The sequence below is a fragment of the Hypomesus nipponensis genome, chromosome 5 (genome assembly GCF_054491055.1).
Source record: "Hypomesus nipponensis isolate SF chromosome 5, ASM5449105v1, whole genome shotgun sequence".
NCBI lineage: Eukaryota > Metazoa > Chordata > Actinopteri > Osmeriformes > Osmeridae > Hypomesus > Hypomesus nipponensis.
Window position 1 is genome coordinate 5,124,719 of NC_140365.1, and position 102,116 is coordinate 5,226,834.

At 46.2% G+C, this 102,116-nt stretch overlaps 17 protein-coding genes, 1 long non-coding RNA gene and 7 other non-coding genes across 30 annotated transcripts; 6 read left to right on the forward strand and 19 right to left on the reverse strand.

The window, feature by feature from the left end:
• Positions 1–4,699: 4,699 nt before the first annotated feature.
• On the forward strand, positions 4,700–12,516 carry LOC146288011 (rap1 GTPase-activating protein 2-like). The gene is made up of 23 exons (XM_084698733.1): positions 4,700–4,839; positions 5,606–5,690; positions 5,849–5,884; positions 6,295–6,342; positions 6,526–6,678; positions 6,773–7,003; positions 7,157–7,260; positions 7,378–7,456; positions 7,627–7,680; positions 7,893–7,976; positions 8,076–8,176; positions 8,334–8,463; positions 8,552–8,707; positions 9,014–9,085; positions 9,335–9,421; positions 9,621–9,764; positions 9,928–10,017; positions 10,111–10,205; positions 10,413–10,508; positions 10,703–10,760; positions 10,857–10,944; positions 11,102–11,172; positions 11,281–12,516. The coding sequence occupies exons 1-23, from the start codon at positions 4,700–4,702 to the stop codon at positions 11,287–11,289; spliced, it is 2,211 nt and encodes a 736-aa protein (XP_084554859.1). The 3' UTR covers positions 11,290–12,516.
• Positions 12,517–12,849: 333 nt separating this feature from the next.
• On the forward strand, positions 12,850–18,313 carry ncbp3 (nuclear cap binding subunit 3). 2 transcript variants are annotated; one of them, XM_084697976.1, is made up of 13 exons: positions 12,850–13,122; positions 13,835–13,900; positions 14,237–14,342; positions 14,492–14,617; positions 14,754–14,888; positions 14,972–15,147; positions 15,244–15,352; positions 15,586–15,685; positions 15,844–15,953; positions 16,058–16,382; positions 16,729–16,907; positions 17,030–17,212; positions 17,372–18,313. In XM_084697976.1, exons 1-13 carry the CDS (start codon positions 12,940–12,942, stop codon positions 17,653–17,655), a joined length of 2,082 nt encoding a protein of 693 aa, XP_084554102.1. In that variant the 5' UTR covers positions 12,850–12,939; the 3' UTR covers positions 17,656–18,313. The 2 variants fall into 2 exon arrangements, with proteins under 2 accessions (XP_084554102.1, XP_084554103.1); XM_084697977.1 differs by lacking the exon at positions 12,850–13,122 and adding an exon at positions 13,477–13,495.
• A 687-nt stretch (positions 18,314–19,000) lies between these two features.
• On the reverse strand, positions 19,001–21,462 carry LOC146288013 (uncharacterized). Of its 2 annotated transcripts, none has more exons than XR_014755137.1 (9): positions 21,274–21,462; positions 20,835–20,891; positions 20,564–20,612; positions 20,323–20,370; positions 20,061–20,114; positions 19,802–19,850; positions 19,573–19,619; positions 19,354–19,378; positions 19,001–19,139 (listed from the first exon to the last, which is right to left on the reverse strand). It is a non-coding gene; the product is annotated as an uncharacterized LOC146288013 (long non-coding RNA). The 2 variants fall into 2 exon arrangements; XR_014755136.1 differs by having other exon boundaries at positions 21,164–21,462.
• On the reverse strand, positions 19,223–19,296 carry LOC146288014 (small nucleolar RNA SNORD65). Its single transcript, XR_014758196.1, has one exon. It is a non-coding gene; the product is annotated as a small nucleolar RNA SNORD65 (small nucleolar RNA).
• LOC146288015 (small nucleolar RNA SNORD65) lies at positions 19,454–19,529 on the reverse strand. The gene has a single exon (XR_014758197.1). It is a non-coding gene; the product is annotated as a small nucleolar RNA SNORD65 (small nucleolar RNA).
• Positions 19,685–19,760, reverse strand: LOC146288016 (small nucleolar RNA SNORD65). The gene has a single exon (XR_014758198.1). It is a non-coding gene; the product is annotated as a small nucleolar RNA SNORD65 (small nucleolar RNA).
• On the reverse strand, positions 19,922–19,996 carry LOC146288017 (small nucleolar RNA SNORD49). Its single transcript, XR_014758183.1, has one exon. It is a non-coding gene; the product is annotated as a small nucleolar RNA SNORD49 (small nucleolar RNA).
• LOC146288018 (small nucleolar RNA SNORD65) lies at positions 20,439–20,514 on the reverse strand. Its single transcript, XR_014758194.1, has one exon. It is a non-coding gene; the product is annotated as a small nucleolar RNA SNORD65 (small nucleolar RNA).
• On the reverse strand, positions 20,684–20,758 carry LOC146288019 (small nucleolar RNA SNORD49). Its single transcript, XR_014758182.1, has one exon. It is a non-coding gene; the product is annotated as a small nucleolar RNA SNORD49 (small nucleolar RNA).
• On the reverse strand, positions 21,040–21,110 carry LOC146288020 (small nucleolar RNA SNORD49). Its single transcript, XR_014758185.1, has one exon. It is a non-coding gene; the product is annotated as a small nucleolar RNA SNORD49 (small nucleolar RNA).
• A 270-nt stretch (positions 21,463–21,732) lies between the features above and the next one.
• Positions 21,733–25,973, forward strand: rab34b (RAB34, member RAS oncogene family b). Of its 2 annotated transcripts, XR_014755112.1 has the most exons (12): positions 21,736–22,085; positions 22,732–22,871; positions 23,272–23,363; positions 23,471–23,536; positions 24,036–24,137; positions 24,302–24,366; positions 24,471–24,522; positions 24,632–24,713; positions 24,803–24,893; positions 24,978–25,085; positions 25,171–25,525; positions 25,677–25,973. XR_014755112.1 is itself a non-coding variant. In XM_084697681.1 (11 exons), the coding sequence occupies exons 2-11, from the start codon at positions 22,815–22,817 to the stop codon at positions 25,230–25,232; spliced, it is 777 nt and encodes a 258-aa protein (XP_084553807.1). In that variant the 5' UTR covers positions 21,733–22,085; positions 22,732–22,814; the 3' UTR covers positions 25,233–25,973. The 2 variants fall into 2 exon arrangements, 1 of the variants encoding a protein (XP_084553807.1); XM_084697681.1 differs by having other exon boundaries at positions 21,733–22,085; positions 25,171–25,973.
• A 1,089-nt stretch (positions 25,974–27,062) lies between these two features.
• supt6h (SPT6 homolog, histone chaperone and transcription elongation factor) lies at positions 27,063–39,514 on the reverse strand. Its single transcript, XM_084697680.1, has 38 exons — positions 39,384–39,514; positions 38,492–38,604; positions 38,225–38,386; positions 37,999–38,072; positions 37,681–37,873; positions 37,479–37,560; positions 37,098–37,353; positions 36,896–36,997; positions 36,686–36,799; positions 36,488–36,577; positions 36,216–36,358; positions 35,886–36,034; positions 35,635–35,745; positions 35,393–35,522; positions 34,758–34,908; positions 34,489–34,643; positions 34,198–34,390; positions 33,907–34,046; positions 33,705–33,822; positions 33,481–33,557; positions 33,260–33,395; positions 32,814–32,951; positions 32,547–32,714; positions 32,286–32,413; positions 31,814–32,021; positions 31,537–31,684; positions 31,263–31,405; positions 30,906–31,046; positions 30,573–30,768; positions 30,154–30,299; positions 29,951–30,043; positions 29,711–29,824; positions 29,433–29,557; positions 29,167–29,279; positions 28,947–29,024; positions 28,591–28,778; positions 28,169–28,404; positions 27,063–27,961 (listed from the first exon to the last, which is right to left on the reverse strand). The coding sequence occupies exons 2-38, from the start codon at positions 38,592–38,594 to the stop codon at positions 27,775–27,777; spliced, it is 5,229 nt and encodes a 1,742-aa protein (XP_084553806.1). The 5' UTR covers positions 38,595–38,604; positions 39,384–39,514; the 3' UTR covers positions 27,063–27,774.
• Positions 39,515–39,776: 262 nt separating this feature from the next.
• sdf2 (stromal cell-derived factor 2) lies at positions 39,777–40,762 on the forward strand. The gene is made up of 3 exons (XM_084697682.1): positions 39,777–40,028; positions 40,123–40,319; positions 40,439–40,762. Exons 1-3 carry the CDS (start codon positions 39,854–39,856, stop codon positions 40,739–40,741), a joined length of 675 nt encoding a protein of 224 aa, XP_084553808.1. The 5' UTR covers positions 39,777–39,853; the 3' UTR covers positions 40,742–40,762.
• A 4,762-nt stretch (positions 40,763–45,524) lies between these two features.
• On the reverse strand, positions 45,525–55,976 carry caln2 (calneuron 2). Its single transcript, XM_084698351.1, has 5 exons — positions 54,211–55,976; positions 51,835–51,978; positions 51,218–51,330; positions 46,572–46,722; positions 45,525–45,676 (listed from the first exon to the last, which is right to left on the reverse strand). The coding sequence occupies exons 1-5, from the start codon at positions 54,326–54,328 to the stop codon at positions 45,549–45,551; spliced, it is 654 nt and encodes a 217-aa protein (XP_084554477.1). The 5' UTR covers positions 54,329–55,976; the 3' UTR covers positions 45,525–45,548.
• A 16,443-nt stretch (positions 55,977–72,419) lies between these two features.
• On the reverse strand, positions 72,420–78,208 carry nf2b (NF2, moesin-ezrin-radixin like (MERLIN) tumor suppressor b). 3 transcript variants are annotated; one of them, XM_084697511.1, is made up of 18 exons: positions 78,010–78,208; positions 77,269–77,308; positions 76,697–76,814; positions 76,456–76,581; positions 76,050–76,172; positions 75,750–75,833; positions 75,441–75,509; positions 75,089–75,171; positions 74,916–74,991; positions 74,642–74,779; positions 74,456–74,530; positions 74,234–74,347; positions 74,010–74,132; positions 73,663–73,880; positions 73,471–73,573; positions 73,094–73,224; positions 72,739–72,907; positions 72,420–72,496 (listed from the first exon to the last, which is right to left on the reverse strand). In XM_084697511.1, the coding sequence occupies exons 3-18, from the start codon at positions 76,784–76,786 to the stop codon at positions 72,449–72,451; spliced, it is 1,770 nt and encodes a 589-aa protein (XP_084553637.1). In that variant the 5' UTR covers positions 76,787–76,814; positions 77,269–77,308; positions 78,010–78,208; the 3' UTR covers positions 72,420–72,448. The 3 variants fall into 3 exon arrangements, with proteins under 3 accessions (XP_084553637.1, XP_084553636.1, XP_084553638.1); XM_084697510.1 differs by lacking the exon at positions 78,010–78,208 and having other exon boundaries at positions 77,269–77,639; XM_084697512.1 differs by lacking the exons at positions 72,420–72,496; positions 78,010–78,208 and having other exon boundaries at positions 72,802–72,907; positions 73,042–73,224; positions 77,269–77,638.
• Positions 77,687–80,123, forward strand: mettl27 (methyltransferase like 27). Its single transcript, XM_084697514.1, has 5 exons — positions 77,687–77,955; positions 78,250–78,374; positions 78,514–78,653; positions 78,923–79,015; positions 79,115–80,123. Exons 1-5 carry the CDS (start codon positions 77,839–77,841, stop codon positions 79,357–79,359), a joined length of 720 nt encoding a protein of 239 aa, XP_084553640.1. The 5' UTR covers positions 77,687–77,838; the 3' UTR covers positions 79,360–80,123.
• Positions 79,915–82,006, reverse strand: LOC146288027 (claudin-4-like). Its single transcript, XM_084697513.1, has one exon. The coding sequence runs from the start codon at positions 81,885–81,887 to the stop codon at positions 80,925–80,927; it is 963 nt and encodes a 320-aa protein (XP_084553639.1). The 5' UTR covers positions 81,888–82,006; the 3' UTR covers positions 79,915–80,924.
• Positions 82,007–83,560: 1,554 nt separating this feature from the next.
• LOC146288028 (claudin-4-like) lies at positions 83,561–84,567 on the reverse strand. Its single transcript, XM_084697522.1, has one exon. The coding sequence runs from the start codon at positions 84,544–84,546 to the stop codon at positions 83,914–83,916; it is 633 nt and encodes a 210-aa protein (XP_084553648.1). The 5' UTR covers positions 84,547–84,567; the 3' UTR covers positions 83,561–83,913.
• A 906-nt stretch (positions 84,568–85,473) lies between these two features.
• On the reverse strand, positions 85,474–86,211 carry LOC146288029 (claudin-like protein ZF-A89). Its single transcript, XM_084697524.1, has one exon. The coding sequence runs from the start codon at positions 86,061–86,063 to the stop codon at positions 85,506–85,508; it is 558 nt and encodes a 185-aa protein (XP_084553650.1). The 5' UTR covers positions 86,064–86,211; the 3' UTR covers positions 85,474–85,505.
• Positions 86,212–86,475: 264 nt separating this feature from the next.
• LOC146288030 (claudin-like protein ZF-A89) lies at positions 86,476–87,327 on the reverse strand. Its single transcript, XM_084697520.1, has one exon. It carries the CDS (start codon positions 87,251–87,253, stop codon positions 86,621–86,623), a length of 633 nt encoding a protein of 210 aa, XP_084553646.1. The 5' UTR covers positions 87,254–87,327; the 3' UTR covers positions 86,476–86,620.
• Positions 87,328–89,117: 1,790 nt separating this feature from the next.
• Positions 89,118–89,974, reverse strand: LOC146288031 (claudin-like protein ZF-A89). Its single transcript, XM_084697519.1, has one exon. The coding sequence runs from the start codon at positions 89,898–89,900 to the stop codon at positions 89,268–89,270; it is 633 nt and encodes a 210-aa protein (XP_084553645.1). The 5' UTR covers positions 89,901–89,974; the 3' UTR covers positions 89,118–89,267.
• A 1,790-nt stretch (positions 89,975–91,764) lies between these two features.
• On the reverse strand, positions 91,765–92,606 carry LOC146288032 (claudin-like protein ZF-A89). The gene has a single exon (XM_084697521.1). It carries the CDS (start codon positions 92,545–92,547, stop codon positions 91,915–91,917), a length of 633 nt encoding a protein of 210 aa, XP_084553647.1. The 5' UTR covers positions 92,548–92,606; the 3' UTR covers positions 91,765–91,914.
• A 361-nt stretch (positions 92,607–92,967) lies between these two features.
• On the forward strand, positions 92,968–94,240 carry LOC146288033 (claudin-like protein ZF-A89). Its single transcript, XM_084697523.1, has one exon. It carries the CDS (start codon positions 93,342–93,344, stop codon positions 93,969–93,971), a length of 630 nt encoding a protein of 209 aa, XP_084553649.1. The 5' UTR covers positions 92,968–93,341; the 3' UTR covers positions 93,972–94,240.
• Positions 94,241–94,705: 465 nt separating this feature from the next.
• On the reverse strand, positions 94,706–96,013 carry LOC146288034 (claudin-4-like). Its single transcript, XM_084697518.1, has one exon. The coding sequence runs from the start codon at positions 95,792–95,794 to the stop codon at positions 95,159–95,161; it is 636 nt and encodes a 211-aa protein (XP_084553644.1). The 5' UTR covers positions 95,795–96,013; the 3' UTR covers positions 94,706–95,158.
• Positions 96,014–97,393: 1,380 nt separating this feature from the next.
• On the reverse strand, positions 97,394–98,596 carry LOC146288035 (claudin-4-like). Its single transcript, XM_084697516.1, has one exon. The coding sequence runs from the start codon at positions 98,425–98,427 to the stop codon at positions 97,765–97,767; it is 663 nt and encodes a 220-aa protein (XP_084553642.1). The 5' UTR covers positions 98,428–98,596; the 3' UTR covers positions 97,394–97,764.
• Between the last annotated feature and the right edge of the window lie 3,520 nt (positions 98,597–102,116).

A 102,116-nucleotide genomic window follows, 5' to 3' on the forward strand; every position in this document is an offset into this window, starting at 1 on the left:
GCTGGACGGACACTGAAGCGTTAGCGGGTTAGCGCGTTAGCGCGTTAAAATCTTCAAAGATGCACCGACACCTGCTATTAATGTGTGGTTCCGCACCGCTGCTTTGATGTTCCCCTGGATCCAAATCTACATCTCATCTCTTTTTCCTTCCTCCTCCACCCTCCCCCTTTCTCTTCCTCTCTCTGCTTCTCTCTTTCCCTCTCTTTCTCCTCCACTCTCCTCTTTCCCTCTCTCTCACCGTTTCTCTTCCTCTCTCACCTTCTCTCTCTTATCGTTTATTCTCTTTCAAGCATTTGCTTTAAAGTTTGCTTGTTGCCCCCAGGCTGTCATGACCATGGGGGGTAAAAGGATCACCTGGATCCTGTTTTAAGCCTTCATGCTACAACATAGGTGTCACATATCTTGTGTGTGTGTGTATGGTATGTGTGTGCGTTGATGGGGGAGTGTGTCTTCTGGTGGTAGTGGGGAGTCTTTGCATTGCTGAACGCAGCCCTGGCTGAGATGAAGCTGTGCGACTGGCACTAACATCCCTGAGTGGAGATTAGAGATGGGGAGGGGGAGGAGAGTGAAGGAAAAGAGGGAAGTCAGAGAGTTGAAGAATGGAATGGAGATGAAAGCAGAAGAGACAAGAGGTGGAGAGAAAAAGAGAGGAGGAGGAGGAGGAGGGGAGGAGAGGAGGAGAGAGGAGGAGAGGAGGAGAGAAGGAAGAGAGGAGGAGAGAAGGAAGAGAGGAGGAGAGAGGAGGAGCGAAAATGCAGAACGTAAACCCCGAGCAGCCCGGTGATGAGTTGCCCTGTGTTGTTGTGAAGTGCTGTGAGACCAGCTGACCAGTCAGCTTTGGGGCACAGCCATGCGTGAAACTGGTCCCTGTTAACAAAGAGCCTGAGCTGCAGGAGACCCAGGACATGGCTGCCTCAGCTCTCAGGCCCTGCCAGGAGAGCCTCCCTCCAGCCCTGCATCCCTCCAGCCTTCCATCCCTCCAGCCCTTCATCCCTCATTCTGAGTCTGTCTCCACAGATAGCCGCCAAACAAAAGGAGGCCTGCGCATTTCTGCTGCTCCCAAACGGTGACTGTATTGTCTCTGTGAGGACTGTTGGTCTGGCTCCGTGGTTTATTCCCCTCGGCTGCAGCCACAAATTCTGAACTCAGCTCCACAGGGGAAGCTTTTTCCCGACAGCCCAGTTTGCGGCCTATCCTGGACGGTCGACAGATAGCGCCCGTCTTTTTCAGGGAGTCAACATGAGCCGTTCTCCTCCATGAGTGATGTCTGTGAGGACGGCGTGTCCGTGACAAAGGTGGAATAGCTGGAAGAGTGTGTGGAGGTTTCAGTGCTGTGCAGGACCCCGGCTGGCTGTGACTGGTGGGAGTCCCTGCTCTTCAATGTTTCAGCAGCTTGTGTAACAAGGACAGTCTTCGTGGCCAACCAGGAGCATCCCTGAACAGCGGGGGCGTCTTCAGTTCTGTCAGAACCTCACGGAAACATCTCACGCTTCGCCCGGTCTACGATGGCTAATCGGTAGCACCCGGAATGCCATCTGGCTGACTGACCAATGAGCATCATGATGAGCCTCAACAACATAATGTCATTCAAAGGTCAAACAGGATTCCTGGAACTGGCCTGGCAATATGAGGTCAGTGTTGGTTCTCTGCAGCACAGTATGCAGGTAGAGCTTTTCACCAACAGAGGGAGTCGCGAGATCAGAGTAAGGAATACAGGACGGAAACGCCTCACGAGCACCTGTTGGAAGCTCCCTAGAGCTGGGGCAGACGAATGCGTTTGTCCTTGGTGTGTGCGGAAGCACCGCAAGGTGAGATGAGAGGAGGAAAATCTGTTGCTCTCTTGTGCTGCTGGGTCGACGCTTGTTACAAGATGACAACTTGGCTAATTTCATCACTGTTGTTTACCGAAAGCAGCGTTGAATAGTGCACCTGGGCTCTCAGGCGCACACACAGGGGGCACACACACACACACACACGTACCAAGGCACACACATCGACTGAGGCACAAATATACTTACACCCACACACACACACACACACATGCACAGACACACACAGAAACACTTACAAATACACACGCACACATTCACCAACACACGAACACACACACACCCGCACACTCCCTGTGGAGCCCGTCTGTTCAGACTGACCTTCTCCTCACAATGGGGGTCTGAGAGTCGCCTCGTGTATCGCCCTTCCATGCTGCTGTCCATCTCTTCTCTCTCCTTCACCATTTCTCTCGCTTTCTCGTCTCTGGTCCCTGAATGTGCCCTTCTGGCACTTATGTGTCTGGCAAAGTGTCTGGTCTCAGTTGTGACCATTTTACCAGCAGAGAGGACGAGCATGTCTCTTTTTCCCCCCCCCTCTCCTCTTGTCTTCTCTCTTCCTCTCCTCTCTTCTGCTCTCTTTCTGCAGCACCGTTGCATGTTCTGTTTCTGTGTGTGAATCCTTTCTTATGAACAGACAAAAAACGAAGGATTCTCTAACTCATGCACCAAGGTATATCTTGTACTCTATATCTACTACTACTATCTCTCTCTCTCTCTCTCTCTCTCTCTCTCTCTCTCTCTCTCTCGCTCGCTCGCACACTTTCAAACACACACACACATAAACATACACATAATAATATGCTCCAGGGCTATTTTCCTGACCTTTCTGTCGGATTATCACTTGTCTCTCCTTGGCAAAGACGTGGCTGAAATATATTCTTAAGGTAACACACATACATACACCCACACACTCACATTGTCACAAACCTCATGATAGGTGTAGCCTGTGGGTACTGCTATCTATCTCTGTTCAATGGAAATGTCAGGATCCGAATTAACTCGTCAAATTTATTTCAGCTGATAATGGCATTTTCATTACTCGTGAAAGAGAGAGAGAGAGAGAGAGGGGTGAGAGAGAGAGAGAGAGACAGAGAGAGAGAGAGAGAGAGAGGGGTGAGAGAGAGAGAGAGAGACAGAGAGGGAGAGAGAGAGAGGGGTGAGAGAGAGAGAGAGAGAGAGAGAGAGAGAGAGAGAGAGAGAGAGGGGTGAGAGAGAGAGAGAGAGAGAGAGAGAGGGGTGAGAGAGAGAGAGAGAGAGAGAGAGGGGTGAGAGAGAGACAGAGAGAGAGAGAGAGAGAGAGGGGTGAGAGAGATACATACACAGAGGAGGAGACACACAAACAGACACAGCGGGGCAGAATGGGTCAGTGTAGACTAGTGTTGGCTGAGACTATAATGAAGTCAAAACATCACCTCATTATCCTCATCTGCCTCCAGCCAGCCAGGCAAGTAGAGCTGGGACTAACATGTTTTAGCCACACACACACATGCATGCAGCCACCCACGCGTGCCCAAACACACACACACACACACATAGTGTGTGTATCACATGCTCTGCGTCTCATGCTCTGTGTCTGTGTTATCTCAAATAGACTGATAGTCACATTGTCAAGCCTGTGCTTTTCAATCTAGCCATCTCTTTTCTTCTTATCCAGCATCTCTTTCAACAGTTTGGCAGACGTACCTCTCTTTAGTTAATCCCCAAACCAATCACTTCACTCTGCCACAGTGATCCAATCTAATCCATATTCACTCTCAGATTAAAACCAACAGATTATCGCTCCTGTTTATGTGTGCGTCTCTGTTTGCGTGAGTCAGTAAGGCTGTGAGTCCTCTGTCTAGTAGACACAGACAATACCATGCCTTGAGTGCAGTTTCATTTCTACTCAGAAATACTATCTGCCTTTTGGCGAACACACTTCATGTTACCACCCTGAACTGAACGTAAACTTGTGGTCTTCTATACTAACCACAAGTGAAGCTATCTTAACCAGTGTACATGTTCACCTGATGTAAGAAGCAGATCATAAAACATTGGAGACCAGGGATAGAGAACGAACAGGATGGTCCGGTGGTAGTAGTACACAGTAGTACAGAAAGACTGAAAGATGGAGAGAGAGAGAGAGAGAGAGAGAGAGAGAGAGGGAGAGGGGGAGAGAGAGAGAGAGAGTGAGCAGCACCTTTCACCTTGTGTCAGTGAACAACCAACATAGAAGGAGAGGAATGGGTGAACATGCAGCACGAGAGAGAAGCTGAGAGAAAAAGAGAGAGAGCGATACATACATACATACTTACAGTACTGTGGAGAGACGCGAAGGGAAGCAGGGGGGAGGGGAGGAGAACTGAAGATAATTAGAATTGGCATAAAGCGTATGTGTGTCATTGTTCAGAGGGGTACCAAGAGAGAGAGGGGTGGGGGAGGTAGGAAGGTAGACACGAGTGTGGAGGGAGAGCGCGTGTTCATCAGTGTGCATTTAAGCTCAGACAGGTGGAGAGGAGGAGGACTGAGCAGCGTTACCCAGAGGCAGGGGTAGAGAGCGTGTGAACGACGGAAGGACTAGAGGCTGTTGCAGACAGGTAAAGGAGGGGTAGGGAGGAGGGGCGGGGAGGAGGGGCGGGGAGGTAGAGCGTGGCCAGACCTGCGGACCTGTTGGCTGTGTCTGCTCAGTTTCTACTGCAGAAGAACTCCAGGTTCTGCTTCTGAAGGGATCACCAGGGGTAGAGTCCGGACCATCTGTCCTTCTCCATGGCTGCGGTAACAGGTGCCAACAGAACCTTTGGACGGTGACTGTGTTTCAAACAATAACAGAGCCGCCTTGCTCGGTGTTGTAAAGAGGGCTAACCGGAACCTTCCGGTTGTAACGGGAGCTGATGTCGGAGCCAGGCAGCTCCCGGGTGGGGTCCAAAAGAGCGGGGGTCCGGGCCGCGGTGGCGCTGATTGGACTCCTTTATCGCTCCAGACAACAGAGAGAAAGGGAGACGGAAAGAGAGAGGGAGAGGGAGGACGCGTGGTGGGTAACATGATGTTTTATTGAGAGGTGCCTGGGAGATGGGAGACAGTGGGACTGTGTCAGGTTGTGTGTTTGTTTGAGTGACTTGGGTATAAAGCAGCTTGCTTTGTTTAGTAAGATGCTTTAAGTATAGGTTTTGAGGTTGTATGTTGCCTGAGTGCATCTCTGTGTTTGTCTGCGATCTGAAACAACCCGCTGCACTTTTGAACGGCAGAGAAATATGGCATCATTGATTTGCAAGAGAGTTCGAGGCTACCTTGCAATTTCAAGATGCATGAGGAATTTTGAACTGAAATGCAGCCCCAGAGAGCTGTCATTGATAAGATGGTGTGAGGGTTTCGTGAAAGACATCCAAGCTTGTAACATCTCTGAGTGTGAAAGCATGTGTGTGTGAGAGAGAGTGTGTGTGTGTGTGTGTGTGTGTGTGTGTCCCTCTGTAATATATGATGTGTCATGGTCCCTTTAATAATAATAACTCCTGTGATGAATCTATGGCGGCTATTTACAGAGGGCTTATGAGGGATTGGGGGGGTATTTTTAGAGAATGTCTCATTTTTCTCTTTCTCTCTGTCTGTCTCTCATTCTATGTCTCTGTCGCTCTTATTCTCTATCTCTCTCTTTCTCTCTCCCTCTCTCTCTCTCTTTCTAAGTGACTGATGAAGATGATGTGGCTAGTCATTAGAGCGGGAGGGAAAGGGGAAGGAGAAAGGAGCTGTAGAGTGCAGGTGTGTCGCAGGTGGTAAGAGCCATGGTGTTGTTGTTTCAGCAAACAGGAGATGCTGACCATCTCCAACGTTCCACTGGCAGACTGCCCCCCCTCCCCTCCCCGCACTGCTCCCCCCACCATCAAGGTAAGACACACACACACTGGCACACACAGTCACAGGGATCCACTAGAGACATTTTTATTATGCATATACTGAACTAAAATAAGAAGCAACTGGAAACTTTATTCCACATCTTCTATACTTTTCTCTCACTGGCCATCTCTCTCTTTTTCACTTCCCAGACGGCCCATTTCTTTGACATGATGGAGAAGATGGAGGTAAGGACGGTTGACATCTGTTGTATGGCCACCTAGGCTTATACACGAGGGCCAAATCATATCTGAACTGTACCAGAACACACTTGCAGTTATAATATTGATCTCCTAAAATATGGTTTTATGCTAAGGTGGTCGGTGCAAGACCAGCAATCCCTGCAAATCGATTGAGGTTCCCTCTGTCCCAGCAATGATTTTATTTTGCTCATGAGTGTTCACTGTAATAGCTGTATAAACTGGCCTTTGTTACAAAAACAGTCAGATACCTACCAGTGCATTTCTCCCTTACCTTCAACCACAAACCTCTAACCCTTGACCCCTGAGCTCCATACCTCCTACTCCTGCCTAAAACCTGACTCGCGACCCTTGACCCTGATCTCCTATTCTCCCCCCCTGGATCCTCTACCCTGTAGCAGGTGCCAGAAGCTGCAGAGACCAGAACAGGGCCTCAGAGACTAAAGGTCTGGACAGCATGCACGCCCACGTGTCTCTGCATCAGTCCACCATCAGTTCACCGTCTTCTAACCATAGAACTGTGCCCTCCTCCCAGCTCATCAGCTTAACGTCCCTGTGTTTGGTTCATTGTCTGGTTCCTTCATCTGTGATCGAATCCATTGAGTGTCACCTTGGGCGGGATGACATAGGGGACCCACACAGCGCATGTCCATGAGCTCAAACCCCACTGTGAGGTCACCTTTGTGTCAGCATCACTTGAGAGATCTCTGGCCCAGCTGGACCTAATCCTCTCTCTCTCTCTTTTCCAGGATGACTACATCCCCTACCCAAGGATAGAGGAGGTATCTGTGTCTTTACCACTAATCACACGCACGCAAATACAGACAGGTACGTTACAGTCAATGACGGTTCCGTTTTCATTTTGGTTCTGGTCAGGTGTTGGAGAGGGGAGGCCCCTACCCCCAGGTCATCCTGCCGGAGTTTGGGGGCTACTGGATCGAGGACCCTGAGGCCCCCACCCCCCCGCCCCTGTCCCTGGAGATAAGCCTCTGTGAGAGAGACGAGGGAGGCGGAGGGGAGGGGGAGGACACCCCCCCGGGGGCTTATGGGTACCGCCTGGAGAGCAACGACGCCGCCCGCGCCTACAGGAAGCACTTCCTCGGCAAGGTCAGAGCCGTCACAGAAGAAAAAAAAAAACAGTCGAACGCAAACTCAGCGGTTTAATAAATGAAGAATCCTCCTCTGTGACAGTTCACCATCGACACGTAAAGTTAAAGACGTGCCAGTAACGGTTGTCGCATCTCACTCCCGGTGTTGCAGGAACATTTGAATTTCTACTGCATGGCCAGTAGTCATGGCAACCTCATTCTGTCACTGAGGCATGAGGAGGTGAAGGATCAGGAGTGCCTGCATGTCATCGTGAGGTACGCACACCTGAGCACGCTCTCACAACTCTCCCGATCATCCCAGTGAACTCAAGCCCCTCAGTCTGTCTGCCTCGTCTCACTCTCTCCACCTCTCCGTCTCCTCCTCTCGTTCAGGTCCAGGGTGAAGACTGTGTACGACAGGATATCACTCACACACCTCCCAGAGCTGCCTAGTGTGCCCCAGCTGGCCAAGGTGGGCAATTACTGTTCTGCCAAAATACAATATGCCAAAGTCTGACTGTATTCTGTGTATCTGCCATTCAGTTTGTTTGTCCTGTTGCTGTGCGTGTGTGGTTGTGTGTGGTTGTGTGGTTGTGTGTGGTTGTGTGTGGTTGTATGTTAACGTGCATCTCTGTTCCCCAGCTGCTGTGTGATGATGCTGTTGGGCTGCGGTTCAGTCCAGTGCTGTACCCTAAGGTGAGCCCTCTCTCTCTCTCTCTCTCTCTCTCTCTCTCTCTCTCTCTCTCTCTCTCTCTCTCTCTCTCTCTCTCTCTCTCTCTCTCTCTCTCTCTCTCTCTCTCTCACACACACACTTATACTAAATACTACTGACACTTAGAACACACAAATAACATATAAACATGACTCTTAAGACTATCTCACAGATCATTTTACTGTGTGTGTGTCAGGCCTCCCAGCTGATTGTGAGCTATGACGAGCATGAAGTGAACGACACCTTCAAGTTTGGGGTCATCTACCAGAAGTTGGGTCAAGTGAGTGGGTGCCATTCAATCTGTGTTGTAGTGTTGGTGTTTGGTTGCCTCCAGCCATCAGTCAGTCTCTCTCTCTATCTGTCTGTCCGTCCACGGCAGGTGTCGGAGGAGGAGTTGTTTGGGAACACTGAGGAGACGGAAGCCTTCGCAGAGTTTCTGAGTGTGCTGGGAGACACAGTGGAGCTGCAGGACTTTAAGGGGTGAGTCACGGAGTGGAAGAGGGGAGAGAGAGAGAGAGGGACAAGGCAGTCTGTACCTCAAAAGTACAAACAGCCAAAGATGAAGGGGGAGACAGCACTCAGAGTAATGACCTGTTCATCTGTCTGAAACCCCTCCACCTACTTCATCCCCCCCCAGATTCCGTGGCGGTCTGGACGTGACTCACGGACAGACTGGTTCTCAGTCTGTGTACACCATCCACCGAGAACAAGAGATCATGTTTCACGTGTCGACGAAACTACCCTACACAGAGGGAGACACTCAACAGGTAAACTTTTTGAACTCTCAAACTAACGTCTCCAGTAGCAGATACAGTAGGTAATGAAGAATTGTGATGAGCTGTTCTTCCCTGTCAGCTCCAGAGGAAGCGACACATAGGAAATGACATTGTAGCAGCCGTGTTCCAGGAAGAGGCCATGCCATTTGTGCCGGACATCATCGCATCGAACTTCCTCCATGCCTTCATAGTGGTGCAGGTGGAAAACAGCTGCTCAGAAGACACCACTTACAAGGTACGTCACGAGCACACACTCTCCTCCTCTCTCTCTCTCTCTCTCTCTCTCTCTCTCTCTCTCTCTCTCTCTCTCTCTCTCTCTCTCTCTCTCTCTCTCTCTCTCTCTCTCTCTCTCTCTCTCTCTCTCTCTCTCTCTCTCTCTCTCTCTCTCTCTCTCTCACACACACACACACACACCCACAACCACAGGCATACACACACCCTAAGATGATACTCTGTATAATAATGATGACGGTGGCAGATTCACTGCAATTGAAGCTTTCAATTGAATTGTCTATCAAAGGGTGCATATTATGATTGACAGGTGTCCGTCACAGCCAGAGAGGATGTCCCTCCGTTTGGCCCTCCCCTACCCAACCCTGCAGTCTTTAAAAAGGTCAGACAACTGTCCAGAGCAGACAGCAACACTGATCATTAAGGAGCCTACTTTCTGACACATTTCAGTACCAAGGGTTGTATCTGCGGTCTACCCACTGGCTGCTGTCACACCCCCCCCCCTCCCTTGGTGTCTTCCCCTCTCTTCCTGCGGTGTAGAACATGACATGGGTGGACTGCCTCTCGCTGGTATCTCTCAGGGGAACGATAATGAGTTAATGAGCCTTTCCTTGTCTCGCTCCGTCTGCAGGGACCAGAGTTCAGGGAGTTCCTGCTCACCAAGCTGATCAACGCAGAGACAGCCTGCTACAAGAGTGACCGCTTTGCCAGACTTGAGGTGCGCTTCGATGCTTTTGATTTGTACTTGGACAGCTGTGATTGCGGTCATACATACAAACAACCTACCAACTGAAATGTTTTTTCTCACGTGTATGTGAATTATAAACTGTATACTGTAGTTTTTAGTGTATGCCTGTGTATTTGTATGTGTGCATGTGTGTGTGTGTGTGTGTGTGTGTGTGCGCATGCTTGCCTAGGAGAGGACACGGGCTGCCCTGCTGGACGGTCTCCATGACGAGCTGCACAGACACACCCAGAGCATGCTGGGAGTGGGCGTCGGGCCTGACGATGACCGGGCGGAGAACGGCCATGCCCACGGAGGCCTGCTGGAGTCCATCAAGGTCTCTCTTCCTCTCACTCCCTTCTCAGTCACTTGGTATTCATCAGTCATCATCACTCTTGCCACCAATCATCCCATTCTGCATCGGATTTGTTCTGCAGGGATATCCTTATTCCTTCTCCCTCTTTCTGACCCATCCTAACCCTCATCCTTCCCTCTCTTAGAGGGCAATGCGAGGGCGCAGTGTCTCTATGGAGATGATGGCGAAGGGTGGAGGGGTCCTGCCCACTAGTCTGACACACAGTAGTTCTGAGGTAAGAGGAGCAGCAGGAGGAGAGAAGGAAACCAACAGGGTTTTGCAGCCTTGGTGGGGCAGTGTATCGACTTTCTCTCTTTCTATCTCTCAGACGTCTAGCGTAAAGTCTCCAGTCAAGAGACGCTCTGGTCTGTTTCCCCGCCTCCTCAGTGTAGACAGCCAGACAGAGAGACACAGTCATCGCAGGTAGGACATACACATACACACACTCTCTCTCTCTCTCTCTCTCTCTCTCTCTCTCTCTCTCTCTCTATCTCTCTCTCTCTATCTCTCACACACACACACACACACACACATACACAGACACACACACTGGGGGGTATTCTTATGCATATGCCTGTATCTTCACAGAACTGCATGAAGTCATTACTTATAATGTATTTTCACATTTAGTCTCCATAGTGACCAGAGGAGCTTTGATTGTAGCCATGTGAAGTCAGAGACGCCCTCAAACCCCAGCTCTCCAGAGGCCTGTCCCCACAAGGAAAGGTAAACATGAATTGAAAACTGGTATAGAAAATTATACCAGTTTAGAAATGTACAGTAAGTAGTACTACTTATCTAAATTGTAGACAACAAAGTAGTACTGATGGCATCCATTGGTAAGTGTGATGTCTTCATTGTAGGCTCAGTATGAAGATGTGGGAACTCAACAGGACTAATGCCAAATATTCTTTTTCCAGCACCGGAGGTTTTAGCACCACAGTAGGAGAGGTAGAAATAGTAGATGACTCTGACCCTGTGAGTATATCTAATTATATGTGGTAGACAATATACTTAGGAGACTCCAGCATGGGGTGTGTATAATTTACTTGTCTACTATTTAATTTTTTTCAGAACACTCTGGCCCCATCACTCCTCCCTCCAATCGCTGTGGAAGGTCAAAGTTCTGGAACCCCAGTCATCATGTGCCGGAGTCCCACAGGTATCTACACTCCACCTATGCTATAAACAGAGCACTCCAAAGCTGGAGGCAGGATTCTAAAATCTAGGATATTTTTGGATGGATGTAGAGCGAATTATACAAAATGTTCAATACTCACAAGGCTTATTTATAAATAAATAAAAATCTTATTTTGAAGAATTTAAGAATAAGAGCTCACCTAGATCCAACTTGAAGTTCCGTTTTGACAAGCTGAGCCACTCTGCCGCGGTAAGTGGAATCTCTGAAGTTCCTATGCTGTACATAGTGTTCATGAGAAACTCACCTCTCTCTCTCTCTCTCTCTCTCTCTCTCTTTCTCTGTTTGCCTCTCCAACAGGGACACTAGGTGGTAACAGAAATAGATGAAAGAACTGATGGATCGGTATTTAAGGCAGCCTGCCTGAACCGATGAAGAGCTGGATGACTGAATGTGGCTGGATGAACAGTCAGACAGAGGCTACAGACAGAGGCTACAGACAGGCAGAAAGACAGACAGACAGACAGGCAGGCAGTCAGGCAGGCAGACAGGCAGGCAGGCAGAAAAACAGGCAAGCATGCTTACAGATAGCCAGACAGACCAACATACACTACTCACAGGAACCATAATGGAGACCCAAGCAGAGTCCTGCTCGATGATGGTAAAAGGGGAGTGGTTCACGTCCACCCAGCTCTGTGGAGACCTTAGGAGAAAAGTCCAAACCAATCACTGCATCTCACTGACACCAATAACAGAATGAACATTAATAAGAGTGTGGTATTTTGTTTATGAGCCAAAAACCATTTTGGAAAAGGAGAAATGTATTCGCTTGGCATACAACCCTTTACTATTTATTGGTGACGGATGTTTTATTGTTTGTGTTCGCAATTGTCTGAAACAATTATCCCTGCAAAAGAAGCAGAAAACTGCCTTGTGATGTCAAATGAAATCAAAACATGCACTAAATGATGTGGTTCTGAACATTTCCCTGTGTGATCATATTTATGATATTTATAAATGTGTCACACCAAAAACATGATCGTTGGTATTTAATGTATTTAATTGCACTGAATGCACAGATCCCTATTTTCTAATCATGCACCTTCCCTATTTAAAATGAACTTGTAACTGGTGTTTACTGTTATAAATGATCTTTGTAAAGTACAGAGTTAAACAGTATGTACAATCATTTTCACATAAAGAAATATATCATATAAAAACATAATCCAAAGATCTAGATTTATCTAATGGCTGCAAACAGAACATAGTGTTGAATTATGAAAGACAAAAGACAAAGATGCCGTCTATAGGAACCACTTAAATCTTGACCATCCATCGAAAGTGAGGTATGTGTTGTGTGTTCCTGCCCAGTGCAAAGAAAGTATACAACTCTTTCTTTGTAAATGCTGATTCATTGCCTGAGTCACTCCCACTAGGTCAACATGGCCTAGCTTTGTTCTATGTGTTTCCTCAAAACGTTCTCATGGCTTGTGTTTGGACAATTACTGTTAATAAACTGTTTAAATTCATGTAGAGCCTAATTGATTTGAAGTGTACATAAAATGTGCCAATGTATAATTTGTTGAATAAAATAATGTATTTTATGTCACAAATGTGTATGTGTAACACATTTTCCTTGTTAATAAATGTTCCATTTGAGCGTGAATGTTGACAAAAATCTACGAATTTATGAAGTTGTGTAGGCTACTAGGCTTATTTTGTTAAGTGTACTGAGCTGCATTCAAGATACACATTTTGAGAGAAAAAAATCTGTAAAAATAAAAATTATAAAAAATAATAGGTCAGTCCGGCAGCGGTATTCGTTTGGTCTTTTGGAGCGGTGTTTACAACACAGTTGTAAGTTAGTCCCTGGACAAGTATGACCTTGCCAGCTGGCAAGACATTGCTACTCTCAATTAAGGTATAACTCTTGAACGCATCTGTTCCAGAGCACGTTTCAAACAGGTTACTTATATTTCTTCCTTCCTGTATACCAAACGGCTGCAAAGTGCAAGCACCATGGCGGCAGTACGGAGCCTACGGGTGTCTGTAAAGTCAGATAGCGGGTCTGATCGCTCAGAATCGGACTCGGAATCAGACTCGGACCGAGATGCCCGTGAGTCTGAACCTATGGAGGTGGAGGAAGGCGAGCTGGAGGTGGAAGATATTCCAGTCAATCGTTCTCTGAAGGAATTGTTACCGGTGAGTTTGTCCAGCTAACATTAGCTAGCGGTGGCTAACACAGGCCTGAGCAATATAGAGCTAGTTTGCTACTGCTAGCAAGCTAATTCAGACCGCGGATTGTTGTACCATGCCTGTAAACTGCGTATGATGAATGGGCGACCTGCGTGCTTGGCACCCGAAGATGGGTGGTCTGTTGGCTAACGTTATCAGCTCAGCAGACTTAGTCTGGTAAATGTGTTAATCTTATGTACATTTGCCTGAACTGTAAAATGAGTTGCTTTCCCGACTGATGACGGCTTGTTGTGTGGCTTATGTTGGCTGACATTAGCTAGCTAGTGCTACGCTTATAAACAGTAGCTGGCTAACGTTCTTGTTCAGATAGCCCAGCAGGGTAAGGTCGCATAGTGTTTTGGTTCCGTACCGAGTGCCACTAGCTGGATAGGTTATAGCTACTACAGTACCGTTTTTACTTTCGATTTAGCTTACCCGGTCAGATTGAGAGTGGGATTGCTACTGTACTAGTCTAGTGTAGTTATCGTAAGCAAGCTAGCTAGACTAGCTAGCTACTAGGCAACAAGTTTCAGCCTGCTAGCCACCAATGTTGCTCAACATAGCACCCATATCTGTGGTGTGGAGAACGTTAGAATGTCATTCAAGAAGATTTTTTATATTCATGTATATTAGTTTATGACTCCAAATGCATTTGTTAAATCAACATGCTTGTTTTTAGGACACAAGTCGGCGGTATGAAAACAAAGCAGGCACTTTCATCACTGGAATCGACGTTACATCGAAGGTACCCAAACTCTTTTTAATCTATATGGTATACGCTCAAAAGACACATACAAAACATTTAAACACAGCCTTAAGGAATGGCTTGTTGCCAATCAGGTATGCAAGCATTGATGTACTGTCTGCTTATATGTGTGTTTGCCGTGTTGATTTATTTTATGTGCCTCAGTGCAATATATGCGCTTGTACTGCAAATACAGTTTTGCTGTTGATCAGTGTGCATTGTCCCTGAAATAAATAAGAAATAAATAAAAAAACATTACAAAATGCTATATCAGTGTTAATTCATAAAACATTGATAGTTTCTTCCTACTGTAACTGTGTGTGTTTTCCATAACAGGAGGCGATCGAGAAAAAGGAGAAAAGAGCAAGGCGGTTCCATTTCAGTCCAGAGGTCAACGTAGCTCAGAAGAATGTGATGCTGGACAGAGATATGATGAAGAAAGGTAAAGTGCTCCACGCAGGAAATCATCATAGGATTTCTACAGTTAGACAGTCTCGCCGCAGAATGCAAATACATTCTGGAACCACATTTCTTCCTCTGCTTGGTGGTAATTAACTTCTATGTTACACAGTCATGCTCTCTCTCTTACAGCCATTCCCAGTTTGCGTTTGGAGGCATTGCATGTGGCAGGAGTGGATAACATGAGTACCCAGGATGTGTTTGGATATTTCAAGGAATACCCTCCAGCACATATCGAGTGGATTGATGACACTTCCTGTAAGTCGAGTTTGAGACAACCCCTTCTGCACACAGACCCACACATTGAAATTGACCACAGATAAGTGGTTTAATAATAGTGACATTCCACTATAACTGTGCCCTGCAATAATGTATCGGTGACTTTGTTACCTAGGTAACGTGGTGTGGCTTGATGATGTCACTTCAACTCGGGCTCTCCTCAACATCAGCCGCATGCCAGACAAAGAGGCGGTTACCACGGAAACAGTTGGTAGCAAAGACCCAGATCTGGCATCTGAGGAGAACAAAGGTGAGGTAGACTACGGGACTGGGAGGGCCACATTCACCCAACACCCGGTGTTTGTTTCTGATCTGTACGCTGTTCTGTCTCAGCTCAGAGAAGTCGGGGCTCAAATGATGACGACGACGATGATGATGAAGAAGGAGAGGTAGATGAGGAGGAGGAAGAGACGGTGGTGACGGATAAGAAAACCAGTGATGAGTGTGAAGGAAAAGCCAGCGAAAGTGAGGGAGAGACGGAGAAGAAAACAGACCAAGAGGATCCCCAGGTATGGCAGGAGACAGTTGGGAGTTTGTTCTGAACTGACTTAGTTGAGTTGTGCTGCATGGGTGACTCATCTGAACTGGAGGGACTGTGTTTGCAGGTGGACCTGTTATCTCAGGCAGAGCAGGAGTCTTTGTTACGGAACGATCCTCGACCAGCTACCAAAATCTTCAAAGGCAACAATCTCTTCTTGAGAATCGCTACTCACGGTACAGACTCTCCCCCACCCCCTCTCTCCACACACACACACACACACACACACACACACAATCTCTTTAACTCTGTTATGCAAAGTCATGGCATAACCAGACACTCATTATACAGAGAAATGCATCGCACAATAGATCAAAATGGATGCCTTTACAATGTGAAAATGGATGCTGCTTGAAAAACAGATTGCGAGTGTTTCACAGAAGACTGCCCTCCTCCCTTTTCTATTCAGACGACAAGAAAGAGCTGGGAGCTGCCAGAAAAAGCCGTTATTACATGAAGTACGGCAACCCAAACTACGGGGGCATGAAAGGCATCCTCAGCAACTCCTGGTAAGAACCAACTCTGACTGCATTTGAACTGGCGTCTTCAGAACTGAACGGTGCAGACTGCTCCACGCTCAAGATCGCCCCCCCCCTTGCTGGATGACCAGCCTAATGACGTCCCAGTGGACCGCTAAACATGTGCAATGTTCTCCCCTCTGCCTCAGGAAGAGGCGATACCACACACGGAGAATCCACAGAGATGTCATCAAGACCAAGAAGCCACTCATTGGAGACAGCATGGGCCACACGCCACCCTACACACACAGGCACTCTGGTACGAGCAACACACAAACACACACAAGCAAAGACTCCCGCGAACATGTTCAATACACGCATCCAGTTGCTTTTTCTCACACTTTGCCTGTTCCGTCTGTCCAGCTGACCTGGTGAACTTGCCAGAGGAGCCCATTGAGGAAGAGGAGGAGGAGGAAGATGACGATGGGGGAGAGGAGGACATGGATTCAGACGACAGGGTGGTGGAGTACCGGGAGAAGGGGGTGCGTGTGGGGGGGCCGGCGGGGGTGCGTGGGGGGGGCCCGGGGGGGATGCGTAGTCGCGGGGCAAGGTCCCCGTCCCCCTCCTCGGACTCTGACGAGATGGACTACGACCTGGAGCTGAAGATGATCTCCACCCCCTCCCCCAAGAAGAGCATGAAGATGACCATGTACGCGGACGAGGTGGAGACCAATCTGAAGAGCTTACGGTGAGGCCACCTTTTCTGGAGGTCGGTTTGTTTTGTGATGTCAGGGAGTCAGATGGCTGAGCGGTTAGGGTATCGGGCTATGATTCCCGGCCGTGCCAAATGACGTGTCCTTGGGCAGGTAGTACTTGCCTCGGGGGGAATGTCCCTGTACTTACTGTAAGTCGCTCTGGATAAGAGCGTCTGCTAAATGACCAGATGTAAATGTGATGTTGACCGTTTAGTAGCGTCCGCGGAAAACATTTGAAACAAAAATGGGACAGGCTTCCCTGTCACTGCATGGTCTGTAAATGCATATGCAAGACTTGGCTGCAGTCAACAGCGTCTGTTCTACCGGTTAATGTTCCAGACACGCTGTTCGGAGCGACAGCAGCTCGGGCAGCGGCGTGCGGAACAGGATTGGCAGCGGAGGAGGGTCCAAAAGCATTCCAGAGAAAGTGATCGATGTGCGACAACTGCTGGAGGAGAAAAGGCAGGGGCTCACTCAGAACAGACAGCGCCCCCCGATGGCTACATCTGGGAAGACGGGTCAGTCACACCAGACAGGAACTATTTTGCTGTACAAGGGCTTTTGAATGCAGAGCTACTGCACACTACTTTACTCATATGAAAGTGGCCTTAACGGGGTGTTTTGTGTTTTCTGTGTGTAGATGTGAGGCAGAGGTTGGGGAAGAGGGCGTACTCCCCAGAGACACAACGCTCTACCTCCCCCGTAACCCTGAGAGACAGTCCCCCTCCACGAGAACCAACCACTGATGTGCACAGCCGACTGGGTGTGGCCAAACAAGATGCCCGCGGCCTCTACTCTGACACATCCAAAGACAGAAAAACAAGTAAGCAAAAAGCATAGTCTCCTGTCCAATAGTAAATATGGCACGGGCATGTGGTTTAGTCTTTTATCAATTGTAATTCTGTTACACTTACTCTCATAAATCAGTAATCAACTTGCTCACATAATGTTTATGACTATCTCCCTCATCTCATCTGTACAGGTCGTCTGTGGAGCAGACTTGGCCCCTCCCACAAGGACGGCCCTCAAGACGGGAAAGCACCTGGTCGGGGATCAGGGTCAGTTGCCTCCAGGGTGGGCGTAAAAAAGGGAGGGGAGGAGGTCGAAGAGGAGGATGACTCGGCCCTCCAGAAGGTATGGGGGGCCATGATTAAACAGAAGGAGCAGCAGACCCACAAGATGAAGAAGAGTCGCCTGGACAACCTCCCGTCATTACAGATTGAGATCAGCCGAGACAGCAGCAACGGCTCCGACTCCGACACCTGAGGGAGGGGTCAGGGGAGCGAGGGAGGGAAAGGAGATGTGGGTACAGAGTGACACGGACTGAGTAGGGAGGTGGGGTGGAATGTTAAGACTGATGTTAAATTAAAGAAAGCGTGGATGGTAGAGGGAAGTGATTTGTGTCTGTTTTCCACAGGCTTACTCCACCATACCCCTCTATTTTAAACCCTCTGGGTCTGTAGTTGTGGCCCAGTCTTTCTTTTGAACTGACGTTTTGAAATTAAATGAGATCTTAAGAGGACACCAATAAGAACCGGGCATAATTTTTTCAACCTTTTAGCCCAAAAGGGGACATCATGTTACATTTCACCTCCGATACTTTGTTCAGTTATTTAACAGCAATATGCCCATGTTTGTTGCCCCCATGTGAAAACAGAACTGAGTGGTTGGTGACAGCAACCAAGCTGTTTTAAGTGTCTCCATATTGTATGTGGTACCTGTTTGAGTAAATATGACAGCTATTTGGTTGGAGGCATTCTACATCCTAAATGTTCCCAATGATACAATTCTACAAAAGGTTTTGTACACCACCAGTTAGTATTCTGTGAAAATGGCCAATCATTATTCCAGATGGAATAGTCAACATTCCCAGACATGAACTGATCAGTGTGTCATTACCAGAAAATAAAGTTTTTTTTGTAAACCACTTGTTTTATTTTCAGGAATAGTATTGGAGCAGAGGTTATAGGGACATCTGTATTCAGTACCAAATGACATGCCAGTGCTCCCTTTATTGGCAGTGAACATCCCTTCATGTATCTACTGCATTGTATTTACAGGGTTCTTGCAGGTCTCAGTAAGTCAAAGACCTTTTAAACACATTAAGACCATAAAGATTGAAATTTAAGACCTACACAATGCATTTCTAAAACACTTAATTTCAAATCAAGTCATTGAAAAAGCATTTAATTTAAAGATAAGCAATCACATTAGTGACCTCATTTAATATTCAGCAGTAAGTACTAGGGGTGGGGGGAAAACATCAAGTCGCAATTCAGTCTTCAAGCAAATCATTTAAATTGTATTTATGCAAGCATATTGAATGCTATTTGAACACCCCCCCCTCGTAAATCGTAAGCTATGACGCAATACCTCGCTACTTGTAACTTTCTGCAGCCAGCATTTCTGGAAATGAAGGGTAAACGCTTGATTAAATGAATTTTAAGACCCCACAGGAACCCTGGATTTACTGCAATCAAGTTTAGCAGTGGTTTTAAACATTTAAATGTTTTTATTCTGCATCTAGTTGACAACTGATATTCAGGGCTGTCGAAGAATTGAAGTCATGTGAAATGTCAAATTGATACTGTTAAAATCATGCTAGCTACAATTCTGTATGGATTTTGAACTTTATTGAAGTAGAAATTCACATGTTCATTGATTCCAACAGCTGAAACAGCTGGCAGTAATTCTCTGGCCCCCAGGTCTTCACACAGCCACCGTAGACACCCCCCTGGATCACCAGTTAACTACAGAAGGTTAAAAAAATCAAAATAATTAGTTACAGAAGATAAACACCCAACTACCCAACAAACACTGAACTATCACTGATGTTCAGAAAACCGATTATCACCACTGAACCATCTGCCGGTAATTCCAGCTATTTCAGTTTAAATTTCATCATTACTACAAAAGTGAATCAGAGGAGGATCCTGCATTATGCTGTGACACTGGTGTGCTTACCTATTGTTCTTTGTGCAGGGTCACCCTAAATGAGGATACAAATCATCCATTATGAAATCTCTTAAATAAAATAAAAAGTCAAGTCTTTACTTCAGCCAAATCTCAGAAAACCGATGATCACCACTGTACAATCTGCCGGTAATTCCAGCTGTTTTCAGTTTCAAATTTCATCACAGCATTTGTACAACCCATAAATCACAAGTATAATATGTTTCTTACCTCAGGTAAAAGTTGAAGTTGGGGTGAGAGCCATTTCCTTAGAGTACCTAATAAAATGAAATTTAATTAACCATCTGCAATCAAAACTGATACTTACCTTTACATCTGCAATGTTCAGAAAACCGATGATCACCACAATACAATCTGCCGGTAATTCCAGCTATTTTCAGTTTTAATATTCAACATAACATTGTTTGCAACTTAACAACAACAACAAACTGTCTCTTACCATTCCAAAGGATCATCAGGAGGTTAACGCGTCAACCTGGGAGAATTTCCTGAAAAATTAGGCTTACATGAAATATGGATAGAATTTGATGCATACGACTTAACCCCTGAGGTACAGCAGTCTCAGAATTGGATTATGAAAATCGTCAGTTGTCGCATAGGACGGCACTTCCTATTCAAGGTTTTCATCAACGATAAAGCTGTAAATACCATGCTACCTAACAGCATGTCATGGATTAGGAGTTAGTCAACCAAATTACCTTGCTCCCTCCACATGCGTTGGACGAGTCCTTCCACAGTGCAGAAATGTTGACCTTAAAACAACACAATTCACAAGTTATGTACTACAAATCATGGTTATTCAATGGAAATGGCAAGCCGGCTACCGACGAGTTTGACAACCCAGCCACCAACTACCTCAGTTTTCCAGCATGCAGATCAGAAAGTTAAAAATTAAACTTAGGAATTTCTCAGAAGTCGTATCAGACGGCAGCATCTATGTAGTTACAATAGGTTTCTTACCTCCAGTAAAAGTTTAAGTTGGGGATGATGGTCATTGCCTTGGAGCACCTAGTAAAATGAAATCTAATTAACCCGTCTGCATTCAAAACTGATAGACTTGCATATACATTTGCAATGTTCAGAAAACCGATGATCACCACTATACAATCTGCCGGTAATTCCAGCTATTTTCAGTTTTAAATTTCAACATAACATTGTTTGCAACTTAACAACAACAACAACAACTAATACTGTCTCTTACCATTCCAAAGGATCATCAGGAGGTTAACTCGTCAACCTGGGAGAATTTCCTGAAAAATTAGGCTTACATGAAATATGGATAGAATTTGATATATACGACTTAACCCCTAAGGTACAGCAGTCTCAGAATTGGATTATGAAAATCGTCAGTTGTCGCATAGGACGGCACTTCCTATTCAAGGTTTTCATCAACGACAAAGCTGTAAAGACCATGCTACTCAACTGCATGTCATAGATTAGTCGATCAAGAGCTCATTAGTCGACCAAGTTACCTTGCTCCTTCCACATGCGTTGGATGAGTCCTTCCACTCAAGTGCAGAAATCGCAACCTTTAAACAAAACAGTTCGTAAGCAATGTACTACAAATCAGAGATTAATTGCAAGTGGCAGACCGCGTACAGACTATTTTTAGACAAGCCGGACACAAACTAGCTACCTCGCTAGCCAGTTTTCCAGCATGCGGATCAGAAGGTTAGAAATCTAACACTTAGGAGTTTTCGTCAGATGTCGCATCAGACGGCACTTCCTATGTGGTTATCATCCCTTCCGCAGACTGAAACTGTCTGTTAAAGTTACATTAGGTTACTTGTGTCAGACTCACCTTTCAAAAAGTGTTGTTTCACCACCAAACAACGTCCATGCTTTAAGCTCATGGCTAGCCCGCCATTTCAACCAGGCTTAAGTAGCAAGTAGTTGATCAACGTGACATACCTTCACGATACATTAGTCACGTTCGTAGCTAAAATCAAGTTGTGCCAAGATACAAAGGCTTTCCTGGAACCTTCCATTCTTTCAGTAGCGAGATAGGCATGGTGTTTTACGAGATTACTAGGCCCTGACCCTGCTTCAGTTCAGATGCATCTCCTTCCCTCTTGATGAAGTCGGTGTGAGAGAACGACATCGTGGTGGTCGAAGAATTTATACGCAGCGGTCGCTTGAAGTTTGCGTAAAACACCAAATAGTGTCATACGTCACACCACCCGTGAAAGGCGCTCTTTATGATCCTCTCTGCTGAATTATAATGTATAACATAGAAACATAATAAACATATAGGCTATATTATAGCAGTGAAAATATAACCTTTAAAATAATTCATAGAATAAATTAAATTGGTTTTAAAATAAATACCTATATGTAGGCCTATACGTTGTTTGATCATTACTACTGGAAAAACCCATGTGGATTGTGTTTTTCCCCAAACTTAAGTGCGTTTCCACGGTGCTCACATTGTATTTACATTGAATTAATCTCGCATCTTTTATCCACAGCGACATACAAACAATACAGCATAAGAAAGTAGGCCTACGGCAAAACAACAAGGAATTTCACTTCAAAGGACCAATTCAGCCCACTTTTGCTCCTGGTATAAAAGATGGGCTGAGCGGTTTGCCCGCAGCATAATCGGAGACGGAGTCATCTGTTTACTAGGAAGCATGTTCGTGATGTAGTCAAATGAATGAGGTGTTCGCCGTGCTGCTGTGGAGAGCGAGTTGCCAGGAGAAACGTTTCTTGTTCACTACAAGGTAAGCTATGGACCTAAATAAGTAACCTGTAACTGTATAAGATTTTTTCCACCCAGTAGCTTAAACTGAGTTTTCTGGAAACCACTCTTAGGCTCTGGTGTCCATTTAGCTGTGATGATTTAGTGGACAATCGAAGATCTCTTGTAACTCAACTTTTCTAAAATTCCTTCTAACATTTAAAACTATTTTCAATTACAAAAATGTTGCTTTGTAATAGGCCTACGTTTGACATATCCCTTGTTTATGAATAAAACCATATATGGATTTGTGTCGCCTTTAGACATTCTAGGCTACAGTCAATGCTCAGATCCATCATATTTCCACTTTCTACCGGTCGTGACAATAGATAATGCAACACCCTTTTAGGCAAGGTTTGAAAGGAGAACAAACAAGGTTGTAAACCTATTTACTGTTCCCATAGTAACCAGGCGAAAGGGTAAAACTTGGTTACCAAAGAGACTGTACATATTCTCAGTCAGACAAGCAAAGCAGATGGACGAGCAAACACGTACTGCTCCGCATATCAGTATTTGTTGAATCTGGTTATTGAGACCGCTGGAATCACCATGGAGATCCACAAGGCAAACATTGGATGATAAAAATAAATCCAGTTACTATTTCTATTTTTCTGTGTTTTTCATTTCAGGTGCTTTTTGTGGAGAGATTCAGTTAGTGTAGGTTAATGTCTGTCTCTGTGTTTGTGCCTGTTATATCTGCTCCAACATTCGCATGAGAAATATGTTACCACCCGTGAAAAAAGACCGGATCATAGCTCAGCTTCCCCAGGTAACACACACTCACCTCCAGGCCAGCCAATCTGAATTGAATCATGTACTGTATATGAATAGCACAAGGACTGATCATGTCTGACTGACTGAGTATTTAAGGTTGACTAGTCTTTTTCACTCAGATAATATTCTTAGCTCCACTCTTGCCCTTAACTCATGCGGAACGGCAGCTCCAACAAGGAAGCCCCAGTTCGAGTCAGAACACAAGTTTCTTTCTTTTTCTCTCTCTCTCTCTCTCTCTCTCTCTCTCTCTCTCTCTCTCTCTCTCTCTCTCTCTCTCTCTCTCTCTCTCTCTCTCTGTCTCTCTCTCTCTCTCTCTCTCTCTCTCTCTCTCTCTCTCTCTCTCTCTCTCTCTCTCTCTCTCTCTCTCTCTCTCTCTCTCTCTCTCTCCTCTGCAGTGTTTCACTCCAAATGCCGCCCTGCACACCAAAGAAAGCTTCCACACGCAGGTGACGTCTGCCTGCCATGGACAGAAGACTGGCCCTGTGGGGTGAGACAACGAGCAGACCTCTCCCTCCAGATCTCTAACCGTATACACACGTACACACAAGCACAGTTCAATCATCTGTGTTCCAAACACTTGTTTGTGTTTCATAGGTTTAACATTGCTAAGGTAATTGTTGTGGGGGATGTGGCTGTGGGGAAGACGTGTCTGATCAGCAGGTAAGAGCAGGCATGTGCAGTGAAACTCTTCCACTGAACGAACCAGTTAGATGCATGTACAGTTTAAATCCTTATAACAAAGTGTTGGCTCATTGTGCAATGCTCATATCCTTTAGTAGGCTATCTCATCAATTTGATAGACTGCTGACTACATCACTTCCTGTTGTTTTGTTGTTGCCATGATAACCTAGTTAGTCCACACACCCACAACAGGTGCTGACTATAAGGCTTCAGCACGTTTCCTTTCTGAACCATTGATTTGATCCTCCTGTTCACACCTGTTGACCCCATGTTGTGGCTTCCAGGAATTATTGTCAGAATGCAGTCACATTGTCATTTACAAAGGCTAATTGTTTGACTGACTTGAGGGCTTGCTTTATGTCATCTGTCAGTTCAATAAGGAAGCGTCTGTTAGGTTTGGTATTTCAGTGCGTTGAAAGGTTATTAAGCAGATGATCTCTCCTCCGTGTCATGCTGTCTGTCTTGAACTGAACTTTAGGTTTTGTAAGGACATGTTTGATAAGAATTACAAGGCTACTATTGGAGTGGATTTTGAGATGGAGCGATTCGAAGTGTTGGGTGTACCTTTCAGTTTACAGCTGTGAGTATACTTTTAACATTGGCAAACACACACACACACACACACACACATACATACATACATACATACACACACACACACAATCATTCACTTTTCATATGAATGCAAAATGGGCTTTGGTAGTGGATAACATCTCTCCTTCTGACTGTCTCTCTGTCGTTTAGATGGGACACAGCTGGACAGGAGAGGTTCAAGTGTATTGCTTCCACATATTACAGAGGAGCACAGGGTAACACCCACACACACACACACATCCTCACTACAACCACATGAAAGAGAATGCCTGTGAAAATGCCTCAGCATTGATGTGTCTGTTTCTGTCTGTTTCTTCAGCCATCATCGTGGTATTTGACTTGAGCAGTGTGGGTTCTCTGATACATGCCAGGTATGAGAAACCAGCACAGGCTGGTTCATTCACTTTCATTTTCCGCCATAATCCAGTTTGTAATAAGGTGATGTTGGGTGCGGGTATGCTGCTGTGTGTTTCTGTTCAGGCAGTGGCTGGAAGACGCTATGAAGGAGAACGACCCCTCAAGTGTGCTCTTGTTTCTGGTTGGAACTAAGAAGGACCTCAGTGTGAGTTACCCATGAAAAACAACCCACGTATAGATGCAACCAAAATTGTAATCATTCACTTGAAATCCAAATGTATCTTTCTCTCTCAGTCTCCTGACCAGCTGGAATATATGGAGCAGGAGGCTATCCGACTGTCTGAAGAGATCAAAGCAGAGTACTGGGCAGTGTCTGCTAAATCAGGTAAGATGACTAATGACAGAAGGTTGACATATGCACACACCCACACACACTTTTATGCCCTCTCCTCTCCTTCCTGCTTCCCAGGTGACGGCATCAAGGACTTTTTCTTCCGGGTCGCGTCTCTGACCTTCGAGGCCAATGTGCTGGCAGAGCTGGAGAGGAGCGGATGCAGGCAGATCGGTGACATCATCAGTAAGTCCTGCCAAAGTCGGAAGTCGTTCTTTTCAGAGAAGTGTCACCCTAATCTCGTTCCCCGTCCTTGTCTGTGTTCCTTTAGGGATCACTGACAGCACGGAGGAGCAGCACAAACCGACCAAGAAAAAAGCAAACTGCTGCTGATGGGGCGGAGAAAACCAACAAGGCGCTGGACATTTATACAGAGTTGTTTCAGTACATTTACGCAAAGCTAAATGAGACAACCCAAACTAAATTCTGGAATCCACAATCTGTCGGCAAAGAGTTCCGGAACCATGGGCACCAATGGACTATTATTGTAGGTCATTGTAGAGTAGCAGGAAACAACTCAAAGGGATCCACCGTGGAGCCAGGCCTGGTAGCCTCAGTAATCACAAGACCCTCGGCTGAGGTCAACGCTGTCAACAACCAGTCTCAGACTTACTCTGTCCTCGGTGGTGCGTGCATAAGACAACATGGCGTATAGCGAGATCCCATGTTATTGTCTCGAATCATGTGCTTCTCTGAAGATATGTTGTTTCACTGGAGAATGAGACATCAGCAGACCTAATGGCCTTTTTTTTGTGTTTGCTGGGTTATTTTCCTCAGTCTCCTCAAGCTGTCATGTGTCTGAGATGCTAATGTGATGCGTACGCCTGTTCCCATGACGCCACTCAACACAGCTCGTCTCCAGAAACACTCATCTCCCATGCTCCCAAAATGGAGGGATTGTTCGCAGAGACAAGGAGGAGAATGTTTTATTTATATCCGAGTCCAATCACATTATGCGAAACACTGGAACAGACCTACTGCAGTGGTGTGACTTCTGTAGAATGTTTTTGCAGTTTATTATGGCAGCATGAATAAATGTCATGTTAAAGCAGTTATTTAACCAGGATCATACTGCTTCAGTATATGCAAAACTCCCCAACACTTGTCCCATGACATGTAGCAAACAGACCATCACAAAGAACACAGGAGGCTTCAAAATGAACTTTTATTTTAAAGGGATCACATATATGGTAGAAAGGGTTAACAGCAGTGTAATGCAAGACATCATTCACATCCATGATCTCTTAACCGACAACACCAGGGGCTGCTTATTTCAATTGCACAGTAGTGTCACAGAAATACAATATGAGTATTTAAATCGATTCAATTTCATGCCTGACTGAAACCAATGCATTTTTCTTTGCAATTTCATATCGCAGCAGCCTCTCGTTTCCCATTGCTCTGAATTAAACACAGCTGTACACAGGCAAATTGATCATGATCCAACACATTGGCGATGCCATGCACAACAGGCAACACATACGAGTATGTGAGTTCCAAGACCTTCCACCAACACAACATACCCAGAGTTAGCCCTCCCTATCCTGGTCAGATCTGGCCTTAGAATAATGGATGGCAACATTATCTGTAGCACCTCATTCAAACCTGAGCTTGCTCATTTTGTGACCTGGGTTAGAATGGATGGGGTGGACCTTTGGGACAGCAAAATAGGGCACTCCACTGGCACACATCCAAGCTACCATGAGCTAAAACACTGACCAAGAATGCTGCTGGGAACAAAGTAATGCAGATAAAATGCAAACATTTTCAGGTACTAAAGAAACACAAATGACAAACAAGATAAAAACTACCTTAAGCAAATTTGCAAAATCACAACAGTTATGGTTTGATAATCTACTAAAGAAAGAAAGAAGAAATATGGACACCGCAAAATACATTAACTTGGAAAACACCAACTACAAGTTTAATTGCAAAGGTTAAAAGTGAACATAGGAATCTTCTAACTTCTGTTAAGTCTTTTGCAAAGAAGTCCAACAAATCACTGTTTCAACTTTCAAATAATACTAATACCCTAATTCTTGAGAATGAAGAAGCCCTTTATTTACAACAGCACATTCTCAACATTATAGACTTGTGAAGCCAGTCTACAGTCAGAGAGCCTGAGGTGTGTGTTGGTTTTACAGACGTGTGAGATGTGCAGGCTTAGGGTTTATACTGAAAACAGTGTCTTTATTTGTTTTGATGCAATACAAAAATGCAGACAGCTTCCTGATTGGTTAGTCAAAGCACTTGATGGCAACTTTTCTCAACGATACCTCCAATCACAAGGGGGCAATGGATACGGGATCTGTAAAGAGAGAGATGTCGAGTGCCAAAGAACCCTGGGGAAAACAACTCATCAACCAATCAGACGCCTTCAATAGCATCTCCTAATTTATTTATTTTTCTTAAAAAAAAAAAAAAAGTAAAAAGAACGAATAGCCTAGCCCCCCATTGAATCCTTAAAAGAAATATGGGAGGCTGTCTGACAAATACGAGCACTCGCCGTAGGTCCATGTCCTGGCTGCATTTGTCAGCCGTTTCAAGTGTTTTGTCTTTATCTGGACAATCTGAGAGGCATACAGTGTTTCCTCACCATTTATATATAAAATAGTATGTAGTCGGAGAAGAGAGAAACCACAGAGAGTTGAGGCAGGTACGAGTGTTGGAGTAGCTGGGGGGGGCCCATACTAGATACACAGTAGCTATAACACTAAAGGCGGTCTGGATTATTGGATGTCCTGTTTGAAGGACCCACTGAATGGCAGGGCGAATGAGGCAAGGCGAGGCAGGGGTGGGAAGATGAGGGTGGGTGGGTGAGGTGTGGAGGATTAAATGAGGGTGGGGTGAGAGGACGGCCCCCCCCCTCCCTGTCCTATCGGTCCATCTCGTCCAGCAGTGGCGTGGCGTCTCCGGCGATGGACATGGGCGTGCTCTCGATCATGGGGCTGGGCGAGGGCCGCGGGGTCATCCGGGGGGTCCTCTTCTTCCTCTCGGCCTCCTTGTCCTGCAGCCACTGTTCGGCCATCTTGCCCCAGTCCACCGCAGTGCTGCTGCCCGACCTGCAGGGGGCGACAAGCGCGGGGGTTAACGGAGCAGTGGCAAAGACGGTTCACGTGTCTACAACACCGACAGGGTATCTCAGAGCGTCTACAAGGTCCTACGTACGTTGAGACACCAACCCATTTGGTAGTATGGCCATTTACAGAACACATGAACAAAGCGGTAGCATCCAGCCCTGCTGGCTGAGGCCTGAGCTCTCTACTCACTTGGGCTGCTGAGGTGTGCGTCCTCTGGAGGTGGAGGAGGAGGGCGTGCCAGACGAGTGGCCGTGGTGACTGCTGTGGTGGCCGTGGCTGTGAGAGTGCGACTGCGAGTGTCCGTGCGAGGACTGAGGGGTGGAGCCGGGGTACTGGGGCGTGCCAACGGTCTGCTGGCTCGGCGTGTACGCAAAGCTGGGGGTCATCATAGGCGTGGCCATCGGCTGCTGGGGCGTGGCAAACACCTGCGAAGATGAAGGGTTTTTCTTTAAGTAAGCACAAACACTCCCAATTTTCCAAGTCGTTTAAAGACATTTAAAACAACCTCAAGCGCCTACAGTTATGTGTGGAAATGTGGGTGTTTAGATTCCGACGTCGACGGAACGCCCCTTGGATTTTGCCCCTCCCCCTTTCCCTGAGGAAACACTCACGTGATAGGCCGAGGAGCTGCCCCCCCCTCCTGCTCCCGTGCTGCCGCTGTAACCGTATTGGCTGGAGCCCCACTGGGCGGGCGTGGTGTTGGGGTTCTGGCTCTGGCTCTGGCCTGTTACCGCGGCAATGGCGCTAAACATCTGTGAGGTCATGTTGCGAGGCAGGGAGTTGACAGCTCGCGTCAGGTCTGAGGGAGAGAGAGAGAGACATCAGATACAGGGGACAGGGCAATAACAGTGTGTGTGTGTGTGTGTGTGTGTGGTTTTTGGGTTAAGATTAGGGAAAAACCATATTTTGAATAGAACTGTGTTTTCGGTCCCCACAAGACTAGCCATGCAAAGTGTGAGAGACTGACCGGCAATGTTGATGTTGGCTGGCGTCGCGTTGTGAGACGCAGGTGTTCGTGTTCTGCTGCCACTGCTGGGGGTGACTCCTGAAACAGAGGACAACACAGTCGAGAGTTACAGAAAGGCATCACCATAGAGCACAGGACACAGTCCAGGACTGCTCCAACTCAGCAAATATCAGCATTTCTCCTTCGTAAGACAGTCAGCCAATGAGCTGTGGTCACAAACCCGGTATGGGCTCCTGGAAGTGGTCCTTGAACCAGCGGAAGAGCCCGTTAACCGTGGGGAACACCTGAGAGCGGTAGCGGAAGCCGTCAGGGGTAATGGTCACGTACTCTATCCTAAGGAGAGGGAGAGCAGAGGGAGCAGGGTTAAGATTCAGCGTTATGGTTGACGGCGGTCCATCACAAGCTGGGTGGTCCTGTGCGACCAGACAGCTCCTTATATGGTCATCATCGGGGGGGACCAGCCAATCAGGAGAGGAGACGACTCACCTGGGTTTGCCGCGAGGCTGGTAGCCCAGGATGAACTTCCCTGGGAGATCTTTACAGGCCGACACAAAGTAGGGGATGAATGTGGGCTTCTCTTTCTTTGACCTGATCAGCAACTCTTCCATTTTCTAGTCATGAGAGAGAAAAGAAGAGAATGAGAATTGTCTGAAAACAAAACCAAAGACTAAGGATAGATTTTGGAAAACAAGAAACTGGTGTTAACAGCTTATCAGCAGCACTTGGAGTTTACTTGCGGGGGTCTCCTCAGAGTCTCTCCCTACCTTCCTGTCACCTCCATAGCATTCGTGGAAGTATTTGTGTCCAAGGAGATCGCGAGCGAACGCTGCCATTGGCTGGATGTAACGAGCCGTGATCTCGTCGAGATCTTCAAACTCCTACACGGACAGAGACAGGAGAGCAAGCAGAGACAGCTTTCAGACACGTAACATAAAACAACAATATTGCTATAACACACAAGCCTAGACAGAGACTTGCCGACACACACACACACACTCCCTCACCTCAGTGTTGATCCAGAGTGTGTGTCCCAGACTGAAGGCGTTCTCCTTTCCCTCCTCTCTCACGTCTACGTGCTGGTAAATACCATCAGCCACCTGACAAACAACCACACCACATCCAGATCAGTTCACTCTGCCTGTCAGTCTGCCAGGTCAACCTGCTGCGTGTCTGCCTGGCTGGCTGGCTGCCTGCCCAGGGCCCTGACCTTCCAGGTGACGGTGAGGTGGTTCTCTCCCTTGCTGCTGGGTCTGATCACCACGTCTCCCTGGTCCATGGACTCCATCATCTTCTCGGCCTGCCTGAAGTTGATGTTGTGGAAGGAGGGGTGGGCGATCACACGCTTGATGTACGCTGGTGGGAGAGACAGAAATACTAGTTAAATGGACAGAATGGTGATATGAAATGTAACTATGTGACTGACTAGTTCAATGTTGTATACTGACTGGTACAGTATTGTAGACTGACTGTTTCACTATTGTTTACTGTCTGGTTCAGTATTGTTTACTGACTGGTTCAAGTATTGTTTACCGACTGGTTCAAGTATTGTTTACCGACTGGTTCAAGTATTGTTTACCGACTGGTTCAAGTATTGTTTACCGACTGGTTCAAGTATTGTTTACTGACTGGTTCTCTGCAGTTTCTTCTTGAGCTCCTCCTCCTGCTTGGCGTCGTCCGTCTCTGCGTCAAAGTCGTAGTAGGTGTCCTTAGGCAGCTTCCACTCGTTGTTCTTGTCCATGAGGTCGGACGTGCGGCAGGTCAGGTCAACGTTGAACTTCTCAATGTCGATCTTCATGATGCGGCAGTGCACTGTCATCCCCACCTGGAAAACAGGGAGACAAAAAGGGATGATTGGTTGACTTGTGTCAAACAGGCCGAACACCTCACTAATATAAACATTGGCTGATTGAATTCAAATACAGCTATGGTTCACTGTGTGTGTGTGTGTGTGTCTGGTACCTTGACCCTCTCCTCTGGGTGTTTGACCACCTTGTCGCTGAGGAACTTGGTGGGGATGAAGCCCTGGACCCCGTTGTCCATCCTGGCCCGCACACCAATAGCCTGCCCTGGACACGAGCCACTGTCAAAGTGGTTCCACACCTGGCAGGGAGACACATGCAGGGAGGGTTAGAAGGAGAGAACTGGAGAGTGTGAAAAGAAGAAGCCAGAGGAAAACAGGGAGAGGATCGTTAAAACTATACACAGCTGTGTGGGTGAGGTGTGCTGGGGGTGCACTTCCATTGAGTTGAGGATAGACATGACAATCAGGAAGATCAGGGTGGCGTGGGGTGAAAGGTCAGGGGTCAGATACGGTACCTCGCTGAGTTCGGGGAAGTTGTCCTGCTGGCAGAAGGGGCACTGCCACAGGCCGGTAGCGTCGTTACGGATGGCCTGGTCATAGCTCTCCCCCTGGGGGCGCCGGTGAGCTATCCCCGTCACCACGCTGGTGATCAGCTTACCTGGCAAGGTGAACAAGGAACAGGAATGTGATGAGTGAGCTGGGTGTATAGAGGGGGCGGGGGTGGCATTCAACTGTGTGCTTAAAAGGACGATGTGCGTGTGTGTGTGTGTGTGTGTGTGTGTGTACTACCTATGTAGAAGGTCTCGGGCGTCTCCTTGGTGAGCAGGTTGAAGACCTCCTCAGTGTTGGGGGGCCTGTAGGGAACCCTCAGGTCTTTATACCTGCAGCTGAGCTCAGCCCGGATGTCATACAGTGTGATGCCCTTGTTCCCGTAACCCTGAGCGACGGGGGAGGCGGAAGAGCACGGGTCAGAGTCTGGACACGAAACACTGAAAAACGTGCACGTTCAACCACACACACACACACACACACACACACACACACACACACACAGCTGCCTGCCGACCTGTCTCTCCAGCTCCTCGGCGAAGGCGTCCAGGTCCAGGTCTTTGAGGCGCTCCGGGTTCTCCAGGATCTCCTCCAGAGCCCCGGCGGGGTTGGCGTCCTCCGCCGACTCGTCGTACTCCAGGGCGTCCACCGCCATCTTGCGAGCCCACTCGTACGTCTCGGGGTGGACGCGCGAGCCGTCCAGGACCTCGATGTAGGAGTCGGTGCTGCGAGAGGAAGGCAGGCAGGAGGACACCACAGAAGAAGACACACTTGAGAACGCAAACCAACACAGCGCGTCCCACACCGTGTCTCGTTGGCCTGGTGGGTCTAAGGAGGGGCGGTGGAGGAGATGTACCGGGGAGAAGAGAGGGTTCTCTCTCTCTCTCTGTCTCGGTGGAAGAGCAACTCAAGTGTTTCACAGACGCCGCCCTTCATTCACAGCTATGTTCTAGAGGCGACGCTTCAAAAGAGGAAAGGAAGTCGGGCACCTGTCACCGAGCGACGCCGTGTCTATCTTGATGAAGCCGGCACAGTTGATGAAGACCTTGGGGCCCATGTGACACATGGTGACCAGCTGGGTCCTGTTCTCCAGACGAGTGTTGTTCTGCTTCAGGATCTGGAGGGGGAATGACGCTCGTCAGAACCCTTTATCGCATCAACTCTCCGTACGCACTTAGTGACATCATAAGAAACCAGAAAGCCCCGTCAAGGCTGGTCTGAATCAACAACAACAACACAAGCACACTGACCTTGAGGAGGTGGGATCCTTTCCTGATCCCGAGGCCACAGATGAACTGGACCAGGCTCTGGGTGTAGGGGTGGGAGATGGCCCTGTTCACGTCCACGCCCACCTCGTTCACCCGGTTGATGAACTCACAGTACAGAGCACTCAGCAGGTCCTCTTTCACCACCTGGTCCTGCAGGGGGGGGGGGGGGGGGAGGATGTTAGGAAGGTTCAAATGACTTCATCTGAGCAGGGAAGTCCCAGTAGGATGTGAGTCGTGTGTGTGTGTTACCTGCTGAGGGTGCAGCTTGAGGCAGAGGATGTCCTCGTCGGAGCTGCAGACCTGGGCGTACTCCACCAGGGGGTCCTGGATCTTCCTGGCCACAGACACGGCCTGGCGCAGCAGAGGGGGGTAGTCCCTGAAGTCCGCCTGGAAGGAGATGGGGGGGAGGGAAGGAGAAGAGGAGTTATGCGAGTCAGGTGGATGAGCTGTTAGGGAATCGGGATATTCATCAGAAAGTTGACAGTTCGATTCCCAGCCGTGCTAAATGACGTTGTGTCCTTGGGAAAGACACTTCACCCTACTTGCCTCTGGGGAATATCCCTGTACTTACTGTAAGTCGCTCTGGATAAGAGCATGTGCTAAATGACTACATGTAAATGTAAGATATGGAGGCAAGGCAGGGAGCAGCAACACTGACTGACTGACTGACTGACTGACTGACTGAGTGTGTGTACCTCAGACTTCTTGCTGTTCATGTAGAGCATGGCTAGCTCATTGTCCACCAGCTCCACTCCCACGGCGGGCAGAGAGGACTCCTGCTCCAGCTCACTGATGGCCCTCTTCATGTCCTCCATCACCATGTGGGCGTCCCTGTGCACCAACCACGTCACATGAGGTCACAGGGTCGTGTCATAAGGTGCTCCCCAGCCACAGGAAAGGGAAAACCAGGGCTTACCTATTCTCCCCGGCAACAGCCACCACATGGGGCTTCTTACTGGTCAGAAACTTCTTCAGGGTTTCAATGTCGTGAAGCTGGGGAAAAGGAAGGGGGGGGGAAATAAAAAAGGAAAAATGGATGTTAGGTGAAAACACACGTACATCCAGACACCCTATGAATGCAAGGCTAAGTAACTATTCCTTATTGTTGTGTAAAGGGATCCACGTGAGCTCCCTCCATACCTTCTTCTCCCTCTCGTCCTCCTTCCAGGCGTTCCTCCTCTTCAGGAAGTAGGGGAGGCGAAGGAAGTCCACCACCTCGCCCTCGCCGTTGATCAGGGAGCAGAACACCGGCGCATCTCTACGGCAACACAACCAGACAATTCAGTTGGGCTGAACTTTCTTTGCTGGCAGAAGACACCCAAACACACGCGCACGCACACACCTGCTGGAGGAGAAGGCCACTCCCAGTACTCGGATGCCTTTGCCCTGGCTCTCATCCATCAGGTCATCATCCTCCTCCACCTGCTGGTCTGGTCTGTAGGGAGCCACCTTCAGCCAGTTATACAGACGCCTGCAACACGACTGGGGACGACACACCACAGGGGTGACAATCCACGCCACACCACGGCCACACACACACTTCAACATCAGCTGCCACGCAGAAGGAACTAGTGAGGTTGTAGAGCGAGACGCCCCCTCTGTCGAGTGTTCCTGTGGAGAAGGTCGAGTTTACCTTGACGATGTTCTCCTTGGCCTCGGCCACGAGCTTGTTCTTGAGCTCCTTGGCCATCTGTGGGTAGAGGAACTGAGTGAGGGCTCTCTCTATGGCCAGGGTTCTCTGTCGGTTCCACTCTTGGACCTGGTGACTGAACTCGTCCCTGTAGTAGAACTGCTTGATCTCGTCAAAGTAGGTCTGGTCGCCATACCTGAGGGAGAGGTGACAGACCCATGTTCAACACCCACGGCTTGTAAACAGACCGGCGTCCAGGAGGCCAGTAAGCTGAATCGACCTGGTTCCTCTTACCCTTTGACCCCTAATAGGTCGATGCAGATGTCGATGGTAAGAAGCCCCTCCTCCTCGGCCAGACACATCTTCAGGAACTGATCCCCGTTCAGCTCCTTCACAGCTTTGTTCTTCAGGTACTTGAAGGAGTAGGCAAAGTGGGCCTCGTCCACATCCTGTTGAGAGGGTTAGTGATGTAGAGGAGGGTGAACAGGACTGTAACCTGGCAGGGAGGCAGTAGTTACCATGACTGCTTCTGGGTGTGTTCAGTACCGCGGTGAGGTCGGTACCTTCTTGCCCTTCTTGGTGGGCTTGATGTTGATCTTGGCCCTCTCCTGGAAGGTCTGTCGGAGGACGTGTCTGACCAGAGGCTCCCTGGCGATCTGCATGGCCACCATGTACCTGGTCCCCTCCAGCACAGCCTCAGGAGTGCTGAACTGACTACAGCCAGGAGAGGGGGCAGTGTTAGACCCAGAGGTGTGAGTGAAAGTGTGTGTTTGTGTGAGAGAGAGAGACAGACAGGATGTGTGTGAGAGAGAGAGAGAGAGAGAGAGAGAGAGAGGACAGGGTGTGTGAGTGAGAGAACGAGCAGCGTAGAAGAGGCCAGAAAACAGGGTGCAGGCCATATAGAGAGGTAACTCAAGTGTTACATTCACATTGTCATTTAGCAGACGCTCTCATCCGGAGCGACTTACAGTAAGTACAGGGACATTCCCCCCGAGGCAAGTAGGGTGAAGTGCCTTGCCCAAGGACACAACGTCATTTGGCACGGCCGGGAATCGATCTGGCTACCTTCAGATTAGTAGCCCGATTCCCTAACCGCTCAGCGATCTGACTCCTACTGTTATATTGTATTATGTTGTATTATGTGTGACCAGGGCAGTGAGAGCCAGTACAGGAGGGCTCCTCCTCCCTCTGTGGTTACCTGCAGACGTAGTCCTTGGCCAGCTCTCCTGGCTCCGCGGGGAACTGCTCCGTCTCGTGGCGCTGGTAGCTGTCTCGGAGATTCTCTCCAAACTGCTCCGGAGTCAGACCAAACTTCTTGGCCAGGCCGTCTGATTGGAGGCAGAGGGAAGGGGAGGAGGAGCAGAGAGACAGCGATGAGTGTGAACAGTGAAAGTGGACGGCACCGACGGGACTTCTGATGCGAGGGAGGCGAGTCCCTACCGAGCCCGGCGTTCTGGCAGATGCTGTACATGTCCCTGCGAGACGCCAGCTTCAGGTCTGGCCCCTTGGGCCCTACCACCTCCTCCTCTACCTCCACCTCCACCTCCTCACCTACAAGAGGAAGAAAGTAGCCACATGCCAACCGAAATGAACTCGCCCAAAGGGACAGTTAAGTACAATCGTCAAGCTACACTGAGGTAAGGTAATTTATCTCACAGAGAAAAAATAAATGCATCCGTCATGATCCATACCATCTTCCTCAGAAATTTCCTTGATCTTCTTCAGCCTCTTCTTACTGGCCTTGAGAGCATTCTGCATCTTGGGGATATCTCTCCCGTAATACAGCAGGAAGTGGTTGTACACGTCGCTCAGCTCATCGATGGATTGGACGTCTTTCAGCCTACAGGGAGGAGATGGGGGAGGGAAAAAGACTTGAGATTCATCTTGGTCTGTGGGACCTTCGAAAAGACCAGTGAGCATCAAACAACACTGTGGAACAGGCATAAGTCCTTTCTGCTTCTGAGAACGTGGCTGACGTCGACCTTTGCGTGACCACATTGACCCCCACCCTGCTCACGTACCGCTCCACGTCACCGGTGTCCAGCGCCCGGATGCCATCTGCCAGGGGTTTGTCTGGGTCGGCAGAGATCTGCTCAAACTGATAGGACTGCATCCTGCGGAAGAGCCGGGTCAGGTTCTGTTTCCTGGTCTTCAGCTGGGTCCACTGGGGACGGACGCAGGAAGAGAGATCAGGACACAGTCAAAAGTGGACAGGGTGTTTGTATAGATGTCTACTGTCTATTGAGTGAACGCGCAGGTGTGCTTTCAAGACACGTCAAGACACATCACGTACCTTCTCGTCCCACTGCCACACCTTCCACAAGTCGTTGATGTTGAGCTCCGGTTCCACATACTCCTTCCTGTAGAACGCTATAAACGGAACCTGGGTGGAACGCAGAGGATAGCACATGATGAGAGACTGGGCAGGAAGGGGTAGATTACTGTTTAGGACCAGGACAGTGACTGGTCAGCGGGGGGGGTTATACTGTACCTCAAAGTGCTGGTTCCTCATGAAGTTGAGGGCTTCCTTAATCTTGGCAATAGTACTGGGCCCTTTCCTGCTGAAGTTAGTGGTGGTACCTCGGTCCAGGTAGTCTGTGCTCTCCTGACGATGGGATGAAAACATACAGAGACTCAGATGAGGCTAGTGTAGATGGAGAGAATGGTGCAGCGTGATCTAGGGGCGAGTCAGAGGATGTACCTGCATGGAGATGGTGAGGGTGGAGAAGGCATGTCTGTAGACCCACTCTGCTTCCATCTCCAGCTCATCGTCCTCAGCCGGCTTCACTGGCATGGAACGCAGCTGAACAACAACCATGAAAGACACAGAGCCAATGTTAAGGATGCCGGACTACAAAAAGTCTTACTTTGGCTGTACAAAACACACACACACACACACACACCTGGAACCTCTCTGGCATGTCTGTCGAGCGAATCTCGTTATCCTGGTCGGTCATGTGACTGCTTTCCAGCTCGCTGGGTTCGTAGATCTCAAAGATGCTCTTCCTCCCCACCCTCCTCTTGATCTGCTTCTTGGGTCTGTCCCAGCCCTCTTCGTCCTGGTCCTCCTCCTCTTCCTCACCCTGCTCGTACGTGTCGGCGTCAAAGTCAGCAAGGTCAAAGTCCCCACCGAATATCTCCTGGGCTTCCTGTAGGGCTCTGTGGAGCGGAGAGGAAGAGAGAGAACTTAGATAGGAAGTATCTAAGGGATCGAGGGATGGGGGGTCATGTCCTACCTACTCTATAATTTGGCAGCAGTAGAAAAATGCCTTGAAATGACTCACGCATCTGTGTATCCGGAGAACTTCTTGCCTCTCTTCTTGGTAATAGGCTGACCGTCATCGTCTACAATGAAGTCATCAATGTCTGTGGGGGGGGGGGGGAAATAACACGTGTTTAAGGACAAGGATCGGCCAGGAAAGACATGGTAACAAGCTAAACAAGATTTTAAAATACATCCATGTTCAGGATTTCTAGTAGATTTACCGGACTCTTCGTCTTCGCCCTCCTCTTCGTCATCGATCTGACGATGAAGAGGTATGTCCACAGCCTCTCCCTCTTCCAGCTCTCCATCACCATCACCATCTCCGGCCGTGAAGATCTCATCAGCTATGATGTCCTTCTCATCGTCCTCTTCCTCATCATCCTCCATTGTTCTCACACGGTCATACTTCTTCTTCTGTGAAAGGCAGGGGGGGGGGGCAGAGGGCGAGTTAAGACAAGCTTAGAGCTGCTGTCCAGAGTATTACGTGTACATGGATATAATACAGCTTTTAAATTAACTGGCACCGCCACACTGCTTACCCTTCTCTTCACTTTAACTCCCAAGTTCTCCTCAATAAGGTCAAGGTCGTCATCGTCCAGGTAATCATCATAATCTATGAGAGAGATTTGTTAGATCGGGTCCACACGTTAGCAACATTATGCTTTGTGTCAGAGAATGAACTGCCAACCCAGATGTCAAGCTAACACATAAACCAGACATTGTCCTGTTAACAAGAATACGAAACCCTCTAATCCCTAAACTTACTGCGTTTTTTGCGTCTGTGTCTAACTTCTTCCTCTGAGTCACTGGCCGCTCCAGCACTACCGCTCCCGGCATGTTCCTCTTCCTCATCCACATCATCGTCAATCAGGCCTCGGAGGTTCCCATGCTCATCCTGATCTTCTGTGTTCTCCTCCTCTTCCTCTTCTGACGGGGGAGAGGAAGACAGGGTAAGTCCAGCACACAGCCAAAACGTCAACGCACGTGCTTGTAAACACACAGCAGTGACAAGAAAGATCCATATTATCTTACCGTCATCTTCCAAAAACTTCTGTGTTTTTTTGGGCTTAAGATCTTTCTCTTCAAACTCCTCCTCCGCTGATTCTTCAGCCTCGCTTTCGATGAAGTCAGCCATACCTGCAAGGCTGGGGAATACAACAGATACAGGTAGATGTTAGAGACTGAGCTGAGATTTACGTTAAAGAGGTTCCATTATGAAAACCTTCTGAAATCACAATGTCCTAGCTCATCCATTGTACTACAGCACCGTTTGTCCAAATACATTCAAACACTTGTCCAGCAATTGAGCTAACTTGTGAGTGAGTAAAGATTCCAATTTCATAAAACTGAAGAACATAGGAGGCCTACTCCCTGGATGCAATGCAGTATAGTAATGCAGTGTAGTAAACAGGCAGCTAACAATTTATCTTGGATTAGGAAATCAATATAAATGCATCTCACAAAAAAACCCGAAACGAATAGAAAGTAAACGTTTAAAAAAGGGCAAAAAGCAACACTCCACGAGAGCAAGCTAATGCGTGAACGTTAGTTTGCTAACTTTAGCTAGCTAGCCAAAGTGTAGGATTTTATTTATAGCAAACAACGTATACTAGCGAAGTAGTTGAAACATGTAATGATGGAAGTCTCTACACATAGATTGACTACCTCACAACATTATCTCATATTGTACCCCTGATCGAGAGCATAACTAGTGTAGCTACAGTAGGGACTGGAGACAATAACAAGGCCTCACTCCTCAATTTCGCAAGTGTTGGGTCTCTTGCTAGCTGGCTAGCTAGCTACCAACAACGGCATGTTAGCCAATTTGCTACTCTGGGTGTGAACAAGTCACGTCCTTGTTTTTCTTGTCATTGCTGGCGCCGTATCGCCAATAAGGTGAAATCGCGCTGCGCTTGGAACTTACTTCTCCTTGCGACGATAATTTGTTTAATCTCCTAATATTTAGATTTAGGGATATCTCTGCTACAACTTCACTAGCAGCTTTTTAATAATGAAAATGGACGAAGACAATTCCGGTGTACAGTTAGAAACTTCCGGTGTAAATCGAACTCTACCATGTGTCATCGATGGAGAATCATGATGACCCATTGTAATGTGTCATCGATTTCACTTAAAGTGTATTTCACTTACAACTACAGAGTTATTTAAGAGATTAAAGAATTATTATAACACACTGGAATCTAATGGAATGAACACAGCCACGGCGAAGTGTTTTAAATTGTGATAAGCGCTCAGTTTAATCTACAATTACAACTCCACACAGCTCGTGGCGCTGTCGCCATTCTTGACCTGATTTTATACTCTAGCCACATCAGTGACGTAGCGTAAACTCATTACATTTGCGGTGAGCAGTAGCAGCAGCTTTCACCAGTAATGGATAACTGTACTGGTCCTTCACATTTTATTTGTATCTCTATACTGTTGTATTGTATATGTGGGCTTTCATTTGGTACTGAACTTAGTTTTGTGACGTGCGGTTCAGTCGTGAAACTATTGAATGTAAAGCATAATGTGAGACTTCACTCGCATGACGTGCGCTACGGTTCTGGTGAGTCAGTCCTGATTTTAGCTCGGATCATGTTTGATGTGTTTAGACTATTATTATGTGTGTGAGTATGCGCAAACGAACCTCTTTGTGTCAGGTAGTGGACAGCAGTCGGTGACAGGAGTCACCACCGTAGAGGATAGTAATAGTTACTGGAGCGTGCGTGGCACCATTGGCGCCATGTGCCACCGTGGGATCCCCGTCAAGTGTGGCCAGACCATCCGCCTGACACATGTCAACACGGGGAGGAACCTTCACAGCCACTACTTCACCTCCCCACTTTCCTCCAATCAGGTCGGCTTTACGCTCCAGTAGCAAATAGATTAACACAGCTGACAGCACATACTTCACAAACCCAACAATGCACTCTCTCAGTCACACCCCCTCTCTCTTATATTTGTTTCTCCTTCAAGGAGGTGAGTGCATTTGGCGAAGACGGGGAGGGGGACAACCTTGATGAGTGGACGGTCCAATGCGGGGGCTCCGTGTGGCAGCGGGAAGAGGCCGTCCGCTTCCTTCACGCCGCTACCGAGGCTCTGTTGTCAGTGACAGGGGAGCAGTATGGGCGACCCATCCACGGACAGAGGGAGGTACACGCCATGGCAGGCTCCAGCCAGCACAGCCTGTGGAAGGCCATGGAAGGCATCTACATGAAGCCTAGCGAGAGCCCGCTAGGTAGCAGGGACTACAGCCATCCTCTACACACAGAGTTCTGAACCTGACCCCTTCCCCCCCGCCACCCCCCCCCCCCCCCCCCCCCCCTCTGACCCCCACGTTAATGCTGCTTCTTGTCTTCCGGTATTCTTTCTTTCTCTTTCTCTCAACTGCTTAAATCCATCTTTTCTCTGTCCTGCTTTTGTTTTGGCTCTGTTTCCTTTCCTTCTCCATCATCCTCTCTTTTTCTTTTTTGAGGACAAGTGCCAAAGTGTATCAAGGTTATAATTGGTCTCGAGACCCATATCTGGGTACACACAGGATTGATACACTAAAGACTCAGTCATAAGTCATATGATAGTCATCAATCATAACCCAACCTCAGGGCGACAGATCACCCTGTACACCCCTCTGACTGACAACAAGACAGGAAATGACCCGATCTGGCCATTCAAGCCTATTAACACAGTACATATGATGTCACGGGTGCTATATTACCATGTCTTATGTTCTGGTTTTTGTACAGTGTTTGTCATTGTATGCCTCTTACAGTACATATGACTGAGTTATAGTGTCTTACAAGGGAAGAGTAGAAATGGAATGTATTGAACTTATCTCCATATGAATGTTCATATCACCACAACAGACATTGTAGAGATAGTTTGTATATTGGACTGACAGTATGTGTGATTTTGTGATTGTGACTCTTAATAGTTTGGGGAAATGAATACCAACTCTGTTCCCATGTAATCCTGACAAATAGACTAGTAGCAAAACAGCATTGTTATGCTGGGGCCTTTATTATATTGTAAGGACATATGTGGTTTGCATTATAAACAAGCAATGGTTTTAATAATTGAGGGGCACTTGATCATAGAAACTGATCGACTGTAATATTCACATTCAGATTCAGTATTACACAGGACATTCTCTCCATTGAATAAGCTGAGACAAAAAGCCTGCCTGTTTTCTGTGTACATCGCAGTATTATCTGTCTCACTGCCACAGCTGTCAGGCAGCTAACATGGACACCTCATTACCACAGACAGATGTCATGGCAATCTCTTCCTCTGTGGCTGTAGGTGTCTCTTGCCCCAGGTGGAAGGGGAGTGTTTTAAGTTTTGGAACAATGCTGTTTTTACTTTGTATAAAATGTAACTGATACCTCAGAATAAATATGTTTTGCGCATCTTAGAATGTCCTGTCCTTGTGATCTGATAAAAAATATATATATTTTTTTACTACCGGCATATGTCATTCATATTAGGTGCAATTATCAAGCTTGTCTTTTGTCATTGTTAATCAGTATATATAGCATATGGCCAGCATAGTTATATTGTTTTAATATCCTTTCTTATGTTGTCACATTTCCTTTGCACCGTCCATATGTTTGAGGAATAAACCATTTTGAATAATCTAACCAAGTGTGACAGATGTTAAGACAGAATGACAGATGTTAAGACAGAATGACAGATGTTAAGACAGAATGACAGATGTTAAGACAGAATGACAGATGTTAAGACAGAATGACAGATGTTAAGACAGAATGACAGATGTTAAGACAGAATGACAGATGTTAAGACAGAATGACAGATGTTAATACCGAGTGGCCTCACCGCTCTACTCACGCACCTCTACTCACAGATTGGCATAACAGGTGCAGTGGCCCACCCATAATGCACCGGGCTTAACAGGGTCACAGGTCCCAGAAGCCACCAGGACTCCACATTCGTGGATTTAATCGAAGCACTGAAAATGTGTGTTAACGTGTGTCATCCACCTCAGGGTCAGTCCAGTCACATCGGCTACGTCTGTGGTGTTCTGAGTCCTGGCTGAGGAGGGAGGAGACGAGGACAATGTGCATTGCACAAAAGTAGACACTGGTACTTCAATGTCCAAGCTCCTCTCCATGACCTCACCTACCGAGGTGAGGATACGATCGTGCACCTTGACGGAGAGAAACACTGACAGGCTTGAATAATTCATTAACCTCGGGGACTGTTCTGGAAGCAGCAGGCTGACTCAATAGGGATAATCTTGTCATATGGTAATATATAACATAAGATGATGGTTCAATACATAATAAATGTTCCCTGCTTTATTTACAGTACATTTACAGTACTCATTTATTTAAGTAAAACAACAATTATATAATTATCAAACAACAGTTAGTCTGTGGTTGTTTTGTAGGCCAATAACTTTTATGCTTACTTTGAGACAATTATCTATAAATACGTCCACTTCTTAAGATACCTCTTAAAACAGGACTGGTGGCAGTGCATGACAAATGTCTGAACCTGGTCAGATGCCTTGGTTTGTTCAATCAAGATTTTGTATGGTGCTGTTGTTGACGGTAGCTCACAGCTGCCAGACGTCTAATAATATTCCCGCAGCCAGGCAATATTCTAACAGCCTGGTGTGATCATGATCTTATCAGCAGGAAGCGGTCAGATACACACAAATACCTAATGACTTCAAGTTTATATCAAAACAAGTTTTATTGCATAAACACAGGTTTGATGATTTTTCATACCGATTAGATTACATGTCATTGTTTGCATTATTTAACATCCATTTAAATAAACAATATTGCTGTTTTCATTCCTTCTCTCGGTCTAAGCAGCATGCCAAGGTTATATATATCTGTGTTTAGATTTCTCTTTATACAATCATGTAATAAACATGTTTCAACAAGTTGATGTCAGTTAAGGGGAGATTTACTTTGTTCTTGCAGGGAAATGGTATTATGGTGTAAACTTGGAGATATAAATATTTTGAAACCTCTCTTTACATCCCCTTTGCAAGGTTTAAAAAATATGACACAAATATTAAGACTATCTAGATTACATACTTAGAATATATGCTGGTGTCATAGGACCTGGCTAATAGACAAAAATGGTCCTTGGCAATCAAATATAAATATATTGTAAACGTATAGAGAATTTTTTTAAACAACTGGGTGCTTTGACATAAAACTACAGAATACTAGAATATGTGTACGTTCACTACTTCCGCTTATAGAATATGAGGCAGTGAATACATCAATATCTACTGTGACAGGAACACAGCATAACAACTTATGTGGATATACACCTTTTACAGTGAATCCCACAGTCACCAGTGTGAACATACACGACACTGAGATGATGTGACCTTGTATTTGCATATTTATGAAACATATTCCTTTGTGCAGTCTGATTTGATTAATAGCTGGTATATACTGGCATGAGTAGTTATTTCAGTATAAATCTGAAAGTCAAATGTGACAGCCTGTCATACATACATTTAGGGCCGTGCCACTGGAAAAGGTTGAATAGATTTCCCCTGTCTTTCACAGTCTTGAAACCCAGTAGTAGAATATGCATACTGAGTGTGTGACTGTTGTAACGTTTGATTTGGCCTCCATCTGTCCATGGTGTTGGTTCACCCCGCCTACTGATCTGAGTCATCTGGATAGATGCTTGTAAGAGACAAGAAGGGCTGTGAGGTTGCTTACATCCATCCATGTCTATGAGCTCTAGTAAGATGAATGAATATCAAGTAACTGAACTGGTAAAAGAACATTATGACTTCTTACTGAAATATCCATTTATGTCAAAGATTATACCTGGTGTAGTTCTCACTTGAGCCACTAGATGGCCTAGTCCAACAAAATAAATCTATGTTGCCCAACATTCACAAAAATCCCTGACATAGCTACCGTCAACCCCAACTATGTATATATGCAACATTGTAAATGTGTTTTTGGTAAGATGAATATATGATCAGACTATACTGTCGTAAGTGGCAGTGTCAACTCTGTAAATAGACAGACTGACTTTTGTGAGTAGGTCTACCTTTGAACTGAACAGAAATGTTAAAAGAAGAAAGATCTGTACGTGAAGGATACAAGCCTGTGTCTTAACATAGCATTTCTAACCGAGACCCTACCATATCCAGTCCCTTAAATGTCCAAAACAACAACACACCTCAACCATAGCCTGATGTGTTTGGTGTGTCTTCCACTCAATTTCAACTGCGTCTATACTCTGCCTGAGATCACATAGCACACACATGCAGACAACACTGCCTTACTGACGATATGAGACCAGAGGAACTGTATACAGCACACATTGTACACACAGAGTGTCTGTGTAAACGTGTTGGGACATTATCACAGACTGTAATAGCACAAATATTACATATAGACATGTACAAAGTGAGTGAAATGTCTCTATACTGGAGCACCAACGCTCTACGTAACATGTTGGCTGGAAATTCAATTTTGTATTTTATTTTAAGGGGGGTGGGGGGGTGGGGGGGTGGGGGGGGTGGGGGTGGGGCTATGCATTGGCCCATGGTGTGTCAAACAAGGGATGAGGCCATTTTAAATACTGTACATGACAGAACAACAAATATAGAGATTTAAGTACCACAGACGACCTACAATGCCCTCACTCAGTTAGTAGCAACAGTCCTTAAGTTTCAACTTAAAGGTTCAGAGCACCTGGTGCATGTTAAAAATGAAGGTGTCGATTAGAAAAATGTTAAAGGGTGGTCGTGGTATTGACTTCAGTACTCAAAGGAATCTTCTCATCCCTACATGATTATGAAAAAAAATACAGATCCATCAGATCCAGTTTATTAAAATAACCAGTGTCTTTGTTTTTTGACAGTTACTAAAATAATGGATTCTCTGCGTGCATGCCTTCCTTACATCCATTGCATTGTCTGTTAATAATAGGAATTCAAACAAATAATCATAAAAAAGTGATCGTAGATCACAGGTGTGTTTGGGAGGCTGGTCTGCTCCTGTTGTCTGCTGAGACAGCATGTCAGATCACTGCTGCCCTCCCTCCCCCCCACAGTCCAGGCTCACAGTGTGGTCAGTTACTCCATGCCGTTCCGCAGCATCTGATTGGCTGCGATGAGCATGACACTGATGATGAAAGCCATGGCAAAGGCGCAGATCAGGCTCTTCCTCACGCACGTCTGTCGGTTCTTCTTCTTAGGATGGACTGGAGAGGAAAGAAAAGAGGAGGAGAGAAAACGAAATGATGAGAATTGTACTTCCCCCTTGAGACTGCACCACAGACAACAAAGAAATGGGGGCTAGGAGGGGTTAGCAGGGGTTAGGGGGGGTTAGGGTTTCCCCCAGACACCAGATAAATGAGGAGAGGGAAGATAGAGGAGGAGGGAGGGGAGAGGAGAGGGGAAGGAGGAGAGAGGAAGGAGAAGGGATGAGGGAGAAGGAATGAGGGAGGATAGAGGATGGAATGTGGGGGAGTCTAGTTGCCATGGCTCTGGCTGTTGGAGCAACAACACTGAAACCTTCCCTCTCAGCCTCCCTTGTCTAAGTTGATTACAATCGCAAAGCAACGTCAGCAAGCTATGTCATATCACTGTGATTGGGTCTGACAGACCTTGGATTCAAGGGACAGGTGAGAGCAGGTAGGAGTGAAGGATTAAGGAGGAGAGGAACAGATGTAAGAGAGGAGGGGTTAACGTGCAGGTCAGAGGGGAAAGAGCGGTTGCTCAGGCGTGCAGCTGTTCTATTGTATTAACAGCCTAAATATTGCTGTTGTCTTTTACACTCCTCCTTCCCCTCTAAGTTTCCAGTCATTGCTTAGCTCCTTTAGGAGCCTTAATTTATTACTTTCAATCTCCTCACTGAAATATAAATCGGTGAGGTAAGTGGCACACTGATTATTTTCCATTTTTTCATTGACCATTTACCTCACTCTGCCCATCTCTCTGTGCCTCTCTCCTATTTCCCTGACACGCCCCCCTCCTCCCCCTTCCCCCAGATTTCCAACCAACCTCCTTTATCTTCGTTTCTATCCCCCCCCCCCTTTTCCTGTCATCATAATCTATCTCTGTCTCCCCCCTTCTTTCTACCTCCCCACCGCTTACCTCCTTCATACTCAGGACAGTTCTGGTTTTCGTTGAGGCTCTCTTCCTCTGTGATGATGATGTTCTCAATGTCCTTCATTGTGAGGTGGTCTCTGAAGGCGTGGAACAGAACTTGCTTCAGCTCATCTAGAGACAGCTGCTGCATGTCAAACTGCAAGGGCATGAAACACACACATCAGTTCCAGCATCTCACAGAACTGTGTATACAGAAGTGTGCAGAGAGATGATCAAAAAGATGCTATTGAAATCATTAGTTTCCTTGCAGATACAGATTTGATTATTTGGGGGTGGGGGTGTTTTGGCGGGGGGGGGGGGGGGGGGTGGATTCTGTATGTGTGTGTGTGAGTGAAGAATTGATTTATGAGGCCTTGAGGAGAATGGGTCTTATTCGATCAATAGAGTGTGAGTGTCTGGCATTTTCACCGGTTTCACTTTTGGGAGCTTTGGATTTTATTTCAGTCCTTCCCATCCTAAAACCCATGTCCTTCCAGGACACGCTCCTCTTTTCTGCCTGAAATGGACTGACTGTTTATCCTTAAAAACGGTGTGACCACTCACTAACCCTAACCCAAAGAGGGGAGGTAGGGGGAGTGAGAGAGCAAAACGGTTGAGTGGAATCGATACTTTAAAAGAAGGAAGAAAGGTAACGGTAGAAAGAGAAAGTGGCAGACGAATCTAAAGGAGAGGAGGAGGGAGGAAAGGGGGGGAAGACAGAGATGGAGGAAAGAGACACAAGGTTGTGCCGGTGAAAGAGAAAGGTTGATTTGATTGAACTGAGAGGCTAGTAATCCACGTGTGCGCAGCTGGTGATAGCATCGGTCTCTCAAATGATTAAGCCATAAACCAACACCGACTGGAGCGATTGTGTCAAGAATTGTTGAAAGGGTATTAACAGTTTTGGAACTAAGGCGACATGGGGATCTGGGCACTTTGCAGGTGTGGAGAAGAAAAGTGGGCTTCTGTATGTGTCACTCGCAACCCTCATTGTGGCTACAGGAGATACTGTGACAGGGAGTATGTTCCCACAGGAGGGAAGTGGCAATGAAAAGATTTTTGTTCCCCCTGACCTTCAGACAAATTCGCTTACTTCTCTTGGTGTGTCACTCTCACAAACACACAAACACAAACACACACATACAGAGGAGATGCTCCTCCCTCCTCTGCTTGCTCTCTCTCTCCCTCTAGAAGGCCAAGGTAAGATCAGATCAGTTGATGGATGATGTGGCGGTGGGAGACTTTGAGGCCGTTCTATTGTAAGCAGTGTTAGCCCATTGAGTGTGAGCTGTGATAGGGTTTCGGAACATTAAAGTGACACCAATGAAAGGTAGTAATAACATTCTAATCAGCCTTATCCAATATCCTTCCTGATATCCCATTATCCACATGGACCAGCAATCGATAGAATATTCCCACCACATTCAATATTATATCTCAATGCCTACTCTTCCCACAATGTTGTATGAGGTTGATCTACCTAATACATGCTCACTCACACACACATACACACATGCACGCATATGCACGCACAAACATTTAAGAGCTTAAAAGCCTGTCTCATTATAACTGATTGAAAGGTAGTGCGTGATGTGTGCATTGAAAAGCAGGAAAGCTCTATTGATTCCAATCTTACTGGGCTTGTCACCTTTCCAGGTGATTTACACCTCAATTACTAGAACAACATACACACACAGACACACGGACACACACACCACAAGATTAATACAAGAAGAAAGACATCACACTTAGAGGGAGACACACACACACACATACATAGAACCAGGAGGAAGGTTACATTTACATTTAATCATTTAGCAGACGCTTTTATCCAAAGCAACTAACAAGAGAGAGCTTGACAAAAAGTACATAGGTCAATGATCATAAACAATGAGATAGCCCCAAAAACATTGCAGGTAGCCAAAACATGAAGCAGACATTGTGAAAAGTAAATACGTGCCAATGGGTAGAACCAGAAGAGCATGTAGTTAAACACATTTCAATTTAACAACATGATCCTCGAAAGTGCTAGAGTGCACCTAGAGGAAAGCAAGCAACAATAAGACAAGCCAAAGCAAATGTATCTCTAGCGAGTGCTGTGATATCAAAGACCCAGATCAGATCACGGTGTGCAAACAGACCCCCAGGTCAAGGATAACCAGTGCTCAGGTGAAGGTGGAAGCGACGAGTGTGGAGAGAGCCTAAGTCCACAGATTCAGACAGCAACATAACGACTTCATTCATCCTCAGGAGAATGGTCTGCCGCATGCCAGAGATTGTCTCCGGACGGACTGTGTGAGTGACAGCTGAGGGCAGCGAGAGTGAGCGGTTGTCTGTTCATTGTTGCCAGGGCTCTGTTCTCTGTGTGATGTCTGAGTAGGGGGAATAAAGCTACAATGCCTTCGCCTCTGTCTGAGAATAAACAACATGACATGGAAGGACAATGAGACTGTCTGCGATGCTTTTGTCTGTCTGGCCTGGAGAGTGCTATGCCCAATCACATCCCAGGATCCTCTATAATACACCTGGAAATGTAAATAGGGGGTTGGAATCTCACACACACACACACACGCACACACTCACACACACACCGTATGAGGGAGTGATAGACAGGGCATGTGGAGATTACATCTGTCAGAGACTGTTGCCTTTGGTTGACCGTGTAATGTGTGTGTGTGTGCGGATGTTTGCATGTGTGTGTGTGTGTGACGACAGCCGTGGCACATTAAAGGTGTCCAGACACATCAATCAGACACACATAGGCGCTTGACTCAATGTCCTTCCAAACATCTCCTCTTTGTCCTCTTAGGAGTCAGGACAGTATCTCCTTGCTGACTGCTGTGTTAACACTTCAAAATGTTTACAGAATGCTTACAGAACACATCTTCTGCAGTAATGGCTGTATGCAATGTCAGTTGGAGTTGAAAATGTATGCAGGCTGTACTTATAAGTCTTTTGATTTGAAAGACCAAAGTTAAATGAGCTGATGATGTAGTTATTATGCTAAAAGCACTAACGCATTCAATCACACACACAAGCATGCACACACACACACATACACACAGACACACACAGATATGCTGGAGCCCTTTTGCTGTAAAGTGAAGAGGGTTTCTCCCCCCCACCTTCATATTTACTAACTCTCAGCAGAAATCTGGCAACCTTGGGTAATATCTGGCAGTCTGGGAATTAAAAAGCAGATACTGCAGAACAACCGTGGGGTTCCATTGAATCTGTCAAGGCATCCAAGGAACTTGGAGCTTGGGCCGAGGCCCGCAGTCAAAACTTTCCTAGATGGAACAAGGTACAATCTCACACACACACGCACACACACACACACACACACACACACACACAGGCACATCTCCATGTCTCCATACTTCCTACTGATGCCAATCAGTGAGCTGCTCAGCTGGTCTCATAATGTTATCGCAGTTCAGTGCCTATATGAGTCATTACCCCCCACCACAGCAAGGTATAATTCCCTTCCTCCCTCCCTATTTACCTCTCGCCTTCCCTTTCTCTCTTTCTCTCTCTCTCTCTCTCTCTCTCTCTCTCTCTCTCTCTCTCTCTCTCTCTCTCTCTCTCTCTCTCTCTCTCTCTCTCTCTCTCAGTTTTGCTCTCTGTCTCTTTATTTCTCCTTCTCTCTTTTGCTCTTGGTGTTTTTATGACTCATTGTGTCTGTTACGGTGAACATCTAAATCTCCACCTAGACACAGACTGTCTGCGACCTTGATGAATCATTAAATCTTATTCCCTTTCTTTTTCCCTCTTCAACTACTTCAGTTTTCTTTTTGTCTCTGTCTTCCTCTTTTCTCTCACTCTTTCGCTGTCTTCCATTTCCTTTCTTCCAAACAGTCTAACCTTCACTCCAGTGATTCACAATCTTTAGTTAGTTAGTTTATTCAAAGTAAATTAACGCTGACTTGCTCCAACGGGAGAACTACCAGGGGAACAATAATCTGTCCTGACAGGATTTCCAGAGTACACTGATTTACTCAATACAAAACAACACAAACAATCCTACTTTTGGTTCGAGGTACTGCCAACTACATTACTCCTACAAATAGTAAAAAACGGAATTCATCCATCAACAGAAGATAGGCTAGGGCACACCCGCCATATGGACGTGAACAGAAGCTTACTCCAAGGCACTCGTTCAACCCCAAACAGATGCACTTCCCTGGAATATCTTTCTTCTGTGAAGGAGAGGTCTTTTGAAGCTGTTACAAATGTCCCAAGAGCAGGCATGCGCAGACACGCACACACACGCAGACCCACACACACACTCAATCCTCAGCATGACAATCTATTAAAGCCCTGGGCCCCCCCCAAAATATGTTTCTGGATGAAGGGTGTAGGTAGGGGGTCTGTGAGTGCTTATGTGTGTGTTTGTGTGTGTGTGTGTACATGTGTGTGATTGTGTTTGTGCCAAAATGTGAAGAAAACAGGCTTTGAGTGAGCCTCTCAACGTGACCTGAATGCCGAATACACTCAGAAGACATCCTGAGGAGAGTAGGGAGAGGGGGCAGCAGAAAAGGAGAGATGAAGAAGGAGATAAATGGAGAGGTAGGAAGAGGAAACAGAAAGGAGCCGTAGAGAGACAACAACCAAAGAAGAAGAAGTGGGTAGGCCAGCGTCCTGGCTCTCACCTGCCAGAAGATGTTGTCGATGGTGTTGCCCAGAAATCCCTCTCTGGTCTCAGAGGACAGTAATTTGGGTCCCAGTATTGTCATGAACTCCTCAAAGTCTACCTGGCCATCCCCTATAGGCACACAGACAAACAGATAAGGGGGCTCACATGGATAAAAAGTTCGACAGACAGACAAACTGGTGTGCCCCGACAAACAGGTTTGTGTTTCCTGTGTGGTTCTTCTGAACATTTTACAACGTATTTTTCTTCCGTGCAATGGATGTTCTACGTACATTATCAGTACTGATCATCTCATACAGAGATGACGTGTGTGTGTTTTGTGTGTGTATGTAAGTGTGCATGTGTGTGAGTAGGAGACCGGGTCCCTTGCCAAAACAAATGAGCCCCATGTAAATAGCTTGTGTGTTTGCTAAGAATGGAGAATGACTACATAAACAAAGACAAAGGAGGCAATCTTTACTTTCAGTGTGTGTGATTGTGTATATGCGTTTGTTTATGTGTGTGTGAGTATGCTTGTGTGTGTGTGTGAGTATGCTTGTGTGTGTGTGTGTGTGAGTATGCTTGTGTGTGTGTGAGAGTATGCTTGTGTGTGTGTGTGTTGGGGGGTTGCCTCACCGTCCATGTCCAGTCTTTGCATGATGATGGCCAGTTCTACCTCACTGGGCATGTACCCCAGAGAGCGCATGGCCATGCCCAGCTCCTGCTTAGAGATGAAGCCATTACCATCGCGGTCCAACACCCGGAACGCCTCTCTGATCTCTGCAGACACACACACACACACACAGACACACGCACATATTCAGACACACACACACCCACAGTACCAGTACACATTACATAAGCGTGTGCTATGCTGAGAGCACACACAGACTGTGTGTGATTCCCGTACATATCTTTCTTTGTGTCTCTTCTAATTACCGTATGCAGGAAGAACAAACGAACAAGCCAGCAATCCGACCATTCAAAACTTCACGAGAGAGACGTGATTCAACCATAAGCTCCCTCTCTCTGACAGGAAGTCTCTCAGTCTTTTCCTGCACCGACCCCTTTATGTTCAATTCCCAAGAAGGAGACGATGCTCTATTTTACTTCCTTTCTGTTCTCTCATTCCCTCGCTATCTACATCTCTATCTCTCTGTAGTCAGTCCCCGAAGTCACTGCCTGTATTTAACAAAGCCCAGGAGGCCTGTCAGAACCCTAACAGATAGAAGGCTTAGATTCCACACCTACAGCCTTCCTGACATATCTCCAGAAGATAAAAGACTTCCTGTTCCCCTGTAATTATTAGCCGAAGAACCCTGAATGCCTCCTCAACTGAAACCTCAGAAGGCAGGCCCAGCCTTCCCTACAAAGTACCCTGGCCATTCCTCTAATTAGCTGTCAATCATGCAAAGCAGGGCGGGCACTTTGCTACGTTAGCAGGAGAACGTCTGTGAGGCTCCCATCTCTAGTTGCCTTCACCCAGACAGTTTCATCTAACAGTGGGAATGAGCTTCTTTTAGTCATCAGCTTGCCTCAGACGTCTCTGAGTGTCACACTTAATCCTGTTACTCACGCACTGTGCACTCAAACTCCGTGCCATCGACAATGTTTTTCTCTTCTCCCTGCCTCTGTATTAAATCGTTTTCCATGCAGCAGTTCCAGTGTCGGACTTCTATTGATTGTCTGCTGTGGGACCGGCTGTCATTTCTATCCTGCAGCTGGTTGGGCGTATGTGACACTGACACCATGGACCAAGCTCGTGCTGCTGATAGCTAAGGTGGACACATCTAGACAATGAAACAGATGTTCTGTTCTGCCCTTTGACAGAACAGAACAAAGGAACTATTTATATTCAATTATACCAAATTGCTCCTGATTTTCGAATGCATCCCTCTCTATGTCCCCCTCCCCGTACTCAAGTGCTCTCTCAATCCCCCTCTCTCTCTCACTCCTTTCTGTCTCCCCCTGCTTTATCAATTAGTTTCCTGGGGTTCAAATGTGGTGGTGAGAAAACCCAGCTCAGTACAATTTTGGAGTGTTTAACATTCTGTGAGTGACACGCCCCCCCCCCCCCCCCTCCTCTACGGTGTAATCAGCCTGTCTGCGCACTGTCAGCCCCTGGCGATGGGAAGCTCAGTCACAACATCCATCTGAGCCTGTAAAAGTCCCCCCTCCAGCAGATAACAAGACCAAAGCGTCTCCGGCTCCCTCGGCAAACAGAGCAGGAATCAGAGGAGAGAGACTGAGTGAGCGATGAGCACGCCTTTCTCTCCCGGAACAAAGTGAGATTTATTTGTATGCTGCTCCACAGTGGAGAGGCCTATGAAAGAGATGCCCCCCCCAGCCGTATTACTGTATTGTGTGATGCGTACGAGCGCGCGCGCGCGTGTGTGTGTCTTTGTGTTGCCAATACTGCGATGTAAACTTCAATCTTACCCAGTGGAGTATGTTCTCGTCCTTTACCAGGAAACGTGTTATGATTGATGCCGACACACACCACAGTTTTACCACAAAGCCTGCAGACTCCCTTAGTGGGAGGGATTATCAGGAGCGCTTATTCATCGACATCCAATAGGATTGCTTTATTCTTTATTTCAAAGACTCTCATTGGCCTGGAACTGTTATTGACAGCTCAAGATAAGCCATTCGATCATCTGGGGTTGGACCAGCTATAATTGCTTCCTGCCTACTTTACCCTTCTCTTTGCCCTTGACTGCCCCAATGAGATTCTGGGGCCCACCAGCTTGCAGGGTACAAGCAAGTTTGCTTTTGGCGGCTAAAGTCAATCCAAGTCAGACGTATCGAGCCAGCGATTGCTCTGCGATGCAAGTGTTGTGGTTTCTTTATCGAACTGATCAATGAGTGTCCATTGGGGACGTGGAATTAAGAGATTTGGAGGACAAAGGACTTCATAACAGCTCCTGACTGCCAGATTCAATAGTGTGCCAACAGACACTGCACACACACCAGACAGCAAACACATCTCCATGCAGGCGCATGCAGACTCACCTCCGAGCTCCTCTGTGGAGATGCTGGTGAGCTGGAAAGCCTCGCTGGTCTCGGATAAGGAGCGGCTCAGATAGTTCCCAGTGTAGAGCAGCCCTGCCCGTACATGGTGAAACGGCATTTTCCCCCTAAACGCACAGAGCACACACCTTTGAATTACACACACTGGGGATATCAAAATGTGTGTCTGTGTGTTTGGGTTTGTGTGTGCGTGTGTGTGTGTGTGTGTGTCGAGAATCCACGGCTGGGTCCTGCAGGACAGTTGGCTGTGTCGAGATCAGCCATAAGCCGGTTTGTAGCACCCCTCTTTTCTCCCTGCCAATCCTTCTCTCTCCTATCTCATATCCTCTGTTTCTTGCTCTCTCTCTGTCCCCCTCGGTCTTGGTACCGCCATTATTCTCTCCTGTTTCCCTGTTCCCTTGGCTGTTCCCTCGGCTGTTTCCCTGGCCGCCCCACTCTGTCAGGCACCCGGCCCACTGAGATAAAGCATGACTAAAGGCCTGTCTCTTCTGGTCAGACCCTCTCACCTTCCTGTCAATGCCTGTAACTTCCTGTCCCCCCCAGTCTATCCCCAGGGTGACTGACGGACTCACTCACACCTCACGCCCTGACAGAACATCAATACTCACTTCAGACGCTCGGGGAAACCGAGGGAGAGAGACAGAGAGAGAGAGAGACAGACAGACAGAGACAGAGAGGGAGAGAAAGGGAGAGAGAGAGAAACAGAAAGAGAGAAAGAAAGATGAAAAGAGAGAGATATAGACACAGGTGGTGCTTGTGACAGATAGAAACCTGGTGTTCTCTATCCTTCTAGACAGATCCCTTAAGAGATCCCAGGTCCTGGGCAGACAGATCCCCTGAGTTCCCTGTGCTCCCTCGGCAGACAGAGAAGATAAACCAACAAAAGTACAGATGTCTCGGTACCTCTGGGAGAGAACGAGAGGAGAGGAAGGTCAGAGAGTACTCTGTGCCTCAGTTCCTACACCACCCTCTCGTGTGACCAACAGGGAATGCACAAGACTAGGAGGAATGTAGTCACATGGTACAAGCTCAGATCAGATCTGGGTGTGGATGCTCTGACCAGCTACACAGTGGAAAGTATGCCCGTGATGGTGTCACTCTAAGCAGAGAACGTTCTAGTGTGTTTGAGTCTCTGTGTGCATACTGTATGTGCATGTGTGTGGGGGGGTTCTGGGGTGCATATGTGCATGTGTGTAAGCATTCTGGTATGTTTGTGTGTGTGGGTCCTTGGGTTTGTGTTGAGGTGTGTGTGTGTCTGGGCACGCTCTGAAGGGTGGTTTTCAGCCCATCTGCTCACGGTTCTAATCCTGTCCCACCTGCACAGGTGCACAATTACGGCACTCAGGTCACCACGGCAACATCTATTTGCCCTACATGCTACACTGGCGGGCCACACGCACTAGACCACAACTCCTATTACGCAATGCTCGATCCATCAATGACCATCATCAATCATCCATCAATTTAAAGCTCCCAATGAATCTACCCAACAATTCTCTCAACTTGCACCCACACACACACAGACATCAAAGTCCACCCTTTAGTAGTATGATGCATCAGAGAAGATGTCTCCACACAATATCAGCACAAGACAGGTCTAGAGGACGGGGTTACGGTAAGTGAGTGAGAAAGAAAGAAAGAAAGAAAGAGAAATAAAGAAAGAGAGAGGGAGTGTATGAGGGAGTGTGTGTGTGTGTCATCTAGGGTCATCTGCTCCTGAGAGAGAGAGAGTCTCAGGCAAGGTTACTCATCAGGTGAGTCGGTTCTTGGAATCGCAGAACCACCTACACAACACAGGGAAGTGGGGAAGGGGAGGGTAGCAGGAGAGAGAAAGAGAGAGAGGGACAGAGAGAGACGGAGAGAGGGAGAGAGAGAGAGAGAGAGAGAGAGAGGGAGAGACGGAGAGAGAGAGAGAGAGAGAGAGAGAGAGAGAGAGAGAGAGAGCGAGAGGGAGGGAGAGGGGGGAGAGAGAGAGAGAGAGAGAGAGAGAGAGAGAGAGAGAGAGAGAGAGAGAGAGAGAGAGAGAGAGAGAGAGAGAGGGAGAGAGAGAGAGAGAGGGGGGGGAAAGAGGTAGAGAGAAAGAGAAGAAAGTGAAAGAGAAAAGGTGGAGAACCGTCCAGGTACAGTACAGTAAATACAGATGGGAAATAAATAAAGCGCAAAGAGTTGAATGTGAAGAAACATGTTGCAATATAGAATCACAAAGAGAGGGGAGAAGCACAGCTTTCGTGTGTGACAGCCAGGTAGAGAGAGATAAAGAGAACACAAGAGAGAGCAACAGAGAGAGAGACAAAAAATAGAGACAGAATAAGAGAGATAGAGAGAAAGAGAGTGAGAGTGAGAGTGAGAGAAATAATGAGAGAGACAGAGACAGAGACAGAGAGAGAGAGAGAGAGAGAGAGAGAGAGAGAGAGAGAGAGAGAGAGAGAGAGAGAGAGAGAGAGAGAGAGACATAATAAGAGAGACAGGAAGATGTTCTAGCTCACACTCTACTCAGTCCCCCTTGGACAGAGATGCATTAGTGGTGAGAGGGAGGTCATAGGCACCATGCCATTCATCACACACTTCACTGCACACCAACGCACCTCAGCACACGTCTCACACCTAACCTCAAACTGCAACACACAACCGGCATGTGTCGGCAACACACACTCTCACGCGATCAAACAAAAACACACACACATCATGCACACACATTGAACCATAAACCTGTTGTGTCTTCCGGCAAGAACAATTTAAAACGGTTATCTTCTTTTATGAGGGTGTAGTAGTGCTCCAGATGTTCTGGGGAAACATATGAACAGCCTGACTATCTGTTCGGAAGCTCTCAGACCGTGTTACACCTGTGCCCTGCTGTACTCAGATCAGTTACCTGCAGGTGGCTGAGACAAATCATAGTCACAGTCATTAGGAGTTTGAAGTTGAGGTCCACACAAGTAAAAAATATTGAGCTGACATGCCTTTGTTTTTTGTATTTTATTAGATCAAACCACTGTCCATCGTGAATTACACAGCCTCTTAAATTTAATCTCTCTCCAGAGGGCACATTCTATATCTGCAAAAAGCTTACAGGTTAAATTAAATCTAGCAAAAGTCCAAAAGGAGGATGAAAGCTCTAAACGGCCGCGGTCATGATGTCAAAGTCACCTTGCACTCTTGTACATCCTATCCCACAATTCGGGTACGACCTTCACTGTGGTCCCTTACCCGCCGGGGCTGTATTCTACCGTGATTGACATCTCTGCTGACGCCCTCGCATGGCTTTCCACAACGTCGCCCCCCGTTGCGCGTGGCTCATCTTCCGACAACCCACGCGGAGGTGAAGAATGGACATCCACCTGCCGCAACGGCAGCTCCACGAGTACTGACCTCTCCGGTCCCATCTTCAGCATCTGAGCTACCTGGATTTCTCTGATGTCTTCCGTTGCACGAACATGCGACCGGAGACCAAAGAACGTCCGTTTCTTTTAACGAGACTCCGAGCAGGCGTGGATGTGTAGGTGCCCTTGGTTCTGTAGGCTACTTTGACAAAAGAGACGTTAGCTAGTGAAGAGGACACGGTGAGCCTTTATCGAGTAGTGTCAGTGGAAGACATTTATTTTATCCAACAACCAACACCGCAGAGCGTCCGAAGTAAATAGACTGCGCGACTGAACTCCATAGGCTATGTGCCTGCCGTGCGCCATCCCGCCAAGTCAACCCAGGAGATTGGGGTGACAGAAAAACTCAGGCACGCCTTCCGTAACAAATTCTCTCTCACACACTTCCATCCATTATCACACTCGTACGCTGCACTCACTTGAGGCGTTTTAGCACCAGCAGCCATGACAAGTCTTTGGGGCAGGATGAGGGATGGTATTTTGACGGGTGACAGATTTGGTCATTATAACAGTGGAGTTCAAGGCAGGATCTGGCTGGTGGACACGCTTGCGCGGTGTGAGATTCACAGGCTTTCAGAATAAGCCTACAGGTCTGATCATCAGACAGAATGGAAAGAGAGGGGGTGTTTCAGACACTGAGATTATGAAAGAAAAAGGAGTATTTGATTTTAAGAATGCTAATGCATATTCCTACACTGCTTTTTAATGGTAGAACCGTCAATTTAATCAACACATACAGTCTCAAGTGCTGACCATCCTGTTCGCATCCTCTTTACACCAACAGGTGCAGCTGCAGTCTAAGCTGTGTCCATGCGTAACTGGTTGCAGTGAGTCACAACGGTTACCGCCTTCATGGATCAGGGAATTGGTGCCTATAGAAAGCTTACCTGTTAAATCGATGATTGCAGTCAATCAAGGTTCAATCTCCCAGGGGCTCCTCTCTGCAGAGGCTTATCCGACTTTGACACACTGTGTTTGCATCAGGTGCCGAGCAATTTAAGAGCCAAGCAGAAGTAAGGGTTTCTAAAATAATGCTCTGCTTGGACTATGTTCCGAAAACTGTTATGTTGAACATCAAACTGCACTTATTCACTGGTTTCAATTTCCATTTAAAATTCCACTTAGGTGCTTAATGATATGCTATTGTTTCCTCAGATCAGCTGTGATTCGTTTGAATGGCCGTCCATCCGTCTTCATCTCCAATCTCCATATCTGAGAGTTGGGTGATGATAGTGGTGCCTGGTCTTCGGAGCCCCCACCCAGTGATTCACTCCCGCGGCACAGACGGACGACACCCAGCCGCCCACGAGTCTGGAGCGCGGTGTTAACCGTAGCCCACTCTGTCTCTATAAATCTAATATCAAATGCTCTGTCGAACAAAAACACGGATAAACGTGGGTTGAAGATCTATTTAACGACCGCTTCCACTCTTGAGATCGATAAAACAACAGTTGACGGACGGTTTCGGTTGAAAGGGATCCCCCGTTGTTGCCGGTCCATTTGTCTTCTGCTGTTGACAGAGTTAACCCATTTATAGTCCAATCGGGGGTGGGAGGGACGATGCGCCCGGAGCAGAGGTGGAGGTGTGTTCGTGTGATGTCGATTTGCTCAGTGGACACGGTTTCTCTCGCAGTTATTTACACCAAGCACGCGTGTGTGTATGCGTTTTTGGGTTTGTTTCTGCGGGTGTTACAACTCCATATCAACGACTCAACATTCTGAACTGGTCACTTTCTTCACAAAACCTGACATTTAACTGCTGTCAAATGAATTTCACCACAAGCAATATGGGATTTTTCTTAGTTCTTCCTTAAGGAATAAATGAGAATGTTCAGCTCAGCCCACCAACAGGAAGTTGACCAAAATATCACCGTCATTTATTCCCATTGCCTATTGCCCATTATGAAGGGGGGATATCGTTTGGGATTAATGTACGACAACAAATGTATTGAATTCTTAAAGCAATAGTTTAACCTCCTAAAAAGATATATTATGGCAGTATTTGCAGTATGTATTATTCACACGATTCCTGCAACCAGGCAGTGCCAACAGTGCAACATGGGCTAGCTAATTGTGAGTGCTACAGTTACACGATGGGAATGCTGAAAGGATAGGCTCTTGTGGTAGTGCTAATGTGCCACTCTCCATGGTGCTGAGCAGTTTCTCCAGTTCCGCAGAGTAAAATAAACCAAAGAATGAGGGAGTTATGAGATCAAATGTTTCTACAGGTGTTTGTACACTGAAGAGCATTGCACGCTTGTGCCTCTCTCCGTTTAGCTCTGTTTTCCATATAGGAACCTTGTCAGTGTTTCTGTAACTGTTGAAAGAGAGAATTTAACTGAAGCAGTAGAACGTATAATTTAGTTTGTAATTAAGCTGACAGGTCACCTTCAATTAGAGAAGCGAGACTAGGGAACCAAAAACCTAGTGATGCAGAGGAAATCCATATTATATAGGATGTAAGAGTGCTTCCGTCTGCATGTAAATGAACTGATCACGGACTTTAATGAAAACTTCCTGCTAGGATTACATGCCTTCCCTTCATCTGGTCTGAGTGTCTGGCCATGAGCCCTGAGGGAAGACAGCTGGGCCGGTATCGGCGATAATGATCCAAACATTTTCAGGTGCAGGAGAGGGGGACTCATTGACTATAAATAGGTCTGATTGCCACTGATCACGTCTGAGTGGAACACAGGTGCCTTTAAAAAAAAAATCTCCCACAAACTCATTTTGTGAGTCAGACATGTTTGTGTGCACAGGACATTTTATGAAACAGTCCCTCTCGATCACACACGCAAGCGTTTAATCGTCATGAAAAACGGGGGTAAAGCTACCAGCATCTTGTGTAGTGACCTGTTTCAAACGAGGAGAATATAAAAACCTTTGTACTCGGATTAAATAGTGATGTCTAACTTCGTGTGACGTTGACTTCCTTGTACACTAAAAGTTTGAAGGTCAAAGTTGATGTACATTGACAGAGAGTTGTTGACGCTGCCCCAGTATGGGTAAACCCTAACCTAACACACACAGAAAGAGCAGTTTCAGCTTGCAGGCTTGCAATAATGTATTCACCCACCCTTTCCAATTCAACCTCATTTTGATTAGCATATAAACATTTTCATCATCCATTCCACTCCATAGCTATTATTCCTCTTCTCCCAAAATGTGTTGACCTTCCACGGGGAAATGCGGGGTGCTGTCAAATCAACACTCGGGTCTAATAATAGTAGCATCAGGAGCAATTCAACCCCTGAAATAATACATTCAATATATGCACATTCACCCAAGATAGTGCTGACGAACTGAGATACCAAAACAATCAGAAAACAGGTGTGTGTGTGGTGCGGCAAGCAAATGTGTTGGAGTGTAACTGTCTTCCTATGTTCAGTTCATTGAAATTGTCTCAACATCCACTTAATTCTACTTATGAGGCATATGATTTGACAGACATACTGATTTGTAGATGTAAAAATGTCCTCTGTTGGATAATAAAGGTTAATGATTTTTTTTTTACAATCACAGACACACACATGCACACACACTGACACTCTGCCCTGTAAAATAAATTATTTTCCAATACGTCCAACAGTAAAACTTTGAGCCACTCCAGAAGGTTATGCCTGTAGCAACACATGCGTTATGCAACAGCATGTGAATTTAACATGAGACCTTCAGAGTCAGAAGTGATAGCAGTAAACTAAAAGGAAAAGAGAACTGCGCATACACCCACCCATGCATTCACACACACACACACACACACACACACACACACACACACACACACACACACACACACACACACACACACACACACATACATAAAACACACTGACACACACATGGTATGGCTTCCTAGAACAGAGAGTGACAACACACAAGGGTAATCTGACATCTTCAATGACTACATTCTGTGTTCGGTGATGGAAATGTGCTCCGAGATGTCATTTCACTGAAATGAATTTCCAGAGCAGCCCTTCTGACGCACAGCACCCATCGATTGAGATGAAATAGGTCTATTGGGGAACATAGCAGGGAAGCTGCCTGTGTGACCCTAGCATTCGGCTCACGTGCACAAGTGAGTCTCTTTAAAAGCTCAGAAAATAAATTCCAGCTCAGTAAAGAGTTGGTCGTTGTGACCTCACAGAGCTGTCAAATGGATTTCTGGTTCTGTTATGTGAAACCATGAGATAGTATTGATTCTTTTTTTTTTTTTTACTGCTTAAATGTTGCAACCACCTGCACATATATTTTCCTATTATACTGTGTATAAAGATGAGAGATTTGGACGTTGACAAGGTCCATGCTGTTTTAGTGTTAATAAAGTAAGGTCTGGATTCCATCTGCTTTTTCTAAGGCAGTAAACACATGCTAAGTTTAAAAAAGTCACATCAAATAAAAATACACATCCCACAGAGAAAATGGATAAAAACACAATTTTATTAGATTTAATGCATTTAATGTTAATTTGGCCTGCATCTCTCTGCCATCTAACATAATTATGTGTTGGATGTACATCAAAATCTCTGTTTCTGACCTACAAACTTCCCTGCATCTGAAATACATGCGGCAATGTTGGACTCCAAATCAAGAACACTTACAATCAACATGATGAAAAATAACTCATTTGTCCTGCAGTATGTGTGTTTGTGTGTCTGTCTGTGTGTCCGTGTGTGTGTGTGTCCGTGTGTGTATCAGATCCGTGCAGTATGCATACAATCAGTGTGACCTTGGTACATTGAGACTGGCTGTGGAGAAAACATTGAGAGGATTGGGGAGGGGAGAGGATTGTTCTTGTTTGAAGCTGCCAGATAACCTGCGTCTGAAACGTTAACTTGTAACAATGACATAAATATAATACATGGCGAGCTGATTTGTTTTCTCAGACCCTCAGGGTGGGGGACAGAGGTCGATTCAAAACTCAGAGCTCATTCTTTATTGCTCATTCCTATAGCTGCCTGTCAGAGCAACCTTTTAGCGGCTGACAATATCCTCTCCAGCTCTTAATAACGCTGTAATCTATAATACATACAGTGTCACATATATCCCTCTCCTCTCCTCCACCCCAGCTCACCATGTCCACCACTGCATCCTCCAGACGCCACCTCCCCAAGTCTGCCATCCATCCTACCCTCTTCCTGCACTCCCGGCTCTCTCACTCCCTTTCCTCCACTGTGTTAATAAGTGATGACTCTGGCACTAGCGTTGGTCTGTTTGTTTATCTGAAACAGTGAGGGGAGACAAGCCCGTCTGGAAGAATTAAATATGTCTGAAATGCTAAAGAGGCACATGTGCACTCATACACATTCATGCACACTCAAGCATACACACACACACACATACCCATAGTCAGCTAACCTTAGAATCCCTTCTGAGCCATCTTGAGTCACGGCTCTCTAAATTAAATAACGATGAATTCAATTAGAGTAAATGAAACATCAGTAAAGTGCGGTGAGGGGGTGAGAGGGGGAGAGCTGGAGAGGGGCGGGGCTGTGGAGGGGATGCAGAGCCAAACTAGGGATAGACGTAAAGGGGAGTGGTAAGGAGTGTTCACAAGGTTAGAAAGGAACATGGGTATATGAGGACAGAAATGTTTTTCTGGAGAAAATGTATGGTTAAGGAAATGGAGGAAATTGTGGGGCAGGGTGGAGTAAGAGGAACAGAAAGTGGAGGTTCGAAGGAGATTCAGGGAATATACAAGAGGATGGGTGCACTCATTGTGGCAGAGTAAATGGTTTAATGTTGATGCAGTAGTGGGATAATGGATTTGTTGTGATGACTCAGACGTTTCATGCCACACAAAAAGTACTCTTGGACAGAGTTTTCTTTGAGAACGTACCTACAGGGACCAGAAATGACTGAGGGTGGAGAGACAAAGTGGCCTCTCTGGTAGGATAACAACCCGTGGAAATGTGAAGAACATCAGATCTGGAGCTCAATCTGTGCCACCCCCCCTGCAGACAGTCCCCCCCTGCAGACAGTCCCCCCTGCAGACAGTCCCCCCTGCAGACAGTCCCCCCCTGCAGACAGTCCCCCCTGCAGACAGTCCCCCCCTGCAGACAGTCCCCCCCTGCAGACAGTCCCCCCTGCAGACAGTCCCCCCCTGCAGACAGTGCCCCCCTGCAGACAGTTCCCCCCTGCAGACAGTCCCCCTGCAGACAGTGCCCCTGTTCACCCCCCCTGCAGACAATGCCCCCCTGCAGACAGTGCCCCTGTTAACCCCCCTTGCAGACAGTGCCCCCGTTCACCCCCCCTGCAGACAGTCCCCCCCTGCAGACAGTGCCCCTGTTCACCCCCCCCTGCAGATAGTGCCCCCCTGCAGACAGTGCCCCTGTTCACCCCCCCTGCAGACAATGCCCCCCTGCAGACAGTGCCCCTGTTAACCCCCCTTGCAGACAGTGCCCCCGTTCACCCCCCCTGCAGACAGTCCCCCCCTGCAGACAGTGCCCCTGTTCACCCCCCCCTGCAGACAGTGCCCCCCTGCAGACAGTGCCCCTGTTCACCCCCCCTGCAGACAATGCCCCCCTGCAGACAGTGCCCCTGTTAACCCCCCTTGCAGACAGTGCCCCTGTTCACCCCCACTGCATACAGTGCCCCCCTGCAGACAGTGCCCCCCTGCAGACAGTGCCCCTGTTCACCCCCACTGCAGACAGTGCCCCCCTGCAGACAGTGCGCCCCTGCAGACAGTGCCCCCCTGCAGACAGTGCCCCTGTTCACCCCCACTGCATACAGTGCCCCCCTGCAGACAGTGCCCCCCTGCAGACAGTGCCCCTGTTCACCCCCACTGCAGACAGTGCCCCCCTGCAGACAGTGCGCCCCTGCAGACAGTACCCCTGTTCAGCCCCACTGCAGACAGTGCCCCCCAGCAGACAGTGCCCCTGTTCACCCCCACTGCAGACAATGCGCCCCTGCAGACAGTACCCCTGTTCAGCCCCACTGCAGACAGTGCCCCCCTGCAGACAGTACCCCTGTTCACCCCCACTGCAGACAATGCGCCCCTGCAGACAGTACCCCTGCTCAGCCCCACTGCAGACAGTGCCCCCCAGCAGACAGTACCCCTGTTCAGCCCCACTGCAGACAGTGCGCCCCTGCAGACAGTGCCCCCCAGCAGACAGTACCCCTGTTCACCCCCACTACAGACAGTGCCCCTGTTCACACCTCTCGTCTAAGCTCCCTGTCCTCAGTAATCTCCCCATATTTTCCAGTCTCTCTTTCCTCCATCCATCCCTCCCTCATTTCCCCCTCCCCCTCCATTCCCCCAATATCTCTCCACATCTCTCCCTCTGTCTCCAGGGACCAAGAAAAGAGGCCAGCACCGTCCTGCTGCAAGTTTGGGCTTTATCGCCGTGGCAATGGGGCTGTCAAGGCGGGGGAATTAATTGTTTCTGGGATTCCTATTGGCCCAGAGAAGAACTTCACAGAATGGCTATTATCTGTAGAGAGAAAGAGCGAGAGAGGGAGAAAAAGAGAGCGAGAGAGGGAGAAAAGAGAGAGAGAGAGGGGGAAAAAGAGAGAGAGAGGGAGGGGTTTTCCTTCTTCTTTCCAACCGCAGGCCTCTGTTATTTCTCTGTTGCTGCCCCCCTATCTATCCTCCTCCTCTGTCAGGGCAAGCCCACCCCCCCCCACCCCCACCCCACTGAGCTGTATGCGCTGGGGGCGTTCACCTTGACACGGACAGCCAACCAGCAGGCTGAATGTCCATCTCAGAAGTGACAGCATTATAAAAAGATTGTTAGGGACTCTGGAAATACAACAGTACATCTGGGGTTCCACAACCATGCCTTTTAATGAGATGCTTTAATGTAACACCACTCTTCTTTTCATGTCGTCCTATAGGACAGCTTACTGTGGACGATGCTGAAACCGAACTGGCCGAACATGTGGAGCCTGACTGTCCAATGAAAACAAGAAAATGTTCCTTTCAGTTATGTGAAAAGCCATAATCGATCTCCTAATGCTTGTTAACTGATATCTGTGTGAAATATTGATTGGGTAACAAAGCTCCAGTGGAGATTCTAACAGACAATTAGGTGCTTGTTTCTGTCACTCAATGGAATGAGCGAGCTAAATCTGTTTAAATTGTCTCTGTGTCGGTTGATCTTCGGTTTGTTCCTTGCATCGAGGGATGGAAAAGGTACCATGGTAGATTGCATTGATAATTTTTTTTGTAAATAAGAGAGTGGTGTGTTTATGTACTTGTGAAAGCAATAGGAAAATAATGATTTACTGAAATGTTTTCTGGCATTAGTAAACTGTATTTCTCTCCTCTGTTGCCAGTTTTTTTATTTGGTCTAACAAGTGAATCTTGAATATGCCTTGAAAAAAAGACCAATGGGGAAAGTATCTCTCACACACTGACAAGGACTGGAGAGAGAAGACAGGAGCTTGATACAATTGAACGAGAAAAAACAGAAAGTGAGTGACATAGTCGTGTGTATGTGTGTGTGTGTGTGTGTGTGTGTGTGTGTGTGTGTGTTTGTGTGTGTGTGTGTGTAGGTATGTCTGTGTACGTGCACGTACACTGTGTGTGCTAAAGGTATGATGTGATTCATGACTGCATTCGGAGGGGGAGAGTAGAATCAAGGACGCACTTAATATGGAGAGGGGCTCCCATTAACATGCCAGCTAACCAGAGACTTACAGAGTGGAAGAGAATCACCTCCTGCACATGTGCATATACATACACACTCTGTAGTCAGGCAAATACCTTTGTGTTGCTATATCTTGATACATTTTGGCTCAACTTGTTTCACACATTGGTTTGTTTGACTAGGTTGTGCAAAATACATAAAAAAATGACGTGTATTTAAGACATAACATTGTTTCTTCTCCTCTGCACTGTGGATATGGACTATAATCGTAGAGTTTGTTGACTTGTTAGCGAGAGTTACAAACCTGGGTGCTCATTAGAAACATTTGGAGACTCTCTTTTAGAGTGTGGAATGGCTTTACACACACACACACACACACACATAAACACACTAACACACTCCTGGCGGTGATTCTCACTAATTACAGGGAGTAAGATCTCAAGGGGCCTGGGAAAACAGAGAAATCCCCCACGGCATGCTGGAACCTGTAGTGCCCTGCAGCATCTCGGGAAGAGAAGTTCTCCCATTTAATCACACAGTCTCTTGCCTGCTGGTCACATGACCAAGAAGTAGGCCAGGTCCAGACAGGGGCCACGTGTGTGAAGCTGGAATAGTATCGTGTGTGTGCGTGCGTGTGTGTGTGTGGTTAGGGGTGGGGAATGAGAAGGGAGGGGGAGATGGACAGAGAGTGTCATCAGCTTCTGGGGTTTCAACATAAAGGATAAAGAGAAATGACACACACACACACATCACACACACCCAACTCTCTCCCATATACACACAGAGATCCATGCACTCACGCTGCCAAATCTAAGATGATAAGATGAGGTGTCGGAGTCTTTTGGAGATCGAGCCAAAAAAAACAAAGGAAATGGACAGACACACACATACACACTCACACACACACATAAACACTTACGCATATACACACACACACACACACACTCTATTTTCGTCCATGGCTTATAAAAGCTCATGGAGACCAATAAACAGAGCTGGCAAAGGTTCTCACTTAAAGTTACTCATATTTTAGGCTGATTGCAGTCAGATTAATCTAGTTTAAAAGGCAGTGGAACAATATGGAGAAGGAGCAATCAACAGACACAGTCTTCACAAAGATGGCTATTTGGTTTAATAATTGAAAACGACCATGTTGATTTGGATGTCTCAGTTGGCTGAAGTGACTCTTCCATGCATTTATATTATTTATCATCCTGCTGATGTTTCATTAACGTGAAAAATCATTTCTGGCAGTTATGTACGCGTGTGCATCCAGGGAGCCGGGAAAACAGGAGATCTCTTTGTCTCTCTTATGTCCTTATGAGACAACTTTGTTAATGTCTCTTTAACCGGAGACCGAGTTTCTCAGATTCCTTTGTATGACATGCATCCAATCCTGCAAAGCCTGTTAATGACCAAGAAGCCTAACGACATGACCTGCAGAACTGCACCTGAGACGAATTCAGATTCAGGATGTCCCCTCCACACACTGGACCAGTCCATATGAGTGTTCACCAACTAAGATACCCAAGCATGAAAACACATGTGGGTAAACCGTCAGGCTCACAGGTTAATTGATCAAAGGGGACAAACACTGTAGAGACTGTATCTAACAGACTGGCCAGCCATGAGGGACTTCAGAACATGGACCATACACACAGTAAAAGACAAAGAAAAGGGTACACCCTGACACACCCAGCAGTAATACACACACACACACACACACACACACCTGAACACACACATGAACCCACACTACAAGATCAATATCTAATTTGACACAGCTCCCACCTTCATCAGGTCTGGCCAGCACAGCGAAATGTGTGACCTCCAACTGTAATCAGTGGCGACAATGACCCCATCGCTCCCTGCAACTACATGTGACAATGCAGCTTCCCATCGCACTGCGTAACTAGAAAGGGTTTGCTCTTGAGAGGGAGTAAAGTGAAAAACAGAATTATCATTTAGAATAGCTAACTGTGACTGAGGTGAACAACTGACCGAAGTGGAAAACACACTGTGGTTGAACCTCGCATTTTGTGTGTTTATGTGCGAGAGAGAGAAAGAGAGAGAAAGAGAGAGAGAGAAAATGGGGTGTGTGCATGTACCTCAATGTATGACTGCCATAGGTGTGCAAATATGCGTGTGTATGTCATCGTGTGGGACTGTCTATGAGTGTATGTGTGTACATGCGTGTTTGTGCGTCAAAACTCTCCTGGGCGTGTTTCTCCCCCTCTGTGCTGGATTTGCATCTCAATGACAAAGTTTATCTGCCAAACCGGCTGCACTCTCTCTAACTCCCAGAGAAAAGCCCCATTAAAGATCCCCTCAGAACCCAAAATACAAGCTAGATATATTCACTACCTCCCCCCTTTGGCAGACCTGCGATTCTCACAGCTTCCGGTAAAATGAAAAAGATAAACAACAAAAAAACAAACTTCCTGTGAAGCTGCCCTCTTTGTCCTTTCTCTGGTCCCATACTGTTTAAAACATCAGAGACCACATTCTGTTTATCTCACACATACACACACACACACAAATACACACACACACACACACAAACACACGCAGGTCTTTCAAACCCCTGTAGATATTTAACACCATGTGCTGTCAATCATTCCATGCAGCCAACCCTTGAAAGATTTTGACAGATGGAGTACTAGACTCCCATTGGACAACACAGCTGATCTGGCCGATTGACCCTGTCAATCTTGGTTCAGCCATCTCATCTTTCAATTCTGCAGAATGGTTGTGCAAAACAACCTTGTTTTGTTAAACACCCTTACATACTTAAACACAGACACACACACACTCATATGAATCAAAGAATTTCACAAAATGGTGTGCGATACTGTGGTTATGTTTGCAGTTTTTGTGACTTCCTGCTTTGGGCTGCAGGGCACACAGATCTAGAAGGGAACCGATCTTCAGTTCAGAGAGTGTTATCATCACACAGCAGAGACAGCTCAATTGTAAAACACAATTGCCCTCTCACAAGCAAGTGCACATCCCTACTGAAATACAGTGTGGAATGCACATTAAGTGCAGAAGGATCATATTTACCCAGAACAACCCCTGGGAAGGGGAGCAACAGCAAGAGGCATCCACACAAGCACCAGACAATATTCAATGCACAGTAAAAATTCTAAGGCATGCAAAAAAAGAAAGAAAAAAACCTTCGACAAGCAAACAAAACAAATATAGCTTTTGTTTTCTTTTTTATATTTTCGCTCAATAGTTTCTGGGTCATGTTATTTCAGTCTTTAAATGGCTCCACGGCTAAAACCCATTAAATCCCTGTATTCTCGTTCTCTGTGCAGAACGTGCTCAGACTTCCTGGTGTCTTTCGTTTCTGCTGTGTGCTGCCTGAACTCACAGTCCCTAAATGGACCTCTGCCTCTGCCCTCCCATAAGTCTAATCTACGTGTGGGATGCCTGGAGACTTCTCCCAGACAAAACAACCAGAAGATAAAGAGTTCATGTGTCCGGTAAGTGTTCTTGTCCGCTAGACCTAACAGCTGTTTTTGGACAATTAGAACAAATAAAGTCCAAGGCCAAAACATGGTCACAGTACGCTTTTCTGATCAGATAGTAGAATGAGGCCATGGGAAACTACAACCTGGGATCTTATTATATTTGAGCTGATGAAAGCTGCACAAATAGTCCTCATGACTTACCTGCACATGCTGTCTGGCGCTAAACACACACACACAAGCAGGTTAATAACTTGAATTAAAAAGATAACAGGAGCTTTTAATGGGATCGTTTTATCTGATTCCATTAACCTGATTGGCTTGACTCCCCCCCCCCCCATTTTTGAGGAGCTGGATCTCTAGTGACCTCTGGTGGAACTTAGCTCCATGTAGCACCTGCAATATTACAGCATTTCGAAAGAACCAAAACTTGGAACACATTTTTCCATATTTGTTTATTTGCATAAAGGTTTCAGTCAGACACAAGCAATAGCAAAGCCCTCGATGTCTTTCAATATGACATTTTGTATTCAGTTGGCAACTTGGCACCAAACATTGGAGTGCCATTTACCTGGTAGTGTGACTTGCTTCACCCTCTTTTACAGGAACATCTTAAGACCATTAAGGCTGCCTAACCAGACCCATGAGGTCGGATCATTAGTAAGTTGACAGTAAGGAGAATGATGGGGAAGCAGGACAGTTGACAACAGCGACGAGGCATCATTTAGAGTTGACACAGGCCACGCAGCAACCATGTGACCATGTCCCCCACATCCACAAATAAGGCAACCGTCATTCAACGGAAATCTTCACAAACGTGGAATTCTCGGACACGTCTGGTGTCTAACTGGGTTGGCTGTGAAGAGCTGGGATGAGGGACAGACGATGCATTCTGATTTGACCATCTGAAGCCGCAACTATTCCAATCCACTCATTTATTTACCGCTCTAACAAATGTAGGCTAAGAGTTAAAAATATGTCAAGAACTCACATCAATGTAGTGTTTCTATAGTTGTTTGCATCCTCAGTCTTCCCTTGAATCAAATCACGTCTTTGTACATGGCGTGCTTCTCTGTGTAGTGTATCTTGTGTATAATGTGTGTGTAGTGTATCTTGTGTATAGTGTGTGTGTAGTGTATATTGTGTATAGTGTGTGTGTAGTGTATATTGTGTGTAGTGTGTCTTGTGTATAGTGTGTGTGTGTGTAGTGTATCTTGTGTATAGTGTGTGGGTTGAGGAAGAATACAAACACAAAGCAAATCCCTAGCCTTGAAATCTTGCCTGGACTGCCAAGCAATTTTCCATCCAGACATCTGCCCATGCAGCAAGCATTGGCTCTCATCCAAATATTAAAAAGGCTGGGATCAATTCCCAGAGAATGCCAGTTCAAACTGTTAGTCTATCTATAATTCAATAGGTTCACCAGGACTGACCCCTAACATTGACTGTAGTTCATAATCAAATGACTTTTTAAACCTTCTTTACTGGAAAGAACAACACGTCTCCTCTGCACCCCAGCATGTTCTGAAACTCTTCCCTTTTTCAAAAGATAAAGCCTAGTCATCCTAGGAAAAAGAAAAAACAACTATCACAGCAACATCTGGGTGGTAGCAAGATAACTTAAAATGGTGCTCATAAGATACCTTTGCTCCACAAAGCTGACCACACAACCCACACAGTTATGGCAAGTTATGGCAGGGTCAAAGTTCTCAGGCAGTGCTCTCTGGACTGGAGTATAATCATCTTGGTCGACTTACACCCCAAACAACAGTCCTGGGCTCAGAGTACGTCATCCCTCATACTCACATTGAGCAACACAGGGAAGATGCTATACCTGACCCAGGGGGGGGGCTACTTCCTGCTCACACAGGAAGTAGGCCCACAGACCCTGCGGGGAGCATGAAGAGAGAGAAGAGGACAGGAAGTGTCAGCAAGCTCTCCAGACAGCCCTTAAAAGCACTATGGCATAACGGGCTTCACAAACTACCCCCCGACAACACCGAGAAATTAACAATATGAAAACAAGTAAGGCACATCGACAATTGATCTCAATAATAATAATAATACAAATAATAATAGAAAAACAAACACTTGAAATGACATCTTAGCTGAATGTTTAGGTTCATTTGTTTCTACAGACAAGCATGATACAATACATTGGTGCATGCAAAGCTACTGTTGGGCAAGGCTGCCCAGGTACCAAGCATCAAGGGCTACCAACAAAAAGCTAGTAAAACACAAACAATGAAAATATACTGCGCCGTAACACCGCTATTTCTTGGAGGATGGAGTCTGGGCCCTGAATCTGGAGCTCTGAGAGAGAGTTCCTGTCACTGATGTCAGGAACACACACACACACACACACACACACACACACACAAACCTTAAAAATATAAAGATCACCATTCACTAACATAATCAGTCAACCCCACCATATCGCATGGTCACAGCTAGCGTCAGGTACGCACACAGCATCAGCACCCTGGTCCTGAGACCACAGCACCAACCTGAGGGGCAGCCAGTAGCATAGAGGACTGCACACCTAGCTTTGGGCCAGCATCCCCACACACTGGCCCTCCTGTTCTCTGAGAGCCCACGGTCCCTGTGTGTCTGGCCTGTGGCACACAGGGAGCAGGCCTGAAAGGGTGTTTCTTCTCTCCAGAAATGAGTAGGCACGTCTTGGTAGCAAGCAGCAGTGAGTAGGTCACGGTCGACGCCTCGCCCCTTTGTCCATGTCCTCCTCAGGGGGAGGGGGGGGTGGGGGGGGGTGGGGACTGGATCACACCTCCTCGAAGAAGGCCATCTGGGCCATGTAGGCTGAGTTCCTCTGCCAGGAGAGAACAGGACGAGAAAGAAGAGAAAGAAGCTTTGAAGGACAGGGTATGCCTAGCGGGTAATACAGTAGCCCACCACTAAAACACACAAGCCGACTCTGAGGTGTCCCCTGCTCGCATATCTAAGTTTGAATCCGTTTCAGAGGTTACGGTCAGATATCCTTGGACGGTGACATGGAGTAATGACGGACATCTATAGAAGACAAACAAACAAACAAACAACACGCAGACGTACGTTGCTGTGGGGTATGTAGGGAGGCTCGGGGTGGTAGCCCCTGGCCTCACTGCGGAGGTTGTACCCGGCCGAATGCTGCTGCTGCTCCTCAAGCTTCAGAGACTCGATCTCTGACTTGAGCTCCTTCAGCTGGTCCTGCAGGTGCTTACTCTTCTCCATGTACTCTAGTCTGGGAGAGAGGGAGAGAGCGAGAGTAAAAATGTGACTGAGAAAGAGAGGAGGGGGGGGGGGGCAACGTGCGACAGAAGGCAAAAGGAAGGAATGCAGGGATGACCAACACGAGGCCACACACACACACCGCACCGTCATGCTGGACTCTCGAGAGACATGAGGGGCGAGCCGGCCCCCAGCTCACCTCTCCCTCTCTATCTCCATGGACAGCCTCTTCATGTCGGAGTCCTTGAAGTCCAGCCTCATGGACTCGGGCTCGTAGGCCAGGTCCCCCGTCTCAGGGGGAGGTGGCGGGGTGGAGTACGCTGCTATGAGCTGGAACACACACACGTCCAGGTAGAGTTCAACAGTGTTACGGGGTGGAAATTCAATCTACGCCAGGGTTCTCCAATCCTGGTCCTCAGGTGCCACTGTCCTGCATGTTTTAGATGTTTCCCCAGGTGTACTGGAGGCGGGGAAACATCTAAAATATGCAGGACAGGATTGGAGAACCCTGGTCTAGACTATATGCATGCTCCAATCCCAGTTGCTATGGCTACAGTGTGTGGGGGGGTTGGGTACCGGGTATGTGGTCTTGGTTATGTCCAGCAACTTTTGCTTGGCTCTCCTCTCAGCATCCTTCGCCTCGTTCAGATCCTGCTTCAAGTGGTCCGCCTCCTTCGACCTGGGGTAGCAAAAACAAGCCAATCAGAGGACAGCCCTTCTGAAACGAGGGGACAGGAGGGTGAAGGAGGGGAGGAGCTTTCTGCGGACCTCCTCTCAGACTGCTCCACCAGTTTGACGGCCAGCTGCTCGGCCTCTCTCATCTTCTGCTCCATGAGCCTCTTCTCCTCCTTGGTCTTGAGGGCGGTGACCTCCAGCCTCTGCCTCTCCTGCTCTGCATCGGCTGCCTTGTGGGCCAGCAGCTTGGCCTCCTCGGACGCGATGGTGGCTTTCTCCGCCAGCAGGTCGGCCGCCTCCTCCGAGCGCAGCTGGACAAGACACACCCACACACACACAAAGACACACACACAAAGACATGTTTTTCCTTTAGTGCTAATACTGGTGCCGGCCCTGGGGATCTGCTACTCTCCACCTCCGCTAGGATGACCGGCTCGTACCAGCGCCTCATTGGCCAACCGAGCCTCGTCCTGCAGCTGGAACAGCCGGCGCTCCATCTCGTCCTTCGCTCGCTCCGCCTCTTCCCTCATCTGCTTCTCCCGAGCCAGGATCTGACGCTCCACCTAGCGGCAGGGAAGCCAATCACAGATGGGAATCAGCCTTTGATAAACCGATCCAAACCAAATGAATAACCATGGGATAGACTCTCTGGCTGAGAGCTGACCTTTTTCCTGGCCTTTTCCTCTTTAGCCTGCGTCTTCATCTGCTGCACCTCGATGGAGTCCACCTTCCTCCTCCGCATGAAGAGGTCATGGTTACCAATGCAGAGCTGCAGAATCTGTACAGACACACACACGCACACAACTGTTTCTGCTGGTGTTTACCTACCACGGTGGACAAATCAGTTTGATGTTCAGATAACGTTGCCATGGAAAAATCGAGTCACCAATTTGTTGACTCTCAGCTGGGAGGAGTAGAATTTGAACACATCCATCTTCTTGTCCAGAGGCTTTATCGTGAACTGCAACAGGGGAGCACAGAGAGTTCAGCACGTGGCACGCAGACACAGCTGTTATGCATCTCCACTAATAGGATCTTACAGTTGAAATCCAGTACTAAACGAGAAGCTCACCTCTTTCTCGCTGTAGGAGATGTTGCGGATGCCGCTCCAGGTGAAGGACTTGTTGGGGTTCAGTTTGCTGTTGGGGCTGTAGATATGAAGACCTTGGGCTGCCACTCCCAGAAGCAGGTCTGTGTCCCTCTTGTTTTGCTACATGGCATCATTTGTTATTGGACCGCATTATGGATTTCCCATACCTTTACATTATTGGTCATTCAAGAACAAGGTACATAACAAACAACTGTGTTCTTACAAAGGCAACAAAAACTGCTGTTCGAGGACTTACAGTGATGGCAAAGTAGCTGACTCCATACATCTCCAAATCCTGAGCGATCTTCAGATAGTCCATCTCAGCCTCATCCCTGGTGACAGAAACACAGCCCTCAACATTCAACTCCTCACAGGTCCGTTTGTTTGGTTTCTCATGCTGGTTGAGCCTGTCGGTGAGAGCACTCGTACCTGGCGATGCCTCTGTGTTCAGCGTACCAGGCTGTGATCTTCTCCTCCCACATGTCTGCTGTCATCTGGTACTGCATCAGAACCTGCACACACCAAACACCATTCATGCACATGTAGCCGGTGTGTGGTGAAACTCACTTCTCAAGTATGTGACAGGCCACCCGCGTCAACGAATTGCTAGCTTTTTGTTGGCGTAGTTGGTAGTGGTGGCGCTTGGGAAGTCAGAGGTGGTGAGTTCGACTCCTGGTCGGAGTGGACAGTGCCTCTGACGGAACTTGCAAGACCACGTCTGTTACACACAGCTGACATTGGAAATGCCTCAGGCACCCACACACCCACACACACAACTTACACTTTTGGGCAGGAGCTCATCTTGGGCCAGGAACCCTGGCTTGTGGAAGTTTGGGTCATAGTCTCCATACTGTAGCAATAACAAAGGAAAGGTGTGTCAGCCTTGCACTGCCGTCTATAAACATCAGACACCGAGGACAACTGCAAACTTGAAATAACCACAGCTGCACCACTGCAGAATTTTTTTCTGCCAAGCGACAACTATGAATATGAATGACATAGTTAAAGAGATACAAATCAATGAGAAACATTGAAACAACAGTACCAATCTGGATGCAACACATAGTATGGTGAGGTTAGACTATCTTACCTTGGCCTGAACTGCATAGGATGCTAGGAGGACAGAGGCTTCAGGGGAACAGAATATCTCTTCATCTAAAATCTGTTTTTTCACCTGAGGAGAATCCAAGACAGGGAGTCAGTGTTGTGGAACACAGTGCAGCCATTAAACTTGAATAATGTCCTCAATAAATCTCTCTGACAAGAGCACAAATACTGAGCGAGACAAGAGAAATCTTAATACAAAAGAACACCTGGGCCATATTCAAAGTAATGAAGGAGTGGCTTCCTTAATAAAAAATGATTGATAGACAGTAGAAGGGGATGCTACCTGCAGAAAGAAGAGATGCTGAGTTATTTCCTGGACCAACTCCAGTTCCACCTTCTCTGGGAAAAACTTGGCCAGGAAATGAAACGTTATGGGCGAGTCCTTCGGAACCTCTTGATCTAGTACCTTAATAAAACAAACAAAGATTTGACGTTAACACACAGGTTTTATTTTGACTGTAAAACAATATATTTGGGGGGTCAGATGGCTGAGCGGTTAGGGAATTGGGCCATTAATCAGAAGGTTGCCAGTTTGATTCCCGCGCCAAAGTGAGATTGTGTCCTTGGGGAAGGCACTTCACCCTACTTGCCTCAAGGGGAATGTCCCTGTGCTTACTGTAAGTCGCTCTAGATGAGAGTGTCTGCTAAATGACTAAATGTAAATATTGCTGCTGATCCTGGTCACTCACCCGCTTCTCTGTCTTAAGCCAGGCATACGTGTCCTTGACCATGTACCTGAGCCCAAAGAACCAGGTTTCCCTCAAGCCCACAGTGCGACACACCAGATCAAACAAGTCTTTACCTTTCCACTTCACCTGAGAGCAGCGGACAAAAAGTGGAAAGAGAGCAAGAGAGGGACATTTATATTGATCGCTAACACTTTTGTTATGACACTGATGCAGTTTTTGGCTGAAACAACTAGACTATTACCTCACAGCTGAACTCCACTTCAGCATCCATAGTAATTACTTTAACCTTGAAAGTCTTTGGTTGTTTCTTTTTTAAGCCTAATATTGACATCTTGGCGTCTTGATTGTAGATGTGATACCTTTTGAAAACGCAACATAAAATCCATGATCACATTACCATAGTTCTTGTGGCAGCAAGACATTTTAACATCTACCAGTTAACGTTGTTTAACAACTAAAAACACAACTAAAACAACTAACAACTAAAAACACAGATACATGATGCTGTGTTATTGTGGAATTTGCAAAGTACTGTAGATACGTTTAGGCCTAACAATCAGCAACATTAAAAAAAATGTATATACAAAAGGACATTTGTCAGCTCATAAATTTGCTGTTGTATCTGTATTTGTATGTATGCTAGAACACTTCTTATTTATAATGATTAGCACACAATTGTGCAGGATAGCTAGCTGGAAATAGACAGCTAGCGTTAATCAGTAATGTAAGCTGACGAGTTGTGTGCTAGGCTTTCTTGCTCTGCTTCTAGCTACAACAGTTGGTAAACCGGAAGGAATGATCATCTAACAATACCTTAGAAAGTCGTTTTACTAGATGTAGTCCGTGTAGCGACCTGGAAAAAATAGTAAACTTTTTCGGGCCCAAGTCAGGACGGGCAGAAAAGGTCTGAGCCAATGGTTAGCAAGCTAGCAGGTAGCTAGCTAGACTAGCAAGCACTAGCTACCAAAATGCGATTAACCCTGCACTTTAAAACAAATCAAAAGCAAAGTAGAGGGATGAACAGAACTTTTTATAATCGTCCATAATGACAAACACGCCATTCAGAAAATTCAGATTCATGCGCTACGGGTGTCAGACTGGACGGTAAGCAGGTTGCTAGCTAGCTAACACACTGGCTAATGTAACGTGAGCTAGCTGGCATGTTTAGCCAAGACTTTCCAGAAACTATTGTTTTGACTCCAAAGTTGCTCACTCAGCACTCTACAGGTGGGAACGTGAATTACATTGGCAGTGGTTACAAATCCGGCGCGTGCGCTTTTACAAGATGAACATTGCACTAGCAGTGCAATGTATTGCTAATGCAACTGGCCACGACTCTGTAAACACAATTCAAATACGACAGTTCTCTAGAGTTGAAGAGTAATGTCAGATACCAGAACGTTTGCGGACGTGAAGAAAGTTATCTTATCTGCACACAGAAACACAGGAGCCGACGATAAAGTTGGCTTCTACGACAGATGGGCAGATAATTATGACCAGGTAATGTGTAAACCTAAAATATTTCCAACTATAAAAACACGCACGTAACATTACCTCCTGCGTTAAATTATTCACCACGACCTTGCCAATGGTAGCTGTATATAAACAAATTGAAAGTATGTGCTATGGTTCACTGTTCAGGAAAAGCTACACACAAAACAGCAAACCCTAGTGGCTGTCGTGGGTTACACTTGTGGAACCCCATACATTCCCAACAATTTAAACAAACGACGGAAAGCAATGTTGTCAATTTATGCCATGCGTGTAATTTCGTTGTAATTCCCGATTTTCTAGGATGTAGGTATTCTGGACTACCGAGCTCCAAATCTTGCTGCAAATTGCCTGTCCTCTACTTTCCATGGGGATCGAAAGGAGGCTGTGGTTTTGGATGTTGCTTGTGGTACTGGATTGGTCGCTGGACAGGAAAGAACACAACCGGACCCATAACCGAGTCAATAATCACAGAAATTGAAATGTGATCACGTTCAGATACTATCCTTAAATATTCATACGTCACAATAATGAATAACAAAAAGTCTCTTATATGTTTACTTGTAAACAGATGAAGAAGATGGGCTTTGGTCATTTTGTGGGTGTTGATGGGAGCAAAGGCATGTTGGAGCTGGCGAGTAATACAGGGCTTTATCAGGACCTCAGGCACTGCATGCTTGGAGTGGAGTCATTGCCTGTCCAGTCAGGTATCCTATGCTTTGAACTGTCAACTCCATGTAAATAGCAATTTATATTATTGATAATATATATATATTATTGATAATATATATATATATATATATATATATATATATATATATATATATATATATATATATATATATATATATATATATTATGAATGAATTAAGGTCAATACTGTGCTGGGATCCAAATGGTAATCCACTCACTTATCCTGTATTATCAGTCCTCAGTGTTTCTCATTAAATTCTTCTCTCACCATCTTCTCCTGTAGGTTCGTTTGATCTAGTTGTGATTGTCGGAGCTCTGAGTGTTGGTCAGGTACCTGTAGCTGTGGTGAGAGAGCTGTGCCAGGCTGCCAAACCAGGTAAAAGCTAATCTGTTTCAGTATAATGAATAAGGCTTGACAACTACTTAGACCTACAAAGATGAGCAAACCCACATACCTTATGCTACCTGTTCCAAGGGGGCTATGTTTGCATGACAACCAGAGGTAACCACGACAACGTGGATTACAAGGCATCCCTGGAGCGTGAGCTGGATCTCATGGAAGTGGAGGGGCTCTGGTGTCGAGTGATGGTCACAGAGGTTGAGAACTGGGAGAGAGCAGTATCCGATCAGGAGGATGGATACATACCTGGAGCAGTATACCTGTATCAGAGGTCACTAGGGCAACGGAGCACATCATCATCATCATCATCACCAAAGTGACAATGCATCTGCAGGACATATAAGAAGCTGTTTGTTTGTGCAGGAAAACAATTGTTTTTGTTGATTCTGTTGGTGTAATCCTCTATTTAGGTTTCTCCAGACCCTATTACCACAACGTCCTGTTTACCCCCTAGATTTGCAGTGCTGTCTGATCAAACTGTGGTACGAAGGTCTGGGGCAGTTGAGACAATGACAAGGCTAACCAGTCTTGACTGAAATATACGTCTAGAGTTGACGACTGTTTTTTTGTTGTTGTGATTTTACTGTAAATGTACCACTAGGTTGCAGTATTTACCCAGCAGTTAAGAATACCTTTGGGTCTTACTCTGAAAAGAGACAATATCAGGACAGAAGCAACTGAAAATCTTGGACAACCTCAATAGATGTGTCAGTCTTGTTTGCCTGTGACGTTGTTGCTAAATTTGGACTGGATCTTGACAGTCAATTGTCTGAGACTGTTTAACCTGACATCATCCTCCCCTCTGCCTGCTCATGTAGTGATCTCATCCCTGCTAGCCATGACTGATACACACACAAATACACAGACCAACATCATTCAATGTCATGTCAAGAACATATTATTTTCCCCCACACACACACAATTTAACTCTCTTCAGACACATACATACTGTTGTCATACATACACGGCACACTAAGTCAGTGCCACATCAATGTTTTGTAGATCTTTCATGGCATTCTTTGAACAACATGGTTCGAGAAGACTTGAACATTCTACCCAATAAACACAGAATATTTGTGTCCAATGTTCATGTATTATACTATTTTAATTGGAGAAGTTTTTTGATTCCTCTTTGATCATTATTTGTTAGTTTACGTAAATAAATTTAAAAATCCACCAAAAGAGCATAATTGATTTTCCTTTTAAAAATAATTGCATCTGGACCAGCAAACGCACTACGCTATTCTACACATGGAAAAATAATGATGCAGATGAAAGTATCACAGATGTTTCAATCAACAAATCCAGGAAAATCACATGGTCTAGACTAAGTGAAACTCAATTTAAATAATTCACAAACACACCTTGTTTCTGTTCTCTCTCACTGCCAGTCTGCCTGAGCTCACTCTCTGTCAAACCGGTTTATCTGGTGGCTTCTAAGTATGAATGGTGACGCTGGAGGTAATGGCTTTTTTCAGACCACATACAAACCAGAGAACGTCCATTTTCCTAACTATAACCAGTCCATAGCAGTGTCCATTTTACGATACAAAAACAAACAGAACCCTTTTGTTATATTTTTACTGTAAAAGTATCAAAGAGCTTTAACATAAATCTACAGCTACAACATCAACGTAACATATTTACATCAAATGACAAAAACGTTTGTGTTCATCTAAAATGTATTAAAAACTTATAGTAAAAAGCATGCAACCTCTTTCAGTGCAAAATAGACTAAATCCTTCATGTATTATAACAATCCACTCCATATGACAAGTGATCATAGAGAAAAAACAACATTGCATATTATTAGTGTTGCCTGAAAATGTAATCATACTTAAATGTCTCTGAGTGTGTGTTTGTGTGCACGTGTGTGCCTATGCTCTCATATGTATGTTTTTCCTGCATTTAAAGATGACGATTCCTGAAGATTAGACTTGGCTGACTCTGCAAAACTCTCCTCAGACACAACTTGTTTCAGCTGCTCAGACTTTGTAGACACCACTTCACTCAGCTCTGACCTACTGGAATCTAGTCTTTGCATCTGAGACTTTGTGGACGGTGCCTTACTCCCTCCTGACCCCCAAGACCCTAGCGGGACGTCCTGTCCAGCCACAGAAGGTGCTACCGCCCAGGGAGGCTGCTTGTACATCAGTCCCCTGGTCGGAGACATTGTGGGGGGTCTCCTGCTGCGCTGTGAGGCTGCCTGGCTGGATCCTCCAGTGGATGAGCGGACCACAAGGTAACGCACTGAGGGGCTCTTGTCTTCCTCGTCATCCTTCCGGGGTAAGGAGGTGAAGATGAATAACCCCCCTCCCAAGATGAGGAGGATGGCTGCTCCAAAGCCCATGTACAGACACGCCCCCAACTCCCTCCTCTCCGTGTCCGTGGCGACGCTGTAGAACTGTTGGACAACCGTTCCGGCCGTCCAGGACGTAGGGATCAGACACAGCAGCCCGGTCACCGCTAACGTGACTCCTGCCGCCAAGGAAACCTTGACCTTAGCCTTGCCCGCTGCTTCATCCAGGAAGCGAGTGCATTTCCCACCGACGAAGGCCAATAGGAGTCCGACGGCGCCGATGACGATAGCGAATGAGATGAGGGCGCGGGCGGCCTGCAGGTCGGAGCTTAAAGCCAGCATGGAGTCGTAGGGCTTACACTGGACATGACCCGTGCTCTGGCTCGCACACGTCATCCAGATGCCCTCCCAGATAATTACCGCAGTGATTATGTTGCTGCCCACGAAGGCTGTGACCCGCCAGAAGGGAAGCACACTGGTGACAATGACCAGGGCCCAGCCCAGCAGGCTCAGGGCACTGGCCACCATTTGCGTCCCTAGAGAGGCCATGGTGGAACAGGTTGCTTGGCTCTGTCTGCACCTTCTGGTCCTGTTTTGTGTCTCTTAGGCTGTAAGAGGACCTGCTGGTCCAGCCCTGGCTCCTGTTCCTCACTCAAGTCGACGTGCCAGTTGTCTGGTCAGCTTTGTTTTGTTCCAATCTCACCACGCCTGTCAACATATCATCAGTGTACAATTAATGACCTTCGTCCTTCTCTATGCACTCATCTAATGCTACCTGATTGCAGGTGTGCACCTGCATTGCCTACCGGTATCTGTTTACTGACAGCATTCCCTGCTCACTCTCCTTTGCTCTCTCTCTCTCTCTCTCTCTCTCTCTCTCTCTCTCTCTCTCTCTCTCTCTCTCTCTCTCTCTCTCTCTCTCTCTCTCTCTCTCTCTCTCTCTCTCTCTCTCTCTCTCTCTCTCTCTCTCTCTCTCTCTCTCTCTCTCTCTCTCTCTCTCTCTGTCCCTTTCTCTTTTCCTCGCTTGCTCGCTCTCTCCCTCTCGTTCCCCTCTACTTATTTTTGTCTCCGTATTTTTCTCACCTGTAGTGGTCTAGGTATACTACACCTTTCTAGTGAGAGAGAGAAAGAGCGAGATGGTGGGAGGGTCAGGGCTAACTGTGTGTGTCTCTGACAGCTGTGACATCATCACCTTCTGACTCAGTTAAGCAAGATTCTTGGAAAACTTGTCATTGTTTTGTAGACACGAAGAGGCAGCATTTCTTATTATCAAAATCTAATAAAATCTTTGCATAGAAATTTGAAAAAAGTTCGATATTAAAGCCCATAGGTGGGCTAATACACTGATCTTGCTGTCTTTTTAATAGAGGATTAATTTTTAGTGTGGATTTCAATTTTCGTTTCGAAGTGTAGTATCATGATAGTGTGTGTGTGGGTGTTTCTGTTTGTTTGTGTGTGTGTATGTCTGTGTGTGTGTGTGTGTGTGTGTAATAAGATATTCTGAGAAGTCCATTTATTCAAACAAAAGAGGATTCTCTGTGAAACCAGTTTGAAACCGTATACCCCCACACCATCCTCCCTGTTGAATATCCCTTTTCAGCTTTACAACCCCGTCGTTTTTTTATCCCATTCTTCTCTGATGTTTTGATGTAAGGAGACCTTGTGTGTGGAAAAACTCAGTCTATTCAATAATGTCTCCTTTCATAAGAAAGCCTTTCAACAACAAACACATTTCTAACTGAACATGACAGTGTTTATGTTGTATTTGAGGTGATCTATATCTTCTCAGCTGGGCATGAAAAGAGAAGCCACCATGTTTATACTGAAAACAGAGTCAACAATGTAACTTTTTAAAAGATAAACATTCTGTTTCAATTTTCCTTACCTGTGTTTAGCCCGCACACATAGATATAGGTATGTTGGTAAGTAATGAATGATGCTGTGCAAAAATCTGTATAAACTTGTTCTGTTACACTCACACAGATTCACACATACCTTATAGTGACATTGTTCTTGCAGTGTGTCACATGTCTTAGTTACATGACCTGTTCGTACAGATTCCTTCATGTGTAAATACTCATAAATAGCCAAATGACTTCCTTTGGTATTTGTCACAGATTGGTGAGGCTTCATAAACTCAGACACAACAAAATACAGTAAATTAATATGTAAGCTTAGGTCTGTCTTTCATAAACATTTATTTGCAGTAATGATGTCTGTGTTTTAATAAAGCAGCATATGATATGCCATGTTGAGTATTTTACAGAAAATAGACACAGAAAAACAAGCAGTACGTCCACCAATATAAAATACAGACCACTGATGAAGTGTTTGTCTGATTCATGAACTACTATTTTAATTTTTGCAACTTCCTTGGAACAAGTTCCACAAAGAATGTAAAAACATACCACACATGATTCCACTCAAATACACACAAACTCACATTTACATAGACAACTTTGTCCGTTAGACAATTTAAAAGAAAGACCCCAAGTAGTGAGTAAGCCGGAACTCTTCCCCACAGTGAATCCCTCCAATCTGTTACCTACATTCTTTCTTGCAACTGATTTATTCCTCACACATAGGCTTTGGTACTGGGAGAAGAACTGGCTTTGCTGTACTTTACATTGTATTCATTCTCATCTCTGGGGGGGCAGGCGCTGCACAGGAGCGCTCCACCCAGGAGAAGAAGTCCCGCGGCCCCCCAGCCGATGTAGAGAGAGGCCCCCAGCTCCCTCTTCTGACCACTGGAAAGTAAGGGGTTGTAGAAGTCCCGGATGATCGTATTGGCTGTCCAACACACGGGAACCAAAACCAGTAGCCCTGCGATGAGAAAGAGAATGCCACTGCTTACGGCCACCTTGGATTTGGCTATCTCGTCTTCCACAAAATTGGTGCACTTCCCCCCTGCGATGCCCAGCAGGATCCCAAACACGCCAGCGATGATGGCCACGATGGTCAGTGCCCTGGCCGCCTGCAGGTCCTTAGGCAAAGCGAGGAGGGAGTCGTAGATCTTGCATTGCATCTGGCCCGTACTCTGGGTGATACAGTTCATCCACAAGCCTTCCCAGACCACCTGTGAAGTGACGATGTTGGCCCCGATGAAAGCAGTGACCTTCCAGGTGGGGAGAGCACAGATGATTATGCTTCCCAGGAAGCCAATGACGGCCAAGGATAGACCCAGAATCTGTTTCCCTGACGATACCATGTTGAGGATCTACAGATGTTTTTGCTGGTGACTTGTTGTATCGTCCTCCTAGTCCAAAGGTGAGATTGACAATGCCTCACTCCTGCGTACAGTATACACAGTCATAGGTTTTGTTGTGTAAGTTGTTGAAATATGGGCAAGGGTTTTTTCCATCGCTCTCCGTCTGCAAAACTGGTTTCTTATGTTAACTAACCTTGCAACATTACTGACAAGATTTCCCCCTTACTCATACACAGTCAGGTAAAAACACACACAAATATCCATGTGTTAGTCAATGAAAACTAGGCAGTTTCAGTTTAATCAGAAACATATTAATCAAACACTGTACTTTAAACTATTGCAGTGTCTTCTGATTTTACTTATGACAAAATCACAAGTTATTGGCTACATCACTATACAGTAAAACGTCTGCTATACATTGTCATATCTTCAAAAATTAATTGTTATAAATTAACTGTATACATATGTACTGGATCAGTTTGTCATCAAAATCCTCTCATGTATCAATACAAATAGCTAACTTACATGATAGTTTATGCAGGTTTATTTATTACAAATAAATATTGTACCGTGAGGAGGCCCACGCTATGTGGAGGGCTGAGCCTATCTCCCTCCTCAGGATGCTACAAAGAAGTCACAGTAAGGAAATGCAGCATGCTTAGATCACACATATTACAGTGGGTTACTATGACATGATTTCAAAAGAGAAAGTCAATTGATCAAATATGTAAATTTTACACAAGTATTATACATTTCATGAACATCTTATCCCAAGATCCCTTTGTAAATCTTGACATGCCCCCATGACATGCAGTTTAATCAAGCTAATTGTTTACGTTGATGGCCTGTCATGGTGCCACACATACAGAGGGCTGAGTGTGCAAAGCAAACAACCACAGGCATCTGCTAATCCAGTGTTCATCTAAAATCCCCATGGTCCTTCGGCGATTTCCTGCGTCTTAGCAGGGAAATGAGCTGCACAGCATCCCCCCTCCGATGATGAGGAGAGCTCCAGACACCCATCCAACATAGATGGAGGCCCCCAGCTCCCCTTTGCGACCATCGGTGACAAGGGGGTTGTAGAATCCAGTGATAATGGAATGGGCCGACCAGCAGACAGGAATTTCACACAGGACCCCGGCTGCTATGAAAACCACACCTGCCGCAATGCCAATCTTGGACTTCCGTGGCGAGTCATAACTCAGGAAGTTGGTGCAGTTGGCCCCGACTACAGTCAGACAGATTGCAACCACGCCGACACCAATGGAGAAACAGATGAGAGCTCTGGAAGCCTGCAAGTCCTGGGGCAAGGCTAGGAGGGAGTCGTAGACCTTGCATTGCATGTGGCCTGTACTCTGCAGGACACAGTTCATCCATAAACCTTCCCAAAAGACCTGGGCTGTGATAATGTTGGCTCCAATAAAGGCAGTCACCTTCCACATGGGCAGGGCACAGATGAGGATGGTGCCCAGGAAACCAATGAAGGCCAAGGTGAAGGAGAGAATCTGTCTACCCATTCCTTCTAAAAGTTTGAGTCAATTATTCAACTACAAAACGACATGATTCACAAAAACACTGACCCCACTTACCGATAACACAGCGTTATTTCCAAAAAGAAAATTCTAAAAGTCCGTGGGAGCATTACGCGAACTGTTCTGTTTTCTTCCTTTTTTACACTGCAGGTATTGAAGGAATGGGAGGAGACTTGACTGTTCAGAGACTCAGGTTTCCTGCTTGTCCTGATTCTTTTTGCACAGCGACGGGGCGTGTTTACACAAATTAATGGTAAATGCAACCTCCCAGGAAAACAATTCTCCCCTATTCCAATATTTCTGGGGATTGAAACGAGCGGCTACAGTGACGCAACCATGTGCACGTAATTCTAAACGCACCGCATTATCAAGAGTACAAAAACTCAAACACGCTGCATTATAGAAAAGTAAAATTTATTAAAACAATACCATGAAATACTTTCAGATTAAAACATTTTAAAATCCATGGTTTACTTTGGGTTGAACGAGTAGTGAGAAATCTCACTAATTAACCCTTTACTGCAGAACCGTTGAGTTCCATCTCAAACGTAGGCGCCTCCGTTCGCTGCAGATCGCGGTGCTGAATATTTGGCGGTGTATCGTCCCTCCTCGTTCTTAGGACACTGGCAGCAGAGCAGCGCGCCACCGATTAGCATGAGACCAGCTGAGCCCCAACCGATGAACAGTGATGCCCCCAGCTCCCTCCGCTGGGCGTCAAGCATCATGGGGTTGTAAAAATCCCTGATGACGGTGTTGGCTGACCAGGACACAGGAATTAAGACCAGTACCCCTGCGACGATGAACACGACTCCTGCAGCAATGGCAACTTTAGCTTTTGCATCCTCATCTTCAATGCAGTTGGTGCACTTCCCGCCAGCCATGGCGAGGAAGATCCCCATGAAGGCCACCAGAATGGAGATAACGACCAAAGCTCTAGCTGCCTGCAGGTCCTGGGGCAAGGCCAGCATGGAGTCGTAGACCTTACACTGCATCTGGCCTGTACTCTGCTGCACACAGTTCATCCACAGACCCTCCCAGAAGATCTGTGCGGTCACAATGTTGTTCCCAATGAAGGCTGTCACTTTCCACAAGGGTAGAGCGCAGATGACGACATCTCCTATCCAACCGATAATTGCCAGGGTGATGCCCAGGAGTTGGAACCCAGCGTTGGCCATAATGGTAGTTTGACTGAAAACTTGAATACAAAACGAAATCAACACCCGACAGTGGTGAGCAACAGGGAACACAATGACAACAATTGGGACACTGTTATATATGGCCTACCCACGTCTTCGGGAGTAATCAGTTCTATTGAGAACACCTGCGAGGACACTAATTAGAGATGAGGAAACACAAAGCTAGTTGCAGTGACACGCTTTTCATTTATTTTTAATTTTATACAAGGTATTGGCTACAAAATAGTAGGCCTACTACCTGTAATAGGCTCTCAAGTCATAAATACAACAAAATAAAACTAATAATGGTCCCACATTTTCCAACAATTGACAAGCTATTTGCAGGTTTAGAACACAATTAACGTTTTAGGACAATGCATTTGTGGACATACAATTAAGATTTTGAGTCGAATTTGTGTGAAATCCGATGGTTGTGGGAGGTTTACGGGAAAAAAACAGCAACAATTCTCCCCTATTCCAATATTTCTGGGCATTGAAACGAGCGGCTACAATCTTGCGCACCGCATTATCAGGGTAGTTTCGTTAAAGTTCAAGATTATGTCTTTTATTGTCAGATGCACAGAACAACAGTCATACTGGGCACTGAAATTCTTGGGACAATACAACTCAAAGCAACCTGGCATAACATAAGTACTCACAACATAAATTACACATGATAAGCAAAGTATAATAAATCTCCTAAATATACAATACAGTATACTAAACCTCTAATACACAACCTATACCAACCTTAGACCTATACTAACCTAAAGAAAAGTGGGGTAACAATTAGTGCAATATTGCTGATAGTGCAACCATTAGCTGAAAGTGACAATGTGTAAAGTGGCTAGTGAGAAAGTGGCGAGTGTATCAGTGTCCATACAGAAGCCTGATGGCCCTTGGGAAAAAACTTTTTATCCAGTCTACGTGTGTGAGACTGTGCTTCAGTATCGCCTGCCAGAGGGCAACGGGGTAAAAAGACTGAAGGATGGGTGGTAACAGTCTCTTAGAATCCTGCCAACTTTCCTGGGGCATCGTGTGCGGTAGGCGTCCTGTAGGGCTGGGAGCTTCCTGCCAATGATGGAACTCAGCAGACTTGACCATACTGCGTAGGACCTTGCGGTCCCTGTCTATGCAGCTCCCATACCACACTGTGAAGCAACCAGTCAGTATACTCTCTATAGTGCATCTGTAGAAGTTCTTGAGGATGACAGTCCATGCCAAACTTCAGTCTCCTCAGGAAGGCATTTCCGGGCCGCTTTTACCGTGTCCGTGAGCAGACCAGTTTAAATCATTGCTGATGTTCACCCTGAGAAATCTAAAGCAGCTGACCTTTTCCACTTTGGATCCATTGGTGTAAGGGTGCATGCTCATCCTCCTGCCCCTCCTAGAATCCACAATCTCCCTAATCTTGCTGACATTAAAAGGCTATGATCCTGAGACCATGTTAGGGTATCAACCTCCTCTCTGTAGGCTGACTGTCAGATGAGGCCCACAATGGTTGTGTCGTCAGAAAACTTGAGGTTGGAACTGTGCTTTGCTGCATAGTCATGTGAACCAGGAGAACAGGAGCGCTGAGCACACAGCCCTGGGGGGGGGGGGGCTGTCTGTGTTGGTAATCAGTGTGGATGAGGTGTGGTCACCGATTCTCACCACCTGTGGCCTCCACGTCAGGAACTTGAAGATGCACTTGCATAGGGAGGTGCCTAGTCCCAGGTCCAAAAGCTTGGAGACAGGCAAAAGGGGAGGTATTGAATGCTGAGCTGAAATCAATGAACGGCATCGTCACAGACATATTCCCTTTGTTACATTTTTTGCACGCTAATCTTCTAAACGCACTGCATTACAAAAAGACAACGCTGCATTATAGAAAAGTAACATTTATTGAACCAACACAATTAAATACAATACATATAGATTAAAACATTTTAAAATCCATGGTTTACTTTGGGTTGAACGAGTAGTGAGAAATCTCACTAATTAACCCTTTACTGCAGAACCGTTGAGTTCCATCTCAAACGTAGGCGCCTCCGTTCGCTGCAGATCGCGGTGCTGAATATTTGGCGGTGTATCGTCCCTCCTCGTTCTTAGGACACTGGCAGCAGAGCAGCGCGCCACCGATTAGCATGAGACCAGCTGAGCCCCAACCGATGAACAGTGATGCCCCCAGCTCCCTCCGCTGGGCGTCAAGCATCATGGGGTTGTAAAAATCCCTGATGACGGTGTTGGCTGACCAGGACACAGGAATTAAGACCAGTACCCCTGCGACGATGAACACGACTCCTGCAGCAATGGCAACTTTAGCTTTTGCATCCTCATCTTCAATGCAGTTGGTGCACTTCCCGCCAGCCATGGCGAGGAAGATCCCCATGAAGGCCACCAGAATGGAGATAACGACCAAAGCTCTAGCTGCCTGCAGGTCCTGGGGCAAGGCCAGCATGGAGTCGTAGACCTTACACTGCATCTGGCCTGTACTCTGCTGCACACAGTTCATCCACAGACCCTCCCAGAAGATCTGTGCGGTCACAATGTTGTTCCCAATGAAGGCTGTCACTTTCCACAAGGGTAGAGCGCAGATGACGACATCTCCTATCCAACCGATAATTGCCAGGGTGATGCCCAGGAGTTGGAACCCAGCGTTGGCCATAATGGTAGTTTGACTGAAAACTTGAATACAAAACGAAATCAACACCCGACAGTGGTGAGCAACAGGGAACACAATGACAACAATTGGGACACTGTTATATATGGCCTACCCACGTCTTCGGGAGTAATCAGTTCTATTGAGAACACCTGCGAGGACACTAATTAGAGATGAGGAAACACAAAGCTAGTTGCAGTGACACGCTTTTCATTTATTTTTAATTTTATACAAGGTATTGGCTACAAAATAGTAGGCCTACTACCTGTAATAGGCTCTCAAGTCATAAATACAACAAAATAAAACTAATAATGGTCCCACATTTTCCAACAATTGACAAGCTATTTGCAGGTTTAGAACACAATTAACGTTTTAGGACAATGCATTTGTGGACATACAATTAAGATTTTGAGTCGAATTTGTGTGAAATCCGATGGTTGTGGGAGGTTTACGGGAAAAAAACAGCAACAATTCTCCCCTATTCCAATATTTCTGGGCATTGAAACGAGCGGCTACAATCTTGCGCACCGCATTATCAGGGTAGTTTCGTTAAAGTTCAAGATTATGTCTTTTATTGTCAGATGCACAGAACAACAGTCATACTGGGCACTGAAATTCTTGGGACAATACAACTCAAAGCAACCTGGCATAACATAAGTACTCACAACATAAATTACACATGATAAGCAAAGTATAATAAATCTCCTAAATATACAATACAGTATACTAAACCTCTAATACACAACCTATACCAACCTTAGACCTATACTAACCTAAAGAAAAGTGGGGTAACAATTAGTGCAATATTGCTGATAGTGCAACCATTAGCTGAAAGTGACAATGTGTAAAGTGGCTAGTGAGAAAGTGGCGAGTGTATCAGTGTCCATACAGAAGCCTGATGGCCCTTGGGAAAAAACTTTTTATCCAGTCTACGTGTGTGAGACTGTGCTTCAGTATCGCCTGCCAGAGGGCAACGGGGTAAAAAGACTGAAGGATGGGTGGTAACAGTCTCTTAGAATCCTGCCAACTTTCCTGGGGCATCGTGTGCGGTAGGCGTCCTGTAGGGCTGGGAGCTTCCTGCCAATGATGGAACTCAGCAGACTTGACCATACTGCGTAGGACCTTGCGGTCCCTGTCTATGCAGCTCCCATACCACACTGTGAAGCAACCAGTCAGTATACTCTCTATAGTGCATCTGTAGAAGTTCTTGAGGATGACAGTCCATGCCAAACTTCAGTCTCCTCAGGAAGGCATTTCCGGGCCGCTTTTACCGTGTCCGTGAGCAGACCAGTTTAAATCATTGCTGATGTTCACCCTGAGAAATCTAAAGCAGCTGACCTTTTCCACTTTGGATCCATTGGTGTAAGGGTGCATGCTCATCCTCCTGCCCCTCCTAGAATCCACAATCTCCCTAATCTTGCTGACATTAAAAGGCTATGATCCTGAGACCATGTTAGGGTATCAACCTCCTCTCTGTAGGCTGACTGTCAGATGAGGCCCACAATGGTTGTGTCGTCAGAAAACTTGAGGTTGGAACTGTGCTTTGCTGCATAGTCATGTGAACCAGGAGAACAGGAGCGCTGAGCACACAGCCCTGGGGGGGGGGGGGCTGTCTGTGTTGGTAATCAGTGTGGATGAGGTGTGGTCACCGATTCTCACCACCTGTGGCCTCCACGTCAGGAACTTGAAGATGCACTTGCATAGGGAGGTGCCTAGTCCCAGGTCCAAAAGCTTGGAGACAGGCAAAAGGGGAGGTATTGAATGCTGAGCTGAAATCAATGAACGGCATCGTCACAGACATATTCCCTTTGTTACATTTTTTGCACGCTAATCTTCTAAACGCACTGCATTACAAAAAGACAACGCTGCATTATAGAAAAGTAACATTTATTGAACCAACACAATTAAATACAATACATATAGATTAAAACATTTTAAAATCCATGGTTTACTTTGGGTTGAACGAGTAGTGAGAAATCTCACTAATTAACCCTTTACTGCAGAACCGTTGAGTTCCATCTCAAACGTAGGCGCCTCCGTTCGCTGCAGATCGCGGTGCTGAATATTTGGCGGTGTATCGTCCCTCCTCGTTCTTAGGACACTGGCAGCAGAGCAGCGCGCCACCGATTAGCATGAGACCAGCTGAGCCCCAACCGATGAACAGTGATGCCCCCAGCTCCCTCCGCTGGGCGTCAAGCATCATGGGGTTGTAAAAATCCCTGATGACGGTGTTGGCTGACCAGGACACAGGAATTAAGACCAGTACCCCTGCGACGATGAACACGACTCCTGCAGCAATGGCAACTTTAGCTTTTGCATCCTCATCTTCAATGCAGTTGGTGCACTTCCCGCCAGCCATGGCGAGGAAGATCCCCATGAAGGCCACCAGAATGGAGATAACGACCAAAGCTCTAGCTGCCTGCAGGTCCTGGGGCAAGGCCAGCATGGAGTCGTAGACCTTACACTGCATCTGGCCTGTACTCTGCTGCACACAGTTCATCCACAGACCCTCCCAGAAGATCTGTGCGGTCACAATGTTGTTCCCAATGAAGGCTGTCACTTTCCACATGGGTAGCGCACAGATGACGACATCTCCTATCCAACCGATAATTGCCAGGGCGATGCCCAGGAGTTGGAACCCAGCGTTGGCCATAATGGTAGTTTGCCTGAAAACTTGAATACAAAATGAAATCAACACCCGACAGTGGTAAGCAACAGTGACGCTTAATGAACACGATTGGGAGAGTGTTATATATGGCCTACCCACGTGTTCGGGAGTAATTAGTTCTATTGAGAACACCTGCGAGGACACTAATTAGAGATGAGGAAACACAAAGCTTGGTGCACCATCACGCTTTTTACAAAGTATTGGCTACAAAATAGCAGGCCCACTTCATAGGCTATCACAGATCATAAGTAAGGCCTAATGAATGGACATTTTGTTGGGAAACAAAATGGAACTAATAATGGTCCCCCATTTTCCAACAATCAACATGCTAATTGCCAGTTTAGAATACAATTAGCGTTTGTGGCACAATTGTGGAGATCCAATCATGATTTTAAGTCGAATTTGTCGAACAGTGAGCACAACTGTGTTTTATATTAGCCACATAAACAAGAGATAAACAAAAAGAGTGAAAACACAGAAGAGTAGGGTAGTAACTGTTGCAACTAGGCTACATCTTTATCTGGACATGAGCCTTGCACATTCCTGTGCTTCTTTGTTGGATTTCACCATAGATCACAGCTGTCGGTGTGAAATCCGGGGGTTGTGGGAGGTTTATGGGAAACTTGATGGATGCGATCTCCTAGGAACGAAGTCAAAAAGCATTCCTGAAGGGGGGGCTTACAGGGGGTTGACTTTATAAAGCTATCCAGCGCATGGGGCCTTATTCTGCGCGCTCTTGAAGGTTGAAATCAAAAGACTGGGGCAGCAGTTAGACAGCGATGGCATCTTTAGGGCTGCAGATTCTGGGAGTCGGGCTTGCAGTTCTCGGCTGGATTGGAAACATCCTTATTTGCATCCTGCCCATGTGGAAAGTATCGGCGTTCATCGGCAACAATATAGTGGTGGCGCAGACCATCTGGGAAGGACTGTGGATGACGTGCGTAGTGCAGAGCACGGGGCAGATGCAGTGTAAAGTCTACGACTCTCTCCTATCTTTACCTCCGGACCTACAGGCTGCCCGGGCCATGGTGGTTATTGCTATTCTGGTCTCTCTGTTCGGCGTGCTACTGTCGGTGGTCGGGGGTAAATGCACCACCTGCATTGGGGATCAAGTTGCCAAGGCCCGGGTCATTATCTCCGCGGGTGTTTTCTTCATTTTGAGTGGGTCATTGTGTCTAGTCACGGTGTGCCTGCCTGCCAATGCTATCATAAAGGACTTCTACAACCCCATGATCGCAGATGTGCAGAGGAGAGAGCTCGGTGCGTCCTTGTACATAGGATGGGGTGCATCCGCGATGCTGCTTATCGGAGGCGCGCTTCTGTGCTGTCAGTGTCCATCGAAGGGGGACCGTTATGGAGCAAAGTACACCGCACCGAAGTCCACTGCGTCAGGGAAAGAATTTGTGTGATTTTCTTTTTGTCTTAATTTTTGACGAATTGAGAAAAACATGTTTTAAATTTGTTGGATCCCATGTGAATGTTATGCGAAATATTTGTTGCAGTTTTTGAGTAAACTAGACTAGCCGTTACATTTTCTGAACAATATGAGCTAGTTCTGTTTTTCTTTTCTCTGGAATTTTAGTTTTGGGCAGCAGTAGCACTTACAGACAACTTAAGCACTTAAGCGCTTGTGTTAGCTATCGTTTATTTTTATACTAAATAAAAGCCTTTGATCAGCCTTTTATAAGAACATAGTTTTCTATGTGTTCCTTATACAGTGAAAATACCGTATGGACAGTTTACTCATGTTTACTCAAACATGAGTAAGCCACATAACATTTTATATATGGTATAAGCACATAAAGGCAAGCACGAACATGTATGGTGAAAACAAAAGTTGTGATGGCAAGCCAGTCACCTGACTATACATTACATTTGCATAAGGAACAGATGCGCACTCAGGAGACAATGCGTTTCTCAGCAACATGTTTCCATGCGACGGACTGTGTTGTCTCAGAATGTGACATCTATTTTATTCAAAGCAGAGACTTTAAATTATAGTTTGGTCACTTGGATTAACTAGGCCAAGAGCCCAACAGTTAAGAGAACTTCTTCTGAAGAAATCCTAGAGCAACTTTCTTTTGTCAGCTGAATAACAGAAACACAACTTCAGCCCAAATAGTGTGCAGAATAAAACAATTACAATAACAAAAGCCAAGACATATTCACCATTATTTATTGAAATTTCAAACAACAGATTTGTGCAGAAAATACATGTATAGCCAACATCTGCAGTATACCAGGAACATGAAAAGGATGAGTACACACAATTTAGTTAGGCCCATCATGCTTTTTTTCACGGTAAATATGAGAAAACCTAATTGTTCTAATTGAAAGTGTGATTATTTAAGAGCATATAGTTGGGTAAGTTGTTATATTTCATAAGTCACATCATATTTGTCATACAATGCATTTCATGGGTTGGAACAGTCAAATCATTAACTGCAAATGTACATTCCCCACTACTAATCAATGAGTTGCACATCAAATACTATTGTGCAGTCTAAGAAGAACCTTATGAGCAGTGCAGTTAGTACATACACCTCTCCACACATTACATTGAACATGTCAGGATCTGTAATCCATAGAGACTCATTCAAACATAGTTCATGGGAAAGGAGGCTGCTCTAACCGGGGCGAATTTGGTTCCTCCGTGCGTTTGATTTTCCTTGGGGGGGCAGGTCTGGCAGAGCAACCCCCCTCCCAGCAGCAGGAGTCCTGCGGATCCCCACCCTATATAGAGCGCTGCGCCCAGCTCTCTCCTCTGAGCCTCTATCAACAGAGGGTTGTAGAAGTCTCGAATGACCGCATGGGCAGACCATGACACAGGGATGATGATGAGGAAAGCACAGATGATGAAGATGACCCCGGAGACAATGCAAGCTTTGGCTTTGGCGCTCTTGTCCTCTATGCAATTGGTGCACTTCCCTCCGGCGATGGCCATCAAGACTCCAAACACTCCAACCATCACTGAGATGATGACCATGGCTCTGGCTGCCTGAAGGTCCGGAGGCAGGGCCAACATGGAGTCGTAGATCTTACACTGCATCTGGCCTGTGCTCTGGACCACACAGGTCATCCACAGACCTTCCCAGATCACCTGGGCGGTGACTATGTTGGCTCCTACAAAGGCAGTGACTCTCCACATGGGCATAGCGCAGGTGATGATGGTGCCCAGCCAGCCGACCAAGGCTAGAAGCACACCCATGATCTGAAGGCCTTGGGATGCCATGCTGTTCCTTGCTGTTGCTGCTCAGAGACGAGTAAATTTATTTAGGGCACTTGCTTGAGTCTCCACCGAACAGATAATTATGAACAATGTGGATCGAGTAGACTTCAGTCAAGGAAACCTCTGAAGTTTTCTCAGTCTCTCACACAGACAACAGATGGAGGCTGTTGTTTGTTCCTTTTCCGTCAGACTGGACTGATAGAGGTTGTTCCTCCTGGGTTGGGATCCTGAGGGTTTGTGGCTGAGATGTCTTGTTATTGAGCTGCATACTTTTGAGGGTGGGGTTTCTGTGCTCCTAAAAAAGAGGGGAGGGCTGACATTGGATACCCTTGTTTTCCCTCTCGTGTTATTGTTCTCTGTGGCATAACTGAGAGAACATCAACATCGTTCTCTGACTTAGGGTTCTGCTCAGTGTCTGTTAGAAACACCCACACACACAGCACAAGTGTAAAAACAGAACACACACATACAATGCTGCTTCAAAGGCATCAAAAACATGGATCTCATTAGCCTGTTTATGGAACTCTATGTTAGCACAAACTGAGGTTACTGTTATACAGTTAGAAGCGTCAGCTGTACCATTTTTGTGCTGCAGGGGGCAAAATACGACAACTGAGGAGCTAACCTCATTTAAGCACCTTCACCTGAACACCTGTTCAGGGGCAGGCCTGCTTTTGCTCCTACCTCTTCAGTTCAAATAATGGAGACACCCCTGGGGCTAAGTGCCGTTGCAAAGTGAATCAGTGAATGTCAGTGAATTTGTGTAGTGGATTTTAGTCTTAGTAGGCCGACACCCTACTTGTTTAGAGACAAATAACAAGTTCCCCACAGTGAAAATAAAAGGAACAGAGACAGTAAACCTTCATTAGTTGCATTCTTGCACAGTTGCTTATTCCAATCCTTTTATAGTTGACAGATTGACAGTTGACACTGAGCGTAATTTCAATAGTGTTGATTGCACTAGTATACTTCAGGCCAATTCATGTTCTTTATAAGTGACCTATAAATCATCATCTACATGACGGTGAATCCTTCACATCCCAATTGTCCAACCGACATAAGGCTTCTTAACAATGGACATATGTACGGAACAGTAACTTTGTATTAATTTATTTAGTTTGCGTCTTGTGCAATGTTTTGTTGAATGTTTTTAGTTCACACTGTGCGAACACAGACGGTATCTGCCACAGCCAAATGATAGGTGTCTGCCACATTTCAAACCCGCCATAAACAAATGTCTAATTGACTGCATATACATTGTACATAACAGCAACTATATGCTGTTTCCAGTATGCAATATGGTGCAATTCAAAACACCTCTATTGATCACCGTTTTGTACCCAAACCGGTTTGAAGCCAAGCAACAAGCCGTTGCTCCGTTGGACTGCCACACCTAGACCTGATCTGGAAGAAAAGAAAATTGATCCCTCTCAAGTTCTCATGCACTTGTGGCAAACAGGGCCTTGGTTTCTTATAAAATCCTATTACACGACAGTATCTGGTAATGCTGATACAGTTGGGGATTCGATTCTTTTACTCAACAATCTCAAATAATTGATATTCATAAACACTTTCAAACGGAATCACAAACACATCCACATATAAAAATAAAAAGTATTTATTAATAGTTGTGTGTTGTAAAAAGAAAACAGTCCTCATAAGGTAAGATTACACATTTAGGATAAACAGTGAAAAGTACAAAACACAGAAACATTTATTTACATACACACCTTACAAAATGTCAAATATAATAATATACCAGTACATAACTGAAGACAAAACATTCAGTTCTTTTTTTTTTTAGGCGTGGCTCCTGTAACTTTTACTCAACCCACAAACTCAGAGTTTTTCATTGCAAAGCTCCCCTAAAAATACATCCCCCTATCAAGCAGTGTTGGGCTTGACTGCCTCAATACACAGTTCTGCCTGATCTCAGCTGTACACAAAGACAGACCTCAGTAGTCTTGGTCCGTTCACACATAGTCCTTTCCAGATGCAGGTGCTGAGCTCTCAGACCTGGGTCCTGCCCTGGGAGCCGCCTTATATCTGGCATTGTAGGACATCTTATCCTCTTTGGGAGGGCAGTTGCAGCACAGTAGGCCCCCTCCGATGAGCATGAGCGCGGCAGCCCCCCACCCAATGTAGAGCGCGGCCCCGAGCTCTCTCTTCTGGGAGCTGACCAGGAGCGGGTTGTAGAAGTCCTGGATGACGGTGTTGGCTGTCCAGCAGACGGGGATCAGACAGAGCACCCCGGCCACAATGAACGTCACTCCGGAGGCCACGCCCACTTTAGCCTTGGACGCCTCGTCTTCAACGCAGTTGGTGCACTTCCCTCCAGCCACGGACAGCAGGATGCCCATGATGCCCACCACGATGGAGAGGATGGTCAGGGCTCTCGCCGCCTGGAGGTCAGAGCTGAGGGCCAGCATGGAGTCGTAGATTTTGCACTGCATCTGGCCTGTGCTCTGCACCACACAGTTCATCCAGATGCCTTCCCAGATGGTCTGCGAGGTGACGATGTTGCTGCCGATGAAGGCTGACACTCGCCACATGGGCATGGCGCACACTACTATGGCTCCAATCCAGCCTATGATTCCCAGGGCTGTACCCAGCATCTGCATCCCAGCGGACACCATCTTAGATTAGTTGTTGTTTCTTTGTTTTGGTTAAAATCAAGTCCAGTCGGTCTGTGTCCTTTATCTTCTCTCTCTTTCTCTCTTGTGACGTAAGCCTGGCAGTTCTTTGTCTCCTTCACTGTGAGCTGAAAAAAATGTGTACTTTTGTGGATGTGTTTGCTTCTCTTGTCTGTCTACAAATGGGGGAGGACTAATAGAGCAGGTACTTATGGCCTCTTCTGATAAGGGGAGGGACTTTGAGGAAAAACACCTCACAACCACCAACCTGCTAGTCAAGTATCACCCCTCCCTGCCTCTGCCTCCTTCTCGCTCACCCTCCCCCACCTGTCACCCTCAGTCCTATTATTCATTAACAGGACAAGACATTTTCATACTCTTTTCATGTACTTTTTAGCTTTTGTAACACATCGAATGAGTATGTTCTCCTTTCAGTTAAAAAGTTTTCATTAAAATTTAATTTATAAAGGTAACATTACTGTCCTCTTTAATCTACCTCTCCCTGCCCCTCCCCCATCTGTATGGTCTCAGTTGGTGGGCGGGGGTTGAGTGGTTGGGGGTTAGACTAGCAGAAACTGACTTCCAAATTCCAGTGACTCAGACGACTACCATATCATGCCAAATATGGTCACGTCCTTTGTGATGTCATATTTCACACTTTTGTAACAGTGATGCACAGTTTCCCTATACTCATTAGGGACTGTATTAGAATAATGGTTACACATGCTTGTGGAGTATTATCGATCAAAACCCAGCAAAATTTAAGTTGAAAACCTCGATTTTATTGTGACAGGACAGATACAATGTAGTATGTTATCCACAGTTTTATGCAAAGAGACTGGATAACAAAATATTTTAGCCAATGTCTATGTTTATCTAAAGGTACATGTTGAGAGCGATCATGGCCACCTTTAAAATGGAGCTGGTGGAAGAGAGGAAGTACCTATATTATTGATCCTTATCTGGTCTTTTAAAAGAACAATGACCATTGTTAGTTTGTTCGTTGGTCATTAGCATCTTTATTTAGCCAATGAAGATAAAAGTTGCTTAAGTTCTTGTCCAATCTATTCTAACAGAAAAGTATCAGTATTAACTTACTAGAGAGAAGATTATGTTGTACATAGGTATACTAAGTGAAAGTAAAAAAATATAAAATTGTCAAGGAAACTTTTGTTATGTTAGGAACTTATATTTCGTTTTGAGCTGCAAAACACATCTCAGTTTCTTCTGCTTTGATCTGACAACTGTTATGTAATTGTTTTGCCTTTTTGTCCCATTGTAGAGTACACTAACTGCTTTCTGTATGAAAGTCATAATGACGTTTTTTCATAACCAGAAAGTAAACAGAGGCCTTAGCTTTGTGACAGGTGTTATTGGATGTGTCACATCCTCAAAGTAGCTGTACTCCTGTAGTTTCTGTGGCCAGCGGTGAGGTGGCTGACTCACAATATCTTCATCCAGCTGGTAGCTAAGGTGGGCCAAGTAGTAGAGGCAATCAACAAGATGTTGATGAGGTAAACGGTTCCTCCCCATGAACCGTATTCTCTTGAAGCAGTGAAACATAGTAACGGTTGTTCCAGAAACGCCCACATTCACTGGACATTCTGAGCTCACTGCTGGTTAAAATTCAGATTGGCACATCTGACATTTTAACAAGTTTCTACAGAGCACTGAAACCTTTCTATCTATGGTTTAAACGATATTGGCTGTAAACTAGCTGAGAGCAAAGTATAACATGTTTCATCAGAACATTAAATACGATTATTAGAGAGAGTTTTAGATTTCAACAATTACTTGACAATCACTTTTCTCACATTATTACTGTTCCCACAGAGACTTGGTTCCTACTTTGGTTGTAGGTTAGACACATGCACCTGACTGAACCAGTCAAACCTGTTCCTCAGTGGGTGTTTCCACACTATTGAAGCAGTGGTCACACCTCACTACAGAACCTGAGAAGACAGATAATATGTGGGATTTTTGAATTTAACCGTTATTTCATTATCATGATTTAAACAACCCATCCCAACGAGTTCTATGGTAGTCTGACGAGTCAAAGAGGAGGAGACGGAGTCCTGAATACTTGCTCTATCCAACTATTGGCTCACTGACAGCCACAAAAGACTCACAGAGTACAAATAAAATGTGTTCATTTTGAGGAGAAGAGAGAGAGACAGAAATACAGGTTAGCTTGAGAGTGAATGCATCCTCTGTGTGTGTTCTGAAGGACAGTTTTAGTCAGATTGTGAGAACAGAACAGAACAGACAGGGTTTGTTGACCAGAAATGTAAACAGGCAACGACCCCTTGCTGGGTCAGATAGTGGGAGGTCTGGTCCCTCAGACAGTCTTAGCTACTCACTTCTAAAGTTAACTTCTCAAGTCTAACCCTAACCCTAACCTCTCAAGTCTAAATGTGACAAAACAGGATGACCCTGAAGTATCTGCAGTTCTCTCATGTATCCATAGGGAGGCAGCATCTTACTGATTCGTCTATTTGTTTTAAAATGTTTGTGTAGGCCAACGTGAGAACATTATATTGTGAGTGCTCTGTTTCTCTCAGTTTCGATCTTAGATGTATGGTGTGTTTGTGTGTGTGTGTGTGTGTGTGTGTGTTTGTGCGTGTGTGTGTGCAGCTGTTTGTGTGTGTGTGTGTGTGTGTGTGTGTTTGTGTGTGTGTGTGTACAGCTGTTTGTGTGTGTGTGTGTGTGTGTGTGTGTTTGTGTGCAGCTGTTTGTGTGTGTGTTTGTAATACTCAAGCATTGACATCTGTTGGTTTCAGACTGCTCAAAGAAGGAAATGTGAATATATGTCCTGAAATGAACCCCAGTCAAGTATTCTTGCTTGACAGCTCATAACTGTGAATTGTTTGAGCATATGGCTTCAACAACTAAAGGAAGCAAAGGATGTTTGAGTTTGATCAGTTATCAAAAAGTCTTCTTAATAAAGCCTTGGCACAATTGTGCGAACTGCTGGAGAAACGCGCACGTCATATCCAGTTAGCCATGGCCACAAAAAAGTTACACGGCTTGCACAAAGGCAGCATTTGTAGAGGCCCCAAGGCTAGGTCCACATGAGGGATAGGGGGATTTTCAAAGCTTTGCCAAGTCCAGTCAGTGGGTGAGACTTGGAGGCACTTTTATGTGTCCATAAATCTTATGGGAACATAAAATACAAGTCCTCCATTTCAACGGATATCTCGTAGTTTGTGGGGCACCTAGAATGGATCTGTCAACCAGTGATTTGACCTACTAAAGATAGCTAGAGGAACACGCTAGCTGCTCAAAGATACCATGTATGAAATAACAAAGTTGGTTGAAAATATATAGTAAGCATGCATAGTTTGTTGGCAAGCCAAGGTTGAAAGTCCATAGTTCATGAAAAAAAATGATTCCTTTCAACCCAATTTATTTTACTCTCTTGTAAAGTTCATGTGGTCACTCTAAATTTAGGTTTATTATGCCATACTTTTTATGTGTGCTCTTCTTTGAAAGGACAATGGCTGCACTCTGAACTTACAGGTGTGGGGAAGTATACGTGCAAACCGACGGAATGTTAAAGAATGCCGATAATCTATCTGCTAACTCAACTGAAACTTGTTAATCAACCGCCAGTGTGTACCAGTTCAGTCTGTCTCCTGAAACCTCATAAAGGACTTTGCAAACACGTTGAAATAGTCCCTGGTCGATCAATA

What these genes read in the sequence shown, in the direction of transcription:
- LOC146288030 (XM_084697520.1), bottom strand. Translation starts at nt 87,253, where the DNA reads ATGGCCAACGCTGGGTTCCAACTCCTGGGCATCACCCTGGCAATTATC.
- rab34b (XM_084697681.1), top strand. Translation starts at nt 22,815, where the DNA reads ATGAGAAATATGTTACCACCCGTGAAAAAAGACCGGATCATAGCTCAG. An exon ending in ATATTACAGAGGAGCACAGG is followed by an intron (nt 24,367 to 24,470) that starts GTAACACCCACA and finishes CTGTTTCTTCAG; the next exon opens with CCATCATCGTGGTATTTGAC. An exon ending in GCAGATCGGTGACATCATCA is followed by an intron (nt 25,086 to 25,170) that starts GTAAGTCCTGCC and finishes GTGTTCCTTTAG; the next exon opens with GGATCACTGACAGCACGGAG.
- ncbp3 (XM_084697976.1), top strand. Translation starts at nt 12,940, where the DNA reads ATGGCGGCAGTACGGAGCCTACGGGTGTCTGTAAAGTCAGATAGCGGG. An exon ending in GTGGATTGATGACACTTCCT is followed by an intron (nt 14,618 to 14,753) that starts GTAAGTCGAGTT and finishes TTTGTTACCTAG; the next exon opens with GTAACGTGGTGTGGCTTGAT. An exon ending in GGCATCTGAGGAGAACAAAG is followed by an intron (nt 14,889 to 14,971) that starts GTGAGGTAGACT and finishes GTTCTGTCTCAG; the next exon opens with CTCAGAGAAGTCGGGGCTCA.
- nf2b (XM_084697511.1), bottom strand. Translation starts at nt 76,786, where the DNA reads ATGTCAATATTAGGCTTAAAAAAGAAACAACCAAAGACTTTCAAGGTT. An exon ending in AAGTGGAGTTCAGCTGTGAG is followed by an intron (nt 76,582 to 76,696) that starts GTAATAGTCTAG and finishes CGCTGCTCTCAG; the next exon opens with GTGAAGTGGAAAGGTAAAGA. An exon ending in ATGGAGATAGAGAGGGAGAG is followed by an intron (nt 72,908 to 73,093) that starts GTGAGCTGGGGG and finishes CCTCTCTCCCAG; the next exon opens with ACTAGAGTACATGGAGAAGA.
- LOC146288032 (XM_084697521.1), bottom strand. Translation starts at nt 92,547, where the DNA reads ATGGCCAACGCTGGGTTCCAACTCCTGGGCATCGCCCTGGCAATTATC.
- LOC146288035 (XM_084697516.1), bottom strand. Translation starts at nt 98,427, where the DNA reads ATGGTGTCCGCTGGGATGCAGATGCTGGGTACAGCCCTGGGAATCATA.
- LOC146288031 (XM_084697519.1), bottom strand. Translation starts at nt 89,900, where the DNA reads ATGGCCAACGCTGGGTTCCAACTCCTGGGCATCACCCTGGCAATTATC.
- sdf2 (XM_084697682.1), top strand. Translation starts at nt 39,854, where the DNA reads ATGGATAACTGTACTGGTCCTTCACATTTTATTTGTATCTCTATACTG. An exon ending in TGACGTGCGCTACGGTTCTG is followed by an intron (nt 40,029 to 40,122) that starts GTGAGTCAGTCC and finishes TCTTTGTGTCAG; the next exon opens with GTAGTGGACAGCAGTCGGTG. An exon ending in CCCCACTTTCCTCCAATCAG is followed by an intron (nt 40,320 to 40,438) that starts GTCGGCTTTACG and finishes TTCTCCTTCAAG; the next exon opens with GAGGTGAGTGCATTTGGCGA.
- LOC146288011 (XM_084698733.1), top strand. Translation starts at nt 4,700, where the DNA reads ATGTCGGAGCCAGGCAGCTCCCGGGTGGGGTCCAAAAGAGCGGGGGTC. An exon ending in CAGGGCCTCAGAGACTAAAG is followed by an intron (nt 6,343 to 6,525) that starts GTCTGGACAGCA and finishes GGGATGACATAG; the next exon opens with GGGACCCACACAGCGCATGT. An exon ending in CCTACCCAAGGATAGAGGAG is followed by an intron (nt 6,679 to 6,772) that starts GTATCTGTGTCT and finishes GGTTCTGGTCAG; the next exon opens with GTGTTGGAGAGGGGAGGCCC.
- LOC146288034 (XM_084697518.1), bottom strand. Translation starts at nt 95,794, where the DNA reads ATGGCATCCCAAGGCCTTCAGATCATGGGTGTGCTTCTAGCCTTGGTC.
- LOC146288033 (XM_084697523.1), top strand. Translation starts at nt 93,342, where the DNA reads ATGGCATCTTTAGGGCTGCAGATTCTGGGAGTCGGGCTTGCAGTTCTC.
- supt6h (XM_084697680.1), bottom strand. Translation starts at nt 38,594, where the DNA reads ATGGCTGACTTCATCGAAAGCGAGGCTGAAGAATCAGCGGAGGAGGAG. An exon ending in GACCTATTAGGGGTCAAAGG is followed by an intron (nt 34,391 to 34,488) that starts GTAAGAGGAACC and finishes CCTCTCCCTCAG; the next exon opens with GTATGGCGACCAGACCTACT. An exon ending in CCAAGGAGAACATCGTCAAG is followed by an intron (nt 34,047 to 34,197) that starts GTAAACTCGACC and finishes TGTCGTCCCCAG; the next exon opens with TCGTGTTGCAGGCGTCTGTA.
- caln2 (XM_084698351.1), bottom strand. Translation starts at nt 54,328, where the DNA reads ATGCCGTTTCACCATGTACGGGCAGGGCTGCTCTACACTGGGAACTAT. An exon ending in CTCCACAGAGGAGCTCGGAG is followed by an intron (nt 51,979 to 54,210) that starts GTGAGTCTGCAT and finishes GTGTGTCTGCAG; the next exon opens with AGATCAGAGAGGCGTTCCGG. An exon ending in TCGACAACATCTTCTGGCAG is followed by an intron (nt 46,723 to 51,217) that starts GTGAGAGCCAGG and finishes ATGCCCTTGCAG; the next exon opens with TTTGACATGCAGCAGCTGTC.
- LOC146288029 (XM_084697524.1), bottom strand. Translation starts at nt 86,063, where the DNA reads ATGGGTAGACAGATTCTCTCCTTCACCTTGGCCTTCATTGGTTTCCTG.
- LOC146288027 (XM_084697513.1), bottom strand. Translation starts at nt 81,887, where the DNA reads ATGGCCTCTCTAGGGACGCAAATGGTGGCCAGTGCCCTGAGCCTGCTG.
- LOC146288028 (XM_084697522.1), bottom strand. Translation starts at nt 84,546, where the DNA reads ATGGTATCGTCAGGGAAACAGATTCTGGGTCTATCCTTGGCCGTCATT.
- mettl27 (XM_084697514.1), top strand. Translation starts at nt 77,839, where the DNA reads ATGTCAGATACCAGAACGTTTGCGGACGTGAAGAAAGTTATCTTATCT. An exon ending in GGTACTGGATTGGTCGCTGG is followed by an intron (nt 78,375 to 78,513) that starts ACAGGAAAGAAC and finishes GTTTACTTGTAA; the next exon opens with ACAGATGAAGAAGATGGGCT. An exon ending in GTGCCAGGCTGCCAAACCAG is followed by an intron (nt 79,016 to 79,114) that starts GTAAAAGCTAAT and finishes ACCTGTTCCAAG; the next exon opens with GGGGCTATGTTTGCATGACA.